Source organism: Silurus meridionalis, chromosome 17 (genome assembly GCF_014805685.1).
Source record: "Silurus meridionalis isolate SWU-2019-XX chromosome 17, ASM1480568v1, whole genome shotgun sequence".
Lineage (NCBI taxonomy): Eukaryota > Metazoa > Chordata > Actinopteri > Siluriformes > Siluridae > Silurus > Silurus meridionalis.
In genome coordinates, this window is record NC_060900.1 from 26,942,954 (window position 1) to 27,073,665 (window position 130,712).

At 39.9% G+C, this 130,712-nt stretch overlaps 5 protein-coding genes and 1 non-coding gene across 14 annotated transcripts in view; 4 read left to right on the forward strand and 2 right to left on the reverse strand.

Annotated features, from left to right (window-relative positions):
• cdk16 (cyclin-dependent kinase 16) overlaps positions 1 to 9,845 on the reverse strand; it is a 31,415-nt gene extending 21,570 nt beyond the window's left edge. The window contains exons 1-2 of one of the 2 annotated variants that reach the window (XM_046871210.1): positions 9,623 to 9,845; positions 9,405 to 9,462 (exon numbers count right to left, since the gene is read on the reverse strand). The gene's annotated coding sequence lies outside the window, so the exon portion shown is untranslated. Of the gene's footprint in view, positions 1 to 8,663; positions 9,141 to 9,404; positions 9,463 to 9,622 lie in introns of those variants that run through there. The other variant, XM_046871209.1, reaches the window with a different exon arrangement.
• Positions 9,846 to 13,156: 3,311 nt separating this feature from the next.
• Positions 13,157 to 28,031, forward strand: comta (catechol-O-methyltransferase a). 8 transcript variants are annotated; one of them, XM_046872274.1, is made up of 7 exons: positions 13,157 to 13,609; positions 13,985 to 14,031; positions 19,011 to 19,170; positions 20,806 to 20,923; positions 25,035 to 25,228; positions 25,922 to 26,053; positions 27,641 to 28,031. In XM_046872274.1, exons 3-7 carry the CDS (start codon positions 19,012 to 19,014, stop codon positions 27,818 to 27,820), a joined length of 783 nt encoding a protein of 260 aa, XP_046728230.1. In that variant the 5' UTR covers positions 13,157 to 13,609; positions 13,985 to 14,031; position 19,011; the 3' UTR covers positions 27,821 to 28,031. The 8 variants fall into 8 exon arrangements, with proteins under 8 accessions (XP_046728230.1, XP_046728229.1, XP_046728231.1 ...); XM_046872269.1 differs by having other exon boundaries at positions 13,159 to 13,609; positions 18,976 to 19,170; XM_046872273.1 differs by lacking the exon at positions 13,985 to 14,031 and having other exon boundaries at positions 18,976 to 19,170.
• Positions 28,032 to 30,703: 2,672 nt separating this feature from the next.
• On the reverse strand, positions 30,704 to 33,786 carry abt1 (activator of basal transcription 1). The gene is made up of 4 exons (XM_046871464.1): positions 33,661 to 33,786; positions 32,234 to 32,569; positions 31,851 to 32,026; positions 30,704 to 31,516 (listed from the first exon to the last, which is right to left on the reverse strand). Exons 2-4 carry the CDS (start codon positions 32,520 to 32,522, stop codon positions 31,139 to 31,141), a joined length of 843 nt encoding a protein of 280 aa, XP_046727420.1. The 5' UTR covers positions 32,523 to 32,569; positions 33,661 to 33,786; the 3' UTR covers positions 30,704 to 31,138.
• A 5,004-nt stretch (positions 33,787 to 38,790) lies between these two features.
• On the forward strand, positions 38,791 to 38,883 carry trnai-uau. The gene is given in 2 exon segments: positions 38,791 to 38,828; positions 38,848 to 38,883. It is a non-coding gene; the product is annotated as a tRNA-Ile (tRNA).
• A 9,557-nt stretch (positions 38,884 to 48,440) lies between these two features.
• Positions 48,441 to 117,623, forward strand: grm6a (glutamate receptor, metabotropic 6a). The gene is made up of 12 exons (XM_046872266.1): positions 48,441 to 48,879; positions 63,789 to 64,384; positions 85,444 to 85,660; positions 88,110 to 88,245; positions 93,272 to 93,426; positions 94,444 to 94,584; positions 96,262 to 96,462; positions 102,549 to 102,688; positions 103,649 to 104,272; positions 113,025 to 113,336; positions 116,346 to 116,588; positions 117,442 to 117,623. Exons 2-11 carry the CDS (start codon positions 63,809 to 63,811, stop codon positions 116,583 to 116,585), a joined length of 2,742 nt encoding a protein of 913 aa, XP_046728222.1. The 5' UTR covers positions 48,441 to 48,879; positions 63,789 to 63,808; the 3' UTR covers positions 116,586 to 116,588; positions 117,442 to 117,623.
• A 10,068-nt stretch (positions 117,624 to 127,691) lies between these two features.
• usp11 (ubiquitin specific peptidase 11) overlaps positions 127,692 to 130,712 on the forward strand; it is a 20,901-nt gene continuing 17,880 nt past the window's right edge. The window contains exon 1 of the mRNA XM_046870829.1: positions 127,692 to 127,893. Within this exon, the coding sequence (XP_046726785.1) occupies positions 127,778 to 127,893 (116 nt within the window). The 5' untranslated portion in view covers positions 127,692 to 127,777. The remainder of the gene's footprint in view (positions 127,894 to 130,712) is intronic.

Consider the following 130,712-nt stretch of genomic DNA (forward strand, 5'->3'; position numbering starts at 1 on the left):
TCTAGATCTCGCTCACGGTGTCGCTTGTAAAATATAATGAGCGATTCCAAAACATCTGCAGATCCGACATTAGGTAACGTTAAGGGCAGTGATGACAAAAAGTGACTTAAAATGGGGAAAAAGAGGTTTATATATACATATATTTATATATAGATGGAAGAGAGATCATGGGCTATTTATGTCGCTGTGGAGCGGAAACGGCCGAAAGGTTGGCGCTATAAATATTTCGGATGGTTGGAATGGTGAAAGTGGAGTTCGGCGGGCTGTCGCGCGAGGAAAGCCGGGGCTGAAACCCGAGACGCAAGCGCGCAGGTTTTTTTTGCCTTCGATCAGCAACCCCAAAAAAATGCAGACTTTAACTCACGAAGCCCACAGAGAAAACCACGTACCATACAGATACACATACTTGTCATGACCTTAAATGACCTTTGAGCACTTTTGCGCCATGGTGCATTTAATCGTTTCCGATTAAACTCTCGCCATACACTCTGCCTCCAAAAGTATTAGGACACCAGCTTGGCCTGTGTGGTTCTTTGGAAGCACAAGAATCCATACAAATGCACTCCCCATGACTTTTCTCTTCACATGAACTAGAAATCATGAAACTTTATACACCCATATTCAAGTTATATTATATAAAAAAAAAGATTCTTGGCCACACAGAACACTCAGTTGACGGGTTTATTGGGAGGTCACGAGGTTGGGCTGGTGCTGGAGAAGGTCGCCGGATTGCTCCTGCTTTTTCACCCTTGTGTCTCTCGATCTCTGTATGCTGGATATGCAGCAGGTTTCGGTTATAAAAAGCATTAAAATCATTATTCGCTTAACCCCATCAGAAAGAGGACAAAAAAATGTGGCTGGTGAAAGTGAAGATCTGGGGCGAGCTGACCTTGTGTCACACTGCAGGAAATCTCCAGCCAAGCTGCATCTTTAAAGCATTCATCTCAAAACCACCAATGGTGAAAACGTACAAAGTGACCTTGAGCTTGCGAAACCTCAGTGAACACGTCAAAACTGTGTCCAAAGTGTGAATATTGTGTGTGAGCACATTGTTATCCAGCACTGCTTTAATTCTCCTGGGTGTGGAATTCACCAGAGCTGCACAGGTTGTTGCTGGGATCCTCTTCCACTCCTCCATAATGACATCACAGAGCTGCTGGATGTTACATGCATGGAGCTTCTCCACCTTCCGCATGAGGATCCCCACAGGTTCTCAATAGGGTTCAGGTCTGGAGATATACTCGACTACTCTGATGGACCCTTGTGAGGTCTGTTCTGAGTGGAATCTGTCTTAGAAAACCTCTGTATGACCCTGACCACTGTACTGTAACTCAGTTTCAGGGTGATACTGATCTTCTTACAGCCTCGACATCTTTGTTAAGAGCAACAATTCTAATTCTCAAATCCTCAGAGACTCTTTACCATGAGGTCCATGTAGAACATCCAGTGGTCAGTATGAAAGATTTGGACTCAAAGCACCACATTTTAACTTCTCTAATACAAGATACACACATTTGTATGGTTCTAACAGGCAGACAAGAACATTAACATGAGGAACAGGACGTGTGGCTTTGCACGTTTACACCACGTAACAGCTGTTATCACTGAGGGTGTACTCACTTTTGTTGGCAGTTATTTAGTCAATAATGGCTGAATGTTGAGTTATGTTGAGCACTGCGTTTCCCCCCACAGACTATTATTACTGACGCACCAACCGCTAAACTCTGGTGCGCTCTGGACAGGTAACACAGGAAACGCTGCAGAACGAAAAAATGAAGGAACGGGGAGAAAACAGCGAGGGTTGAGGAGAAGATTCAGGATGAAGAACATGACATTTTGTTTTCCCGTGTATTGAGTGTTGCTCCAAAATAAATCAAGGTATGTTTTGAACCTAACAGTTATAATTATGCGGCCCGTATTGTGGTTCTATCTTCAATCATGTTTTTTTTACTTGATTTGTATTGTAGCGATCTGCATACTGGAAGGATTTTGCAACAGAGAAGAAAACCGGAGAACCCAGAGGAAACCCACAAAATATAAAAAAGGCATAAACATCAATTAGAAGCATAACGGACTCTTTTTGAACATCCCATTCCACATTTTGTCCCCTTTTGCTCTTCAGGTACGGATGTAGGTGAGGTGAGGAGGCCTGGGGTGCAGTCCACGTTCTTATTATGTCTCCATGTAAATGAAGCAGGAATGAATTCTGGACATGAGCACAGACCCTTTGGCTTTTCAGACGCTGTTATTTCCCCACGCTGTCGATACGCATGAGGCAAGAAAAAAGAAAAAACCCTGACCTTTAGATCGCACTCGCCCGAAGGTTGTGTACAGCGGCGGGTATTTCATTTAATCGTTCGTTGTAAAACGTTGTTTTCGCTAGGATTCTTTCACGGAATATCCGACGTGACGATTAAACGGTGCCAAAAGTATTGGGACACCCGCCTTTTCTGTATAAAGTTTCTTCCCAACGCTGTAACCGCAAAAGGTCCCTTGGCTTGAAGCAGGAGACCCGAACCTGTTCCTGCACAAGCTCCAGGACGATTTGCTTTTAAAGGGTTGGAGTGGAAGATCTCCCGCTTCAGAGCTCCAAAACCTCAACCCTGTAGAAGTGAACGAGACGTGATCGTCTGCTATAGAAACACTTCCCGACCAATCAGAATTGAGGATTTAACTGCATTTTGGGGTAAAATCTTTAGTTTATAGAAGCTTCGATTTGATGTACTGTTTAGGGTTCCAGAAATTCTCAAAACTGAAATGTTTTCATGGGAATGACTGAATAAACAGAGAATTTACAAAATTACAGGTGAGCCTAAAACAGAGATCTTAAAGGTTGTTGATATTTCTGTTGAATTTCTACCTGCACAGTCATCAATCACATGCACACTTACAGCAGGGTCACTGAGGCCACGGCCCCTACACGCACCGTGCGTTCATCCGTAACACAACACGCATCATTTCTTCAGTCCTTCACACAAAATAACGTCAAAAAAATGTCTGTGTAAGCGACTGTACAAAAAAAACCTCTACTAACAATTAAGTCAAAAATGTAATAAAAAATAAATCTTTATTAGGTCTGTTTATGATCAAAAATTTTTGTATTAATGTTTGTTTGATTAAATATACATTTCCCCAATTTCTTTTTCAAAATCCTGGTTGGTCTTTTTTTTTTTTGCAAGTTTCTAATTTGGAATACTGCCCAAATTTCCGAAGTTCCAATGGAAGGTTTCTGGAAATTTACCGGATATTTTCCACCCCTTTACAACCCTAGTTCTGCTTTTTCGATCGTTATCAATCAGAGCTTCCGTTACAATATTTTCGTTTCGCTGTGAGTACCAAGGAACCACTGCTTCCAGACAAGCGATGTTTGGATCTCATTTCCATCACACTGACTGAGTCATCTCATTTGCGACACTTTCTGGCAAAACACATAATAGGCTTCCGTTTCTATTATAACATACGCAAATCATAAAGGATTTTCATGCTAAAGAGTTAATATGGCCAAACCTTGGCGTTGGGAAAACGCCATACAAAACTCACAATACAAAAACTTTACAATAAAAAGGTACAGTAACTTCAGTATTCTGTAAGAATCTCGTGGTTTCTGACGGGGCTTCCACAGAACGTGTCATAAAAGAGTTTATATCTTACAATTCTGAGAAAAAAGTCAGAATTGTAAGTTTGCAATACCCTTTTTTATTATTATTATTATTCAGTGGCAGAAACGAGCTTCTATAGTAAGAGAAAGGAGACACAAAAAAACCCTCGACCTTGAGCTCAGAATAGCTGCATTACAAAACATCAACCAATTATCAGCTCTTTCTCTAAAGGGATCAGGTGTGTGACAGAGAAGAGAAGAGAGAATGCTGGGGTGGGAAAGAGGAGAGAAGAGAGAGAAAAGAGGAGAGTAAAGAGAGGAAATAGGAGAGAGAGAAGAGAGAGAGAGGAGAAGAGAGGAAAGAGAGAGAAGAGAGAAGAGAAGAGAGGAAATAGGAGAGAGGAGAAGAGAGGAAAGAGGAGAGAAGAGGAAATAGGAGAGAGAGGAGAAGAGAGAGAGGAGAGAAGAGAGAGAGGAAAGAGGAGAAGAGAGGAAGAGAGAGAGGAGAAGAGAGGAAAGAGGAGAGAGAGAGAGAGAGGAGAGAAGAGAGGAAAAGGAGAGTAAAGAGGAAATAGGAGAGAGGAGAAGAGAGGAGAGAGGAGAGGAAGAGGAGGTAAGAGAGGAAATTGGAGAGGAGAAGAGAGGAGAGAAGAGAGGAAAAGGAGAGTAAAGAGAGGAAATTGGAGAGAGGAGAAGAGAGAAGAGAGGAAACAGGAGAGAAGAGAGGGAAGAGAGGAGGTAAAGAGAGGAAATATGAGAGAGGAGAAGAGAGAAGAGAGGAAAGAGGAGAGAAGAGAGAGGAAGAGAGGAGAGGAAGAGGAGAGAAGAGAGGAAAGGGAGAGTAGAGAGGAAAGAGAGGAGAGGAAAGAGGAAAGAAGGGATCAGGTGTGTGACAGAGCAGAGCGAATGCTGGGGTGGGAAAGAGGAAAGAAGAGAGAGAAGAGAAGAGTAAAGAGAGGAAATAGAAGAGAGGAGAGAGAGGAAGAGGAGAAGAGAAGAGAAGCTTGGTGTTCGAGTGTGAAATGTTACTGAGAAACTCACTATTAGAATATCAGGATTTCTGCAGGTCAGAGTTTAGACTTTTTAACACTGTTTTAAAACCATTAGGAATAAAATGTGAGACCACACACACACACACACACACACACACACACACACACACACACACACACACACACACACACACACACACACACACACACACACACACACTTAACCGAGCCCTACATAAATGCTAAACTCACACTTCCTCTGAAACAATAATCAGTTTTACATCTGTGGTACAATCCGAGAGATTCACACCAATAACAGGAAGCTGATTGGCTGCTGCGTGATGATCTCATTAGCAGTCGTAATACAGTGAAATATATTCGGAGTAGCGAAAGAAAGAACTAAAACACCACGAAAATAACAAACAAACATTCTGAAAAGCTGCAGGAGCATTTCAAAGAGCGTGAGTATTTCAGGGGTCACTGTTGGGCCCTTGAGCGAGGCCCTTACCCCTGAGATAACTGTAAGTCGCTCTGGATAAGCGCAGCTGCCAGAATGTCAAATGTTACTGTAAATCCCCAGAAGTATTGGGACACCCAAGCATTAGATTGGTATGTACTGAACATGCCATTCCACGTTCAGTCCCTCTGCTCTTATAATAACCTCCAGGCCTTTTGGGAAGATGTTCCACTAGATTTTCGAGTGTGCGTATGGAGATTTTGCTCTATAGCAGGAGATCTTCCACTCGAACCCATGGCTTTGTGGACAGAAAATTTCCTTTCTGTGTTCCTCAGACTTTGTGTTAACAGGTTCAGGAAAAGAACAGTCACATGGACTGAACGTCACATAACTAAATCCGGGTGTCCCAATACTTTTGCCTGTAACGTGCGCTTCACGCGTGCAACGACGTGAGAGCCGAATAATGAAGTGCAGAACTCTGACGTCCTGCAGGAAAGGAATCAAACATTCCTTGCGAGTGAAACCATACACGATCTTTCTCCATTCATTCCATACAGATGTTTCGGGAAAAAAAGCGCACTGTAACGCGAGTCTCCTCTGGGATTAACGTCCGTATCCAATTCGGCTTAAACGCCTCCCAAATCCGAGTATCCGTATGAAAATAGGGTCAAATTGACGGCTTCAGATTGAAGAACAGATCCCATCACCTGGTGGCTTTTTGAGAAAAAGGTCTTCTGGGAGATGTGCTTCAAGGCAACAGATAAAGAGCTGGATGAAGACGTGGAGCACGTCTTTTTCTTCCGGGACTCATGTGGGCTGGTTTGTTGTTTTTGCGATGCACAGTTATCTGTGATGATTCAGGGTGATGGACCTAGCAGAGCGTCGTGTTTAGCTCCTACTCCTCCTCGGATGCAGTGTTGAGTCAGAGGCTGCCTTCGAGACACGTGTGCCACAGTCTTCTTAATAACTCGGGCACGAGGACATGCGATAATGACTGATCGTTTCTTACGTTTTTAATATACCCTGAGCTTCAGAAGATCCAGGAGTGTTCTTCTACCTTAAAACTATTTCAGCAAATACTTGAGATACACTTCCTCCTCATGTACCAGTGATCCCACCTGCTTTCTGCCTGATCCACCCTCAGGCCCTGCGTCTGAATGGATTGCTTTTCAAGTAGAAACCATTTACTGGTGCTGAGGAGGTTCTCCAGGTTGAAGAACCATGAAGATGGATTTGGATTATTTAATAAAAACAGTTTGATCCGAACATACAAACCCTATGAGGACTAGATGTTTCCACACTTTTTCTTCACCACATTCTTCCACTCTACACATGCTCTGAAATTCTATTCTTCACATATCCCAGAACCCTCAGCACCCCTGGAGCACAGAGGGTTAAGGGCCTTGCTCAAGATCCCAACAGTGGCAGCTTGGAGATACTGGGGATTGAACCCCCGACCCCCTGACCGTAAAAAATGAGCAACAACTTCCCACTTAATAATCCTCATATATATTTTTTTCTTTCTTTCTCCATCTCTCAATCATCTTCTTTCAGCTTCTCCCATCAGGGGTCTCCACAGCAGATCATCCATCTCCATCCGTCCTCTACATCTGCCTCTTTCAAACCAACTACCTGCATGTTTTCCCTCACCACATCCATAAACCTCCTCCTTGGTCTTCCCCTTTTCCTCCATCCTCAGCATTCTCCTACTGATATACCCCATGTCCCTCCTCTGCACATGTCCAAACCATCTCAATCTCACCTCCCTCACCTTGTCTCCAAAACGTCCTACATGCGCTGTCCCTCTAATAAACTCATTTCTAATCCTGTCCATCGTCGTCACTCCCAACGAACATCTCAACATCTTCAGCTCTGCTACCTCCAGCTCCACCTCCTGTCTTTTACTCAATGCCACTGTCTCTAATCCATACAACATCTCAGGTCTCACCACAGTCCTATAAACTTTCCCTTTCACTCTCACAGATACTCTTCTATCACAAATCACTCCTGTCACTCTTCTCCACCCACTCCACCCTGCCTGCACTTTTTCCTTCACTTCTCTAACACACTCTCCATTACTTTGCACTGTTGACCCCAGGTACCTGAACTTCACCTTCTCCACCTCTTCTCCCTGCAACCGCACCACTCCACTGCCCTCCCTCTCATTCACACACATGTACTCTGTCTTACTCCTACTGACTTTCATTCCCCTTCTCTCCAGCATGTCTCTCCACCTCTCCAGGCTCTTCTCAACCTGCTCACTACTCTCACCACAAAGTCCAATACCTGTGGTGGTCATTGGGAACCCAGACCTCGACCAATCAGGTGTGGAATTCAGGTTTGTGATCTGTATACATACACATACATAATTTCTCTCCCGTCTATCTATCTCTTTCTCTTTTCCCCTCTTTTATCTATCTATCTATCTCTCTCTCTCTTTATCTATCTCTCTCTCTTTTTCCTCCCTCCCTCTATCTCTCTCTTCCCTTTTTCCCTCTATCTATCTCTCTCTCTCTTCCTTTTCCCTCCCTCCCTCCATCTATCTCTCTCTTTTTCCCCTCTTTTATCTATCTATCTCTCTCTCTCTTTATCTATCTCTCTCTTTTTCCTCCCTCCCTCTATCTCTCTTCCTTTTTCCCTCTATCTATCTCTCTCTCTCTTCCTTTTCCCTCCCTCCCTCCATCTATCTCTCTCTCTCTCTCTCTCTCTCTTCCTTTTTCCATCTATCTATCTATTTATCTCTCTCTTTTTCCTCCCTCCCTCTATCTCTCTCTCTTCCTTTTCCCCTCTATCTATCTCTCTCTCTCTCTCACTCTCTTTTTCCCCTCCCTCCCTCCATCTCTCTCTTCCTTTTTCCCCATCTATCTATCTATCTATCTATCTCTCTTTTTCCCCTCCCTCCTCCATCTCTCTATCTCTTTTTCCTCTATCTATCTATCTATCTATCTATCTATCTATCTATCTATCTATCTATCTATCTTCCCCTCCATCTAGCTATCTCTCTCTCTTCCCTTTTTCCCTCTATCTGTCTATCTAGCTCTCTCTTTTTTCCCTCTATCTATCTATCTATCTATCTATCTATCTATCTATCTATCTATCTATCTTTCTTTTCCCAACCATCAACCTCTCTTTCTCTAACTACCCATCTTTCTATTTTTATCCCTCCATCTCTCGGTAGATGAGCGCCAGCACGGTAGAATGTTCGCGCCATCCCGAACTAATTAAGTGCGACGCGCGCGCGCACGCGCACACGGGGGCGCGCACGCTAATTAGCTTGCTGTTTAACGGAATCCGGGGTGGTCTTAGAGCTAGCAAAGTCCGACTAGCTGTTCAGTCTCAAGCGCTGCATAACACACCTGCAGATAGTTATATATAAACACACACACAGATATAAAACACCTTAATCTTTTCATCCTAAAAATGAAAGAATAAAGTGATAAATATGGAGCTCGCTAGCTAGTCACATCAACACCAGCTGACATGCTAGCTCCGGTGTTGGATCTCCATGGTGATTTAGCGCGCGCGCACGCAGGTACAGGAGGAATGTATGGAACGGAGTCAGTACACAAGCACGGAAATGTGTAACCGTATTGATTGTAATTATTATTTTCTTTACCCGATGGAGGAGGTGAGATTCTCGTGTGTCCTTGTGAATCCTTAATATCCCGAAGCCGCCGCTGCTGTTACCGTCGTTCACTCCCAGTAATCTTCCGCCATGATTTCCCTACGTGCTGCGGTCGTGTTCCGCTCCTTTCCCGTCAGACGGCATCAGAAACTCCGCCGTCCCCCCACTCTTGAAAGCTCGGGTCGTGTCAGAAACGCCCGCAGCAGCTGTTCACTTTCTCTGCCTCGCTTGCTGGCCAAATCCGGAGTGGAAGGGAAAAGGGAGCAGTCGGGTTTGAGCTCCGAATAGATCCGGGACTCGTTCACACGCACATACTCCGAGAGGCCCGAATTCGACCAAATCGCACGTAAATACAGCTCTCACAATCCTTGTGAAGCTTACAGAAACGTGTAATAACTTCCTTGACACGTTTTCACGCCAATATAAAAAAGAAAGTGCTTTACGTCCCCCCCCTTGAACACTGGAAACGGCCCAGAATGGTCTAGTCCAAATTATATTCAAACAAGGAGGACCGTACCATTTAGGCTGAATCCTCAGGGGAGACCTCTGAAGATTTCAAATGTAGATTTAGAATCACTTTGATTGCCAAAGTATTTATGGGTTACATGTACAAATTCGTCCTGGTGTGGTGGCATAAAGACATTGGCTGTGCTATTAGTGGAGAGGGTATGTAAAATAGAGGCAGTGCAAAATACATGAGATTTAAACAGGTAGAATTTGGTGTGGACTCACCTGAGCAGAATGAAAACATGCACCCACACCGGCCCTTTGTGGAAAAGTTTGGACACCCCTGTAGTAAAGAGTTCTTTTTTAATTTTTAAAAATCGACAGCCATTTATAGAAATCTGTTTTCATATAATGTCCTAGAATGGCCCAGCCAGAGCCCTGACCCTATTGAACATCTCTGGAGAGATCTAAAAGTGGATGTCTGCTGACGGTCCTCATCATACCTGACCCAGCTTGAGAGAAATTGCCACGAAGAATTGCAGAAAATCCACCAATCCATGTGATGATATCAATACGTTTCGAGACTAGTTTTGAAACAAGCCGACAGATGACATCACAGGGCTGCACGCACAGTCACAGGGAGCACCGACCTTCATAAGTCAGCATGCTAAGCACCGAGCTCAACACAATCTAACTTCTGCACCCACCCTACTCGACAGATCGGGCTCCTATGGACTTCGCCTCCTCCCTAAGATGAAGATCCGGCTCAAAGTTTGCCATTTTGACACAATTGCGGAGATCTAGCGCAAGTCACAGAAGATGTTTCGAAATAAAGACTTTCAGGACACGTTCCAGAAGTGTCAGGAATGCTGGGATCACTGTACTGGAAATGTAGATAAATAAAGAACTTTCTTGTAAACAAAGCTAGTTTTAAAACTATAAATATATATATACAAAAAGCAATACAAATGCATTCAAAGAGCTCATTATTTCCCATTTTGAAAATACACACAACTGCACAGTAAAAAAAAGCTCCATTTATAGAACATCTGATTGAATACAAAAATAGCTTTCTTGCTGGAGGCTCTGCTTTGTGTGTTCATGCATTCCCAGTGTGTAAGGGGTTTCCTCCTGGTACATCAGTTTTCTCCCAAAGGTGTACTAATTAGCATTAGGATGCCCCCCTGGCTTTGTTTCCCCTCGCGGCAGGCTCCAGGCTCCCTCATGACCCATTGGTATAGAAAATGGATGGACGTGGGGAAGGATAATGCCGTTACTCATTAAATGTATAGTTTTCCGAACGCTCAAGATATTCGGATGGAATATCCACAATGCTGTCATAAACTTTATTCATATCAATGAATTAATAAAAAAAACCGACGCAACATAATTTCTAATGCTTTGATTTGTGTTTATTTTTATTATTTAAAGCCCTGGTGTGTGTGTGTGTGTGTGTGTGTGTGTGTGTGTGTGTGTGTGATATGCACATTACATTTGTCCTTCATACATGTGTTTTTGAGGGAGTGAATGAAAAGAATGTATGCCACAGTATGCAGATTGTTGCATTGTGCATGTGTGGTTATGTTTGTGTGTGTGTGTGTGTGTGTGTGTGTGTGTGTTGAGCAGGTCAGTGAAGCTGTGAGTGAGTCACAGCTCTGGCATGCACTACAACCCCCAGCAGCTCATGTTCGCCCAGATACACACTCATTGAGCCTGGAACTCAGTCCTTTGTGCACTTTATTGGGGTTTATGGTTTTTCTTTTTTCCTGCATCATCGTGAGATCAGGGAACCAGAGCTCGGCAGCGGTGGTGATTGAGAACCAAGTTAACGCGGATTATCGGTTGCTGGTAAAAATCACAGGAACATAGAAAGCTTAGCGTGGCCTTAATTCTGTAATATTTCCCAATATATATATATATATATATATATATATATATATATATATATATATATATATATATATATATATATATATATAAAAAAATCTGGACTATAAAGTCAGAAGGAATACACTTTCTTTTTTGAGAATATCCACACATGCAAGAAACACATTCTGCATTCATGTGAAATGGCACTGAGTTTAAAGAGACAATGCACAAGTGGCCTTAATTAAATGTAACACTAGCCGCTGGCACGGCCATGCTCTCACACACACACACACACACACACACACAGACACACACACACACAGTGTGACCGTGACTACATTTATGATAATTATAATGTAAAGGTCACACGTGTAGTCACAGATCAGATCATATATTTTTTTTAAACATCTCCGACCCTGTTCACATCCACTCGCTGCTTTCACGCGTCTTTTTATTCATAAGTCTATGAACAGCTTTCACACTGATTCATTCAGTCATGTTCAGTAAGCACTTAATCCTGATCAGGGTCATGCTGCTGCATCCGGAAACGTGTCCCAAGAACTGGGCAACACTTTGTGTGCAGTATTTCGATACCATGACTGGTCAGGGCTTGTCAGAACACTTCAGTGTGTTGCTGTTTGTTTGTTTTTTTTTTCACTGATGCACTGAAGCCAAGAAATGTCCAGGATCTAAACACAAGAACTTTAGAGAAGTGATTTAGGACCTTTCATGATAAAAAAAACTGTTGCTCAGTATCTTTAGCCCAGAATTGAGTTGCAGGAATGTAAATCCAGGAACTTTAGGCTGGAAATGTTAGCTGAGTTATTTTTGTTCAGGAAGGTATGGCAGGAACTTAAGGTCTGGATCATTAGTCTAGAAATTTAAAAACCAGAGCTTTAGTCCAGGAATTAAACGCCTTTTGTCCAGGAGTATAATCCCAGAAGATTTAGTCCAGGAATTTAATCCCAGAACATTTCATTTAGAAATTTAAGGCCAAGATCATTCATTTGAGGAACTGAAAATCATTTTGTCCAGAAATTTAATCACAGAACCTTTAGTTCAGGAACTTATGACAAAGACAGAAACAAAAGACCACAACTTTTAGTCTAGAAATTTAAGACAAGGTTCTTGTGCCCAAGAATGTAATCCCAGAATCTTTAGTCCAGGAACTTAATCCCAGGACCTTTAGTCTAGAAATTAATTCCAAGATCGATCAAAGAACTGTTGGATCTTTTGTCTAAGAACTTAATCCCAGAAACTTTAGTTTAAGAGTTTAATTGCACAATATTTAGTCCAGGAATTTATCACAGAAGCTTTAATCCAGGAACCTACTTCCAAAACCTTTCATCCAGGAATTTCAACTCAGAACCTTTAGTTCAGGAACTTACTCCAAAAACCTTTTCATCCTCAGGACCTTTAATTTAGAAATGTAAGATAAAACCGTTCGGTCGAGGAACTGAAGAACCCTTTTTCCTAGAACGTAATCCCAGAATTTAAAACAAAAATATTCTTTCGAGGAACTTGAGGAACTTTTGACTAGGAATTTAATCCCATAAAACTTTAAAACAGAAATTTAACATAAGGATCTGAAGCCCAGGAATTAAAATCTAGGAATGTAAATACAGAAACCAAGATATTTATGTCTAGGATCTTATGATCAGGACTATTAAACCCAGAACCTTTAGTCCAAGAACCATCGTCACAGATCTTACCCAGAACCTTCATCCCTGGTAATAAATCCATGAACATATCATTTCTTTTGAATTTTCCAGGACTTTAACACACAGGACACACGCAGCTAATCAAGCTGAACATGATTTCTAAATTATTAGGAATTTTCAGCAGAGAGATTAATACTGTAAAAGTTTGAAAAATGCAGCCCAGGAGCTTTGGCATAAGAACCCACTTCAGAAACCCCCTGGTGTAGAGAGTAAAGCCCTGGTGTTTATTACTCAGCTTTAAGGTGGATTTAATGGAAATGAGAAGTGGGAAAATAACGAATCTTTCTCGGTTCCCATCACAGACAAAAACCTGTTTGTACTCCTTCCTGTTTTTAATGATGATGTAATACTTCTGTAATGATGTCAGCTCCAATTTCGGAGGCCAAAACCCGGTCTTTTACGCTCGAGCACAGAAACAGTGAATAGCTTCTCCGATTCGAGAGAAAAGAACACGCCTGAGCTCCAGCATTCAGCACTTCAGGCGTGCTGCACTGCTTCCACCTATGTGACGGGGTGGTAGGGGGGGTAGGAGGATGAAAGAGATCACAACAGAGAATGAGAGGAGTGGGTTGCAGCCTGATTGGCTACGGGGGGATTAAACGTTCAGTCCGGTTGGCCGAGACCAGTCCTTTTACCCCCTATATCGTTCCTTTGTGTGTGTATAGACGTGGGAGGGAGTGTGTATTTCTGTGTGTACATACCTATATATATGTGTGTGTGTCCATGTGTGTGTCTGTTTGCTAGAACATATATATTGTGTGTGTGTGCTGTATATCTTGGATGAAGTGTGTCCCAGTCTTTCTTCTGCTTCAGACTGATTGGTAGTTGCACAAATCTAAAAGAAGGAGAGAAAGAAGGTTAGGAGACGTGAGCTGTGCACGTGGACATCTCGGGACGCAGGTGAGTGTTTCCAGTATGACCTGAACTTGAAATTACAAGGAAGTAGACTATTTTTTTCATAGGCATGTGTGAGCATGTGTGATCGTGTGTGAGTGTGTGTGAGCGTTTGTGTGAGTATGTGTGAGCGTGTGTGAGTGTGTGAGTGTATGAGTGTGTAGATCACATATTTTATGTGTTTTTTTTTGTTTTGTTTTTTTCCCTTCTACATCTACACTGCTGATCTGTATTACACATTTAATGCATCACTTCCAAACTTCCTCCCCCACACACCTCTAACAGCTCTTTCAGTGCTTTTATTGCACAAGGTGTGTCTGTGTTTGTGTGTGTGTGTGTGTGTGTGTGTGTGTGTGTGTGTGTGTGTGTGTGTGTGAATAGAGTGTTACTGTGGACCTGTTGGAGACGCTTGTGCATAGACATCTGAAGTAAGTATTTCGATTTGAAAATCTACTTAGGATTTTTTTCTTTCGTGTGTGTGTGTGTGTGTGTGTGTGTGTGTGTGTGTGTGTGTGTGTGCTTGTGTGTTTCAGTGATGTGTACATGTAAGCATATGAGCTCGTGGCTCCACATTTCTGCCCACGTCCTTCCTTCCTGTTTTACAGCTTTTTTCCCCTATAGCTCCGTGTCTGTGTGTGTGTGTGTGTGTGTGTGCGCGCGCATGTGTGTGTGTGTGAACGCGTAGGCGTGAGTGTGAATAGCACATCGCCGTGGCCCTGCCGAGACCCACGAGCTGCACAGTGGTGTGGAGTGAAATATTTATGTTCAGAATATAGATCATCTGACACGCCGCTCCTTGGCAGATTAATGAGACCTACTGCACTGGTGTGTGTGTGTGTGTGTGTGTGTGTGTGTGTGTGTGTGTGTGTGTGTGTGTGAAGGAAGATGTCCTAGAACAGTTCCCTGCCTGCCAGAGCCTTCTTCTGGACCTGGAGACTAATTCTAATGTCTTTAACAAAACCTTTGTTGGCTCTAAACTCCTTCCTGCTCTCAACAACAACAATGCAGAAACTATAAGCCATTAATCCGATCAGACGGTTTCATCCACTGGGTCACGCAGACGTGGCTGATTCATTTTCTGCTCATAACTACAAGGCAGAAAGATTCTGTAATGTAACTCTATAAAGATTCACTTTAACCAAACAAATCTATAAATGTCCAGATGTTCCAATTTATATGCATTGACAAATCATGAAGAACAGCTTTACACACACTCGGAATTCGGTCAGCTCGTTTCTCAAAACATTCAGCTGAAATACTTTGGAAAACCTGCCAGAGATGTTCTTTACAAGTCTGAGAATTTCTTGAGCAGTTCAATATGATTTAGTTGCGGTGACTGGGCAGGATGTTCCATGATAGATATCACTCCAGACGACTGTTTGCTCTCATCGTCTTGTTGAAAGGTGAAGTCGGTTCTAATGAGCCGCAGTCCAGACGGAATTGCGTGGTTTTTGGTGAATTAGGGAATGGGAGTCATGTTGGTTCAGGATTTTGCCATTCTGGAATAAGTCTCCAGAACAACCCCAAACCATTTAGCTTCCACCTCTATGTGTGACTGTGGGGGTGAGGGAGTCTGATCACATCGTCAGTTCTGATGTCCCATTTGGACTCCACAGAACTTTCTTCCACTCATTCACTGTCCTGTTCTGTACTGTGGTGCGAATGGCCCTGTATCTCTTTCACGGATGGAAGAAGGTTTATGAATGGGATGGGAGAAGTCCCTGATGATGTTGTGAGCTCCACACAGACATCTACTGTGGTAAAGATGCACAATGGCAGGTGGATGGGTGCCAATGATGCATTGGGTGCTTTTCCTCAACCTTTTAAAGGCTTTTCTTTTACACACAATGTAGCTGCCGTACGACATTCTGAGGTTCTGAGGACCTTACAGGTCTCTGGAATATTACACAATATTAAATGTAAAGAACAAATGGATAAATATCATGAATGAAATTACTAATGCAACCGTCTGGCAAATCAGTCTGGTATAAGTGGAGGCAACTTAGCGGTGGTGGGATTTGAACTCATGACTTTCTGATCATAAATCCAACATTTTAACCCCCTTCAACAGCACATCGCTTTACATCACATTGTTCTGGATTATTTCCCAAGTGTTCTTGATGCACATGGTGTCCTGCCTTGCATTAAAACATAGTCATGTCTCCAAAGAAAACCCTTTTACCATTTGAAAAACCCTTGACCATATGAAACTAAACACTGTACCCAACTTGTAAACAGTGTTTTAAAAAAATATATTTATGGGACTGAAACAAAAAAGAAATGTAGACACAGTAATCACATCATGGCAGACCTCCAGAACTGCACTTGCTCAGCTTGAGGCCTTGAGTACAACATTTACTCTCAGATGTCAAACAAACCTAATTATTAACCATAAAAGACGACGTAGCAGTGTTGCTCTTTTGCCAAGCTGATTAGCTTCTGGCAACATCAGTAGCCACTGAATGAATGGATTTGGACTGCAGTTAATGTCAACAGTCTGCTACACTGATTCAGGACTACAGTTTGCTTCTGATCATCATCACTGCACCCCGCAACATTGTATATCTGCAATAAATGGACATTCGGTGCAACCCAGATGAAGATGTGTTCCCTCTTGAGTCTGGTTCCTCTTAAGGTTTCTTGCTTATGCCATCTCGGGAATTTTTCCTTCACCACAATCGCCACCGGCTCGTTCATCAGAGACAAACTTACACTTATAAAGAACATATTCACTTTCTATCACCACATTATCTGTGTAAAGCTGCTTTGAGACAATGTTCATGTAAATGAAATTACATGAAAACTATATGCGTAATGGGATGTTAAAAAACAAGAACATACCAATCTTATGACCAGGTGTCCACAAACGTTTGTCCATGCAATGTATGTAAGTATTGTATGAAGATATTATATACGTATATATTAGGGTTGTAACAACTCCATAACTGAGGCTGAAGCGATTTGCATCTTGATGCTCAGCCAACAATACGATACATTACAGATACAGATACATTACAGTCGCCATGGCTTGCTCATGAGGGATAAATGCACACCATTCACCTTGACTGTTGATTTCTGTAGAGCTGCTTTGAGACAATGTCTGTTGTGAAAAGCGCTATACAAATAAACTTGACTTGACTTGACTTGAGATACGTATGAAGTAGCTACCGATGTGATACGATCAGATTTCCATTCCATTCAACACAATGCGATTCAGTGGAAAGAAATACGATGCTCTGCAATTCAATATCGCACAAATAGTTCACTTATCTTTGGTTCAAACAGACAGCAAATTATCAATTTACTTAAGTGCCTTCTGACGCATGACCCCTTCACAAACACGCCTTTGTAGTGCAAAAAGAAAGAAGATAGGAGAGACAAAAGATGAAATAAAACCAGATGTTCTTTTCCTCTTGTGTCTGCAGGAAGACGCAGCTCTACCTCTGCCATGTTAATCTGTATTCTATGTGACTCCTCGGTCATATTCACGTAGCAGCGTCGGTGCTGAGAGAACGAATGCGCTCGAGAAACAGTTTAGCGACCAGAAATCAATATACATATAAAATATTGGTCACAAATGATTGGTCACTTTCTAATTAATAAAAGTATATCGCATCTACTAATAATTATATATAAATAAATCGTCTTTTATCCGATGCAAATATGTTGAATTGTACCGCCTGACGTTCCTTCACTTTTGCGTTTATTTGCACATGCATTACTCAGCAAAAAAGAGCTGAACTTTTCATTGCAAACATTAACATGCGCCAGGTTGAGTAACAGCTCAGAGAAGAAGGTCAATGAACCCCGGTTCAGTTTTAGTCCAAAACATATCAGCAGCGTCTGCATTGCATTTCATTGCGTTGTCTCTAAAAACAGATCAAAGTACGTCACAGAGCTAAAAACAGTTCCGAAGCTGGAATTACTTTCATTCAGGCGTAGTGTGAAGTTACGGTTCTACTTTAATATTTAAGATTGTAAGTATACACTTTTACGTCTATGTGTGGCAAAATTAAGGATGTACATGTCGGATTTTAAACATGTTCGATGTACAGAAGGACATTTCAGTCAATTACGAGCAAAGGCATCTGCTTGGAATAAAAGGTACAGGCTCTTTATTAGTACCTCTCAAAAAAATGGTCTTTACATGGCAGATTGTGGTTTTGATACAGCTGCAGATGAAGTATTTCAGAGATCACATTAGAAATATATTGTTAGGAAACTCAACAACTGTAGTTAAAAAAAAAAAAAAAGAATCAGCTTGCTTTCTGTAGAAGATTGTTAGATGTTTATCTGATCATATCTGTTTAGCTGAAGAAACTCATCAGACCAGAGATTAGCTCCCGGGCTGGAAACATTCGGTGAGTCATTTTACTCTGTCTGGTGTGATAATTTCTGATGACTGACAGTTTATTTGAAAAAGAAGTTCAAAAGTCTGATCTTTTATGCTTTTCTGGGCAAAAACACAAGAGAATTAGACAGTAAATGAGTGGAATAAAGTTCTGTGGAGTCCAAATGGGACATTTTTGTTTCTAACAGAAGAATTTGTTAGCATTGTGTCACCCCCCACAGTCCAACATGGAGGTGGTAGGTTAATGGTTTGGGGTTGTTTTAGAGTCTTATTCCAGAAAGTGAAAGGAATCCTGAACCAACATGGCTTCCATTCCATACATGCAATTCCGTCTGGACTGCGCCTCATAGGAACCCAACTTCACCGTACGACAAGCAGAACGCACTCTGTAAGAGTTATTTAGAGAGCAAACGGTCGTCTGGAGTATTTATTATGGAACAACCTGCCCAGTCATCGCACCTAAATCCTGTTGAACTGATCAACAAGAAAATCTCCAACTAGTGAAGAACGTCTTTAGCGAGTTTTACAATAGTAACGCTGTTCTTTATGCTAAGAGAGGATTTTAGAGAAATATAGTGGAACATCTGAGCACTTATATATAACTCATGACTGAGTTTGTTGCATACCGAAGAAACAATTGGAACATGTCTCTCAAAAACCATAAAAGACTCTGTGTTCCCACATTTGACGTGGTAAAAGTCAGCATTTGTAACATGAAGCACCACGTCTAGACAAAACATGTCTACTTCAAAATCCCTTATTAATAACTGTTATGTCAGTACAAAGTCAACTTTTGAGACAAACGTTTAATCTTTAGTTTTAGAGTAGAAACGTATGTGTATGAAGTTTTTTCTCAGAAAAAGGGGGGATTCATGGCCAGAGGGAGTTTAGTTTAGTTTGTTGATTCTGGATTTCACATATAAAGCATCAGTTACTGATCTCTTTACATTGTTTTTTTTTCTTGTTGTTCCTCTTTCTTTTTGGACTTCTGTTTCCTCCTCAACCTTCTCCTCTATTCCAGTCTTTCCTCCTCGTTCGTTTTTCTCTCTTTTTCAGAATGGAGTGCTGCCTGCTGACGGTGTGTGCAGCTTCCGTAGCTCTTCTTTTCGCCCTCCTTTACTTTCTCGTGCAGCGCAACGGCACGTGCACCTTAATATGGCACGCCTTCATCAACGAGCGACTGTACGACACACTCACTCGCTCCACACGGCCTCAGGTGACATGCTTTCTTCTCGTTTTTTTGATTTTCATGCCAATATAAAAATAAATCACATCAACACACAGCAGTTGAAGTCGATTCCTTTTTTTCAATTCTATTTTATATTATATCCACCATTCCTCCATTTATCAGATCCTGTCTAATTTCCCTCCATTGCATTCTTTGATTACCTCTTTATCCCTGTAAAGCTGCTGTAAAACCTACGATGGTTGTTCCATCGTAAAAGCGATCTCATTCAGTACAATTTCAGCCATCTAATTATTCAATTCCAAACAGTTTCATTCCTTAATCCAATTCCACTTAATGTAATTCCCTTTCTTTCCATAAGTTTTTATAATTTCAGTGCATTCGTTTCGATATAGTTAGTTTTCCTTCTCCTGTTCCATCCCGTCCCATTCAGCATAAATCTTACATCTAATTATTCCATTCTAGTCAACTTCATTCCTTTCTTTAATTTTAGTCAAAACCATTCGCTTCCTTTCTTCTATTTCTGCTATCCCATCCCATTCCATCCCATCCCACAGAGGTGTAAAGAGTACCGGGAATTCAGACTTGAGTAAAAGTATAGATATCTTACAGCCAAACTAACTTTTAAAGTCAAAAGTCACCAATTCCAATAAGACTTGAGTAAAAGTCTTCGAGTATCTGATTTGAACAACATTAAGATCAACACAACAGCCTGTTTAACACGTTCAACAAATCGCTCAAAAAATTGTAAAGCTTTCTTTCAACGAAGGATCTTAGGACAAATAAAATGACAGGATCAGGTCACAGAGTAGAAGAACTATTAATACTCAATAGACAAATAATTTAGATAAAGTAAAACCAAATATTTAGAGTTGAATGTGATTTGATGCAGCTCTCAGTCTCAGAGGGGCAATTTATTATTTTTTTTAACAAAAGTTGGTTCTTAAAGTTTACACTTTTTAGACTAAAATTGAGGCCAGCAGTGATAAATAAAAAGTCGCTCACAGGCAGCAGATGCTGGTCGGGGATTGTTAATGACGTCTGAACAGAGGTGCAAAATGTAAATGGTAATGCTCATTGTGAATTAAATGTACATCTATTGAATCATAAATGTAGTAAAATAAAGACATGGGGTGTAACGGTACTCGTATTCGTACTGAAATATTTAGCAAGTTTGTTTGGCACTTTGAACACAGTGTCGCTGTATTCTTTTATTATTATTAAACTTGTATACATACAACACAATGCCAGGGCTACAAAATAAAAACTTAGAGCTAGCACAGTGTCACTGTCATCGATCACTCAATACTGGAAATATGATTTGTAGTTTTTGTTTTGCACATTTACCGACTCGTAACTTAAAAACCGAGGTATGTACCGAACCCATGAATTTTGTGTACCGTTACACCACTGGTAGAGAGTAAGTTGCTTATATCTCTGATACTCAGTAAACCTGGAAAGTAGCCAAAAAATTACTTACAATACAGTAACGAGCTTTATTTTGTCAAATACTATACACCACTGCCATCCCTCCATTCCTTTTTCTTTCCGTGGCATTTTATCTCATTTTATTCTATTGAAAGCACAACCTCCATAGCTTCAGCCGTGCAGGGATTTCCGCCTTGACCTCGTAACTTTCCGAATCGTTCATTGTTTAATTCACAGCGCATGCTGAAGGCAGTGCAGAAGAACGCAATTAGAGGGAATCCTGAGAGTGTCATCTCTGCCATCGACTACTTCTGCAAGCACTCGGAATGGGCCATGAACGTGGGCGACGAAAAAGGTGAACACCTCTCTATTGTACCTCTGTTTATTTTCTCTTTTGCATGCACTTTATAACTTCAGATACTCCTGTTAGTTTCATATCTCTCCATCCATCCATCCATCCATCCATCCATCCATCCACCTATCCATCACCCTGTTTTCTAATCAATACTCACATACTGATCTTATTTTAAGAATAAAATGCAATGCAGGAGCAGATTGTGTAAGATTATAATTGGATGATTGTTAATTGAATGATTGTAATGATGATAAATGATTGTAATATTACATTATAGATTTGTTTTCTTACCAAGTTTGTTCTTTTACCTGCAAATTGAGCTTAATTACCATTAGATACATCATTTAAGGTCTTTTAAGACTTTATTTTAGCTTGTGAAGAACTCATTTATACTAATAAACCATTTATATCAACAAACTCATAACGATCAGTCAATTAAGACCTAAAACAGCAGAGAGCTGTTCCCTTTATTCCAACAACTTTTCTAGTTTAGCAAAGAGAAGATTATGATCAATGGGATAATAAGCATTAAAGGACTTATTTCAAGCAGTCGATTTAGTCTAATTATCTTAACTAGCTTGTTAATTCTTTTTTTAGTTGTTATTGTTGACAATAATTATAACCCATCCATTGTGTTTGCACAAGCCAGCGCACCCTTAGTGACCCCCCAAGCCCGGATAAATGTGGAGGGTTGTGTTTTGAAGGACATCCAGCATAAAACATGTACCAAATAATGTGACATAAGAGAGGAGGAAGGTGCACACAGGTGGAATATGTTCTATGTAGGAGATACAATCTGAAGGAGATTGGAGACTGTAAGGTGTTGGCAGGGGACAGTGTAGCTAGCCAGCATCGGATGGTGGTCTGTAGGATGGTTTTGGAGTTGAAGAAGAAGAGGAGGAGAGTGAAGACTAAAAGAAGAATAAGATGGTGGAAACTGAAGGAGGAAGACTGTAGTGTGAGATTCAGGGAAGAGGTCAGACAGGAGCTCAGTGGTGGTGAAGAGGTGCTGGATGATTGGGGAACTACTGCAGGAGTGATGAGGGAGACAGATAGAAAGGTTCTTGGTGTGACATCTGGAAATAGAAAGGAAGACAAAGAGATGTGTTGGTGAAATGAGGAAGTGCAGGAGAGCATAAGGAGAAAGAGGTTGAAGAAACAGAATTGGGATCGACAGAGAGATGAGAAAAGTAGGCAGAAGTACAAGGAGATGCGGCAGCAGGTGAAGAGGGATGTGGTGAAAGCCAAGGAAAAGGCATATGAGGAGCTGTATGAGAAGTTGAACACTAATGAAGGAGAAAAGGATTTGTAGCGACTGGCAATAAAGGATGGAGATGGAAATGTGTTGACGTGAGGAGAGTGTGTTGAGAAGATGGAGGGAGTATTTTGAACAGCTGATGAATGAGGAAAATTAGAGAGTCAAAGTTGGATAGTGTGGAGATGGTGAAGAAGGAAGTGGATAGGATTAATAAGGAGGAAGTGGGAGCAACGTTTAAGAGGATGAAGAGTGGGAAGTCGGTTGGACTAGATGACGTACCAGTAGAAGCATGGAGATGTTTAGGAGAGACGGCAGTGGAGTTTCTACCCAGATTTTTTAACAAGATTCTGGAAGGTGAGAAGATGCCTGAGGAATGGAGAAGGGGTGGGCTGGTACCGATCTTTAAGAATAATGGAGATGTGCAGACCTGCAGTAACCACAGAGGAATAAAGTTGATCAGTCAACTGTGTAAAGTGTAAAGTAGGATTGACAGAATGGTTCAAGGTGGAGGTGGAACTGCATTAAGGATCGGTTCTAAGCCCTTCTCTGTTTGCAGGGTTGATCGACAGGTTGAAGTACTTAGTGACGACGATGGACAGGATTAGAAACGAGTTTATAAGAGAGACAGCACATGTGGGTAATTGGTTTGAAAAAGGCAGATGTAGAGGACAGAGTAGTGTGGAGACGAATAATCTGCTGTGGCGCCCCTTAATGGGAGCAGCCGAAAGAAAAAGAAGATTGTTGCTCTTGATGATTGTTGATACTCATGTATGTGTGATCTTGATTTTAATAGTAATCTTGTTTATAGTTTAAATGCTTTGTCTCATTTTAAGACAGAAAATATAATGATTCTTACATTTACATTTGCGGCATTTAGCAGACTCCTTTGTCCTGAGTTATGTACAAAAGAGCTTTGAGTTTCTATCAATGAATAAATCTACACTGGTATTCTAGATTTCAACTTAAGATACATCAGCCTACAACTCTGTTGAGAGTGTTTTGCTAGGGTTTAGTTTTAGTTGATGAGCACTCATCCATAAAGATATGTCTGCCAAGCATGCCGAGATCCGATCGTAAGCTGTGGTATCTGAGGAAGGAAAAGATGAGTTGAGTGTCAAAAGCATACCCGTGGTAAGAAAAGTGAAATTGTGAGGATATGACTTTATCAAGAGAGTGGGTATAGAGGGAGAAAAGTGGGGGGGGCCAAGTACGGAGCCTTGTGAGACACCAGCGGAGATTCTCCGTTGGGCAGGTGTGGACCCCTCCATGTTACCTGGTATGAGCGACCTTCCAGGTAGGAAGCAAACCATTCCCAAGCTGCTCGGCGGATACCGAGGATTCTGAGGGTAGACAAGAGAGTCTTGTGGTTGACTGTGTAAAATGCTGCTGAAAGGTCGAGGAGGATAAGTACAGATGACAGCTTGGATGATCAAGCAGCATGTAGTTTCTCAGTGACAGCCAAAAGGACCGTCTTTTTGGAATGTTCTGCTTTGAAGCCAGACAAGTTTGGATCATGGAGGTTGTTCTGTAAGAAATAGACAGACATTTGGTTAAAACAGTGTGTTCCAGAGATTTTGAAAGAAAGGAGCGAAGTGATACTGGTCTGTAGTTGTTGAAGTCTGATGGATCCAGAGCAGGTTTCTTCAAGATGAGAATAACCCTCGTTGGCTTGAAGGTAGATGGCACATATGATGGCCAGATGTTAAGAACCCGTTGATGACCGTGAAGATGAATGGCAGGAGGTCTTGTGAGATGGTCTGAAGTGTAGTTGAAGGGAATGGATTCAGAGGGCAGGTGGTGGGATTGCAAGATTGGATGACTTGCAGTATCTCTTCTTCTGCTATGGTTGAGAAGTTTGAAGATGAAGGAGTAGGGGATTCCTGGATGTGTCATTGTTGGGGAGGAAGTGAAAGTCTCTGATATTTTCTCAATCTTCTTATCATAGAAGGAGGCAAAGTCTTCAGCAGTCAGGGAGGATGGAGCAGGTGAAGCAGGGGGGTTGAGTTGTGAAGAGAAGATGTTTTGGAACTTACGAGAATTTTGTGCAGAGACCGTAAGTTTTCCCTGTAGAAGGCAGTCTTAGCAGAAGTCACATCCGAAGAAAATTTGGTCAGGAGATGCGAGGTCTGCGTCAAGTTGCGATTTTTTTTACTACTTCCTCTCTGCTGATCTGAGTTCTCACCGATTGCTGCGCAAAACTTATGACAGCCAGGGTGTGGGGCAAGAGGTCAGGGGGCAGAGGCGGTCAAGGGGTGAGAAAAGAGAGGAGAGGAAAGCATCAGTATCAGATTCCAAGTGGAGAAAGGAAAAGGGTTTTAGGTAGGATAGGAAGAGTGATTGTAAAGAAAACCAGGTGATGATCAGAAATTTGAAGTGGTGTAGCAGCCATGTTTTATTTTACTTTACTGTCAGATTATTTGACTTGTTTCTAGTCTGTGTCTTTTTAAATCATGCATTCATTTTTTATATTTTGACGCTTATTTTTTTTTGCATTGTGAAAGTCCTTGGGGATTGAGTTCCTCCCCACATGGCCACACACATTCACAGAAAAATTGCCTCATACAATAAAATTCAGAGATATAAGCAATTAGGTAGCATTGACTTTTTCTAACTCTTTTGCTTTTTCCTCTCCTCCGTACACTTAGTGGCCAGCAGGAAGGAGTTACAGGCTCATCCAATCGATGTGGAACCATTTAAAATTCAGCTGATTAATAATCAATAGTGCAGACCTGAATGGCTGTTAAATGATGCAGAACGACCATTAATGCTGTTTTAATTGTGCCATTCACCACTCAATTACATCTGATAATGATCTTTCGGTGTAGAAACTCATGCATGTGTGTGTTTTTTCAGGCTGCATTTTGGACTCAGTAGTGACTGAGGTGGACCCCAGTACGGTTCTGGAGCTGGGGACGTACTGCGGGTATTCCACAGTGAGGATCGCACGTCTGCTCTCCCCGGGCACCAAATTTATCACGGTGGAGTTTAACCCGGCCAGTGCAGAAGTCGCCAGGAAGATCATTGCCTATGCTGGCCTACAAGACAAGGTGTGTGTGTATGTGTGTGTGAGAAGAGGTCATAGAGGTAGAAGAACCTGCCTTTGAACCTGTGGTGTCAATCACAAGACCTGCGTGGTGAAATGTAGATGCGTGCACAGTGTTACCCGTTCTCAAACTAACTGAGGTAGTATATAAGGTGATAGCTTAGTGGTTTAGGGACTTTGGCTCAGTAGGTTGTGAGTTTAAATCCTGGCCATACTAAGCTGCCACTCCTGGGCCCCTAAGCAAGGCCCTTAACCTTTTAGCTGCTTAGTTGTATGAGTGAGATAAACATAAGTCGCTCTGAATGAGAGCGTTTTCCAAATACCATAAATGTTCATGCCGCTTTTAAACTATAGGCTCCGCCTCTTCTGGTTGGGTTTGGGTTCTGATTAGTCAATTCCAATCCAATATTTAATTATGATTTACAGGAGGCTCAACCTATAGTAGGACAGTAAAAAGAGCCATTAAAAAAATAGAGATAAAGGAATATAAAGAGTCGATAGCGAGAACTAACATGCTGCAGACGTTCCACAACATACAATAACAAAGTCAAATGGAAGAAAAGCATACATCAATAGTGCGCAGGTTCTGTTTAGGGCACTGAGAATAAATGTATAATTTTTTAAATGTTTGGATTGAAATGAATGACGAGGAAGCGATTTTGTTTGATTGTATTTACACATGCTTCTCCCTCCCCAGGTGACTCTGGTAGAAGGAGCGTCAGGTGATTTGATCCCTCAAATAAAGAAGCTTTACGGCATCACGACGTTTGACTTCATCTTTCTTGACCACTGGAAGGATCGCTACCTCCCTGACATTAAGCTGTTTGAGGTAAAAGACATAAAAACATACCCCATGGTGACTGAGAAGCTTTTCCTAATCAGGATGCTTCAGATAATCAGCATTATATCAAAAGCCTGGTCTTTGGGATTTGGAAATACACTTAGGGCAAAGGTATTGGGACACCTGACTTTTCCATATGCTAAATGTGGTTCGTAGGCAAACTGTTACCACATAGATGTGGTAGCTTTTCCTTTACTAGGAGACCCAAACCTGTTCCAAACATGTAATGATGTGCTTTACAAGGGTTGGAGTAGAAGATCTGCTATAGAGCTAAAACCCAATTGAATATGAATGAATTGTTCATGCTGACTGCACCCCAGGCCTCCTGGGTTAAGTAACTGTAACTGAATAAATAATGTTTCAGTTCTGTGTATTATATAATAATGAGAATTTTGCACCAATAAACAGTAGATGCTGGATATCATCAGTCACCGAAGCATGTAAAATTAATATGGAATAAAATGAGACATAAAAGTGCAGTTAATTGGGAAATATACGTATCAGTTACAAAGATGTCAATCACAGGAGTCTTGTTCTTCTCTTACAGGACACCAATTTACCAAAAATCTTGTTTTATTTACTAAATACTGTCAAATTATACCCTTTATTCGTTATATTTATTATTGTGGAACTTCCATGAAAGAACTGGCATTATAGTAGCTATATATATGGTCTAAAAAAAAAGGAAAAAAAAACCCCGGCAATACACGTTACAGTTTTTCTAAGTTGCTTTGGAGCGTTTCTCAGACAGATTGCAAGCGTTTTGGTACATTTGTTTCATTGATTGTGTAAAATTGCCTCCTACATTATCAATTGTTTATAGCGTGTTGATATTATTATACTGGTTCTCACCTGAATAGTCCCAAAAACATCTCGGTTCATCAGTTCATTGTGTGTAAAATGGTTCTTTTTTTTTTGTCTTGAATTGATGAATTGTGCAGACGAATCTCGAATGTCACTAATGAAGGCGAGTGAACGCCATCAGATCAACCGATGATCAACCAGTTCTCTAAAACAGGTCTCGTGAACATTCAATAGGCAAAAAAACCCTGCAGAATTACAATTTCTAAAAAAACAGCAAACGAAAGAACTCTAGTGCAGTAGAGTAAAATGTGAATCAAACAAAATCCCAAATGCAGTGAAATTCATAGACGCCGTACAGAAGAAATTCATCCTTGTGCATTTTCAATCATTGAACCCCAAACCGTAGTTTACATCAGGAAACACTAAAAAAAGTAAACATTTTGTCATCGTTGTTTGTGAACGATGACAAAAGCACTGCTGATGGCGATGAAATGCTCATCGACACAAATGGTTACTTTGAAGAGATGAACTTCTTGATTTTGAGAAAAGTACAGGCTTTTGCAGGAAATCCATTGTGTTGTGCAGTTTGTATGTTTGGAGAAATTCTCCAAAGCAGCTGAGAACCTAGCAACTGTTATATAAACCTGTGATTCACCTTTCAGCCAGAACTGAACTCGAGCGGGTCGTGTTGGAGTTACAGTCAGAAAAACAGTATAATGCATGTATAATGCAGGTCTGCTGCAGAGCTGAATGTTTTTTTAATCTCTACAGGAGTACGGTTTGCTCAGGAAGGGCTCTGTGCTGCTGGCCGACAATGTGATTTGTCCCGGAACACCGGAATACCTGGAGTACGTGAGGAACAGCCCTCGCTATGAGAGCAGATACTATCCTTCCCATCTGGAGTACACCAAAGTGGAGGATGGACTGGAAAAGTCACTCTTCCTGGGATAAAACACTGTTTACAACACCAACACCAATGAAGATCTTCCATCATCTTCAATATTAACCTCAATCAGTATCTGTGTAACAATACAACTGCAGTGATTTACAGCTGTGTTCAGGGAAAAAGTGAATGATTATCATTATCAAATTGCATGTACATGTGTAAAGCATCCAAGATGATACGGAGACTAAACATGGACAAAAGTTGGTGAACACCTGACCATCAGTTTGGTATGTGCTTCTTCTTGAACATCCCATTTCAAATTCAGTTTAGATTTACCCTTATAATAACCTCCACTCTTCTGGGAAGATGTTCCACCAGATTTTTGGAGTGTGCTAGTCAGTGTTTTAATTCATTCATGTTCAATAGGGTTGAGGGTCAGAGCTCTACAGCAGGAGATCTTCCACTCCAAACCATTTAAAGCACATCTTCATGGAGCTGACTGTGCATTGGAACAGGTTTGGGTCTTCTAGTTGTATTAAAGCGAAAATATTATGCTCCCTCATCCAAAGACTATATACAAGTGTGTGTCTCCAACATTGTAGTAACAGTTTGTGGAAGAACTACATATGGCTTGGGAAACATCAGGTGTCCCAATACTTTTGCCAATATAGTGTGTCAATTCCTGATATGGTTTCACCTGGATACTCCACATTTGTACCTACTACTGTAAAACTACTGTTGCTGTAATTATAAATCATACACACAAAGGCACAAAAGTATGAATTTATATCACCCAGAAGAACCTGGTTCCTCCGCAGGTTTCTTCCTCATGTCATACCATGTCATCTCAGGGAGTTTTATTTCTTGCTGCTGGTAACTCATTAAAGATCTACATCTACACCTGGATTCCTTCAGTGACTGATTGAAGATGAGATTTCACTCATATTTTCTTTCAAAAACAAATAAAATACATTACAAATACTAAAGTTCTAGTAAAGAGGTGAGAAATCGATGTTTCATCTACATCACATGTAGAACACAGTGAAGTTTTACATTAAACATAAAAAATATGCAAGAAAAATGGACCATCTACCTTGTTTTGAGCACTAAGTTTAAAAAGCTGCATCTCTGATGGTATGGTGGTGCGTTAGTGCCTGTGGGATGTGGAGCTTGCACATTGATAAGACTCCATCAATGCTGAACAGGTTTGGTATGTACAGGTTTTAGAGCAACAAATGCTTCCATCCATCAAACCTCTTTCTCCGGGAAGACCTTGTGTATTTGAGCAAGACAATGCTAACTGCATACTGCATCCATTACAACAGCATGACTTTGTAGTAAAAGAGTGCGGGTTCTGAACTACAGTCTAGACCTTTCACCATTTGAAAACATTTGGCGCATCATGAAACGTAAAACACAACAAAGAATACCCAGAACTGTTGAGCAGCTAGAATCCTGTATCAGACACATATGAAAGACCATTCCTCTCTCAAAACTTCAGCAACTGGTACCCTCAGGTCCTAGGTTTTCTCCTTTAAAATGGTATATATTCTTAGTTTAAACATTTAATTTTTTTTATTTGTGAATAGAATATGGATTTATGACATTTGCTAATCGTTGCATTTTGTTATTTACATTTTGCAGTGTCCCAGCTTGGGAATTGGGTTTATATATATATATATATATATATATATATATATATATATATATATATATATATATATACAGTACAGACCAAAAGTTTTGACACACCTTCTCATTCAAAGAGTTTTCTTTATTTTCATGACTATGAAAATTGTAGATTCACACTGAAGGCATCAAAACTATGAATGAACACATGTGGAATTATATATGGAATTATATACATAACAAAAAAGTGTGAAACAACTGAAAAATGTCATATTCTAGGTTCTTCAAAGTAGCCACCTTTTGCTTTGATTACTGCTTTGCACACTCTTGGCATTCTCTTGATGAGCTTCAAGAGGTAGTCACCTGAAATGGTCTTCCAACAGTCTTGAAGGAGTTCCCCGAGAGATGCTTGGCACTTGTTGGCCCTTTTGCCTTCACTCTGCGGTCCAGCTCACCCCTAAACCATCTCGATTGGGTTCAGGTCCGGTGACTGTGGAGGCCAGGTCATCTGGCGCAGCACCCCATCACTCTCCTTCTTGCTCAAATAGCCCTTGATGCCTTCAGTGTGACTCTACAAGTTTCATAGTCATGAAAATAAAGAAAACTCTTTGAATGAGAAGGTGTGTCCAAACTTTTGGTCTGTACTGTATATATATATATATGTGTGTGTGTGAAAGGGAAAGTTTATAGGACTGTGGTAAAACCTGAGATGTTGTATGGTTTAGAGACAGTGGCATTGAGTAAAAGACAGGAGGTGGAGCTGGAGGTAGCAGAGCTGAAGACGTTGAGGTTTTCGTTGGGAGTGACGACGACGGACAGGATTAGAAATGAGTTTATTAGAGGGACAGCGCATGTAGGACGTTTTGGAGACAAAGTGAGGAAGGTGTAATTGAGATGTTTTGGACATGTGCAGAGAAGGGACATGGGGTATATCAGTAGGAGAATGCTGAGGATGGAGCCACCAGGAAGGAGGAAAAGAGGAAGACCAAGAAGGAGGTTTATGGATGTGGTGATAAAAGACATGCAGGTAGTTGGTTTAAAAGAGGCAGATGTAGAGGACAGGGGGGTATGGAGACGGATGATCTGCTGTGGAGACCCCTAATGGCTCAATGAATCTCACAATTCGCCGCATAATCTAGTGGGACATTTTCCCAGAAGAGTGGAGCTCATTATAACAGAAAAGATAACATTCGAAAAGAAGCACAAAGCAATCTTATGGTCAGGTGTCCACAAACTACACACAGTGTTATTTCTTGTAAATCATTTTATAGTCATTAAAAAAAAAAAACTACTTCTAATAAATACGTTTTACATGCAAATTCGTTTGATATTTTATTGAAAGCCTTTTTAGAACATCTGATATATAATTCCTCTGTTGGTTTAAAACATGATGATTGAAGATGAAGATGTTTTTACATTTATTATTTCTTTAATATGGTAATTACAGAAATGCATTATTTACACAAATATGAGACACAGTGTGAACAGGTGAAACTGAATTCAAATCCTTATTCTATTAATGACTTCAGACTTTATCAACTATTGGAGAATGTTTACGATGGAGCGAAAGCAGTACGTTTTGCTGCGTATTATAAAAAAAAATTATTATATATTACACAATAAAACAGATCTGAAGCCCAACAATCCAACAGCTTCTGGTTTGATGCAGACGGTGAAGTCCTGCTTCTGTAATGGTAACGTCCCTCCTACCAGAAACCTCGTCTGGGTTTTTAATCCCTTCGCAATGAAGAGATTTAGACCTGTTCGTGTGAAGCCCCTCTGCTGAAAATCTTGGCCAGCAGAGTCGCGTTGGACTGCGCTTTCTCCTGGATGGCTCTGCTCTTCTCTTGAGCTTTCTGGAGGTTCTTCTTGGACAAGCCGCTCTTCTTCAGCCTCATCTCGTCCTCGGTGCGCCGTTGCGTGAAGTCCCAGCCTTTCTCCTCCACCACCTCGCCTTTCTTCGCCCTCTTCTTCCTCAGCCTGTCCAGGGTCTGGCTCTTCTCCACAGAGGCCAGGTAGAAGTTGGTCTCACGCTTGGCCTGCGAGATCTCCGTCCTCATGCGCTGCTGGTACACCGTCTGCTCGTACGCCAGCCGCTCGCTCAGGTGGCACCACTGGAACCTGTGAAGATACTAAGAAGAGACAGACATAATAAATATTAAAAAATCTAAATTGGGTGAAAATGGTGGTTTTTTTTTTTTTTACTTTGCTTGACCTATGATGTCTGTGGCCAAAAGTTTGTGGACACCTGCCCATCAGATGGGTATGCTCACTCCTGGAATTTTGCAACCCTGATGAATCAGCGATTTCAAACCTGCGTATCGGGTCATGTGACATGAATTTGAGAGTATTACCCCGCGTTTAGTTTTGGCGTCTCAAAGAAAAATCTTCCAGTGTTTTTAATGACGGTTGCCTTTATTACTCTCTGTAATACACCTGAAAGTCCAATAAATGAATCCTGCTTACTTTGATGCACCACAGGTCGCTGCTGAAGTGGCTCCTCTTGCGGTTGGTCATGGGCGTGTTGTGCAGAGACGCCGCCACTCTCTTGGCCACGTGCTTGTCTCTGAACTCCACCCAGCCTTCTACGTACCGTGATCCGTTGCTTCCCGCTTTCCTCTTCTTCCTCTTTACCGAGCGATCTGGAGAAGAGAAGAAACGATCGTTTGATCCACACAAACTTTAACATTCCCCTCCATATACAAGGACTAGAGGTCGACCGATTAATCGGTTTTGCTGATTAATCGACACTGATAGTATCAGCAAAAAAAACCATACTGATAGTTTTGTAATAAAGTTCAGTGCTGCTGCACATGGAGTGTTTACGATCCTGTTTCTCCACAGCTTACCTTCAGACTGAAGGAAAACCCGCCCGATTTCTCCGTACACCGCCAGCATGTTGCGCACGTGCTTGGGCCTTATTCTCGGTGGAATGTGGCCCAGGTACACGATGCCTGGAACACACTTCTTCCCCTTTGTTTTCTTGTCTTTACTGAGATCATCGTCCTCTGCCTCCTCCCCCTCCTCCTCATCACCACGACCATCCACATTCTGGTTAGCATCTTCGACCTCGTCTTCCTCCTCAGACTTGTCCAGCTCCTCGTCCTCGGCTCCCGTGCGATCTGCGCCTCGATCCATATCTGCGTCGGCTTCGCTTCACTTCACGTCCAAACCGTCTGTTCAGCCTGAAAGAGCATCAAAAGCCGTGTTACAAAACGAACTAAATATACCGCGGGTTTTCTGTAATTTCGTACGGGAACACAGGGATATACATCATGGAATGCTTTATAGCGGGTTGGGATATGATTCATGTAGGATTGTTTAATCAAATCTTAATCTTCAATCGTCCCAAATCTTTTTCTTCTTCTACTTTTGTCTCCTGGGGAAAAAAAAAGTCTGAAACTGTAACCTTCAACAAGGCCAAAGACTTAGAACTCTTTATATCTTATCAACTACTCCAGCGTTTCTCTACTAAGCGAAAAAAAGACATTTCCAGATATTGATTTGTTAAGTTCCTTTTGTTGCTGCTGTGAAAGTGCACCTACAGCACTGTTCAAAGCGTGTTTCCACCTTCCACCTTTCAGCAAAAAAGAGGAAGAAGAAGAAGAGAGAAAAGGAGGAAGAGCAGAATGAATCGAAAGAACAACAAGAGGAGCAGGAGGAAGAAGATGAGAAGGAGGAAGAAGAGGAAAAACAGGAAGAAGTAGAAGACGACAAAGAAGGTGAAGAATAAGAATGGAAAGGTGTAGATGAAGAAGAAGAGGAGGAAAAAAGGAAGCAGAAGAAGTGGAGGAAGAGAAGAAGGAAGAAGAAGATGTGGAGGAGGAAGTAGAACAAGATGAAAAGAGGAAAAGGAATAAGTAGAAGGAAGATGGAAAAGAAGGGGAAAAGGGTTAGTAGAAGAAGAGGAGGAGGGAGAGGTAGAAGAACAAGAAGAAAGGGAGGAGGAGGAAGAGGACCAATGCAACCACTAATTCTAACTACAGGATCATCAGATCGACAACAGAATCACACATTACGTCACTTTTCTCCAATATAAAGACTGCACGTGTTTCCGGGTTGCAGTTCCCTGTTCAGATCATCCTGAGGAACCTTCAAATTTATTTTGATTTCATTGGTTGCATTTTAAATGCTAATAAAGTCGCATTAATGGAACCTGACACGCAAACAGAAGTCAGAACTGTTCCTCCTGTTGGACTGAGTAAACACTGAGACATGTTCTTGCTCAAATCATCACTTTTATCAACTCGGACATAAAGAAATACATTTTCCTCACCTTTTTAATGATATTATTTTGTTCTCCTGTCGATTAAAATGTCACAGTTTACAACAACACACAATAAAAAACCCGGATTGACGAAAACACCGCTCTCAGCTCTCATACACACGTGGGTCGGCGCGCATCAATGACGTCATATTTAAGCGCACAAGAAAAGCATTAAAGGTGCCGGTGCTGAAAATGAACTAAAAATTTGTACTAAAAAAAGCAATAAACAATACCAAATTGTAAATAATTACATGGGAATACACATGTTCCACCCTGTTGCAAGCTGCTGCATATAAGTTTGGTTACCATTAGTTATTTATTGTGTTATAGATCATAATATATACAGTATATACTGTATTGCTGCTATTGCAAATGATATAAAAGTTGTATACAATTAAAAAATCCGTATCCAAATACTGCAATAGATTTCAATACTGTACTAATTAAAAAAAAGTCTTGTCTCCTTTCACAGTAGCCACAGCAGCACACATCATACTTCATACATACACATAATACATCAACTCTAGCAGAAGCATCGACAGTAACCTCATCAAATGACCCCTGGTTTTTCTGTGCATCTTTTTGTGCATTTTTCCTGGGGTTTAAAATGATGGCAAATTCTGTTCTCTAGCAAATTCTACAGGAAAGAAAACACAAAGTATAAATAATTCATGAAAAAGTGTAACGGCTGTTTTAAAATGTTTTGGTCGACCTTTTCGCACGATGCTCGTCTTGTAAATGTCCTTGTAAGTGTATCTGCGACCAGATCAACTTCTTCTCCTCTGTCAGTCATTGTGGAATAAAAAAAAAACAGCTATTAAATGAATATATTTAAGCTCGTGCAGTTTGCTACAGCTGCGGTTTGCGAGCTCCGACTAGTGCGCTCTCTGACCGTCCAATCAAAGGAAGTCAATCAAATTTATACTGAGTATCACATATAGTGAAATGCTTTGATATTGAAAATGCCAACATTCTTGTACACGTTGTAGTCCACGACTGAAATATGATTGGATAGAAACTCTAATGTAAACACGTGTATCTGTCATAGAACAGATCTTTCTTCCACACATAAAACCATAGCAAATTCCCAACGTCTACAGTCAGGTTGTGTGGAGCTACAGGCCCCTGATGATGCAGATCCAGTCTTGCCACCTGTTCAACCTCAGATTCATCATGGCAGGCCTGTGTGGAGCCCGAAACTAATTAAATGTTCATAACTGTTGCTCAAACTAGTTTTTTTAAGGCCTCCACCCACCCTGGGTATCTATTCTTAAACGTAAAAATATTGATTATATATTGAATTTGAATTTATGCCGATTATACATAAGTATTGAACATTAATTTAATATTTTCTCCTTGAAATTTTATTATTTTTTTGCTTTACTGGTTCTCTACCTGTAGGGGGCGACAAATCCTAACAAAAGATCGACTAAAAACTCACTGTCAAATCAATCAGGCTTTTATAGTCATTTCAGTCAAAACAATAAACAGCGAAAGGAATCAGTGTTCCTGCAGGGCCAAGGTGCTGCATAGATGAACATAAATTAACACAAGCTAATAAAACAACAACGCTTACTAGAACAAACAAACGCAAGACAGCGAGGCAATAAACACAGCGAGCAGAGTGCAAATAAATTTTAATTAATTTAACTGAGTGTGCGTGTGTGTCTGTGTGTGTGTGTGTGTGTGTGTGTGTGTGTGTGTGTGAGGGGGGTTGTACTTTTTAAGTACCTTTTGCAGCTCAGTGGCCCTCACCCACTATTACAATAAATGAAGTTGAGAACAAAATAAAAACAGTGTAATTGTATAATCAAAAGTATATATTTTTTTGTATAAATGCCACTCTATTGTGGCTACTTGAATTGTATTATCAATTTCTAGCATAAAATAAAGTAATTAATTACCACAAATGAATTAATTATGAACTTTTTTATTATTGTCATAATAATAATAATTATTATTTGAATTAATATTATACATACAATATTGGTCAGATCAAATGTGTTAATGTGTAGCAGGCTATTCAAGTAACTACACAGATGTAAACCCTTTATAATGTGTGTGTGTGTGTGTGTGTGTGTGTATATCAGAGAAAGAGAGTAAGAGAGTGATATACCGTTCATGCTGTGCTGCTCTCTATCCTCTATCAATATGCATGAACCCTGCGTTCCCCTGTAACACGTGTGAGTTCCTGCATTAGACAGACACGAGGGCGACTCGGGGTGGTGAGTGCTCTGCTCGTCCCAGCCTCAGGTCTATCAGGTTAAATTTAATCCCGAACACAAAGCCCACGCTCCCGGCACCGAGCACTGATAATGCCATGGCTCACATAATGATGGTGCTCTTTGCTGTGATGGGAGAACATCAGGGAGCTGCTGCAGGGAGAAACATCAGCGTCACTGTCCACGTGAAACCTCACGAAAGACATTCTAATTCTGAAGCATATGTAAATATAAAATATATCGAATAAATAAAATACTCGGAAACCGTGTGCTGATTGTAAAAGATTTGTATTTGGTCAGATTTGATCGAGTGCAAAGGCCCGTTAGAAATCCTAGTAATAAAAGTAATAAAATTTTGTAATAAAACTTTATTAGTAAGTTTAGTAATAAAACTTTGTAATGATATATTTGAAGTAATAAAGCCTTGGTGGAGCTCTGCATGGAAATCTCAGTGGTTTGAACCCATTCTTTAGCTGATATGTAAATTATAAGAGGAGGAAAAAAGACTTTGGTGGGTTCAGAACTTCTGTGGGGACGCATCACTGTTCCGGTGCTGAAGGCCTCCTCAGTGGTAGCTGCGCTTATAGTTCACGAGGTCTGGACTGAAACCTGGGGTCTGATGTACAATGTTAATCCATATAGAGTTTTTATAGACTTCATTTACTTTGATTTATTATAGATGTCCAGCAGGCTTCTGTGTAAGATCACCCATTCCCACCAACATGAGGGTCAAAACTGCCCATTTTTACAATTACGAGAGTAAAAACCATTAACTTTCACCAGTATAAGTGTAAAAAACACCCACTTCCACCAGAACTCGAATAAAAAACACACACTTTAACAGTAAAAACCTCCCACTTTCAATAGTATAAGTTAAAACCACCCACTTTCACCAGTATGAGAATATAAATACCCACTTCCACCAGTAAAAGTGAAAACCACACACTTCACCCAGTATGTGAATAAAACAAAACTCCCACTTCCACCAGTACGGGTGAAAACTGCTCACTTTCCATCAGTATAAGAGTAAAAAAATTTCACTTTAACCAATATGAGAAAAAAAGAATACATTTCCACCAGTAAAACCATTTAAGAGTAAAACCCACTCATTTCCTCTAGTATGAGAGTAAAAACTTCCCACATCCACCAGTATGAGAAAAAAACGCCCACTTCCACCAGTATGAGAGTCAACACCAGCCACTTCCACTAGTATAAGAGTAAAACCCATACATTTCCACCAGTATGAAAGTAAAACCCATACATTTCCACCAGTATGAAAGTAAAACCCATACATTTCCACCAGTATGAAAGTAAAACCCATACATTTGCACCCATATAAGAGTAAAAACCGCCCAATTTGTCCATGTCCAGCATGACAGTAAACACCAATCATTGTCAGTTACAGTAATAGTGATGCTGTTCTGCAGATCCCACTCCCACTCCCACTCCCACTGAAACATTGCCATTGAAACACACATGAAATCTGATCCAGTGTTTCACAGTAAAGCGTTACAAGATTATTCTGTGTTCAAAGCCAAAGAGCAAAGCAATTCTGAGCGGGTGAATCAGCTCTGTTGACACTAAGCCATTAAGACGTGTAATATTTCCTGTACGTAATTGTTGAGGGTGATGGAAGACGCAGGAAGAACGTGACAGACGTGAAACGCCTCGGCGAGTGGGTTCGCTCCGCTACCCGGAGTGAGTGACAGCGAAAGACATGCCTTTGACAGGCCACTGTCCACTAGATCTGTGCACACACCAAACAACTTTACATATCAGCTGGTACAAATCGGTTGCGACAAGCCGTGAAGGAAACAAGGGGAAGGGAGAAAGAGAGAGAGAGAAAGAAAGAGAAAGAGAGGGAGAGACAAACAGTGTGAGTCAGAAATAGAAACTGGCCACAACACAGGAACTCCTCACAGCTTTTTTTTCCTGCTAATTTGGTCCTGAGTACAATAATATTTGTAGAACATTTTAGATTCAGGCTACGCTGACTAATCTCAGGTCAACTCACCCTAACACACACCCAGGTAAACACACACTAAAAGGCCAAAAGTATCGTGACACCCGACCTTTCCAGCCGAATGTGAGTTCTCCTTGAACTCTTAGCGCAAAGTTTAAGACACACAATCGTATAATACAGGGGTCCCCAACAATGTCAGAGAGATATTTAAAAAATTGTATTTTAAATCTATTTTTTACTCATATAATATCTGTATTTAATAATACAGATCGACTTGTAAACCAAAATTTATCTTTGTTATCAGTAGAGCTCGAGGCACTGATAGTTGATCGCTGGAACTATCAGCTATCGGCAAAAATCCATACAGATAGTTTTTCCTGGCTTCCGGGCTGCCGTCATTACAACAGCGGCCTCTAGAGGCGAATCACTGATGCCACCCGCTGTTTGTTTTTACATGCCAGACTGCACGGTGCGTGAAGAGCGCTATATTATATTTATTATTTATAATCGATTAATTATTGAATAATATTTCTTAATATATTTGTATTTATTTCATTTAGCATAATTTAATGTTTTTTTTGTAATTTTCGCAATAAAGTTCAATACTTTTGTACACAGACTGTTTGTGTTTCTCCAGAATAAATATTTTGACTAACCAGTTATCGGCAGGTACGATCCGACCTAGCTATTGATCCGCATGCTTTACATGATAGTTTTTATGATACATTATATGGACAGGTTTGTGTCACCGTAAGATTTCTGTGGAGATTTTTTGCTCATTTAGCCACAAGAACTTAGCTCAAAAATATTACACATTTTATTTTAATTACAGTCTAAATTCGCCATTGTTCATTGAACTCATGTCCACGTTGGACCTTCCTCAGCTAAAGCGAGAAACAACTGGAAAAAGGGTTTCAGGATGGATAAGCAAGCTGACGGTAGGTGCACAGAGTGGTTCCAGTGGCGCAATCGGTTAGCGCGCGGTACTTATATAGCAGTACGAGCGAAGTAATGCCGAGGTTGTGAGTTCAATCCTCACCTGGAGCATACCTTTTGAAGAACAAACACAAGTATCTGGATTAAGTAAAGTACAATAAGCTCCACTCTTCCGGGAAGATGTTCAACCAGATTTTGGAGTGTCAGTTTTGGGTCTTCTAGTTTAGCTAAAGGTAGAATTTCATTCTATGACATCCAAAGTTGTCCTGTAGTGTTGTGTGCCTTCATTTTTGTGGTAACAGTTCGGTGAAGAACCACAAACAGCTGAAAATTTCAGGTGTCCCTTTTGTTAGCATGGTGTATCTTTCGGCTGTTCATGTGAAACTATCCTCAGCAAGAGCAAGCAGCTTCCTGTTGATCAGAAACCTAATTGATAGGGTATCTCTATATCTATGGCTCCAGTGGCGCAATCGGTTAGCATGTGGTACTTATATGGCAGTTCGATGTTAAGCAATTCAGAGGTTGTGAGTTCGAGCCTCACCTGGAATGCAGCTTTTTTTTTTTAATCACTTGTGAAATTTTCCTTCACTTGAACTAGGAGACTCAAACCTGTTCCAGCATGTCCACGTGCAAGCCAGCTCCATGAAGGTCTTCTTTCCATGAGTTTAAGTGAAAGATCCCCTGCTATACCCTTACTAAACCCCTTTGGAATGAATAGTTCACGCCTTCGTCCCAGGCCTCCTCACCTCACCTTCATTAGTACCTGACTTATCTTACACCCTTGTGGATGAATGAATCTTCACAAATCTCCACAGAAATCTAGTGGAACATCTTCCCAGAAGAGTAGAGCTTATTATAACAGTAAAATAGAGACTAAATGTGGAACAGGACGTTCAAAAAGAACAAAAGAGTCTTTACGTTTGGCACTGAAGCAGTGTAAATGGGTCACAATTTACAGCATGAAAAAGCTCATCAGACATAAACCCGAGAAAAGAGCTGGTTGAATGATTTGCATTATTGAGGTCTTCATTTTCGGGGAAGGTTTTTGTGCTCGGCGGTAGCAGGTGTGGAGATGCGACATCAAAAAGAAAACGTTATTCACTTGAGCTTTCTTCTTCGCAGTCCTCCTCCGAGCACTGACCACGACGGTGTGAACTTCCAACAGCATCACTAACGTGAGCCAGAAACACTGAGCCATCTGTCTGGAACAAACACACACACACACACACACAAACCCAAACACACACAGAGCCTGAACCTTTCTCACATAGACAGTTGCACAATGCACAGAGGCATAAGCACCAAGATAATACTGTATATACAAACACATACATAATATATATATATATATATATATATATATATATATATATATATATATATATATATATATATATATATATATATATATATATATATACACACACATACATGCAGTATCTCACAAAAGTGTATACACCCCTCACATATCAGCAACCATTTTATTACATCTTCTCAAAAGTAAATTCTATAGAAATAAAACTTGGATATATTTTAGAGTATCAATGTGCAGATTGTGTAGCAGTACAGATTTACTGTCTTCTAAAAATAACAACATTCAGCCATTATTGTCTAAATAACCGCAAATAAAAGTGAGTGAACCCGTCAAAACTGTTCAAAGTGTGAATACTGTGTGTGAGCACATTGTTATCCAGCACTGCTTTAATCCTCCTGGGTGTGGAATTCACCAGAGCTGCACAGGTTGTTGCTGGGATCCTCTTCCACTCCTTCATAATGACGTCAAGGAGCTGCTGGATGATACACACATGTGTTTGGGGTTGTTATTATGTTGGAAAACTGCTGTTCGGCCCAGTTTTTGAAGGGAGAGCATCATGTTCTTCTTCAGAATGTTACAGTACATGTTAAAATCCATGTTTCCCTCAATGAACCGCAGCTTTCATGCAGCCCCAGACCATGATGCAACCACCACCATGCTTGACTGTAGGCAAGTCAGTTTCAGGGTGATACTGATCCTCTTACAGCCTCGACATCTTTGTGGAGAGCACAAAATCAAATTCTCGAAATCCTCAGACTCATGAGGTCCATGTAGAACATCCAGTGGTCAGAATGAGAGAATTGGACTCAAAGCACCACATTTTAACTGCTCTAATACAAGATACACACATTTGTATGGTTCTGTCAAGCAGACAAGAACATGAACATGATGAACAGGACGTGTGGCTTTGCACGTTTACACCACTCTCAAATATATCCAAGGTTCATTTCTATAGTATTGTCCCTTGTCCCTTGTCCCTTGTCTATGTGAACGAACATTTTATAAGAATATGTGTGTGTGTGTGTGTGTGTGTGTGTGTGTGTGTGTGTGTGTGTTAGCAGTCCATTCCTTTTCCCCAAGCTACAAATCTGATAGACTTCCTTTTTTAAATACAACATATGCACTCCATAGAGCTGAAAGGAATGTTGCTAGTTGAGAGCATTTAATCATACATACACATATACACACACACACACACACACACACACACACACACACACACACACACACATACACAAACAGCCACTTGGCTGTTGTGAGCGAATGCTTCAGTTCCCGCGGAGCTCCAACCATTAAAGATTTATTTGGTGATTTGAAATATTGATTGAGTGAGAAAAGCAGAAGTGGGAATGAGCAGCAGGAGGTTCTCATTGCTCTCACAGCCGAACGTATAATGTGCCTCGTATCGAGCTCGCGCTTCTGTCTCTCACACACATACACACACTCACACGATCTCTAAACACTGACAAACACGAAAAGTAAAGGGAAGCCCCGCTCTCTGCTCGATACCAAACAATGGAGCATAATCGAAAAAGCTGGAAAGTGAAGTAAGAAATGACATTAGAGCACCTTTTTAGCATCGGCCTCCTCACAGCTCCAGGTTCGATCCTGAGCTCGGGTTTCTTTCTGTGCACAGTTTCTCCCGGCGCTTTTCTTTCTCCACCATATGGATTTCTACAGGGTTCTCCGGTTTCCTTCTACTGCAAAAACGTAGCCGGTCTACCTCTCGGCATGTTTTATTTTTTCCGTAGGAAACCGGAGATCTCTTATGAAATAGACGTCCGTATAGAAACTTTGCGGAGTTTTCTAAGCGCTGTGCCTTCCTGCACTTATCCCTGTCCTATTTGTTCATTACACAGTGAAGCTGGGATTAAGTGCATGCTGTCCGTCGCCTGGCTGCAAATCAGAACGATTTTTCTCCAAAGGAGACGGATGTCCAGACGCCAAACGAGAGCAAAGGGAAGTGTGGAATTATCATTCGGGATATTGTTAAGCCAAAAGGCATTACGGGTTCTAATCACTGCCAGGCCTGGTGTCTCATAAGAACAGAACGATTGAAGCCCTCAGCTCTTTCGCAGCTCAGTGTGTGTGTGTGGACTGAGTGATATCGCTGAGAGTTTTGGGAACCAGTAATCAGCCATGAAGCCCAAAAAAAGCCCAGGTTTGTCTCCATGTTGCTCCCATGAGAAAAAAAAGAACCCAGACACAGTCGAGTTCTGCAAAACGTCTCACTATATTCATTCGTTCACCTCCTACAGCATCAGACGCACTTTGCTCACACGTAGCTAATGAAGCATTTTTATCCGAAGCATGTTGTTTCTCTGGAAACGTTCCGCTTTATATATTTTTCTACACTGCTTTTTTCTGAAGAAGAGTTTCTGCACTGAAATGCCACCTACAGCACATGGCAGGCTTTGTAGCGTTGGAGTGTGAAAGCCTGAGGAAGTCAAAACAGCTTTTGTTTGTAGTGGAAGTTGAAAGGATCTGTGGTGTTTCTCAGATATACAAGATGTGAGGGAGAAGATAATCCTTTCATGGATATGCCCTATCGATTAGCCGCTTATTTTGAAAAAAGACACACAGTTAAACCATCACCGATTAACATCTGCTGAGGTCTCGAGGGGATTAGTGTGGAGCACAAGAAAAAGGCAGATTTTTTCGTCTGAGATGGAGCGTGACCGGATCATCACTCGTCCTTCGTTCTGTTGGGATGGGAATGTCCACATGACTCAAGACTACACTACAACGACCAATGACTCATGCACGGTGTTTCAGGCAATACACTCACCCCCACTCATGTCTCGACGAGGTCAGGTTGCTCGGTAACGAATAGACAGACTGACGTTTCATTGGATGTGACTGTCTTATGCATGCTCATGTTCTTCAGCTTAATACTGATAAGAGAAAAAATAACCCACTTTTCGTTTATGCGTCCCGGGAGAGCTCTTTGTCGCCCCTTCTCCATTATGTCTAGATTTATTTGGTCTTGTCTAATTTTAGAGATCAGACCCAAATTTAAACGTCTGCGTTCCAGTTCATTAGACAGATATGAGAGTTCTTACATTTGATTATGTGAGTCGAATGTGAGGGTGAGAGCTGTTAACCAATCTACTTCTGTATGTGTATCTGTAATTCAGATATAGCATGAAATTTTCCCTTCAATTGAACTAGGAGACCCAAACCTGTTCCAGGATGACGATTCCCCTGTGCACAAAGCCAGCTCCATAAAGATCTCCTGCTAAAGACCTCTGACCTCAACCTTATTGAACACCTTTGGGATCAATATGAATACTGACTGCACTCCAGGTCTCCTCACCTACATCAGTACCTGGCTTTACTAAAACCCTTGTGGCTGATTAACACAAATGTCCACAAGTACACTCCAAAATCTAGTGGAATATCTTTCCAGAAGATTGGAGGGAATTATAAGAGCAAACTAGGACTAAATGACAGGGGACCCTGTAAAGGGTAAACTGATGGACCCTGGCAGTTCCTCAACCTCATCTACATCACTATCCAAAATCCAAAATTCTGTTTTCTAATCTTGTTCATGATTTATTAACCAAAAGCTGGTTCTTTCTTCCCAAAATATAAATAACCCCATCCACATCATAATGAACACAAATGAACACCTTCACCACCATAATGCCACCCATGCCTAAGCACCCCTACACCATCTGCAGTACCCTCCCAACCCTATGCCCCAACACCATTTCCACCTCTTGTGTAAATGCCTCAAAACTTTCCACACCATACCCAAATACTTTCATATGATCCACAACGCATCTCCAAAATACCCCAGTATCATTAACACCATCACCATCTACACAGCCATTATCTACCACCCAATCCCATGTGCAATAAAACCTTCTCCACACCATTCCAAAATTCCCCTATGATTCACTATGAATCCCGCAATGCCCCAGTATCATCAACACCAACACTATCCACTAAACCAACATCTGCCACCCAATGCCAAATGTCTTAATGTCTCTACCCCATCCCAAAATACCCCTACACCATCCACTATGCATCTCTAAAAGCCCCAGTACCAGTACCCAGTATTCTCACCCCAACAACTTCACCACGTGAATGTCATAAACTGTATTCACTTGACCCCCATACCAAATGCCCCAAAATGCTTTCTATCCAATTTATGAATGCACCAAAACTAACTCTACCCAAACCCACAATTCCACTATTGACATTGGATTCACAGTACCTTCCCAATCCCATCTCAACTCCACACACTACCCCTACCTACCTCACCAGCATCACCACTCATCTTCCAATGCCCCAACCATTATTAATCCACAGATACCCTAACACGGTTGGCAAACAACCTCCCTATGCCATAGCAGCATCCCCTTGTCATCACCAATTGCTCCAACTCTATTCATGAACTTTCCCCATATACCCCATATACAGGTATCCCATTTTCAGAATCCCCAACAACATTGCCACATATCCCCCAGATACCTTAATGCCACAAATACCCTAAATCCCCATCTGCACAACATCCCTGCATGCCTCAACCTCATCCTCACACCACCTTCACACTCTGTGTCACATTTCAGCACCTTTTGCAGCCCAGAGTCATACTGACACGATCAGTCAATCCTCCTAGGGATTGGTTACCAAACCTCCCATGAGCTGAGATGATAAAGTATCGGAATAAACCTAAATATGACAACAAAGATGCCTCCGAAGGCAAATCATACAGGGAACAATGTGCTAAAATCACATAGCATGAAGTTCTCAGTGATGGGTTAGTGTTTAAAGCTTTGGCCGTCAAATTCCAGCAGTGCGAAGGCTTTGGGGTCATTGAGCATTGACTGTAAACCCTTATTGTTATTGTAGGTTGCTTTGTGTCAGCCAATGAAGCATCCTTGTAATTTGTGTGTACGGAATTATGTTTGCGTATTAGCATGCTAATGAACTAGCATTAAGGTAATCAGGCTATGTCATCAATTTATGGGTTGCAGTAAAAGATCTCCTGCTATGAGCTTTGACCCTCAACCCTATTGAACATCTTTGGGATTAATTTTTTCACTCTGACTGCACCCCCATCAATGTGTAGACATTAGATGGAGTTGATAATAGAGTAGTTGATTTTTCTTCTGAAATTGCAGATTTTATATCCAAAACATTCACTACATATTTCTCTTGTTCAAAAAGCCACATTTGCTTTTGCAAAGACGTCTGGAAAGAAAAGTAGTGCTGCTGAAGTCTACAGTCATGTCAACTCGATCAATCGAAACCTCTAAGGGGTTATCTAACAAACTTCACTCGAGCTGATAAAGTATTGGAACGGCCTTTAAGATGGCGACAGGGATTCCCTTAAGGGGAAATAGCAAGAGGAAGTCGACTAGAATGTGATAAAAGTCATTCTGAAGCAAAGTCAGCAGAGTCGGTCCACTTATTACACTACAAATCTAGAAATCAACAATATACACAGTATAAAGTATATATTCATTTGAATTAAATGTGAATTCAGTTTACTGAACATTCCTGGATTCATGAGTGGTGTTATTAATCCCAACTGCAATCCAATAATTAATAATAATGTTTATAATAATAATGTTTTTTAAAAATAATAATAATAATAATAATAATAATAATAATAATAAAAAAACTGCAGCAAAAAACCCCAAAATATATGATGTTAAATTAATGCAAAATTAAAAACATAATTACACAAAACCAATCAGATCAAAACAACATTAATACAAAATAAAACAGAAAAACAAAAGCAACCAAATGACTGAATCTATCAAACGAGTACAAAAATAAAAGATGAAATAAACCGAGCAAAGAAACAATCAATAAAATAATCAAGCAATCAAGCAATTAATAAATAACCCAAAAAATGAACCAATCAGTCAATTATTTTAACAAAATAAATAAACACACAAATCAAGGATTTACCAAAGCAATCAATGAACTAAACAGGTTAAAATACACAAAAAAAACCCCAATTCTAATAAATAAATTTAAAAAAAGTTAGCTAGACAGGCATTCAGACAGGCAGTTAGACAGGCAGGCAGGCAGACGGACAAACAAACATACACTCAGACAGACAGACAGACAGGTAGTAACAAAGGCAGGCAGACATACAGCAAGACAGACAGGCAGATGGACAGACAGACAGACAGACAGACAGACAGACAGACAGACAGACAGACAAGCAGAAAGAAAGAAAATCAGACAGACAGGCAGCCAAACCGGCAGACAGACAGAAAGACAGGCAATCAGACAGGCAGTAAGACAGAGAGGCAGACAGTCAGTCAGACAAACAGACAGACAGACAGACAAGCAGGTAATCAGACAAGCAGTCCGACAGACAGACATTCAGGCAGATAGACAGGCACACATACATTCAGACAGACAGGCAAACAGACAGGCAAGCAGAAAGAAAGAAAATCAGCCTGACAGGCAGCCAGACAGACAGAAAGACAGGCAATTAGACAGGCAGTAAGACAGAGAGGCAGACAGTCAGTCAGTCAGACAAACAGACAAGCAGCTAATCAGACAAGCAGTCCGACAGACAGACAGACATTCAGGCAGACAGACAGGCACACAGACATTCAGGCAAACAGACAGGCAAGCAGAAAGAAAGAAAATCAGACAGACAGGCAGACAGACAGACAGAGAGGCTTACAAACAATGATAAATGAATACTAACATCCAGCATCCAAAGCATCCATCTTGCAGTCACACATGAGCTTCTCTTTCTTAGCAGGTGGCTTCAGCTCTGATGTAGCTCTGAAACGTTCTCCCTGAGCGCATGCAACTTTAATGCTGCCAGATCCTGTAAAGTTCATTCCTTTAAAATATATAAACTGAAGCCGTTGTCAGGAGCAGGGTTTTACTCTCACACGGCATATTCACGCTTTCCGAATGTCAGTCTCTTCATCGTTAATGTGACCGCATCCGCGTTGAGTGCTGTTTTTTTTTAAATATTATATGAAGAGCAATAAAACAATGGGCCTCAAATTCTCTCATTCTTCTCCACTGACCTGATTTCGTTTTGATTATTCGGGCAGTGGATGTGATTTTTTTTTTTATTTTTGCATGCATTAAAGAAGGACAGAGATGAGACGTACGCCTCATTGTGATTGTGAACATTTGCAGGATTCTTTTTTAATTCTTTTTTTAAAAACAGTGAACAAACTTCATAGGTTATGAGTGTATTAAAATTGTATGTGCTTGGGGAGGAGACCACATGACCACTGGAGCCACTGGCTATATGTGTGAATTGTGCATTCGAATTGCAAACCAGAGTGTCTCCAGAGGGGTTTGGGTTCGATCGGAGAGTGTGAATCAGGCATGTTGATCTAGCGTTGGCTCCAGGCCATGGCCATTCCACCGCGACCCCACGAGTTGCTCCGAGGTACCTGAAATCTATAGTAACAGAGTTTGTGTTCTTAACTGAGCACAATGGACAAATGTTCTCATTATAATGCCACACTTAGCCAGAGGACTACCTGCGCATGACATTTCTGCAGACCTGGAGAAGAGGTTATAGATGAACTTGTCAGCTTTTGGAGCTTTTTTTCTTGTTTTTTTTTGCTTGTTTCTGAGATGTGTAAAGGTCAAAGGATGGTTGTTATGATATTTAAAAGACTCATGAGTTACTCTGGTTCAGTGCACCATGGAAAAGTGCTCATGCATAACATTTTTCAGACTCAAAATAATTAACTACTGTATCTAAATTAGGTTAGGACACTGGTATCTGGATCAGAAGGTCATAAGTTCAAATCCCAGCACCACCAAGATGCCCCTTATGGGCCCTTGTGAAAGGGCCTTTACCCTCAACTGCAAGTTGCTCTGGATGAAGGCATCTCCCAAGTGCTTGAACTGGATTTGGGCACTGCCAGATGCTTGGACTCTTTATCAGAAGGTCATAAATTCAAATCCTAGAACCACCAAACTGCCCATGCTGAGCCCTTGAACTGAGCCACTGATAGACATTTGATTGCAAATCTGGTCATCACAGTTGTAGACCCATCCACAGTCATCTCAAGGATCTTCAGGAAGTTCATATGGAGAACATTCTCAGCAAATGTTTGCCAGTTGAAGAGAACTCAATCACACAATCAGGGGTAAAGCTGCAGTTCTTCAGGATTGAAGGATTATAAAGAAAGAGGAAATGTGAAGGTTGGTGAGAATGTAAGAGACTCTGGACTGTATCTCTGCAACTGTGACTACAAACGGATAAAAAAAAAAAAAAACAGAATGTTGCACCACTCCATCCAAGTGCTTCATTCTTTACCAAACGAATGTGTGCATTGCTTGCTTTCTCTCTCTCTCTCTCTCTCTCTCTCTCTCTCTCTCTCTCTCACATGCACGAGTGCTCGCGCGTTAGTTTAAGAGCGCGCGCGGGCGGCAGCTCCGAGATCATTTCATTTCCTTTCGCTCTCGGTGGATCTCATAGTGATGTCCACAACCTAACATCTGCTCAGCTTCTGCATTTCATCTTTCGGACTCTGCTTCTCCAGAGTGATCCAACTGTGGGTCCGACTGAGTGAACTCCTCTCATAATCATCATCCTCCTCCTCATCCTCCTCCTCCTCATCCTCCTCCTCATCATCATCCTCACTCTCCTCCTCATTCTGGTCCTCAGTGTGGCAGCGGGCATGAAGCCCTGATGAAACTCCGCTGATATGGGAGTAGGACAGAGCGCAGAGGAAGTTTCAGACTGACGGAATGGATGCAGAAGTTCAGCTTGCAGGTTAAGCTGCTGGATGGAGTCCAGGTTCGAGCTCGAAGCGCCCGTATGGGATACAAAGGTAAGAGATCAGGCGAGCACGAGACTCCACTGGTGCAAACCTCAGGAGCGTTTCATTTATGCGGTTTGAACGCATGTGACATATTAAGAAAGTTTCTCATTGTGTCCTAAAAGCTTCATGAACCCACATACAGGCAGGAATCATTGTGTGTATACATATGCAGACAGACAGACAGACAGACAGACAAACAGGCAGACAGACAGACAGACAGACAGGCAGACAGACAGACAGACAGATAGAATTTTGTACATTTATTAATAATGTCATTATTATTATAATTATATTCATTATGTTACAGCTACAACATATTTTATATGAACCCACATACAGGTTATATGTATTACAATATATGTATTATAATCCCACCCCCCACAATATACTCTAATGTATATATAATGTAATATATATAACCTGTATGTGGGTTCATATAAAATATGTTGTAGCTGTAACAATTGCAACAAATAAAGGTACCAAATTCTATCTATCTATCTATCTATCTATCTATCTATCTATCTATCTATCTATCTATCTATCTATCTGTCTGTCTGTCTGTCTGTCTGTCTGTCTGTCTGTCTGTCTGTCTGTCTGTCTGTCTGTCTACATAAAAATATGTTGTAACAATGCAATAAATAACGGTACCAAATCTGAGTAATGGTGTGGTACCACTTGGGAACTTGCACACATGATGCTGTGTACCAAAAACCATATCCTTGATGCTGTTTGAATGCATAGTGACACTGTAACAGAAAATGTGGCATTGTGTTAGTAAAACACAAGCGTGTGTGTGTGTATATATATATATATATATATATCATATTGTACTGTATATTGTACCATAATTGCAATAAATAAAGGTACCGAATATATGTACAGTATATTGCCGATATGGTGAATTGCTTTTACTTACTGCCAAAAATTACGGCAATCAAGATGATCCACATCAACTTGAGCACCAAATTGACATCTGCAGTGTTGCATGAATTCCTACAGTGCACCTCGTAAGGGTTAATTCAACTCCAAGGCCCGGGCTGTGCTTCTCTTCATATATTCATGCCTTGATGTACAATACGCATGGCTACCTGCATAGTATTTTAAGTGCAGAGCTTTAGGAGAATGCAGAGCAGACAGTAACTCGTGAAGGATGTGCATTTGGTGACGAGCAGCTTTCCCTAATCCATATAAGCCACAGGAGTGCATGCGCGCAGGCTTTGCATGGTTTCCCTCTTTCCTTCCTGCCACAGCGAATGTTGATGCTCCTGTTTAGGATAAAACACACAGAGGGGCTGTTTTTGCACTCGCAGTGTGCGATTCATAATTCATGCGAGGAATTCATTTGTGCGCTGAAATATTAATCAGCGTGCGGTTTGACAAGCATTTTCGCTCGTGTTTAAACGGTTTGGAAATTTTAATTGGTGTGTCTTGTATAAAGATCAACGGATATACTGTGAAAAAATCCTGCAACACCTTCAACTTTGTGGAAATGCAACTCACTTGGATTAGTGTCGTGAGTGTTATTTGAGGGCCGTGTGTGTGTGTGTGTGTGTGTGTGTGTGTGTGTGTGTGTGTGGTTGCTGATTATAGCACATATCCACACTAATGCTGATAATGTTACGCAGTCGTCACATGGTAAAAAGGCATATCAGCATAAATACATCAAGTATTTCGTTGCATTCAGGAATGATTGCAACTGCATTCAAGTTTGTCGACAGCTGACCGTTGGATTGACCGTTGGTTGGATTGATTGGTACGCGCTCCTTTTTGAACATCCAATTCCATATGTAGTCTCCATCAGATGTTTGTAATTGTGTACGAAGTCTTTAGGTGTAGCATGAAAATTCCCCTATACTTGAACTAGGAGACCCAAACCTGTTCCAGCATGACAAAGATACACTTTACATGGGTTGGAGTGGAAGATCTCCTGCTACACAGCTCAAACCCTATAGAACACCATTGGGATGTATTTTTCATCCTGACCGAAGCCCAGGCCTCCTCACCTCACCTACATCAGTACCTGACTTTACTCACTGGTTGAATGAGGCTAAAGGAATCTCACTCAAAAGTCCAGAAGCACACACTAAAATCTAGTCAAACATCTTCCCAGAAGAGTGGAGCTTATTATAACAGCAAATGTGCACAGCAATCAGAATGAGAACAGCAATCGTATGGTCAGGTGTCCACAGATTTTTGTCTATATAGTCCTCAGACTCTGGATCTTCATAAGATGTTTCAAACCTTCATCATTTCAACTAAAACTAATTCAGGAGGTTCTACTGCACCTGGTAGGGATCAGGGATTTAGGGATCAGGAATGATCGTGATGAGAGTGAGTTTAAGAGGATGTAATGAACCCATCTTGGACATTCAGTGCCACCCAGATGAGGATGGGTTCCCTTTTGAGTCTGGTTCCTCTTAAGGTTTCTTACTCATACCATCTCAGGGAGGTTTTCCATGCCACAGCTGCCACTGGCTCACACATCACGGAAAAACAATAATAAGAAACCAACTTATAGGCAATAAACTTAGTGATGGAACGTTTTTTTTTATACATTTTATTTTCAATCTTAAAAGTTTTATAGATCACTGAGTAAACATTACATTGTATTTAAATGCTGCTGGTTTTTGTAAAAAAAAAAAAAAAAAAAAAAAACCACATTCTTCTGTGAAGTCATAGTATTAAAAAATAAAATAAAATGAAATGAAAAAAAAGTGAAAAAAAATAAATAAATTATATATATATATATATATATATATATATATATATATATATATATATATATTTATTTATTTTATTTTTTTTTTCCCATTTTTGTACTTTTTTTCCCCCATTTTTTTTCCCATTAAAAAAAATTTAAAAAAATAATAATAATAATAAAAAAAAAAAAAAAAAAAAGAAATATATATATATACAGTATGTTTTTTTAGTATATATTATAATTATTATAATATTTCAATTTAAAAATAGACTACATTTTTGTATTGTTTTAGCAAATAATAGTAATCCCCATAAATCCAAATCTAACCAAAAAAAAATTCCAAAACCAAATAAACCCTTAAATTCTGAAGCTTGAAAAACCCATCCCTTCATTCATAATTGTATCATAACATCAAGACTTATATTTAATTTCTCAATTACCGTGTGATTTTAAAAAGGCAGGGGTTTTTATTTATTATACTGTATTTATCCCCGTTTCCCTGCGTATTCAAGCATTAATTATTAAAGCGTGTGATTTTCTTGATGTATTTGCTGCATTCCGATGTTTCTTTTTTTTCCTGCTTTATAAAAAAAGAGACAGATGACACCATTAGGATAATGTAAGAAATTATAATAATCACTTTACTGTGTAAGAACCAGCACCTGACAGACGGCACAAAAGAAAAAGAAAAAAAAGCTGAACGTGAGTCTGAGTTGATAGTCAGGGCCCTGAGGACTCATTCAAACTAATTGGAATAAAAAAATAAATAAAAACAAAAAAATGACTTCTTTACGCTCTATAAGTGCATTATTTCAGGTCTGTAAGCAAAAAATAGTAGAGCAATTTTCTGAACTCTACTTGTAGCATTTGTTGAAAGTCTGGTACTTTTTTTAATCACGACATGTGGCTAAGAGCATTTAATCCTTTACTGAACATGAAAGTGTGGAGCACCAGACAGATTGCAGCCTTCAAGATCCTGAAGCTTATGGCCAGAAAGGTGTACAGCATACGGCTGAGTTCCTATTAGCGCAAATCGCGTCTCATGCAAAATTCATGGGGTTTTAACGAGCGCCAGAGATTACATCGCGTTCTTTAAGAATAATGTTATGAGAAAGTCCCTCGTCTAAACCATAACACTTTCTCATTCATGTTCGCTCGTGTCAACTCGTAATCTGTTTTCTTGGGAAAGTTCACACACTGTAAAGCCATGCTCATGTTCCATAAATATCCCGAGTGCTAAATTATTCATTAACAAAAACCACTAGGAACATCTTTGCTGGGTCGCCCACGAGGTGCTGAAATAATACACAATATAGACAACAGTTTGTGTGACACCTTTTGGAACATCCCATTCCACATTTATTCTCCATTCCTGTTCCCAGTGGAATCCGTCTCAGAAAACCTCTGTATGACCCTGACCACTGTACTATAACTCAGTTTCAGGGTGATATTTTCTTACAGCCTCGACATCTTTGTGGAGAGCAATGATTCTAATTCTTAAATCCATGAGCTCCATGTAGAACATCCAGTGGTCAGGATGAGAGAATTGGACTCAAACCACCAGAACTGCTCTACTTCTTCTTCTTCTTCTTTTGGCTTCTCCTATTAGGGGTCACCACAGTGGATCATCCATCTCCATACCCCCCTGTCCTCTACATCTGCCTCTTTCAAACCAACTACCTGCATGTCTTCCCTCACCACATCCATAAACCTCCTCCTTGGTCTTCCTCTTTTCCTCCATCCTAAGCATTCTCCTACTGATATAACTCATGTCCCTCCTCTGCACATGTCCAAACCATCTCAAACAAAATACAGAAATTTGTAAGGTTTTGACAAAAACATGAATAAGATGAACAGGACGTGTGTCTTTGCACGTTTACATGACATACAGCTGTTATCACTGAGGGTGTACACACTTTAGTTAGCAGATATTTAAACAATTACGCTGCATATTATGTCATATATATATATATATATATATATGACATAAGACATTAAAGACTTGGGAACTAATCAATAACAGGGTTGTGTGATGCAGCACAATGCAAAGCGGAGTTACTCTTTTACACACTGAAGTTGATAATGTTTCAGTAACTGCACGCCTCCTACGGTTCGATCCACTTATTCCTACAGAGCAGGGTCAGTTTATTAAAGAACAACAGCTGGAACCTTTTTATCCATCTATACATAATGTTATACTGTATATTGAATATAGTGTATTAAATATATTTGAATTTCTCTCTCTCTCTCTCTCTCTCTCTCTCTCTCTCTCTATATATATATATATATATATATATATATATATAGTACAGACACATCTTCTCATTCAAAGAGTTTTCTTTATTTTCATGACTATGAAAATTGTAGAGTCACACTGAAGGCATCAAGGGCTATTTGACCAAGAAGGAGAGTGATGGGGTGCTGCGCCAGATGACCTGGCCTCCACAGTCACCGGACCTGAACCCAATCGAGATGGTTTAGGGGTGAGCTGGACCGCAGAGTGAAGGCAAAGGGCCAACAAGTGCCAAGCATCTCGGGAACTCCTTCAAGACTGTTGGAAGACCATTTCAGGTGACTACCTCTTGAAGCTCATCAAGAGAATGCCAAGAGTGTGCAAAGCAGTAATCAAAGCAAAAGGTGGCTACATTGAAGAACCTAGAATATGACATTTTTCAGTTGTTTCACACTTTTTTGTTATCATAAAAAGTGGTCCAAATATATTCGTTTTTGCAGAATATAATTTTTTTAAAAGAAGTACTATAGGACACTAGACCGTTCCAGTGTTTTCCAATTATAATTTTGCTGCAGAGCTTGTGAGTGAAATAAAATACTTTTCATGATGAGTCAGTGTGAACATCAACCAGTATCCAAACTTTAGGATCAAATGGATCAATATGACTCTATGATAATTTAGAGATTATTGGTAATACATACTTCCAAAAAGCTTCTAAGACTGGGCAGCTCCAAAACATGTGAAGAAGCTAAAAAAATGAATTTTTCGCAAAAAAACCCGCATATTTTCCTCTCAGTTTTTTGCCTTCTGTCCACACTGAGACGACGTTTTCAACAACGCTCTTTGAAGCGAATCGAATTAAAAATGGCGTTTTTGTCACGTCACAGTTTGGATTGTGTGGTTTGTGAAACAGATGCTTTATCAAACCATGACGCATTTTAAGTCGTTGACGTGAGTCGAAGCGTTTTAACGTCATGCGCAGTACAGGGATGTGAGCGCTTTCAGACGTTTCAGTGTAGATGAGCGACTTTTGGAAAAAAGATTGAAAATTGAAGTGTGGAGTGTTTTTTTTTTTTTTGGACGAAAACGCCATAATAATTTTTTTTTTATTAGTGTAGACGTGTGGAAGCAAAGAAACCTTTAGCAACAAGATGGTTTGCTACATTTCATTGACAATAATGGCTACCAGCACGTTTCTGGAACAACCGTCCCCCCGGCCTCACATAGAAGTTCCTGACAATATTTCTGATCAGCAAGTCAGAAGAGTAGCTTAAGACCCGATGACCTGTCTGAAAAATCTCTAGAAAATCGTGGAAGTAGCAGTGTGAGTTGTTCTCCATGCACCTAGCGTTTATTTATTAAAGAAAATCTGTTTGCATTGAACAAAAATATTCTGCGCAAGTTGTTACTAAGTTCACGAAATCTATTAAACCAGCGCATTAAACAAGACCCGACCAATCAGAATCAAGCTTGGATACAATGCCTCTGTGGCGTAAAGTCCGACATACAACCCTTCATATCTGGCATTAGAATAAGTATGTGGTTGCCAGATATCAATGCAAAACACTTCAACTCATCAACATATACAGTACAAAATCATTTAATTTGTTAAATAATAAAACGAGGATGCAAACGTTGGGAAGTCACCAGATCCTTCATTTGCATGTCCGTAGCGCTTCTTTGCACATTTCCTCCACTCTGAATCGTATCTTTAATTTACAGATTGCACTACTGCCAGCTGGAAGACGCTCAGAAGGCGAAACCAATGCGAATGTACACAAACAGAACGCTTTGAGCTTCCCATTGAGCTGCTGAAAACGCATCTTTCATTTCTCTTCTGCGTTTCTGACCCCCATCTGGAAAATACTAAAAACGAACCGAAAACCTTTCCGTTAAATCCGACGATGGGACGTGTTTCGAAGATTCGCTTGAAGATTTCGACAAAAAAAAAAAAAAGACACGTTTTCTTTTTTTATCGTTCCCCCCAAACCGCTGAGCTCATCGATCCGCAAAACCGCCAACGTCGTCCTAAAAACAAAAAAAGCACACTATTCCTCATCCCGATCGCATTTATTCGGGGCCTGGTGTATTATTTATCGTGTCGCTTTCCGGGGCTGTAGACGTGAAGCTATTTTTGAAGCGGCACGCTGCATTTGACACGGCGCAAACCTTTTGTTGATTATACAAGGAGGAGGATGGATGAAGCTTCAAAAGCACTGGCCACATTTCTGAAGCAGCGACTGGACCCTGTTGCCATATAATCCTGAATTAATGCATCGTCTGGTGAAAGACACCATCGATTCGAAATGCATGAGGGTTCGTTTTATACATTTCCCAGTCTATTAGCCGTGAGGTCCTCGGCGTCGTTCTCGAAGGCCTCGTTCCAGATCCGTTTTTTGTTCTCACAGCTGCTGATTACATCAGGTGTGTTGTGAGCGGTAATAGATCAAATCTGTGACAGGAGACTTTTTTTGTTACATTTTATTTTATACTTTCTTATATCGCACATTTCGAGTGTTCGGGAAGTGCTTTCTATAATTTACAAAAAAAAAAAAATCTAAAAGTGTGAAATTGAAGTAATACAGATGGAAATTAAAGTGGAAAAACAAACAAACCCTTGCTATAGATTCTATAAATCGCAAAAACTGTAGCGGAGATATGAACACCCTTCTCTCAAAAACAAAACAAAATTCTCCAGGTACCAAGATATCAATTCAAAAGATATTAACACTCTAACTGGAACCTCTACATAAGTTCTATTTCCTTCTCCTGGAAAAGAAGTATGAAAGTGCAACACCTTCATTTGCATATCAAAACGTGATTGGCTAACGTATTTTATGATGTAACAACACATTCGATTTTCAAATCCGTGCTACAGTTTCTCTTAGTCTCTAAAACTCTAAATGGCATCCTTCTGAAATATATTTTCAGCGACTGAGATCTGGTGACTGAAAAGGTCAATGCACATGAATGACATCAACATTATCCTCTATTGACCATTTACATTTACGCCATTTCCATTTATGGCATTCGCCAGAGGCCCTTGTCCTCTATCAATGAATAAATCTAGATTACAAACTTAAGAGAAATCAGCCTACAGCTCTGTTAAGAGTTTTATTTTAAAGCAATTGGAAAGTGTAAGTTTAAGCATTTCAGGAAGAGGTGGGTCTTCACCCGTCGCTTGAAGACTCGTCAGGGGCTCCACCAGGGATTCCGCTGTTCGGACATCTAGGGGGAAGTTCATTCCACCAACTCGGTGCCAGAACAGAGAAGAGCCTTAAAGTATACTTACCTCTCATCCTGAGAGAAGGTGGTACCAGTCGAGAAGTGCTGGAGGATCTCAGACAGCGTGGTACAGAGCGAGGTGTGATAAGGAAATGACAAGAGTTAAATGTACCTCTATCAGTTCCTGACTTTTCTAACACTCTTGTGGCTGAATGAATCTCCACAAAATCTAGTGGAACATCTTTCCAGAAGAGTGGAAGATATTATAACAGATTGTGGAATGGGATGTTCAAAAAGGGTGGTCAGGTACCCACAAACGTTTGTCCATATATTATATGTAGAAGATGGTAAATGGTTTTTAAAAGCTCAGTGGTTAAGACTCTGCGACGTGGATCAGAAGGTCATGGGTTCAAACCCCAGCACCACGAAGCTGCCACTGCTGGTTCCTTGAGCAAAGCCCTTAACCCTTGATTAATCAGTTGTAAGTTGCTCTGGATAAGAGCCATAAAATACATGCATTTGTGTGGCTTCATCTATCCAGAAGGATTTCACCTGTCCGTGTTGTTAGCTGTGGGATGATGATGATATGGCGAGAGTGGGCAGATGGGTGGCAATTGTTAGTTGACAATACCAAATTGTCTGAAATGGGGTGGAAACAAAGCTTTTGCGGATATGGTTTTTTTTTTTTTTTTACATCGCTGCCGTTCCCGTAATGACTTTCAGGTGTTGTAAATCACACCGCGCCCTGTTGCACTGCGGCGCCCTAATTTACATATTCATCAAAGCCCATGTGTGAAAATGAGCGCCAATCTCTCTCAGTCGGATGAAACCTAAAATTTCCCAGAGGAAATTTATTTTTTTGCAGGTTCTATCTGGTCTGCACATGCCCATACACGCACTGGTGGACTAAATACAAAACGTCCTACATGTGCTGTCCCTCTAATTAACTCGTTTCTAACCCTGTCCATCGTCGTCACTCCCAATGATCTCCTCCACCTGCTTCACCTCTTCTCTCTTCGCAACCGTACCCCTCCACTGCCCTCCCTCTCATTCACACTATGTACCCTGTCTTACTCCTACTGACTTTCACTCCACTACATAGAACATAGTCCACCTGTGTGCACCTTCCTCCACTCCTATACGTCACCCTATGATCATCCTTCTTCTTAAAATACGTATTCACCACTGCCATTTCCATCCTTTTAGCAAAATCTACCACCATCTGCCCTTCCACATTCCTCTCCTTAAAGCCATACCTACCCATCACCTCCTCATCACCTCTGTTCCCTTCACCTACATGCCCATTGAAAACACCAATCACCATCACAATCGTTCAATCTTAGGTTCACTCTCCACCACTTCATCTCACTCACTCCAGAATTTTTTCTTCTCCTCCATCTCACAACGCACTTGTGGAGCATAAGCAATGATGACATTTATCATCACGCCTTCAACATCCAGCTTCACGATCATCACCCTATCAGAAACTCTCTTCACCTCCACTACACTCTTACTGTACTCTTCCTTCAGAATCACCCCTACACCATTTCTCTTTCCATCCACACCATGATAGAACAGTTTAAACCCCCTTTAATGTTCCTAGTCTTACTTCCTTTCCACTTGGTCTCCTGAACACACAGCATATCTACCTTTCTCCTCTCCATCATATCAGTTCCCTCTCTCCCTTTACCAGTCATAGTACCAACATAGAAACCTCCTCTTCTCCACTTCTCCTTTCTCTGTAGACGTCTTCCTTCTCTCCTTCTCCTCCTTTGGCCAACAGTAGCCCAATTTATACCGGTACCCTGTTGGCTACAATACCTGTGGTGGTCGTTGGTAACCCGGGTCTCGACCGATCCGGTATGAAATTCTGATTCGTGATCCGCATATTTTTCTTGGTACATGTTTTACGCTGGATGCCCTTCATAACACAACCCTCCACATTAATCCGGGCTTGGGACCTGCACCAAGAGTGCACTGACTTGTGCAACCCTAATGGCTGGGTTCTTTTTCTGAAGTAAATACAGAATCAGATATCTTACTTTTTACTCAACTACATTTTGTGAAATTTCTTTTTATTACGAGGATAAAAACGTAACTGCTAAAACACGCAGCGAGTCACCAATCAGGATCGAGCGCACGCTCTGTTTTGAACTTGTTTCGATCTGCGCTTTGTGTATCTACTGATCACCAACATACAGTTCAGCATCAGTTCAACATCAAGCAGAACATTTAGAGAGGAATAAATGATGAAGAAACTCCAGACTCGAACTCGACACAACACACGTGACCTTATTTATGTGATTTCTTTGTGTAGGTTTTGGGTTCATGATGATTGTAATAGAAATCAATCAGTGTTTGAGTCATTAATATCATTCTATTAATAGATCAGTGAGCTGAGAGTCACATTCGAGTCTTTTCACATAAACTGAGGTGATTATGTAAAGAGTCTTGTGATAAAAATTATAATATGAACATTATAGTTATAATAAATCATAGTGATTTGGATACTTAAGTACATTTGAAGGCAAAAGCTTTTGTAATACTTACACATATGGGTATTTTATATATATATACCATACAAATAAAAAACAAAAGCAGGTAAAGAATAGGAAGCTGACTCAAACTGAGCCGTAGACGAACCCGAGCTGATAACGAAGTTTCCCCATTGATCGTACTTCCTCCAGTCCTGAAAAGCTTTAGGTAATTGCATTTATTAATGGAACAGGAGAAAAGTTTTGATGGACGAGCCCGAAATACATTCTTAACCGGCATTGTTTTCGATTGTTACTAGTATTATTGACTTCTGTCTTTCTGGATGTTGTGAATGTAAACACTGGTCTTCATCATGTAATGTTCATGTGGAATGAAAGCCTGCCAAACACTGTAATACGATGACGATGATGGTGATGATACAATATTAATAACTATCTCACTGATGGCCCCGGACAACTATATATTTTAGATCAAAGACCCCGTCTGAGACGTCTGAGGAACATACTGCAGAACTTACTTACTTCTGTGTAATGAATGGATTGTAAGCCAGTCAATATAAAGGCTGTTCTTTGCATCTTTGACGCCTGCCATTATGCTTAGCAGCTCCGAGTGATGTTCCATCACCAGGAAAAATCATATTTGCGAGAGTGTGCACTCGACTCCTCGCGTCTCCTCGCATTACCGTCTGCTTGTGAGCCTCTGCCAGTTTGCGGAATTAAATTACGCCTCTGCGAGCGATGAAACCCTCTTTCAGAACAATTAGTTTGCATTATAACATATGACGTTTTTACTCGTGCAAATGATGACAGCATTTCGCGGCCTGAAATATATAAAGACGCACACATATACGATACAAATACATACACTCACTGTGTGTGTGTGTGTGTGTGTGTGTGTGTGTGTGCGTGTGTGAGTATATATAAAAAAACAGGCACCCTCAAAGGGTCCAGGCGTACACTATTGCTCAGATATGACATCGCGGATCTGAGAGTATAGCAGATGTAACGCTGGACAAATTTCACATTTGATTTTTCAATTTGATGTGTGTGAGCTGTGCGATGAGAAAGCAGGCCCTTCTGGCCGCCCGGGAAATGTGATAATAGTGGTAAATTTGGTTTTGCTGACAAATGTAATATCCACTGCTTACTGCAAATGCTATCAAAGCCCAACATGTGCAGCAGTACAAGAGAGCACTGGGTTCCTGCAGCAACACAAAGTCTAAATACTCCACTTCACACTTGTGTGCATCCAGAAACCAGCAAAAATCCGCACGCTCTCACAATAACACACTTGGTCACACACTCAAACACACACTTGGTCACACACTCATATTAACACACAAACACACATCCATAGTAACACACTCACACACTCGCAGTAACACACTCACACAGACACTCACAGTAACACACTCTAACATACACTCACAGTAACACACTCTAACATACACTCACAGTAACACACTCACACAGACACTCACAGTAACACACTCTAACATTCACTCACAGTAACACACTCTAACATACACTCACAGTAACACACTCTAACATACACTCACAGTAACACACTCACACAGACACTCACAGTAACACACTCTAACATACACTCACAGTAACAAACTCTAACATACACTCACAGTAACACACTCACACAGACACTCACAGTAACACACTCTAACATACACTCACAGTAACACACTCTAACATACACTCACAGTAACACACTCACACAGACACTCACAGTAACACACTCTAACATACACTCACAGTAACACACTCTAACATACACTCACAGTAACACACTCACACAGACACTCACAGTAACACACTCTAACATTCACTCACAGTAACACACTCTAACATACACTCACAGTAACACACTCACACAGACACTCACAGTAACACACTCTAACATTCACTCACAGTAACACACTCTAACATACACTCACAGTAACACACTCACACAGACACTCACAGTAACACACTCTAACATTCATTCACAGTAACACACTCTAACATTCACTCACAGTAACACACTCTAACATACACTCACAGTAACACACTCACACAGACACTCACAGTAACACACTCTAACATACACTCACAGTAACACACTCACACAGACACTCACAGTAACACACTCTAACATACACTCACAGTAACACACTCTAACATTAACTCACAGTAACACACTCTAACATACACTCACAGTAACACACTCACACAGACACTCACAGTAACACACTCTAATATACACTCACAGTAACACACTCTAACATACACTCACAGTAACACACTCACAGACACTCACAGTAACACACTCTAACATTCACTCACAGTAACACACTCTAACATACACTCACAGTAACACACTCACACAGACACTCACAGTAACACACTCTAACATACACTCACAGTAACACACTCACACAGACACTCACAGTAACACACTCTAACATACACTCACAGTAACACACTCTAACATTAACTCACAGTAACACACTCTAACATACACTCACAGTAACACACTCTAACATATTTTTTATACATTTTTATGCATTTATTCACTGGAGAGTATACAATTTTACCTCTCAGAAAAACTAAAAGAATTCCATGTCTTTGGGACTGAATCTGACTCAGCATCTGTCCACCTCTCTATCTATCTCTATCCATCCATCCATCCATCCATCCATCCATCAATCCATCAGTCAAAAGTCTGTTGTGCCCTCCTGTTTGTCCTTCCAAACGTAACAATCCATCCAGTTTCTCAGCAGTGCATCTGTCTGTTTAATCATCCATTCATCTATCCATCTATCTGTCAGGTTGTTTATCTATCTGTCTATCCATTTATTACTTTATCAAACTGTTCATGTTGTTGATCAATTTCTATTTATCCCCTACATACACAGATAATCCACCCATTCTTTGTTCTCTCGTTCTGTTCATGTTTCCATTCAGCCAATCTTCTCTGTTTAGTTCATTCATTCTTCTGTCAATCCAATCAATTCATTTTCCACTTTTTTCTCATATGTATATCCCTTCCTCAATTTGTTCATCTGTTTGTCCTTGCATCAATCCATCAATCTGTCAGGTTGCCCATATATCTGTCTATCCATCCATTCATCATTCATATAACTTTATCCAACTGTTCAGATATTGTTGATTCAATTTCATTTTTCTATCTTTCTATCTATCTATCTATCTATCTATCTATCTATCTATCTATCTATCTATCTATCTATCTATCTATCTATCTATCTATCTATCTATCTATCTATCTATCTATCTACCTATCTATCTATCTATTATAAATCCATCCATCCAATCATCAATCAAACCACTTGTCCATCCATCCATCCATCCATCCATCCATCCATCCATCCATCCATCCATCCATCCATCCATCCATCTATCCATCCATCCATCCATCCATCCATCACTCTGTCCATTCCTCATCCCATCTGCCAGTCCATGCATTCATCCATTCATCCAACTATTTATTTATCTGTTCATTAGAATTCACAGTATCACAGTATTTACTCTTATCATACTAATTTCCACACATAATAAACTCTGATATATAATCTAATGCATTTATTGCTCTGTTACACTTTTCAGGGCTTTTTGGCACCCATCTGGTTTCCATCTGGTCAATCAAGTTCTTTAAAACCTCCACAACCTTTATCTCTCTCTCTCTCTCTCTCTCTCTCTCTCTCTCTTTTCTTTACTATCTGTTCATTTCTTGGCCTCCAGGCATCTTCCTGTTTCCTGTCATCTGCCCTCCTCTTTCATTTTGGCCCAGTCGATACTGTGTCTCTCTGCAGACCTCGGAGTAAAGCAGTCGTTCTGCACCTGGCCTTGCCATCGCTCTAAATCAGACGAGTGTGTTTACCTCTGCTCCCCGACGCTCTGCCATCTGCCATCCCATAATGCTCTTTATTCATTCAGACTAACCTGCTGATAGCAGTCTGCCTGCTGTAGGACACACCTGCAATCATCTTGCTTCCGTTTGTCACAGGGTCACCTCAATAGCTTCCCAATTTCATGCACTGCTTACTGTGAATGTCTGGGATTGTGTTATCAAGCTGCCATGAGGACATTCCAATCAAAGTGATAAGTTTTTTAGAACAGGTGGGTTTTTATCAGATCCATTGGACTGAACGCTTGGTAGGAATGGCAGAGTGGCAAACTGAAAAATGCAACAGTTGTTTATAAGCTAGAAAAATTAAGCCACAGCTCATGATGTATTTTATATCTTTGACAGGTTCTTCGAGTCGTAGATGAATGCTTGCTGTGAAACCCGAACGTGACATGGCGTCCTACTATCTACTATCCCCATTGTTACATTTCAGACCGAAGCATAGTCGGACCAGCCGGCATTCACGTACGTGGCCATGGCTCCTGTGGATCCTCTGTGTGTGGCTCGGCCCGGCGTTAGCGGCGCATCAGCACTCACACCCGCATTCCATCAAAATTCCTGGAGACATCACACTTGGTGGGCTCTTTCCCGTGCACTCCAAAGGGCCGCTGGGTCAAGCGTGTGGAGAGATTAAAAAGGAGAAAGGAATCCATCGTATGGAAGCCATGCTGTACGCGCTGGACCAAATCAATAGCGACCCGGAGCTGCTGCCCAACATCACACTAGGTGTCCGGATCCTGGACACGTGCTCACGGGACACGTATGCGCTGGAGCAGTCGCTCACGTTTGTCCAGGCGCTTATTCAGAAAGATACGTCTGATATCCGGTGTTCCAATGGCGAGCAACCGATCATACGCAAGCCGGAGCGTGTGGTAGGTGTGATCGGGGCATCGGCCAGTTCGGTCTCCATCATGGTGGCCAACGTCCTTCGACTCTTTGAGGTGAGTCAAGCGTATGTATGTCTGTCTACATATTAAGATCAATGAAGACGGTGAAGTTCCAGCAGTGTGAGATATTTTTGTATTAAAATGTGTGCGTGATCTCTGCTGGTATGTTCTTCTCAAAGCCACCAATAGATGCTTATAAATATAGTGATGGATTATAGCACAGATATAAGAGTGAAACATAAACCAAACATGCTAATGGACAAAAAAAAAAACATCTCAATAACCTCAAGCTAACATTGGACAAAGTTTGTATTCATGCAAGCTCAGGTTACCACTAATCACTATTATTCCCCAAATTCAAACATCAATCACAAATATTGCCAAGAACCAATTCACTGATCACCTGTATCCCCTACTGCCAGTCATTAACCACTATTTTCCCCAACAATCACTGATCACCATCATTTCCAACAACCAATCACAGAGCACCATTATTTCCAACTACCAATTACCAATAATCCTGATATCCAACACCCAATGATCATCAATATTGTTTTTAGACAAATCAATGATCACCATTATCCCCAAAAATTACCCTTCACCATAATTTGGGCACTGGTAGCTCAGTGGTTAAAACTGAGTTACTGATCAGAAGTTTGGGGGTTCGAGTTCCAGTATGGCCAAGCTTGGGCCCTTGAGCAGGGCGTTTAACCCTCTGTAATCTTGAAAAAAACTGTTATCAATCACAATTTTCCCAAACAACAAATCACTGATCACCACTATCCCCACTAAGACCAGATATTAACCTCAATTTACCCCATTACTGATCACAATTATCCCCCAAAACCAGTAATTAACCACAATTTTACCTAAGGACTAATCACTGATCACCATTATACCCACTCCAACCAGTTATCAACCACCATTTTCCTCAACAGTCATGGATCATCATTGTTCCCCAAATATAATCACCACCAATAAACAATCACTGATCACAATTATTTTCAACATGGCCAGTATCCCCAATAATCAATGATCACCATCATAATCAACAATCACTGATCACCTTTATTTTCGAAAACCAATCATCAATCACCGTTATTTCCAAAATCCAATCACAGATCACCATTTTTTTCAACAACCAATCATCAATCATCAATTAGTTATTTCAAACATGATCATTATCCCCAACAGCCAATCGGTGATCACCAATATTGTTTACAACCAGTCACTAATCACTGTTGTTCCCAAAAACCGATCAAGTTATGTACATTTGTTACGATTCACCTGAAATTCTCCCACACCTGCACCTGAAAGAAACATCTCTAAAAATCACAACACACCGTAAAAACATGTCGCTGCAGGTAACACACTGCAAACTGACAAGAAAACAACCATAAACAAAACACAGGTCCTTAGAACTCTCTGTATCAGATATCCTTTAGACAGATGCGCTAGATCAGACTGAAGATATCATAATTCCCAGAGATGTCATTAGTCTCTTTTCAAGCTCCCGGGACGTCATCCGTGGCTCCAGACGTACATCCCATAATTCTGGTAACTATATGTCTTTATACTGTACTTACCGGATAATTCATAGTAGTAACTGGATAATATGCTGTACAACGAATAACTCAATAAAAACAATACAAGATGGGAAGTTAGCATTCCAGCACACTGCTGAACTTTTTCCACAGAGTGTATCATGGGGGAAAATTAGTCCGAGCCCTATTTCGGTGTGAACATACAGAATTGTGCTGAATTTGCTAGATTTATGGCGCTTCTTTTCTATTTTAACCCAGTTTTTTGTATTCGGAAATGAACACACACACACCAGGTGACTCTGGAAATCTGCCAACACACTGGGATTTTCAAACCTACTTCTGGCCATAGCGTCTCCCGAGACCCACTCCGCATTTTCCTGACCTTAAAGTCTTCTCCCGATTCATCTAACCCAGATTAGATATACATGTGCATTATTTACACTACAGGAAGTGTCTCAGGCATGTGGGAAGGAGCTCTGCGGAGCAAAAGGATGCGTTTAATAAGGATAATGGCTTTAGATTCCCGTGTTCGCTTCCAAGAATGATGGAGACACCGATGCCGGAAATTCCCCTGGAAACACTTTCTATCGGTCTGTTTTAACGTTTATACAAGACTGTGTAACATTTAATGCAGAGAAATAAAATAACACACCTAAAATGTAATTGTGATAAAAATTCTGTGACATATACAGTGTCTGTCAAAAATCTTGAAAACAGTCTTTTATGTTTTGTAATATACGCATGCATGTTCCTTGTGTTGCCATGCAACAAACTCGGCAAAAAGCAAAAACATGAATGAAGATGTGATCAGACTCCCTCACCCCCACAGTCAAACATAGCAGTAGATGTTTAATGGTTTGGGGTTGTTATTCCAAAAAGTGAAAGTGAACCAACATGGCTCCCATTCCACACTTCAGCACCATGCAGTTCCGTCTGTACTGCAACTCATTGGAACCGACTTCACCGTACAACAAGACGATGAGACGAAGCGTACGTCTGAGTTCTGTAGGTGTTATTTAGAGACAAAACAGTCGTCTGGAGTGATATCCATCATGGAACGACCTGCCCAGACACTGCACCTAAATCCTAATAAAATGCTATGGGATGAACAAGAAACCTCCATCTAGTGAAGAACATCTTTGGCGAGTTTTACAAGATCCACAGCAAAGTTTTTCAGATGAACGTTTGGAGAAACAATGCTCAGAGTTTATGCTGCGGATGCTCAGTTTCGTGTAAAGCTGTTCTTCATGCAAAGGGAGGATTTTTCAATGAAAATAAAGAATGTACAGTACATTCTGTTAAATGACTTGAGTTTGTTGCATAGAAACAAAAGGAACATGCAGGTGTCTGTCAAACACCATAAACAAACCCCCTGGTCTAGTGGAGGTTATTATAACAGAAAACAGAGACGAAATGTGGAATAAGACATTAAAGCTATTGTATAAAGAGCCTTTTTCAGTTGAACTGAGAATAATAGAAATCATGGATCTAATTAAATATCTGAAGTTTTTATTGCTCTAATTAGACACCTTAGTTTTTTCTTTTCTTTTTCAGTTAACACTAGCTCTGTGCGAGGATCTTGGGAATCCTTTATCTATAATTTTAATAGCTTTACCTTTGGAGGGCATTGACTTCTAAAAAGCACACGTTCTGATCTGAGAATTGGTGGTTAATACTTTTTTTATAGGTTTATTTACTATTTAAAAAATGGCATCTTGCTTTAATTTTTGTAGCCGTAGCCGGAATAGTGATGAATCTCAACTAAGGTATAACACGTCATCCGTGTGTCATACATGAGATCATCGTGACTTGAGTCATTGGAGCTCTGTGACCTCTTGAACCTGATGAAAATCCTGTAAATCAGCTCTAGCATGGACGCTTACTTGATTTCTTCATGGTGGCTCGGCTCGGCTCCAGTAGCCCCGGGGTGGCTGTTAATTGACGAATACGTAATCAGTCAGAGTAACTAATCACATCGACTAATCAGCCCCTCTGAGGTTCTCGTCTCCCTGAGGGTCCAGCTATCGGTTCGGTTTTTAGCCGTGACACAAGGCTGAGTTGGAAACGCTGGCATTTTTTTCAAAACAACTTTTTCCCTTGTAAACAGCAGTGAAATGCAGATGCGATAAAAATCGGGTGAAAAAGAGCTTTCTGATGAGGATCTTGTTATAGTACGAGCTCAGAAGGATTCGTCCAATCTGGCGTGACAGACTGCCGAAACAGTGTCTGGCATCACAAAGCGCCGCGGTGCATATTGACAAGAGTTTGATCTACATATCAAAAAATAGCCAGCTTTCTCCCGAAAGAGCGCCAGCTGGCTGAAAAGTGCTCGTGGCCAAGCTGACAGCTGTGTAAAACTACAAAAGACTGTTGGAATATTTTATCGGAAAAGGTCAGCGCCGTTTTCGGGAACAGAGCTCGTCTTGGTCGTTATAATGAAGCGTGCGAACCCGCTGAACAATGATTTAACATTTCAAATGGGGAGCAATTCATGACATATGTTCGCCTCACAGCTGATGAATCCGCAGTTCTCCGATTGCTCGCAAACAAACAGATCGGACCGTACTTCCACTGGTCCTTCTACAAACGTCAGGGTGTATCAATGCGCCTGTTCTAGTAGGTTACAGGTTGCTATAATAACAGCTACTACCTGCGAACTTGTAGGAGATGGTAGCATAAGGCATTGGACTTTGGATCCAACAGAACAGCACTACAATGTCACGTAAAAGTGAAAAAACTATGACAGAAGTACATGAGCACACGTGATAAAATGCGTTGAAGTGGGGAGTCTGCTGAAATCAAGGATTCCTGTCCGTTCTACGACGATTTGAATGAAATTTTGGGTGCAAACCCTTGTGCCATTTTGAATACCCAAAATCCATTGCTTCTTATGAGGTTGAGGTGTGAACACGAAAGGGTCTGAGATCACTTCAATACTAAAGAGGACCAAAAAGAGAACTGGGTTCTCTTTTAAATCTTTTATATTGTGAACACAAAGGGACTGAGGTCACATTTGCTTAGATCACATTCACTTTGAGTGAATTGGGTTTGGTTCTTTTAAAACGAACTATATGTGAAAACACCCTGAGATCACTTGGTTTGCTCACATATACACACTGAACCGCTCCGAGAGCGTTTGGAGGGCTCAAACGAACTAGGTGTGAAAGACCCTAAGTCTCCAGTGTCAAATGGACAATTTTTTGTTAATAAAATAAATGGGAAATTGAAATGTCATATGAAGAAATCAAACACTTTGGTCATCTAGTATTGAAAAATAAACTGCAGAGCTGGAAAATAATCCAATTGAGGGCACATGACTTCGTAACATGGTTGTTTTTTTCCTGTAACAGCACTTTTCAATCCTTTTATTCCTGTCCTCAAGACTGCATTCGGTCAATCTAATATGTAAGAGAGAGTACTGGATGATAATGTAGCTGCTGGTTGGAGCTGCATCTTGGCCCGAATAAAACACTGCATTTGAAGAGGAGTTCGTTTCGCCTGCAGCCAAACGGACAATATTGCCAAGGATTGCCTTTATATTCAGGCACTGCTGCCAAAATAATTGCTCACTGATCCATGACTAGCGCCAGGCCGCTCTCGGAGAAAGGAACACGAGGTATGGGGGTATTCCTTGGAAGATAAAAGTATCTTCAGGGCAAACAAGTCATTCAGACCGTTTTCAATAGCGCTCTTTTTTTAAAACTCCTGTGTTGCTGGCAGCCATTATCAAGAGCCCGGTTCTCTCTTTCGCTGTGTCGGCTAGTAGAGGACGGAGAGAATCTCTGTGACAAATTTGTCGATTTGCACCCCAAGTAAAAGCTCATATCTCAGGCGCTCCTGCCTGGACCTCCTCCACACTCTAATCCATACTACACGCGTCTTATATAAGACACCGATTTTAAAAAGTAGGAGGTTTTAGACGGGAGAAGGACTGAGCACGTGTACAGCTCTCGTCTGTTTACCTTCAGTTTGTTTAGAAGGAACACTGGTGCTACATAAAACAACATAAAGCTACATAACAGAACACCTGGAACAGTATATTTCATGAATGTACATAAGACCCTGCTAGCGTTCAGTAAACAAGAACCACGTCGGTCAGTGTGTCCAAACTTCTTCCATGACTTGCTTATTTAGATGCTTCTGCATCGACTTGTTTATATTTTGGTTAAATAAATGGTGTATCCAGTGGCCTAGCAAATGTAGGAGGAACCCTTTGTAGGAGGACTGAGAACCTTGTGTGATTTTTGGTGAACACAAACTTTTCATGAACTTGTTTTATGTGGAGTTGGATATTTTAATGTTTTATCTCCATTGGAACATTTTCAGGAAGATGAATTTCCCACCAGGGAAACCATATAAAGAACAAGTGTGTTGTCATTGAAGAAACCTTTTTTTTTTTAAACATTTAAGGGGTTTTTTAGTGAAAATCTGTAGAAACCCTAGAAACTTTTATCCGGTTTTCAACGGATAAAACCTTTCCAGGAACCTTCAGATATTTAGTTGTGCACATGTTATCATGAGTTAAACCTCAGGAACCGTTTGAACCATTCGTGTTCACACCTTTTTCAGAAACGTAGAAACATTTGAAAACCTTTTCAGGAACCTGAGGAATGTATCATCTCAATTTTAACTTTCAAATCCACTTTTCAGGACAAATCTGCACTATGCACATTTCATGTGAAATTAGACATTTTTAGACGTTTTGGAACATTTTCACGAATAGAGGATGAATTTTCAACCAGGAACCTAGAGAAGCTTAGAAAACCTTAGAAAGGTAATGTGGGTTCCAATGGATACCATTAGACCTTTAGACCTGTAGAAGTTAGCATGAGCTAAACCTTTGTAGAAATATCAGATACATTTTCCACCTGGAACCATTTGAAGAACTTTTTATGAGATGCATTCCTGATGGAGGAAACATATCACAACTTTAGAGACTTTTAACGTTTCCAGTGAAAACCTGTTCAGGAAACTTTATCAAAAGTAGAACCTTTTCAGGGACTTTGGTGTATCTTCACTATGCACGTTTCATGTGAAATTGTAGACGTTTTATCTCCATTGGAACATTTTCAAGAATATAAAATCAACTTTTCACCAGGAACCAGTTGAAGAACTTTTTTAGGATGTGTGCTCCTACCGAAGGAACCTTTTCAGAACCTTAGAAATCTTGATTTTCCGATGGATAAATAATTTCAGGAAAGTTTAGATCTTTAGTTATCACCAGCTGAACTTTTTGTAGAAACTTCAGATGCGTTTGCACTGAAATTGTTGTGTAAAACTACTTGAAAGACTTCCAGTAACTCCCTTTCGTCTGAAGGAGAACGTTTCTACAAATAACTGCTGAGGATAATGATATTTATGGAAAATATCCAAACACATCAGGATATCTTTCATCAGGTTTGTAGAACATCGTGCTATGGAATGACGATCATTCGAGTTTTTCCCTCGGTGTGCTGATCTAAAAAAAGAATGATGTCCTACTGGTTCAGAGGAAATGCAAATAAGGGAGACGGTGGCAGTTGTCCATACGAGAACATCTGTCTTTAGCTAAGCCTCTAATTAGACGTCCAAAATATACAACCAGAAGCAGGAGAAAAGAGACAAAAGCACGGAGTCCAGCAGAGCCGAGGACCGGCGGCTTCATTAAAACAGACCCTTTTTTCCGTTGGAGTACGGAGACGTGGAGAACTGCTGCGTGTCATTATTCCGATTCGTGGCCTGCTCGCTCGAGCGCGGAGACAAAACCTCCCCAATCGTCTCGTTCTGTTAATCAGGTGTGCGTTTTTCCTGTTTGCTGCTTTAATGTGCACAAAGCGTTTATTCCGCGTGTGTTTAGCATGACAAAACACTCGCTGCTGATGTGTGCTGGAGTGTTCAGCTGCGACGCTCAGCCGCCGGCAGCACAATATACCGTAAAACTAATTGTGCGCGCTCAGAAGTGACAATATTGCCGGGTTTCAGGGCTTTGATGTTTTAGGGGCAGGTGTTCAGGGGGCACATGGCGTACAGGTCTGGGGTTCTCGAGGTCATTATTGTTGCATGAATTTGCAGAACGTTTTTGAGGTCTGTCAATTGTAGCATCAACGTCCTAAGTTTATTTTTTCTTTCTTGTCTATTCATGTCTTCCTTTTTATGATCTCGACATTACGAGTTTGTTTTCTCGTTATCATGACATAAAAGTTGTTTTCTAGTGATCTCGACATTACAAAAGTCGTTTGTTTGTTATCACAACTTAATTTTCTTGTTAACTCTACATAATAAAAGTAGTTTTCTCGTCATTTCGTTGTTTTTTCGTGATCTCGACATAAAAGTTGCTTTCTTGTGATCTGGATATAACTCAAGTTGTTTTTTTAATTATCTCATCATAATAAAAGTCGTTTTCTAGTGATCTAGACGGTTTTTTTTGTTATCACAACTTAGTTTTCTTGTTAACTCTACATAATAAAAGTTGGTTTTTTTTGCGATCTCGCCATAACAAAAGATGTTTACTCGTGATTTCAACATAAAAGTGGTTTTCTCCTGATTTTGACTAAATAAATACTAAATAAAAGTTGTTTTTTATGTTCTTAACATAATAAAAGTTGTTTTCTCGTGATTATCACCAACTTTTTTTTCATGATTTTTCATGATTTTTTTTTCATGATTTTTCTCATGTTTCCTCGTTATAGCGACACAGTTTTCTCCTGAACTTAACATAAAAACCAATGTTCTTACTAGGTAATTGTATCACTAGAAAATCTCATGCATTGGGAATGTTTCTGGTGTATATCATGGAGAAACCTCTACCATAAAGTTACTAATTTCCCACAGCAAAAACGTCAATGCGATCATCGATGATGCTACGATGATGCTGCCTCTAGAACATGCTCTGATGTCGAATACACAAAAAAAATGAACTGATCACGAGGAAACGATGTTTGTTAGGTCAAGATCAGGAAAAAACAGGAAAGTAAAATGTTCGAACGTATGGCATTTTGAGACTTCTGTAGCATGTCATTGGAACTGCAAGGCAATAGAACTTCCATTTTGATCCTTTATATAGATGCTACATGGGTTTAGCACATTTTCGGGATCATCTTACAATCATCTTATTTCCACATTAAACAGGTGATGTTTGAGGGCCTTCAGTGCTCAGCAGTGGGATCTTGGTAGTGCTAGGACTTGAACTCACAACCTTCTGTCGCAAAGTCTAACAATTTAACCAGTAAGTTACCTTTGCATCATTGCATTATTTTAGTTAGAAGTAGTACCCAAGGATTTACTTTTGAGAAGAACTGACTGCACCCCAGGCCTCCTCACCTCATCAGTATCTGACTTTACTGAAACACTTGTGGCTGAATGAAAGCACACTCCAAAATCTAGAGGAACATCTTCCCAGAAGAGTGAAGTTATTATAGCGATTAAAAATGGAATGCGATCTTCAAAAAGGTGCTCAGGTGCCAACAAACATTTGATATTTCTCAGGAAAAAAAGCAGATCCAGTAGAATATAAATCCTTCAAGCGTAATTAGCCGAGCGTCGTCCTTTTTCTGCGCCGAGGTAGATTCGGGGGTGAAGATCAGCTGAGCTTCGTCAGGGATTTCGAGGCAGGGATCACACGGAGGTTATCATTCCTGTGCTAAGCTAACGTCTGCCTGTTCTCTTCACAACAACATGCCACCTTGACACAATGATGAGCAAAGTGTCTGAGACACACACACACACACACACACACACACACACACTAAATCCTTCTTTTTTTTAACACAGTTGCTCATTCACCACCAGCCCCACACACCATATATACACGCACATGCCACTTCTGCCCTAACATTTCAGCAGCCCTGTGCACCCCAGAGTGAGAGAAATCATCTTCAGAGACACAAGTTTTTTTTTTCTGTTGAACGAGTGGATATTTGCACTTCGGTCCAGGGCCTTAGGGTCCTCAATTTTTCAACGAGCTGTCATGTGTCCCACCGCCTCGGTAATATCCATCTCCATCTTTCATCTTTTAGGGGCCATTTGGAGGAAGTTGCTGCGTAACTCCTGAGAGCCGTTTCGACCTGACACTTTAAATACCCCTCGAACGTAGAATTATAAACCATTAAAATAATCGAACGAGGAATAATAATACGCTGTGTATGTTTCAACGCCCAAGAAACTACTAAACGCAGCTTAGCAGTTGCTCCACTGTATATCATCTAAAAAAAAAATACATAAATATGCATGAATTCGCACTTTGGAAACTTCTACTTGTCCTCTTGCTGTTGCTGTATGAACAAAAGTATTGGGACACCTGACTTTTCCAACTGTATGTGGTCCAAACTGTTACCACAATCGTATTGGACGTCTAGGAGACCTAAATCTGTTCCAGCATGACAATTCCCATGTTCTCAAAACCATCTTTATGGGGAGATGTTTAACATGGGTTGAAGTGGAAGATCTATCAGAGTTCAAACCCTGTTGAACACCTTTGGGCTGAATCTACACAAGCATTTAGTGGAACATCTTCCCAGAAGAGTGGCGATTATTATAACAGCAAATGGGGAGTAAATGTGGAATGGATATATATTAGGGACGGTGTGTATATTAGCGATGTGATGCATCGATTTTTAAAAAGTGTGCATCAGATACAAGTTGGCATTTGTATCGCAAAAACATTTTATTTGCATATAATCATTAGTAGATGCGCTTTACTTTTATAATTTAGAAAGTGACCGATAATTTGTGAGCAATATTCGATACGTAGATTGTTTACTTCTCAGCACCGCCGCTACGTCTCACAACACCTGAGAGTCACATAGAATACAGATTAACATGGCAGAGGTAGAGCTGCGTCTTCCTGCAGACACAACAGGAAAAGAACGTCTGGTTTTATTTCATCCTTTTTCTTTTTTTTTGCACTACAAAAGCATGTTTGTGATGATTTTCTGTTTGTTTGAAAAAGAAAATGAAAGTGAACTATCGGTACATAAGTGTGTTGAACCGAATGGAAATCAGATCGCAATGCACAATAATCGTATCGCATCGGTAGCTGCTTCATTTCATGTATCCTTAATGTATCGTATAGTTGGCTATTCATTGAGATGTGAATGGCATCAGCCTCAATTATGGAGACTCTACATATATATATATATATATATATATATATATATATATATATATATATATATATATATATATATATATATATATAGTGTATATAGTGTGTGTGTTCAATGACATGTATTTTTTTTTTTTTATACTGATCTAAAACTTCACAGAATCTATCCAGATTCTACTAATCAGGAGTTACAGATGTGGGTCACAGATGTTTTTGTTTGCCATTAGCTTTAGGGGAAAAAACGCTCCTGTATTCACTCAATTGAATTACTAATCATTTGCCATCTTGCGATTTTTCCCAGATTCTGAGTCGTTTTTTTCTGAGTCCTCCATTTTCCCACAAACAAACACCAAACAAAAGGATTTATCCTTGAGGGAAATGTCCTAATATCTGACACACTGGTGACGACTCCCTCCCCCGAACCGGGAACAGTTCAATTCTGTGTATTTGAGAAGACGACAGGCTTCATGCTACATGGGAGTGTTTTCAGCTCCACCACGAGATCCAGACAAAAGCCCTACGCTTTAGTTCACGTCTCTCTCGCTGACACACACTGACAGGTTTCACGCAGCGCACGGCTTAATGACGTCGCCTTTCCCGCAAGCTGCTGAACAGAGGCAGAGGTGCAAGATAAACCATCAGGTAGCTGATAGCTGGAGAATTAGAGAAAACCCTCGGGACATTAAGGCTCTCAGACCTACAGCTAAATTTACAGCTGTACACACAGAAAGAGAGATATAACACTATGTGTGTGTGTGTGTGTGTGTGTGTGTGTTGGGTTGGGTTGGCAATATAAAAGCATATATTATTTTGTTTAGTCCTGTTGATACAGAACCCAAAATCAACCATGAAATTTGTGGCTGAACATTCATTGGTTTTGGAAGGGTGCCAATACTTTTTCAAACGATTTTAGAGTAAAACATATAAGATACAGGGGCAATTAGACTTTATGGTGGATAGCAGATGGGATTTATTACACCCTGCATTTCATTGGCTTTATACTTTTGCACAATGACGATAAAGTTAAATCTAATCTAATCTTATCTAATCTAATCTAATCTAATCTAATCTAGGAGGTCAATGCAAATGATCTAGAATTAAAAGTAAAATTCTGAATTAGGAATGAAGCTAAACCTTATTAAAACCCTTACCACGATGACACCTTTCCTTATCCGAGTCGGATCCTGAAGCAGGAAGCATAAAAATCCATCCTATTATTAAGTTTTATAACTCAAGCATTGAAGAAACTATTAATTAAAACGCAATTCACACAAAAAAAACTACAAATTTTACACAAAAGCAAGTTACAATCAACCAATACAATAGTGTACATATATTTTTTTAAAAAGTTATCTCTTCCGAATCCAATCAAACCTTTTTCCAACTCCAATCTTTTCTAAATCGAATTCCAATCTTTTTTTTTTTTTTTTAAGTCTAATTAAAATCTTTTTAGAATCAAATTAGTCTTTTTCAATCCTTTAGACATTCAAAAAAGGCATAATCATTTCTAATTCCAGTTTTTCCCAATATATCACAAGTCCAATCTTTTCCAAATGTAAATCCAATCTTTTTCAGCTACAATCCTTTTCTAGCTTTTCTTACTCTAATTCCAATCTTTTCCACGCCCAAATTCTTCCACAGCTAATTCCAATCTAAAACCAAACGTCTCCAAAGTCACACTAATTACAGTCTTTTTCAATTTTGTACATATCTAATCATCCATTTTTCCATTTTTTCCTAATTCTTTACACATTCGATCTCTCTCTTTTTTAGCCATAATATTTTCTAAATCTAATTTCAGCCTTCTCAATTTTTCCAATCCAATTCAAATATTTTTTCAATTCCAGTTCCCATCTTTTTCACCTGCAATCTTTTCTAAATCTTATTCCAACCTTCTCCAAACCCAGTTAAAACCTTATCTAATTACAGTCTTCCCTAAACTCCCAAATCCAATTTTTTTCTAAATCTAATTCCAATTTCATTAATTTTTTTTCCAAATCAAATTCCAATCGTTCACTTCTCCAATCTTTTTCTTTCTTTTTAAAATCTAATTCAAATCATATCTAGAGCTAATTCCAATCAAACACCAATTTTCCAATCTTCCAATTTTTCAAAAGTCCCAACAGCTACAATCCTTTTTTGTCTTTCCCAAATCTAATTCCATTTCTCTCCAAATCCAGTTAAAATCTAATCTAATTTTTTAAATCTGATTTTGATCCTTTCCAGTCTTTTCCAAATTTTCATTTCTATTTTTTTAAACCAAATTTATTGAAGTCTTTTTCAGCGACAATCTGTTTTGCTTTTTTCCAAATCCAATGTCAGTCTTTTGTCATTTAATGCCAATATTTTCAAATTGTTACAGGATCAGAAAACCAGTGTGTTTGAAGAAATAAGTACATTTAATGTGAAGTAGGAAAACAGCTGGATGATACCAGGCTACCAGTCCATTACATTTCTGAAAGGTGGGAGGAAACCGGAGAACCCGGAGAAAACCCACAATACACAGAACCAATAAACATCTTTACCTAAAAAATGTCTTGATTATACAACAAACAGGGTTCAAATCTTCATAATCTGCTTTTTCTAAACGTACCACAATTATCATCTATTAGCATATATGTTTCGGCGCGTTGCCTTGGCAACCTCCTTTAACCTTGTTCTGCTTTTCTTCTCAGCAGCTTTCTGGTTCTCTCCTTTTTTTTCCCACCCTGACATCTCCGCTCTAACTCGGTCTGATTGCTTGGCTGACCTCTGCTCCTGCCTCTTGACTTTTCTGTTATAACTCAAACAGCTTTCTTCAAATAAGATCTCAAGGAGACAGAGAGCATCCTGATGAACCTTTGACACCATTTTATTGGTTCTTTTCAGATGATTGTTTGGATTTGTTGCTGGATGCGAGATGATTTTTTTTTTAACCTCTTGGGTTTTTTCATTGTGGATAAATAAAAAAAGTAAATAAATAAAAAATGAAAGTAAGAACAAGGTGGAAAAAAGGCACCGGTTTTCTTTTTTCTTTTGGGGGAAGCGAATCTTTGAACATAAATGAAAGAAAAACAGGATTGTATTTGGGGGAGAGAAAGAGTGTGTGAGAGAGACAATGGGAGAAGGTAGTAGGAAGTGTGTTAAAGAAATTGTGTGTGTGTGTGTGTGTGTGTGTGTGTGTGTGAAAAGACAGCGGGAGGGAATTAGGAAGCTCAGGACTGGTTTAAATTTGATGCTTTGTTTCTGGAAACTTCCAGAGCGCTGGAACAGACACTTTATTGAGCATATGTTAGTTTCAGTAAGGTACAGATGTTTCATTATCACGCTGCACTGCTCTTCTTCAACGAAAACACTCACAGCGTGCTGAAAAAGTGAAGATAGATACATGTAATTTGCTTTCTATAATTAGCGTACACTATATGGCATGCTGTGGCTCAAAAGTATTAGGACACCAGTCTTTTTTTCCAGCCATACAGTATGTGGTTCTTCCTCAAACCTTTACCGCAAACATGAAGGTACGCAATTGTATCCGACCCCTCTGGATGCTGTAGCATGGAATTTTCCCTTCACTTGAACTAGGAGACCCAAACCTGTTCTAGCATGACTTGTTCACAAATCCAGCTCCATGAAGATCTGCTTGACATTGTTTAGAGTGGAAGATCTGCTGCTAAAGCCCTCATCAAATCATCAATTCACTGAAGCGCATTCTGACTCGGTCCTTTCACAAACAAGCCTTTGTAGTGCAAAGAAACGAAAGATAGAAATCTAGACGTTCTTTTCCTGTTGTGTCTGCAGGAAGTTACAGCTCTACCTCTGCCATGTTAATCTGTATTCTATGTGACTCTCAGGACACGCCTCGTTCTCCGTAGTGATGTTATACCTCATATTCACGTAGCAGCATCGGTGCTGAGAGAACCCGCTCGAGAAGCAGTTTAGCGACAAGAAATCAAAAATAAAATTATAGCGCATTTTAACGCAGATATTTTCAATATTTTGTTCTTTTCTGTAAAAAATGTGGCTTGTTGTGGTTATGACATGTTCAGTCCCTCAGCAGGGCTTCAAGTGGAATATTTACAGCTGGTTTTGTTCACTTTTATGAATCCATTGAGCTACAAAAGAGCTTGTAGCCGCACGTAAAGTCTCTGATTAGAAGAGCTGTCTAATTAATTATCACAACTACAGCTCTGGGATGAAGCTAGTGGTTTGCTTTGAGCGTGCTCAACTCGCCGTGAACCCCAGTTTGCCTCCGCTGGAATAAACGTTAGCAAAATAGAGAGAGACAGACACGCGTGATTGATTGCTTTATTAATGTTCGGAGGGAAAATTATGTCACATTACATTGAGAGAAATCCTTGCAGTCCGCACACACACACACACACACACACACACACACACACACACACACACACACAAAATCGATGAATACACAAGATTACCTTAGGGTACAGGATAAACAAGTGCAAAATTATTGGCACCTTTCAAAACAGCTTTCTATCGTACAGAGTTCATTTCTCGGAGGGGTGCCAATAATTTTGGAGTTGTCGATATGTTGTGTATCCCCACGGCTAAATCAAATACTGCATTTGCTTATAAGATATCTGACCAGAATACAAAAGACTTGAAAAAAAAAAACCATACTATCGTTGCAGGTTCGTCATTTTCCTGAAGGGTGCGAATAATGTTGACTATATGTTCTGTATGCTGCATGTATTTTTTGTTTGTTTGTTTGTTTACAGGTTAATCAAAAATATAAATGAAGATTTGCATGTTCATTGCAGTTCATTGCATTTCAATCCGTTTGATTATTTTTGTTTTGAATGAGTGCCAACTTTTTAGATTTGACTGTACATACTATGTGTGCAGGATTGGCTGAAATACTATATCTTCTTAAATAGGCAACCGCACATACACACATACATACAATCATAATCACATGCACGCACACCAACACACACACACACACACACACACACACACACACACACACACACACATGCACTGAGCAAAATCCAACTCTAGGGATTTTACAGCAAATTATCTCCGATAAGCATTAAAACAGCACATACAGTGCACCATGCATTATACAAAAGCCCTGCCATTGCATTAACACCCAACATTCATATAAATCCATCTGGTTGAAAGTAAACAGGGTCTGAGTGGCGATACATCATGCCTACATGTTGTGTGTGTGTGTGTGTATATATACATATATATATACAGTACAGACCAAAAGTTTGACACACCTTCTCATTCAAAGAGTTTTCTTTATTTTCATGACTATGAAAATTGTAGATTCACACTGAAGGCATCAAAACTATGAATGAACACATGTGGAATTATATATGGAATTATATACATAACAAAAAAGTGTGAAACAACTGAAAAATGTCATATTGTAGGTTCTTCAAAGTAGCCACCTTTTGCTTTGATTACTGCTTTGCACACTCTTGGCATTCTCTTGATGAGCTTCAAGAGGTAGTCACCTGAAATGGTCTTCCAACAGTCTTGAAGGAGTTCCCCGAGAGATGCTTGGCACTTGTTGGCCCTTTTGCCTTCACTCTGCGGTCCAGCTCACCCCTAAACCATCTCGATTGGGTTCAGGTCCGGTGACTGTGGAGGCCAGGTCATCTGGCGCAGCACCCCATCACTCTCCTTCTTGGTCAAATAGCCCTTGATGCCTTCAGTGTGACTCTACAATTTTCATAGTCATGAAAATAAAGAAAACTCTTTGAATGAGAAGGTGTGTCCAAACGTTTGGTCTGTACTGTACATGCTATCAGGTCAGACCTGCGAGTCTTGTTTAGCTAAATCAATGATTTCCGACGAAAAAATCCATTTTGTCAATAATCTCACGCACAATCGTAATCCATCGAGTATAATAATTTTTCCTAAATTGAATTATCTTGGTATCTATGTCGCAACTAAAATAATACAATATCACTAATCAACTCTTTTCTCCTTCTTCAGAAGTTTGGAGATAAGTAAAAATTTGCTGTAAAAATAAAGGGAAACTGATGAAATGTGGTTGATATGTTGGATTTCTGATCAGAAGGTTATGACTTCAAATCTTTGTACTGCCAAACTGTTTTTTTTGGGCTTTTCGGAAACAGCAGTTAAAAAGGTAAAGGTGCTTTTCACTTGTCTTGCATATTTAAATGCAAAGTAAAATTCTCTCTTCACATATACCAGGAATGTTATGGAAGCTGGGGTTGGAATGCTGCTTCAGCCAGGAAACAGTTCCCCCTGGAGCACAACAGAGGGTTAAGGGCCCAAGAGTGGCAGCTTAGCAATATCCTTGTTTGAACCCCCAACCATCTGAAACAGGTTTGGGTCTTCTAGTTGAAGTGAAGGGACAATTCAGTGCTGCATCCGAAGACTTCCTGTGCAATTGTGTGCCTCCAACTTTGTGGTAACAGTTTGGAGAAGAACCACATATGGCTGGAAAAGTCAGGTGTCCGAATACTTTTTTTCCATTTAGTATTTTTCTTTTTTGGAAAAGTGCAAAAGAAAGAGATCATAAGAGAATTCCCAGACCTGCTTTGTGCACAGGGGCATTGTCATGCTGGAACAGGTTTTGGTCTTGTAACCTGAAACATTTCATCCATATAGTGTATGGTTATACACTCCGTGGCACCGGTATTGTAGGTGGGCTACTTTTCCCATGTGGACTTTTATCCATATAGTGTAGTCTTCAGTGGGATTTTAATGACTAGATGGAAGAATTTGATATGAATCGATTCTCCACTGACGATGAAAAAAAAGCAAAGAATCCCTCAAAAATGATGCAAACAGTAATTGTATGTTGATTTAAAGCTCAGATGTTCTTTCTCAAATGAAAAAGCTTTTTCTTTTAGAGCTTTTTTTCGCTCTCTGATCCCAAACACAGCCTACGTACATCACACAGGTTTTACTGACGCTCATTAAACCCACCCACCATCATCTCCGGCACGATCGAGTCTATAATGTAAAGCCGTGTGTGTGTGTGTGTGTGTGTGTGTGTGTGTGTGTGTGTGTGTGTGTGGACAAGCGTGTATAAATGTATATGTCGATCTAATCTCACCGATTGAAAGATGTGAATGAAGAGTTAAGTCTGTTGTTGAATGTGCAGTTTTGTTTTTTTTGAGCAGGCTGTGAAATGGCTTTGCACGTCCCTCTGTGCATCACTTCATACGACTAAAACCGCTCTAATCCTCGATGGATAATCTGTCAAATGGCTTCCTCTCGTGTCCTTCTCTACACACACTCCTCCCGCCTTCCTCTTCTCACTGACCCACATTTACAATATGTGAAACAGTACATCCTAATGTACGAGGGGAGTTCATGTCAAACTGAGACTGAAAATTACATTTATTTGTCCACATACTCCCCTGCTACATTTATACACTGATCACAGAGTTTAAATAACGCCTGGAAAGATTCGGCATAGAAAGATTCGTTGAATCTCGTAATAAAATAAATTGTTACATTTTCAATAAGCAGATCTCCAACACGTCTACATACACCAACTGTAACTATAGTTCCAATAATGAAAATGTAGCAGTGCAGCTAAGGACAAATTATAACACATAAACACAATGAGTAGCTTCAACTCTCATATCTTCTGCTCCGTATCGTTAGTTCTTTTGTCACTTGACTCCCATAATTATTGTAACAATAATATCAAGATTTGGATCGAAAAACCTTATCGATTGCATTGTGTAGAGTAGATTGGAGTCATGTGATGGAAGAACGAACAGCTCGGACTTAAAGAGTCAAAAGATAAACTACTCAATTCTGTTTCCAGGATTTCCACATTCGTAACGGCCAACTGAACAATGCCAGAATTTAAATTTTCAATATGTTTTACTCAAATTATATCTGTGTTTGATAATAAAGTTTGGCTTTCAAACTAAAATTTCCCCCGAGTTATGAATAAAGGTCGAGGCACCGATAGTTGATCGCTGTAACAATCAGCTATTGGCAAAAATCTATACCGATAGTTTTTCCGGCTTCTGATTCGGTCATTACGAGAGCGGCCCCTAGGGGCGAATCACTAAATCACTGATGTGCTGTTTGTTTTTACACGAGAGACTGCGTGCTGCACGATTTTTTTTTTATAATAAAGTTCAGCATTATTTTACATATAAAAAAGTTGAATAATCGGTTATCGGCAATTACGGTCCAACCTCACTATCGCTCAGCCTCCAGTTATTAACGTAGCCTAATTACTTGTTATATTTACCCAACAACCATATACATATCCATAAGTAAGTAAATGTTTTGATTTCAATAGCAATGAATATTAAAAAAAATTGTTATGATAGTAATAATGCTCTCTTAATAAGCACTTGAAAAAAAACAACACTCATTTGTCTGCACAACAGACATCTGAAACTTTCCTTGCAGAAATGTATCTATGTGTATGTGTTAGAATGCAAGAAGCCGAACACTGCTGGATTAAAACGCTATCAACGTACAATTATTGTACTGATATTATAGCCAGTGTGATTAACAGGAACCTGCTAATCCAGACGTCTGGAAAAAGAAATAAAAATATAGTCAAGAGTTGAAAAAGGCAGCCAGAGAAACGGATAAGTGAGGATGTAAGTAGTTATGTAAATGAATCACGTCCACCACCCTGAACCAGCTCTAGCGCATCGGCAAGCGCATTAGCAACCCCCCAAAATATTCCTTTAATGGAGAATTACTTAGCAGTGTAATTAAAGCCATGACTGGCCAGAACCCGTCGCTGAAAATACCGATTTAATAGGCGAAAGTGTTAATGCGTCTTTCAGTTTAAACCTCCATTTAAACGAGGAAATTCCCGCACGTAAAGTGAAAAAATAAACATGCGCATTTTTAATTGATCAAACGTCTTTCTTTCGAATTGCATTTTCATTATGATTCATCTTCATCAATTAGGTGGGCTCCGTTTTTAAGGCTCTGGACTACTAATCGAAAGCCCTAATCGCTAAATTACGAACGCCTGGGGCCCTTGAGAAAGGCCCTTAAACCTCTGTGCTCCAGGGGGCGCTGTATCATCTCAGACCATTGCTGGGACATGCAAAGAGTAAAATTTCACTGTGCTGTAAAGTACATGTGACAAGTATTAAAGTACCTTTTCTTTTCTTTTTATCAATTAAACCCAATTAGCTATGAGTGGCATTCAGAGTTTTCACTTTTCTCCAAATCTATACATAAAGTTGCCTGGGTGCAATTACGTGGACAAAGGTATTGGAGAACCTGACGTTTCCAGCAATATGTGGTTCTGCCCCAAATTACCACAAACCTGAAGGCACACAATATTAGCATGGTGTTTGATGCTGAAGCAAGAAATTTTAGAGACCCAGAACTGTTTCAGCATGACAGTGCTCCTGTGTATAACACCACATCCAAGAATATTTACTTTACATTTGTTGGAGTGGAAGATCTCTCTCTATAGTGCTCTGACCCTATTGAACATGAATCAATTCTTCACGCTGACTGCAACCCAGGCCCCTTTTTGTGGTTGAATGAATCTCCAAAAATGTTCATAATCACACCCTAAAATCTAGTGGATCTTCTGCCTAGAAGAGCAGAGGTTATTCTAACCTCAAATGAGGATTAAATGTGGAATTGGATGTTCAAAAGAAACACATAGAATCTAGATAGACGTATAGATTGATCAAATAAGGACGAAATGTGGAACAGATTGAAACCAAATCTTTACAATACAATGGACTTGTTTGTGATCATTATCCAAAGTTCTTGTTTTTTGGCTCTGGATCCACCTGTAACCATGACCAGAATAAAGCACTTGCTGGAGATGAATGAATAAAAAGATGGAAAACAGTTTTGTCTACATTCCATTCCATACAATTTGTACTTCACTTAAAAAAAAAACTTGATCTCATACATTACATCTTATATTTATAGTTGCTTTTATTTAATGCACAATTTCCTGAGCCGAATAGGTTTAAATTTTACTGCAAGTTTATTCTGTACGTGTTTGTGATGGATAAAATCTTGCATCTTAAGATTTGCAAATACAAGCAACAAAAATCTGAATCAGAATACTGTATTGATTCCACAGGGAAATTTATTAAATTAATTATTGTGATTATTTATGTATTAAAAAAACAACAACAACGCTATTTGTATGATTATATTGGGGGGAAAACAGTCAAATCTAGCTTTTGGACCAGGAACAGATTATTCTGTGAAAATAAAAGGCTGAAAAACAGAATGAATCAGCAAGAAACAGGTGATCTTTTGAAATGGAATAAAACCTGAGCCAAGGAAATGTGTGCACATGGAATACAGAATCGTCCATGACCTAAGAAATGAGCATCAAAATATCTGTTGCACATAAAAAAATATTAATTAAAGATCAATGAAAATAAGTATAAAACCAAAGTGTTTGCATTAAAAGTTAATTTCCTTGGCTAAATGATATTAATTATTTGATTATAAAATACCTGGCATTTTAATCATTAGGTTTATATTTACTGTATATACTCATTAATATGCTCATTTCCTATTTCCAGATCCCTCAGATCAGCTACGCCTCCACAGCACCTGAGCTCAGCGACAACAACCGCTACGACTTCTTCTCCCGGGTGGTTCCCCCGGACTCGTACCAGGCCCAGGCCATGGTGGACATCGTGAAGGCGCTCGGTTGGAATTACGTCTCCACGCTGGCCTCCGAGGGCAACTACGGAGAGAGCGGCGTGGATGCGTTCGTTCAGATCTCTCGAGAGGCAGGTACAGTACCGCCCAGATCAGAGAAAGTTCTGCTGAAACAGTTTGAAAAAAGTTTCAAGACACAGATAAATGAATTCACCTGTTCGTGTTACTGTACCCCACCGGTGTCAAACTCCGATTCTGCTCAAAGCTCAAGGACCATAAAAGTAAAGTGAAAGTTAAAAAAGTCATTTGACTCTAATATTAAAATCTATATTCAACTCCATAATGTGAGTATCTGCTGGAAAAAAAATAATTATACAGATAGTGAAGTAAACTCACTGGTTCCACGCTTAAGAGTTTTCTTTATTTACTTTCTGTTTCACCTCGCCGCTTTCCTTTTCAGTACCCCATGGCTTTAACCTCACGAGTTTCCTCGCGGACCGGCACGCCATTTCCTGGCGTACGCCCTAGTGCCTTGGCCGGTCTTTCAACATCCCTCCCCCAAAGACAGACAGACAGACAGACAGACAGACAGACAGACAGACAGACAGACAGACAGACAGATTGACAAACAGACAGACAGATTGACTGACAGACAGACAGACAGACAAACAGATTGACAAACAGATTGACAAAGACATATTAACAGACAGACAGACAGACAGACAGACAGACAGACAGATTGATAGACATGTAGACAGACAGACAGGCAGATAGATAGATAGATAGATAGATAGATAGATAGATAGATAGATAGATAGATAGATAGATAGATAGATAGATAGATAGATAGATAGATAGATAGATTTTTTTGTACAGTGTACATCATATGCACAACTGAACAGCAGTTATCTAACATTACTTACTCAGAAGTGCAGCAGATCTTTGCCTGGATTATTTGACTGGAGGCATTTTAGTAGAAAAATAAACGAGATAGATGTCCATGCCGCTCTCACAACGCTGCTGAGTGCCGTACTGACTCGTCTTCATTTCCCTCCATTATTGGCTTTTCAACCCTAGTGGTTTTACATTCCCCGAGATTTAATGCTGTAAATAAGTCATATTTACTTCCATAACTGCTATAAGTACTGTTTATGACCTCAGTCTTTATTCTATATTTCTGACTCACTGGCTCGAATCAGGCCATCGTCTAAAGCGTCAAATGCAACTTAGTAAGAGGAAGTAGAGAGTGGAAAAGAGATGGTATATACAAATACATCACATTATACATACATACATATATATATATATTTGTATGTATATACATATATGTTCCTTTTTGAACGTCCCATACAACATTTAGTCTCCATTTGCTGTTCTAATAACCTTCACTCCTCTGGGAAGATGTTTTACTAGATGTTGAAGTGTACTATTAAAGTCAGGTTCTGATGTAGGTGAGGTGAGGAGGCCTGGGGTGATGTCAGCGTTCCAATTTATCCCACGAATCTTTAGTAGGGTTGAGATTAAAGCTCGATAGCAGGCCACTCAATATCTTCCACTCTATCCCCATGTAAACCAAATCTTAATGGAGCTGGCTTTGGAACCTCATAGGGCTATATATATATATATATAATAAATAAAATGTACCTGTATGAAATAAGAAGAAATATGGCTTTATTATTGTAATAACAATAATAATAAATGATGTTTCTATGAACAATATAATAATATATCATGTTAATTCAGTGCCTCAGACACACAAAAAAAGACTAGCAGAAAAAAGGAGAGAACAAAAAAAGGTCAAAAGGGAAACAAATTTCCCGAAACTGAAGATTAAATCATGATAGGATAAATTTTTCAATTTTTATTTATCCTGTGCTTAATCAGATGGTCTATTATGAACTGTATTCTGTTTTTAAGCACAATTATTATCGTTTTATTGGGGTTCCCTGGTGGTCTAGTGGCCCCTAATGGGAGAAGCAGAAAGAAAGTTATTATTATCGTTTTATTAAAAATGTAATGAATTAACTAATAATTCACTGCACTTGAGAAAAGACACCCTTATCTAGAACAACGTACAAAGCTTAAGGGCCTTGCTCAAGGGCCCAGCAACATTGAAGCTCAGATTTGAACTCACAACCTTCAACATCTTAACCACTTAGCTATAAGCTCCAACAACAACCCAACAAAGAAAGATTAGAACATACATACTGAGGCTTGTGTTCTTGTTCACATCCTGAATCACCTTTACCTCGTTTTACCTCGGACACTTCATATTTAACTCGCCATCTAATTATACGGAAGTGGACTACAGTGAAAATGTTCCCCAAGCCCGGATCAGATTTGACCCCCCCTTAACCTCCAGTCCTTTTTCAATCTCAACTGAACCAAATTAGTCAGCCCTATTAATATCACTCCCATCACTGTACGTCCCAAAGAGCCCAAAAAAAAAACACGACCGGGACATCTGTACACATTTATTCCCTCATCTTCTCATAACTTCTCTGTGGTCATTAATATAGATTAAAGCTGGTCAACATTAATGAGACAAATTTCAACGTCACTCTCCATCTTCTTTGTGAGACAGGAGGTCTGTGCATTGCTCAGTCTATGAAGATTCCCCGAGACCCCAAACCCGGAGAGTTTGACAAGATCATTAGGAGACTAATGGAAACCCCAAACGCTCGAGGGATCATCATCTTCGCCAACGAGGATGACATCAAGTAAGTCCGTAAATTTTCATGTAAATTTCACATTGCCAACAGCGCCACACGAGGTGAAAAGTGGAATTTTCCATTATACCTCTTTAATAATGAATATCCTTTTCTTAACCTGCATTCCTTTTTTTTTTGTTATTTTACATCCCAAGTACCTGCTCAAAATCATGACTTGGAGAGGGTTCATGAGTTTTAACTTAATCTAATAATTACTGGCGTATGTAGAGGGAAAACGAGCAACCAATCCATTTCCACCAAATTAGTCAATCATCAATTAGACAATCATGCAGATTACAGAGCAGTTAAAGAGCTTCATTTATTGTTCACATCAAAAATATCTGACTTGGGAAACAATATATGGTTTCAGTCACTTCAATAATGACTATGGTATAGTTATTGCTACTGTACCTTGTGTATTTCAGAGACTTTCTGAAACACATGATATGAATTATATGATGTTTGTATGTAACATCCCATTCCACAATTAGTTCCCGTTCGCTGTTCCAATAAGATCCACTCATCTGAGAAGATGTTCCACTAGATTTTATGAAGATGAGGTACTGATGAAGGTAAAGTAAAGTCCATCTTCCATAAGATTGAGGGTCGGCGCTCTATAGGAGGTCCACTCTAACCCATGTAAACTATATCATCATAGAGCTGGCTTTGTGTACAGGGGCAATGAATAGGTTTGGTCTTCCAGTACAAGTGAAGGAAAATTTTATTCTGGAGCATCCACAGATATTTTTGTGCCTCCAACTTTGTGGGAAGATCCACATATGGCTGGAAAAGTCAGGTGTCCCAATACTTTTGTCAGACAGTATATTTTAGTATATTTCTTTTCTGGTCTCTGCTGCAGACATGAAATGGAGTGAAAGTGAGATTCCGTAGGAGAACTATTTCCAACTTCGGTGATCAGAAAAACACCTCAGAACACACACCATGTCAAACCTTAAAGCAGATGGTCTTCAAATGCCAGAGATTAGAGTGAAGGTCACTTCTGTCAGCCAAAGACGGTCATCTGACACTACTTTCTCGGTTCAGCTTGTGCTCTTTGTCTTACTTGTTAATGCAAGAATGATCTGATCATATCGGAGATTTTTTTCCGCCTTATCATGTGTTAGAAAGTGTTTTAGCACTAAATACACTGCTTTTTTTAATAACTCAAGCCACAAAGATGTAGTCATAAGACGAATGTGCATTACAGGCTTGTTTCCTCTCCAGCTATAGCGGCCCGAGGATGGACTGTGGGTGAAGACAAAAGAGGGAAATGTTGGTTTGAAATCATTACAAGAATAATTAAAAATCCCTTTGATGCTCTGATAGGCTAATAAAGGGGCAGGATAATGAAATTAAGCATTGAGCTGTGAAGCAGAGTGAAGAGCATGATGGGTAAAAACCTTCAGACCGTGCGTTGAACAGACAAACAGACGAGGCAGTGTAGATTTAGGGTTTGTGGATATCGTTTGATATTATGTTGTTAATAAAACAGTTGATATGAAACTCAGACTCAGTGGAAAAAAACATTGATTGGAATATATTGTATTTTTTATGCCTAAATCTGACTCAGTACATAGTCGCATATAATATTAGTCTCTAGAGAGAGAGAAAGAGAGATGGTTTACATGGGCTGGACTTAAGGATCTTGAGAGGCCTGCTGTAGAGCTCTGATCCTAACCCCGAACACCTTTTCATTTTCAGAAAAGTGGAGCTTATTAGAAAAGCAAACGGGAAATAAATGTGAAATGAGACGTTTAAAAAACACATATAGTGTATATTATAGTGTGTGAGTGTGTGTGTGTGTATATATATATATATATATATATATATATATATATATATATATATATATATATATATATATATATATATAAAAGGACCTATAATTATAAAGTAAAAAATATGAGAAAATAAAAGAAAATATGGGAAAATATATTAGGTAATAATAAAGTGGTACTTAAAAAATAGTGCAAATATGCAAATATATTTAGATGTGCAAAGGGGAAATACAAAACACAATGATTTATAACAAACCAAAAACAGTTGAAGTTGCTGTGTGCAAATGCAGAACGAACAATGGAACGATTAATCGCACGTTTTTTCTGTTCTAAATGTACCTTAAATGAATACTTCTCAAGTTTTTAATACTCTTATCAACATGCGCACGGACTAATATGGATCCTTTAATAAATAATTTAGTAAATATTCTTGTAAATGTTTTACAGTAATTATGGTGTTGTAAATCATGTAAATCATCAGGACACCAAACCGAACTTCTGATATGTTTCCACACGGACGTTTTTAATTGCCGGATGTGTGCATCGTGAAGGTTTTTTTTTTTGTCTGGGGGGAAAGGGATATACGTTTTAGATCCATTAGCATTAGCACAGTAGATAGCGTTAATGCTCTAGTTAAGAATGCAAACCACCAATAAAGAAGAAGCTGCTAGACAGCTGTTTCTGTTTCACTTAATGACTGTGTTTCAATTTACATATCAAATTAATGATCATTAGCATCTGCTGGGTATCATTGGTTAATCATCCACTTGATGCTGATCTTACAGAATCTCTAACTTTGTGCATGGGTAAGAACTGAATGGCAAAGGCTGTATATATATATATATATATATATATATATATATATATATATATATATATATATATATGAAACTATTGTCAGATTGTCAGAACACCTGCCTAAAACTTTTGCACAGCACATATACAAAATTATAAACACAACACTTTTGTTTTTGCCCCTATTTTTCATGAGCAGGGCAAAATGCTTGAGGCAAGTGGTGGTCACACCAGATACTGACTAGTTTTCAATGCCCTAATGCCCTCCCTGTGAGGTGGATTATCTCGGCAAAGAAGATGTGCACACTAACGCAGATTTAGGCAGATTTGGTGACAATTTTTAAAAGAAATAGGTATTTTGTGTACATAGAAAAAGTCTTAGATCTTTTAATTTAGCTCATAAAAAGTGTTGTGTTTATAATTTTGTTCAGTATATATATATATACACCGTTCTGCCTTTTTCCCAATTGAAATTCAAAACACTAAATGCGTTCCTTTAAATTTCACAAGATTGACTCGTATAATGCTGTAACACGGGAGCTTGAACTCAGCCTACGGCGTGTGATGTATCTGCTTCGAAAATGTCACTTTAATAGGGCAGAGGTATGAAAGCTGTCAGTGATTACAGCTTTTCCTGATACCATCTCTGCCAGTCAGTGACTTTTCATATTGAACACAGGTACTGCGATGCTGTTGTCTTGACAGCGCTTTCGTTTGAAGTCTTGACAGCCTCAGTGGCCAAAATAGCAAAGGAATGAAAAGCTTCAAGTGGAGATGGCGAGATGTTAAACATTTACCTTCAGCTGAGGTGCTGAGGAATGACAGACTGTCAGTCAGTGGGTTAAAAGATTCAAAACCTCAGTCTTGAATTGAAGAAGGTCATCACTTCACATGGCTGGCCACCTGAGCCAATCAGATGAATGTGAGAACATTTTCTGAATGTAAACTCTACTTCAATGGAAAAGGCTTTAACAGCTGCTGTCTCAAGAACGTGTCTAGAAAGCAGCAGGTATTGCAGGGTGCAGGGTTTCCTTCTGAAACCATATTAAATGTGGTGAGATGCTCAGTGTGAGATCAACAGAGCTCTGAATAAAATATACATTTAAAGCTGAAAGAAGTCAATATTATAAGATTTCAAGACATTACTTGACAGATGTTACTGACAGGCACACAGTCCACACTTCCTTCACTCGGACTGACAGACACCGAGGCCACACATCCTTTACTCAGATTGACAGACACAGAAGCCACACCTCCATCACTGAAACTGACAGGCACAGTGTCCACACCTCATTTATTGGGACTGACAGGAACACAATCCATAACTTCCTTCACTGGGACTGACAGGCACTGAGGCCACACCTTCTTAACTGTGACTAATATGCACAGAAGTCATATCTTTTTCACTGAGACTGACACCTGGTCCACACCTTCTTCACTGAGACTGACAGGCACATGGTCCACACCTTCTTCACTGAGACTGACAGGCACATGGTCCACACCTTCTTCACTGAGACTGACAGGCACATGGTCCACACCTTCTTCACTGAGACTGACAGGCACAAGGTCCACACCTCATCACACAGTGTATCTGTGTTGTAAATACTGGGCACAGTACACGACTTTGAATCAGTAAATCTTTATACCTCTTTTAATGTTGCCGTGTGTCTGCCAGTGTTTGCTGATGTAGCCTTTAGCCCGTGCGACGTGCCACAGAGAGTCTTTCCAACATGTCGGCACGGACAGACGTGTACACTAAAGTTTCACACTCATTAAAACTCTCAACAATAAATAAACGTTGCATGTTGACACGCTGAGAACCGGCGCTCACCCTGCTACTGGAGCAGAATTCAAATCAGATATAATTAGGGGCCCGATTTTCAGGGACTCATTGTTTTCTACACTGAGAAGTCAGAAGGCCAGTTCCTGATTTGTTAACAAGCTCTTGTGGCTGTTCTGCTGGATAGCAATTCAGTTGGTCGTTCAGCCGAATCGATACGACACTCGTTAATGAGGCAAGACACTGAGGTTCACTGGACTTGCTCTATAATGGAATCGCTAACCTTTACTGTAAGAGACTCGAAGTAAACCCAGTGCCTGGTTCAATGACATCTTTCTGGATTTTTGTGGAATTTTTCTATAACAAATGGCATTCCATAGTCACAAACACAAACTGTTTCTTTAATTGATTTATTCTGAAGTTTAATGGATTCAAGCTGAGTTCTTGTTCTGCTGTCTTTTTGGACTTTCTAGAAATTATGCATTTAGGGTTCTTCTGGGTTCTCCAGCTTTTTTCCACCCACTAGAAAATAAGGTTAATAAAGAGACATGTGCTAAAATGTTACGTTAAATCATGACCTAGGCAAAGGGGCGATATATATATATATGAATATTATAGCAAATCCTTGCTTTTATTTGCCTTACTCACAACGTTCTGTATGGTTTCTCTCTCTTTGGCATAGGAAAGTACTAGAAGCAGCCAAAAGGGCAAACCTGACCGGCCACTTTAAGTTCATGGGGTCGGACAGCTGGGGAGCAAAGAGCGCCCCCATCCTGGACAACGAGGAAGTGGCCGAGGGAGCCGTCACTATCCTGCCCAAAAGAGCCTCCGTAGAAGGTTAAGATGCATCCTAATTGTTCAAATTATGGCTGAATGACTTTAATAATTATATCATGATATATGGGCTGATGTGTGATGACATGATACCAAGTTATGCTAAAGTCTATCATACTTTATTGCGATAATATTATATTATGATACATTATTTTGCAAAATGAAACTGGAGACTCCTTCCATAATAGTAATCATCTACTCGCAGCACAAACTAGTTCATTACATTCAGTGCTGCTGCTCTGTAGGTGGTAGCTAAGTGGTTAAAGCATGGAACTTTGGATCTGAAGCCTGTGAGTTTAAATCCCAGCCACACCCATTTATCAGTCCCTGTTGTATGAATGAGATAAATGTCAGTCGCGCCGGATAAGGGTGTCTGTTATAGAAAATGAATCAACACCTTCTGACCAATCAGATTGTAGAATACAACAGCACAGTGCTTTAGTGAAATGCGACACTGACTTCATTAAGCGTTGCTACGATTCTTAATTCTTCCTTAAACTGTTACCACAAAGTTGGAGGTACTCCTTTATATAAGATGTCTTTGGGTGTGGTAGCATAACATTTTCCTTACACCTGGAGTAGAAGACCCAAACCTGTTCCAGCATGACAATGTGCACAACGTCCTATGCTTTAAATGGGTTGGATATGGTGGAAGATGCTATAGAGCTCTGACCTCAAGCCTATTAAACAGCTGAATTTTTCACACTAAATGAGCAAAAATCTCCACAAAATCTAGTGGAACATCTTCCCAGAAGAATGGAGGTTATTATACAGCAAATGGGGATCGATAATGAGATGTTTAAGAAGCATTTTCCAATCTTTTACTCGGGTGTCCACAAACTTTGGTCCGTATGGTATATTTGCATTGATCATATATTAGGCTTTTATCAATCCAGTATGAGATTTGAACCTTCTTCCTTTTGACATTTGCAAACAGTACAGCACTGCATTATTTTTTCTAACCCTTTGACTCAATGTTCGATCTCAAGCTGTGCTTACGTCTTATTGTCTCTTGCTCAGGGTTCGATCAGTACTTCACATCTCGCTCTCTGGAAAACAACCGCAGAAATATCTGGTTCGCTGAGTTCTGGGAGGACGACTTCAGGTGCAAGTTGACACGTCCGGGAATCAAGCTCGACCCAGGGAAGAAGAAATGCACAGGTTTTTATTTGTTCTGCTTATCTCTTTACTTAGTGTGAGCTAGCATAAAAAAGCTTTGATATTGCTAATGAAAGATTAGTAAACACTGTATGTAAGTTCTCCCAGTGATTTCATGGAAGCAGCTTCATCAATTTGTAGGATTTGCTGACTTTTGTAAAACTTGAGAGATAGTTTGAGTAGAGATCGCTACAACTGTTTAAAAAATGGGGCTCAAAATGGTGGTTTTAATTACACAAATCCCTTCCTTTTATTAAAAACTGCGCAGAACCACACTCCAAAATCTAGTGGAACATCTTCCCAGAAAAGTGGAGGTTATTATAAGAGTGAATGGAGACCAAAGTGAAGTGGGATGTTCAAAAAGAAGCACCTACCCATCTTATGCTCAGGCGTCCACGAACAATATGGCTGCCAAGTAAACAAACTCGTCTTGAATTCGGCTTTAAGTTTTGGTTTGGTCCAGACTTCTCAATCTGAATCGTAAAGCTCAGCTGTGGCTTCAGGATTTCATTCCAGCCGAGCAGGAGATACAGTCTACCCGAGTCACCTGTTTAATCGGTTGGTCTCAGCTGTCAGACATTGGAATTTTGCTGTATCACGTTCACCTCCTGTTCCACTTTGTGGATAAGATCAGACGCCCTGTATGTAGTGTTTATCTCAATTTACAGATCAGAATTTGATATTTCTTTTCTAATAGAAGCTGCTTTGCCATGTACACAGGCTCATCTATCAAACTAGATGAATAGATTTTATTTGGCAGTCGTTCGGCGAGGCGTTCACACAACAAATGGGCTGATTATTAAAGTGCTGTTAGTCAGGAGAAATGGTCATGTCGTACCTTTCCCGAGGTTGTAAATCGAACTGAGGTCTGGATGTATTTGATAGAGACATGGCAAATAGATGGGAACTGTAATTTTTCTTTTTTTAGGGAATGAATTCAGCTTCTTATAAACCCTTCGCGGATATGTAGAGCCCTACATTTGAGAGATGGAGACATTAAACCATACGAAGAACCCTTAAGGAACCTCACGTCTCTGAAACTATTTCTGTTTGAGAATAAGAAACATGAAACCACCTAAGGAACCCTTAAGGAACCCCACAGTCTCTGGAAGTATATCCATTTGAGAGCACAAGACTGAAACCATCCAAGGAACCCTTAAAAACCTCATAGTCACACAGTAACTAACAGTCAGCGTACCATCGGAGGAACCCTTAAGGAACTGCACAGTTTCTCAAAGTATTTTTGGAATGAAAACATTTTATCTCCTCAAAAATTCATTAGACCAGAAAGCTTTTTTTTGTCAAATTGTTTGACTTTTAAGTAAAAAAAAAACATTGACATCTTTAAAAGAAATTCGACGAGCCATTTTGGGGGCCGTTTTATTTTTAATTATTCCGTCAAAAACATTTCAAAACGCTCACACGGAACAGGTGCACTGAGGGACACTGAAGCCATGAGATAATTCATAGTGAGAGACGCGAAGTAAGAACCAGTTTTTGCCTCTGAGCAGCGTGACAGGGACGAGTGACTTCAACGGTCTCTTCATTCTCTCTTCGTCTGACTCTGATCATGTTTATTCATTCAGAGTCTCACCTTTTTGGGCTGTCGCTCAAAATCCCTATATCCTTCTTTCTCTTTCTGTCTCTCCATTTCCTTCTCTGTCTTTTGGTGTCCCTCAGGTAAAGAGAGGATCAGCCGGGACTCGGTGTATGAGCAGGAGGGGAAGGTGCAGTTTGTGATTGATGCCGTTTATGCCATGGCTCACGCTTTACACAACATGCACCAGGACTTGTGTCCGGGGGCCACGGGGCTCTGTGCTAAGATGGACCCTGTAGAGGGACGTCTACTTCTCAGTTACATCCGTGCTGTCAACTTTAACGGTGAGTCTAAAGTCAGGATTCTGGATTTCAACACACACACGCATTAAGCGAGGGGTCACCAAACCTTTTTCTTAGAGATTTTTTCTTTTTTCTTTTCTTGATATTTAAATCGAAATATTTACGTACTTATGCATATGCATATTGTTGGGTAAACAAATAATTAGGCAACGTTAATAACTAGAGGTTGAATGATAGCGGAGGTTGGATCGTACTTGCCGATAAAAAATTGATCAACTGATGGATATTCTATAAAAAAAACCCAAACATAACTGTCCATGTAAAATAGTACTGAACTTTATTACAAAAGAATGTACTCATAAAAATGTGCTTAAGCAAATAAATATGAATATACTCATTAATAAATATACTTATATAATTAATAAATGATAGTTAATAAATATAATATAAACGATTCGCCTACACTAATTCGCCTCTAGAGGCCGCTCTCATAACAGCAGCAGACCAGAAGCCGGAAAAACTATCGTCATGGATTTTTGCCCATAGTTCCAGCAAACAACTATCGGTGCCTCGACCTCTATTAATAATTAAAAGGGGAAATTTTAGTTTGATACGTATCAAAACTCATATCATAATTTCAGATATATTTAAAATCGAATTAAAAAAATATGTCTCTGCCATTGTTCAGAGGGCCGATCCAAATGTGGGGGAGGGTCATATTTAGCCCGTTGGCTGTAGTTTGAGGACTGCTGGGTTAAGATACTGTACTCTGGATCAGAAGTTCACAAGTTCAAATCCCAGCACCACCAAGCTGACACTGCTGGGCCCTTGAGCAAGGCCCTTAACCCTCAACTGCTCAGTTGTAAATCGCTCTGGATAAGGGCATCTTCATATGCCATAAATGTATAAATGTAAACGAACACAAGTGCTACTAAGACAGTATCTACTGTATATGTATATATTTGGAGTGAGAGTATTTTTTATTGAAATAATTCCTTCATTTTTTTTTTTTTTTTTTTTTACTGACAGCTCTTTTTTTCTTTTCTTAGCTTCAAAGCACATCCTGCAGTTATTTAGGATAATGAAGTGTGAAACTGCACCAAACTGTCATTATTTTCCAAATGTTATGACACAAAATGCACTAGCTGAAAACATGATATTAAAATCCTGCCTTTAATTTAGCACTCATATGATATTTTAAAACACTCAGTGAAAAAAATGGATCAAATTAGCAAGGCAGGAGTTAAACACTGTACACACATGTGGTTCTTATTTACTGTTATAGGCGTGTGATATAGAAGAGAGGTGGGAGCTCGGTCAAGACTCTGGGCTACTGATAGGAAGGTTGGGGGGGGTCAAGCTTTAGTATTGCCAAGCTGCCACTCTTGGGTCCTTAAGCAAAGCCCTTAACCCTCTGTGCTCCATGGGCGCTGTATCATGGTTGACTTTGCTCTGATGATATGTGAAGAAAGAATTTCACTCTGCTGTAAAGTACATGTGACAAGCATAAACGCACCTTCTTGTGGAGCTCTGTGTTAATTCAACCAGAGGCCTGGGGTGCAGTTAGTGTTCCAATTCATTCATGTTCAATAGGGATAGAGCACAGCACTCCATAGCAGGAGATCTTCCACTCATGGAAAGCATATCTTCATTGAGCTGGTTTTGTGCACAGGGGCATTGTCAGTGAAAATGAGAAAAAGTTTTATAGCTAAAAATCTAAATTTCATCCACATTTACAGCTGACTCTCAACAACACATTAAATTATTCTAATCTCCGTAGTACCCCGCCTTCTGTCTGTATGCATCTGTTAACTGAGAAGAACAGTTGGTGAAGTTTTTGGACTAATATCTTGTCTTATACAGTATGTGTCAAGCTCCTCAACAGTTCTGGGTGTTCTTTGTTGTGTTTTTTGTTTTATGAAATGCCAAATGTTTTTGAATTGTGAAAGGTGTAGACTGCAGGCAGGCCAGTTCAGCACACGGACTCTTTTACTACAAAGTCATGCTGTTGTAATAGATGCAGTATGCAGTTTGCATTGACTTTCCTGTTTTGATGGAAGCATTTGTTGTTCTAAAACCTATATATACCTGTATACATTTACTTTTACCAGACTTTTGTTGCATGCCATTTTTTTATGTACCTTATGTTTTCTATGTCCTATTGTGAATAAAATATGGGTTAGTGAGATTTGCAAATCATTGAATTCTGGTTTTATGTAGATTTTACACAGTGTCCAAACATTTTTGGAATTGGGGTTGTATTCTCGAGCGAGCTCTAGCAAATGCTAACACACAACAGCGACCAATAAGGGAGGGTGAAAGTTACTACATATTGTACTTTCTACAAGACCTAATCTACCCATTTTATTACTTATGTTTTATATTTACATTTATGGCATTTGGCAAATGCCCCTTTGTCCAGTATGACTTACAAAAGTGCTTTAAAGTCTATCAATAAATACATTCTGATACCGGCTCATTGGGTCACAGGCTATGAATAGCAACAGTCTCATCTGGTTAAGAAGTGCTAATATATGTATTGCTGGCAGCTGTAGGTATTTAGGCATCATTGGAAGACTGCTAGTGACTCAGCTGTTTTGATTGACTCATTCCACCACTTTGGTGCAGGAACAGAGGAGAATCTTTAAAGCATGCATTCCTTGAACCCTGAGAGATCAGTGGTGCAGTGGTAGAGGATGGAGGGATCAATGGTGCAGTGGGAGAGTATAGAGGTGTCATTGCATCAGTGGTTGAGTGGTAGAGAATGAGGGGATCAGTGGAGCAGTGGTTGCAGATGAAGGTATACAGGGAACAGTTTTAGAGAATAGAGGGATCAGGGAACAGTGGTGGGGGGTGGAAGGTTCAATGGAGCAGTGGTAGAGGATGGAGAGATCAGTGTTTGACAATAAAGGAATCAAGGAACACTGGTAGAGGATGGAAGGATCAGTAGAACAGTTGTAGAGAATGTAGGGATCAATGGAGCAGTGGTAGAGGATGGAAAGATCAGTGGAACAGTGGTTGAGGATGGAGGGATCTATAGAGTGGAGAAGTGGTAGAGGATGGAAGGAGTAATGGAGCAGTGGTAGTGGATGGCGGCATCAGTGATTGAGGAAGGAGGGATCAGTGGAACAGTGGTTGAGGATGGACGAGTCAGTTGAACAGGTGTTGAGGATATAGGGATCAGTGAAGCAGTGGTGGAGGCTATAGGAGTGTGTTGCATTGGTAGAGAATAAAAGGATCAAGGAACACTGGTAGAGGATGGAAGGATCAGTAGAACAGTTGTAGAGAATGTAGGGATCAATGGAGCAGTGGTAGAGGATGGAAAGATCAGTGGAACAGTGGTTGAGGATGGAGGGATCTATAGAGTGGAGAAGTGGTAGAGGATGGAAGGAGTAATGGAGCAGTGGTAGTGGATGGCGGCATCAGTGATTGAGGAAGGAGGGATCAGTGGAACAGTGGTTGAGGATGGACGAGTCAGTGGAACAGGTGTTGAGGATATAGGGATCAGTGAAGCAGTGGTGGAGGCTATAGGGAGTGTGTTGCATTGGTAGAGAATAAAAGGATCAAGGAACACTGGTAGAGGATGGAAGGATCAGTAGAACAGTTGTAGAGAATGTAGGGATCAATGGAGCAGTGGTAGAGGATGGAAAGATCAGAGTAGCAGTGGTAGAAGAGGAAGGGATCAATGGTAAATTGGTAAAGGATGTTGGGATCAATGGTGAAGTGGAAAAAGATGGACGGTTCAGTGGGGCAGTTGTAGGGGATGGAGGGATTAATGGCGAAGTGGTAAAGGATGGAGGGATCAGTGGGGCAGTTGTAAAGGATGGAGAGATCAGTGAAGCAGTGGTAAAGAATAGAGGATTAAGAATAGAGAATGTGGAGCATTGTGGCATTAGATGAGTGCTGTCCTGTTTTGTAGTCCAGCATCCCTGTTTTAAATCCGATGCAGCAGATTAAGGAACTTGATGGAAGAAGGGTAGCAGTGTGGAGATGTTGGAGAACTTGTTGGAGAAAGGTTCAAAAAGTCTGGATAGGATGCAGGAAAGAGTTGCAGCAGCCCAGTCTAGAAATGATGTTGGATTAAATAAGCACCTGAGTGGTTCATGTTGCTCCACAAGGTGGTATCACACATGAATGGTTGAAATGGCTGCTTAGCAATTTACTGTGGAAAAAGCAATGTTATCTCTCTTTCCAAGCTAAGTTTGTTTTTTTGACTTCCAGCCTTCCATCTGTGGAGCTGATGCATGTTAGTGAGGGGATGACTTTATGTTTGTGGAGTGTCCATGCTGATCTAAAAAAACAAGTTCAGGTATCATGAGCAAGTCATTAATGTTTCAACTTGAGGGAAATGTAAGTCTAGGATTCAGCACACACGTCCGTCACGACATGCTCTGAAGGACAGAAATGAATTTCAGTGTTTGCTGCAGGTCAGCAAGGTTGCCTTGTGTATAGCGCAGCCTTTCATAACCAGTGCTCTGCCCTGCAGTCTGACTTCATCTGAGTGAGTAACACTACCGAAAACTCTGCACTCCATTACCACTGCATCTCTCGCTTTCGCTCTTTCCTCCTCTCCTTCTTGTTCTTTCTATTCCCCTCTCTTTAATTCTTTCCAACCCTCCAACCTCGTCTCCCCTCTAGCATTTATAAAACTTATTTCTCCAGCCACACTTGGTCCTCAGATTTCTAAAGGAATTGCCCATTAAGGGTTTTTCACCCTAGGAAAAAAAAAAAAAAGACCGAAACCTCTCCATCTCTAATGTGACCGAAAGCCTGCAGCACCTAAACAAGGAGCATGCATTATTTCCGAAGAGAAATCAAATCCCATACGGTGTCCCCTATTTTTATCCCAAGCCTTTAAATGAGGCTTAGAGAAAACCGCTGTTCTTTCAGCACCCGCCGAAGTGCGTTTAGGAAATTCGAAATCACGAGAATAAATTGGTGTGAACCTTTTTGGGATCACGTTGGTGAAAAATAAATAAAATATCTCAACTCTCATGCGATCGGTGTTTTCTTTTTTCCTGCTTAGTCACGTTTTTATCAAAAAATGTGATCGTGCCCAGAATAGACTGCGTATGCAACATTTATCAGGTTAAAGCATGCATGAATGGATCCTCCATATCCGGCAGCTGGTGTGTGAGGAAGAAGCGAGAGAACACGGAAAGCTCGGCGGGAATCGGAGAGAAAGAGGGGACTCCCTCACGCGTACCGCTCCATAATGCATAATGCGACTGCGGCAGAAGAGCGTGAGCTCGTGGGTTTTTGGGGTTTCGTTGAAGAACGTTAATTATTCGAATCTAGACGTCTTCTTTAAAGGTCAAGTGTTTGTGCATTTTTTTTTTTGGAAGTGCACCATTCAAATACCCGATTTATATCAATCTCTTCTATCTGATTGGTCGGAAATCATTACATTACATTATTACGGGTCAAAAGTATTGGGACGCCTGCCTTTTCCATATGCCACAATATGCACATTCCATATGCCACCAAACTACTACTCCAAAGTTGGAGGCACACATTTTTCACATTTTAAAACTTTTCATGTACTTGAACTAGGAGAATCCAAACCTGTTCCAGCATGACAATGACCCTGTGCATAAAGTGAGCACCATGAAGATCTGCTTTCCATGGGTTGGACTGGAAGATCTCCTGCTATAGATCTCTGAACTATTGAACTTGAATGAATTTTTCATGCTGACTCCACCTCAAGCCTCCTCTCTTCACCTCTATCAGTTTCTTTCTTTCTTTCTTTCTTTCTTTCTTTCTTTCTTTCTTTCTTTCTTTCTTCTTTCTTTCTTTCTCATCTCTTTGTTACTTTCTTTCATTTTCTTTCTATTCTTTTTCCTCTTTGTCTTCCTCTCTTCATCTATTTATTTGTTTGTTTGTTTGTCTTTCTTTATTTTACTTTTCTGTCTTTGACTTTCTAATGTTTTTTTGTTTTTCAGTTTCTTTATGTCTTTGTTTGTTTGTTTGTTTGTTTGTTAGTTTGTTTCTTTGATGGGTGATGGGTGATGGGTGTTTTTATATCTCATTTTTTAGATGCTGAATTTTTCCTCCAGGAAATATCGTTTCGGTGAAAATGACACTTCCTCACTATATGAATGATCTAATTTTGCGTGTGCCGTTTGCAGGCAGCGCAGGCACTGGCGTCCTTTTCAATGAGAATGGCGACGCGCCGGGCCGCTACGACATCTTTCAGTATCAGTTCAGCAACACGAGCAGCCCGGGATACAAAGTCATCGGCCAGTGGACAAACCACCTCCGAATCAACGTGGGTTCACTTCCTGTTTCATAATCTGCTTCAGATCAAAAACACAACACCGCAGTCCTCTCTGAGCTAGAACTGATAATCCCCTGTATCCTGAGTCCGTTCTGATCAGGAGCTCAGGGGCATCACTGGGAGTGTGAGGTAGAAGAGCAGAGGCAGGAGTAAGGGTGATAAATCATATCTCCAATTATACTCAACACACAACCAGCCCCCAGATTCACCTTCATACATGATCATGTGACTCAGGGCTCGAGCACAGCGCTTTAATCAACATTTATCAATGATCACAGCACATGATTCAATCTTTCTTTCTTTCTTTCTTTCTTTCTTTCTTTCTTTCTTTCTTTCTTTCTTTCTTTCTTTCTTTCTCTTTCTTTCTTTCGTTTATTTTCTTTCTTTATCTATTTTTAATTTCTTTTCGTCACCTTTGTCTTTCTTTCTTTCTTTCTTTCTTTCTTTCTTTCTTTCTTTCTTTTGTCATTTTCTTTCTGTTCTTTCTTTCTTTCTTTCTTTCTTTCTTTCTTTCTTTCTTTCTTTCTTTCTTTCTTTCTTCTCTTTCTTTCTTTCTTTCTTTCTTTCTTACATCATTTTCTTTCTTTATCTATTTTTAATTTCTTTTCGTCACCTTTGTCTTTCTTTATTTTACTTTTCTGTCTTTGACTTTCTAATGTTTTTTGTTTTCAGTTTCTTTATGTCTTTGTTTGTTTGTCTTTCTTTCTTTCTTTCTTTCTTTCTTTCTTTCTTTCTTTCTACTCGTATTGTTCTTTATTAAATGAGAATATTGAACTGCTCGTGTTTTAAAGGGACTGAAGGGAATAAACTGGAAAACTGGTTTGACTGATTATAGTTTTATATCACAAAGTATTTGATATTGTATAGAAGGTATGAAGTGCTGCTTGAAACTTTACAGGTTTGATTTATTCTGTATATTATTAAGTATAAATATGAAATATTTTGCTTTAGGTGGAGGAGATGCAGTGGTCCGGAGGCGAGCATTACATCCCCCCCTCTGTGTGTAGTTTCCCGTGCCGGCCAGGCGAGAGGAAGAAGATGGTGAAAGGCGTACCGTGCTGCTGGCACTGTGAGTTCTGCGACGGCTACCAGTACCAGGTGGGCGAACTGGCGTGTCAAATGTGTCCGTTTAACATGAGACCCACGGCGAACCACACCACCTGCATCCCCACCCCCATCATCAAGCTGGACTGGCACTCACCGTGGGCCATCGTCCCCATGTTCGTGGCTATCCTGGGCATCGTGGCCACTCTGTCCGTTGTGATCGTCTTCGTGCGCTTCAACGACACGCCCATCGTGCGAGCGTCGGGGCGCGAGCTGAGCTACGTGCTGCTCACCGGCATCTTCCTGATCTACCTCATCACGTTCCTGATGATCGCCAAGCCGAACACGCCGGTATGCGCTTTACGCAGGCTGCTTCTCGGCCTGGGTATGAGCATCACCTACTCGGCCATGCTGACCAAAACAAACCGCATCTACCGCATCTTTGAGCAGGGCAAGAAGTCGGTAACGCCGCCGAGGTTCATCAGCCCGACTTCGCAACTCGTCATTACCTTCATCCTCGTCTCCTTCCAGGTGAGACTCGACTGGCTTCAATCTATATCTCTGGGAATTCTTTTGTGATCCTGAAAAAAGTTTTTTTGGAAAACCTGCAGGCCAATTCTAGAGAATTATCACATTCTGCTTGGCCCCCTTACCCCTTACTCCGCCCCTTACTCCCCTTTTATACCTTTAGTACAGGCTAGTTTTAGAAAAACGTCACATTTGACTCCGCCCCTTACCCCTTACTCTGCCCCCTTACTCCCCTTGTTAAACATTTAGTGCAGGCTAGTTATAGAGAATGGTTACATATGGCTCTGCCCCCTTATGCCACATCCGAAATGAAAGATTGACTTGAAGAGGGATTTACGTGTAGAAAAAAATCTGAGTCAGTAGATGGAAGTGAACGAGAACGATTTGTTCAAAAACACATCCATTCACAAATGAAACATCACTAGTAGTTATCTGGTCTTTTGTACTTCAAAGCAAAGTTCCACATTTCATCCATGTTTCTCAGAAGCTGTTTATTTGGCCAACATCTCAGATATAAAAGCTTTTTCATTGCTGAAATATTTGATTGTTATACAGATACACTCTGGGGTCTAAAAGCATTAAAGAGAAAAACGCTCCTGTTTCCATTACAATTAATAATACACTATTTTGACAAAAGTATGGGGACAACTCACTTATCCAGCCATGTGAGGTTCTTTCCCTAACTGGATCTCCTCACCTTACCTCCATCAGTACCTGACTTTCCTAACTGTATCTAAATAAGCACAAATCTTGTTGTTTTCATCCAGCGCTCCTGGTACCTGAAGTAAGAACGGTAACAGGGTGCTTAGCGTCGCTCGTTCAGCGAATAATGACATTGTGACATCTTGAGGCTCTTTTTATAAAAGATGTTTATTGGTTTGCTTTTTTATTAATTAGAATGAACTTTAGTGTCCAACATTAGTGTCCAACACTCTTCAAGCAAACAGAGAAAGATATAGCATGAACAGAAGGCCTGGGGTTTTTGGGCATTTTGGTTCGAATAAGGCTGAGCAGATAAGTTTTGTTTCATGGGAATTTATCAGACTGTAGGATCAAAAACACAGACGAGCCCAACTTTTGGTAAACGATTGAAAACGAAAGTATGGATGTGGAGCGTTTTTAGACGGAAACTGTGTTTTCAAATTTAGCCGGATTAGTGTAGTCTTCAAACTTATCTACAAAAGATTTCATTTCAACCAGGCAGGAAACACACTTGATTCCACTTGTTTAATTGGGTCACCTCCCATCAAGAAACTTTGGCTTTGATGAAGGCCTGCAGCTAAACCAAACCTGTGCAGATAAGATTGAGGATCCCTGACACATAATTGATCATGTGATCAACAAATGGGAACGAATAGTCAGGTAAAAGCAACATTATTCTACAAGCAGTAATATTTCATACAAGTTTCTCTGTGTTATTGTAGTGAGCCAGTAGCTTGAATCCGGCATCTGTGCGATTTGAGGTCTTGGTCTCAGCAAGGTGACAGATCAGCTGATAGCTCTTGTCATTTGTTATTTGGCAGTAGGGTTCTGTGCATTGGCGTAACAAACCGAGCTGAAGTGAAAAAGATTCTGTGCAAGTGATATAATGAATGATCAGGAGCTAGTGACACGGAGACACTGCAGGAGATTGAGAGGATCAGCTCGAATGTATCATTAGTGATCCTAGAGCATGCTGGGGAAATCGAAATGTGATCAATTCTGGGATAAACGCTTCCAATGTCAGGTTGTGGAGGTGAAAGTTCAATGTTTAAAGCTCTACAATGCTGATTGGAAGTTTGGGGGTTCAAGTGTTGCCATGCTGCCTTATTTGGGGCTCTTGAGCAAAGCCCTCAACCTTCTGCTGTAACATGGCTGACCCCAGCTTTATAACATTGCTGGGATATGCAAAGAAAGAATTTCACTGTTCTGTAAAGTACATGTGACAAATATAAAGCAATTTTCTCTTTCTGTTGTCACTGGGTCCAGACGCAGCACAGCAAACATGCTGTTTGAGGGCAATATTGTTGGCAACCCTACCAGTTCCTGTTACTAAAATGAAATAGGCTGATTGATGAGATGAAATAGGCCCATTATGGGCCCTCAGCATACCCACAGAGTACTTTAGGCTAGCACACTAGGGCCCCGCATGGACTCCATAGTTTTGCCTTATGTTTTACATCGTTTTTTTGCAAGCCAGTGTTGACTGCCTGCTCCCAACCCACTGAGGGCCCACTCTGATTAAAGTGAGGAGCCCACACTCAGCACAAACATTTGGGATGACCCACTAGGGCCTGATCTGCACCAACCCTTATCTACATCAACTTGCTTTAAAGCTGCTAAATGCTTTAAAGCTGCAAGACATGTGTATTTAGATGTTGTTTGATGGGGTCTGCGAGTGACTCGGCTCTTCAGACATTAAATAAAAATTTGTTCCAGCTAGGTTCCAGAACAAATGAATCTTAAAGCAAGTTTTGCTTGATACCCTAAGACCAGTCAAGCTGTGGTGGAGGATGGAGAGATCAGTGGAACAGTAGAAGAGGACGCAGTGCAGAGTAAAAAGTACTTCTGTACTTTAATAGTTCAGTCTTAAGGAGGGATTGAACAAACATCGTCCGTGTGCGTGGACACAAACGGGTGATTTCTCCTGATCATTACATTAGAAGGACAGTTGATTGTCCATGGTTCCCCCAGGGTGCCAAAAGTGAGATCAGAGAGTTGTCCATGGAGATCACAAGATCTTGATGTGAAGATAAATTGCTGGGATTAATCTTTGGCTGATGAGCTGCCATCCACTATGTGACTTGATATAGTGGGACCTGAGCAGAGAAAAGAGACTGAATGGAGGGTAGAAGTCAGTTAGTTGAGTGTCATCTACATAGCAAAGATATTAAAACCCATGTGAGGATATTTGCATTTACAGCATTTGGCTTCTGTCCTTATCCAGATGCACATTTATCTCATTAATACAACTGAACAGCTACGGGTTTAAGGGCCTTGCTCAGGGTTCCATAAGTGGCAACTTGGTGTGGCTGCGATTTGATCTCATGACCTTTGGACCCAAAGTCCAACACCCTAAATGCTAAGCTAGCAGCTCCACGATATCGCCTCCCCAGGAGTCCCCCCAGGAGACAAAAAGTATAGTGGCCTTCCAATGGTATTATGTAGGCTTGGTTGAGTTGCCTAAAGAAATCCCTCATGGAGTGCAATGGGGTTGTGGGCCCCAAATGGCTAAGCCACAAGGGGCCTTTTTAGAATTAGTATGGTTTTGCCCAGCCCGCAATTCCCCCACAATAAACGTACACATTCCCATAGTGGGCTTATATAGGTCTGTTTGCTGGGATTAGTCATCAACTTGTTAATTGTAGTCCAAATGTGGGGTTCAGAAAACCAAACCCATAGCCGTCATTCAATCATTTTAAAATGTTCTTAAATTTTCTTAAACTTAACCAGTTCCACAGGATTGATAGCAGAATTATCTGATCCTCTAACCAAAGACAAGCTACAGGGCTTTGAGACATTTGGTCAAAAAATAGTTTTCTCAGGCTTTCGTGTAGCAGTGGTATGAAAGCCCATGTGAGGATATAACCCACCCAGGAGGCACTAAGTCAAGTGGGCTTCCAAGGGGATTTTTGTGGGCTTTCTGTGGTTAAGCCCATGGTTAAGGTGCCCACAGAAATCCCTCATGAAGCCCAATCGGGCTGTGGACCCCAAACGATCTAAGCCACAGGGGGCATGTTTGGGATTAGTGTGGTTTTGTCCAGCCCACACTTCCCCCACAATAAACTCATACATTCCCATAGTGAGCTTGTTTGTGTAAAATGATAATCAACTAGTAAACTGTAGTCCTTAAACTAAACCAGCTCACTAGGAACAGTTGCAGAATCCTCTATGTCTTGTACTAAATTATTGAGTTGAAGGCATCTCATCACACTGAAGACAAGTTACAAGACCTTTGGTTAAAAAAAAAAGAAAGAGTTTTCTCATTCCGTTGTTCCAGTGATTGAACTCTCCATAGAAAGACAACAGCATTTAGTACGGATCTGACCTTATAACCTAATCTTCAAGAATGATGGACTATTTCTAAAAAGGATTCAGAGAGTCACACGGACAGGCCCACTGCTGTTTTTTTATGCTAAGCTATCCTTACATCAAATTCATTTCAGTGCCTGGGCTTACACAAACCGGTTTTACAGTTACATAGCAAACTCCTCATCAATTCCAGCTTCTGCTGAGGAACACCGGCCCACATGTCTTCCTTCTATGTCAAAAAGTCCCATGCTGCTGATGCACATGTTTACAGGCAGGAATATTAATAACACTATTGTGATGGTGAATTTCCTATAAATGAGATATGCATGAGTCAGTGGAAGTGGGATGCGGGGGAGTGGAGCTTATCCGTCCTCTGGTGCCCGATTGATTGACAGCGGGATATTTTTTAGCCCTGCCTCCCTGCTCGTCATGGCAGAGGTGTCAGCGAGTCTAAATGATCGCAGCGCTATTGTGCTGAGCTTCATGACAGCAGCATCTGTCTTCACGTCTGCGTCTGCACTACCCTTCCATGACCTGAAACTTTCTTCTGAAAGTTTTTTTTGCATTAGCGGACGATATTAAGTTTCAGTGAGTGAGTTCCTGTGATGAACAGGTGGGGAGGATGGGCTCGTCTGCGTGTTCCTCCATTGTCCAGCTGCTGTATTCAAATGAAGGACTGTGCTATGGGATAAATACACTAAGAGCACCACTTCCTGCAGCTGAATCTGTCTACTTTGTGATAGGAGGGTCATTTTAAAACCCAGAATTAAACCTGTTTACTCAGGCTACTTAGACAATTATCTTGTATGTTACGTTTAACAGGGTGCTTTTAGTTGTTCTCTATGTCACTAAAGATGCTTGGGGTTTTGTTTAAATTGCACCAAAACCCATTAAACCAACAGACTGAAAATGATCTGATTGGGTGTAATAATCCAATTCCATTGATCATAGAGTGCTTATAGTCCTCTATAAGTCCTTTTGGAAATATTCCAAGTTGGCAATTAACCAGGAATTGATGAAAATGTATGGGAATTAATTAATACATTTATGTACTGTATCATGAACAACATAAACGTTTGATTGGTCATAAGCTGACATTCATGCATTCGAGCGTAATAAAAGTGAACTATCGGTACCATATTGAATTGCAGAGCATCGTATTGTTTCCATTGAAGTGTACATGTGCAAACCACAAAATACGATACAATAAAACAATAGCAGGTTAAATGAGAGTGAAGCGCTGACCAGGACACTGAGCTCTCCACGAGGACCAGGACGCTGAGCTCTCCACGAGGACCAGGACACTGAGCTCTCCATGAGGACCAGGACACTAAGCTCTCCATGAGGACCAGGACAGGGAGCTCTCCAAGAGGACCAGGACACTGAGCTCTCCAAGAGGACCAGGACACTGAGCTCTCCATGAGGACCAGGACACTAAGCTCTCCACGAGGACCAGGACACTGAGCTCTCCACGAGGACCAGGACACTGAGCTCTCCACGAGGACCAGGACACTGAGCTCTCCATGAGGACCAGGACACTGAGCTCTCTATGAGGACCAGGACACTAAGCTCTCCATGAGGACCAGGACAGTGAGTACTCCATCAAGACCAGGACACTGAGCTCTCCATGAGGACCAGGACACTGAGCTCTTTGTGAGGACCAGGACACTGAGCTCTCCGTGAGGACCAGGACACTGAGCTCTCCATGAGGACCAGGACACTGAGCTCTCCATTGGGACCAGGACACTGAGCTCTCCAATTGGACCAGGACACTAAGTTCTCCATGAGGACCAGGACAGTGAGCACTCCATGAGGACCAGGACACTGAGCTCTCTATGAGGACCAGGACACTGAGCTCTCCACAAGGACAAGGACACTGAGCTCTCCATGAGGACCAGGACACTGAGCTCTCTGTGAGGACCAGGACACTGAGCTCTACACGAGGACCAGGACACTGAGCTCTCCATGAGGACCAGGATACTGAGCTCTCCATGATGCATATCTGAACCCTCATGTTGGCCATCTTTCCTTTTATACACACAGATTAAACACCATTGCATTTTGATCGAGAAACATGCTGTAGTTCCTCTGTTTTGATATGTTCACAGAGCACAGTTTGCAGTCGATTTTGCTTTGATTGCCGTCATTAATCACGGAATACTTCCAGATCGCTGTCATTCTGTGTCGTCTGTTCACCGCTGTGGCGTAAGTGCACCAGGCTTTGCAGCATGTAGCATGAAATCTTGGCGTCAAAACATTTTGTAAGAGCGAACGTCCATGAAAACACACAGAGCGATACGGTTGCGTAACAGAATACAGAGAGAAGATACGAGCTACAAGGATGTGCGTGAGTAGAGTCAGGTACTGATGTTGGTGAGGTGAGGAGGCCTGGGGTGCAGTCAGCGTTAACAATTCATCCCAAAGGTGTTCAGTAGGGTTTAAAAGCTCTATAGCAGGAGATCTTCCACTCCATCCCATGTAAAGAATATCTTCATGATGTTTTGTGCAAAGGGTCGTTCACTTTCCTCCCATCAGAAAAGCGGTTCTGAAGCATTCGGGCCTCACATCCAGACTATGCAACAGTTTTTTCCCTCAAACCATCAGGCTCCTCAACACACAGAACTAAACTGTACCAAAACACACACACACACACACACACACACACACACACACACACACACACTCGAATGTGTGTTTCTGAACTGTAAAACCTGAACTCAACACACACTTATTACTCATTTCAATTCATTCCACCACCATATTATATTTATATTTAATCATATTATACTGTTTACATGCTGTTTTCGCCTCTCGACTGCTGCTACTGCTGTTTTTGCACTTCATTATGTTCATGTTTATAAATACATTTTTGCATACAGTTCTCTCTTCTGCACATTACTGTATTACATATTATACAGCAGGTTTAGTGGCGGAGCTGTTTTGTGTTTTGTGTATCTGTCCTACGCTTGTCTTGTGTTGTCTGTCTGCACTGTTTTTGTCTGCACCGTTACTTTATGTGTCGTTAGCTCTGTGTTCTGTCATGTAGCTCTATGTTGTGTGATGTTTCTCTGTGTTGTGTGATGAAGCTCTATGTTGTATGATGTAGCTCTGTGTTCTGTCATGTAGCTCTATGTTGTGTGATATAGCTCTGTGTTCTGCTATGTAGCTCTGTGTTGCTTTATGTAGCTCTATGTTGTGTAATATAGCACTGTGTTCTGTTATGTAGCTCTATGTTGTGTGATGTAGCTCTATGTTGTGTGATGTAGCTCTGTGTTCTGCTATGTAGCTCTGTGTTGTGTTATGTAGCTCTATGTTGTGTGATGTAGCTCTGTGTTTTGCTATGTAGCTCTGTGTTCTGTTATGTAGCTCTATGTTGTGTGATGTAGCTCTGTGTTCTGTTATGTAGCTCTATGTTGTGTGATGTAGCTCTGTGTTGTGTGATGTAGCTCTGTGTTCTGTTATGTAGCTCTATGTTGTGCTATATATCTCTGTGTTGTTTGATGTAGCTCTATGCTCTGTTATGTGACTCTATGTTGTATAATGTAGCTCTGTGTTCTGTTATGTATCTCTGTTGTGTGATGCAGCTCTATGTTGTGTGATGTAGCTCTATATTCTGTTATGTATCTCTGTGTTGTGTGATATAGCTCTATGTTGTGTGCTGTAGCTCTATGTTCTGTTATGTAGCTCTATGTTGTGTGATGTAGCTCTGTGTTCTGTTATGTATCTCTGTGTTGTGTGATGTAGCTCTATGTTGCATTATGTAGCTCTATGTTGTGTGATGTAGCTCTGTGTTCTGTTATGTAGCTCTGTGTTCTCTTATGTAGCTCTGTGTTCTGTTATGTAGCTCTATGTTGTGTGATGTAGCTCTGTGTTCTGTTATGTATCTCCGTGTTCTATGATGTAGCTCTATGTTGTGTGATGTAGCTGTATGTTCTGTTATGTAGCTCCATGTTGTGTGATGTAGCTCTATGTTCTGTTATGTAGCTCTATGTTGTGTGATGTAGCTCTGTGTTCTGTTATGTAGCTCTATGCTGTGTGATGTAGCTCTGTGTTCTGTTATGTAGCTCTGTGTTCTCTTATGTAGCTCTGTGTTCTGTTATGTAGCTCTATATTGTGTGATGTAGCTCTGTGTTCTGTTATGTATCTCCGTGTTCTATGATGTAGCTCTATGTTGTGTGATGTAGCTGTATGTTCTGTTATGTAGCTCTGTGTTCTCTTATGTAGCTCTGTGTTCTGTTATGTAGCTCTATGTTGTGTGATGTAGCTCTGTGTTCTGTTATGTATCTCCGTGTTCTATGATGTAGCTCTATGTTGTGTGATGTAGCTGTATGTTCTGTTATGTAGCTCCATGTTGTGTGATGTAGCTCTATGTTCTGTTATGTAGCTCTATGTTGTGTGATGTAGCTCTGTGTTCTGTTATGTAGCTCTATGCTGTGTGATGTAGCTCTGTGTTGCTTAATGAAGCACCAGGGTTTTGGAGAAACGTTGTCTCATTTCACTGTGTACTGCATCAGTTATATATTGTTGACATGACATTAAAAGCTTCTTGACATGACATGATTGTCATGATGGAACAGTCAGTTTGGGGAAGAACATCTGGCTGAAATCAAGTCAGGAGTTCAGGTGTCCTTGTCAATATACTGCATTTTTTGAGAATACTATAGAAGTAAATAATCTCAGCTAATGATACCAATACCCCTAATCGTGAATCTAACTCCAGATCTCCATCCTTCTCTCTGCCCAGGTGCTCGGAGTGTTTATCTGGTTTGGTGTGATTCCACCTCACACCATTGTGGACTACGAGGAGCTGCGTCCACCCAACCCCGAGCTGGCACGCGGCATCCTGAAGTGTGACATGTCCGACCTGTCGCTGATCTGCTGCCTGAGCTACAGCATTCTCCTCATGGTGACGTGCACCGTTTATGCCGTCAAAAGCCGAGGCGTCCCCGAGACCTTTAACGAAGCCAAGCCCATCGGCTTCACCATGTACACAACCTGCATCATCTGGCTGGCCTTCGTGCCCATCTTCTTCGGCACAGCTCAATCCACGGAGAAGGTGAGTAGTGACCGGTAGTTTTACATATTACATATTAGACAATCGATTCAAATTAAATACTTTTATTTTCTTCTTGTAAGGACTTGTAATTATTATTATTATTATTATTTTTTTTTTTTTTATTATGTCTCTTTTTTGGGAATATTTATTTTTTATTAATATTTATATTTATTAAGTTTATTCTAACCTCACACTTCTAGATAGATAATAAAGACAATATAATATAATATAATATAATATAATATAATATAATATAATATAATATAATATAATATAATATAAATATTATATTATATTGCATTATTTTATATATGATAATAATAATCATATTTATTATTAATATTATTATTATTATTATTAATATTATTATTATTATTATTATTATTATATAAAATAATGCAATATATTATATTATATTATATTGCATTATTTTATATATAATAATAATAATAATAATAATAATTATTATTATTATTATTATTATTATTATTATTATTATTAAATCACAAATAAAAGATGAAAAGCAAAAAGAAGATAAATAAATAAATAAAAACTAATACAAACAAACAAACACACAAATAAATAAACAAATAAATAAATAAATAAATAAATAAATAAATAGCCAGGTAAATGGACATACAGAAACAGATGAATCCTTCTTCTACAATTCGATTTAAATGAAATTCATCTCCGTTTGTATAATTTCAGCTCCTGGTTTCTCCAGATTAGACATGAAATCAGGTTCATTGAGACAGATTGTGCCAAGAGAAATCTCATTATGCTCATTACACACTTCATCTCCTCTATGATCAGAGCTATAAACACTCTGCTCCTACAAACCCTTACTTAGTCTTCTCCCTCCGTTCAATTACGACATCCGGCATGCGTTCAAAGCATGAGCAAGTGTACGTTGGAAGCATTTATCCACACAGCAGGAAATTATTACTTCCAATAAACAGCCACCATTTTACCAAACACTATCTTCTCCCCTGAACCCCCTGCAGCCCCCCGGTTTGGCTCGAGCTCGTCAACAAAAAGAGCCAACAGTTTGGCGACTAGTTAAGACCTTATGTAGCACAATTATGCAGAACGAAGTCATTTCAATATGAATGTGCCAAAGCGAGCAGCAACCTGCCAGGCCCGTGATAACACGCCGAAGTTGCGTCTCAAGCACTTTCTCTTTTGAAGCCAGCTTTCATACGGCAATGTGCAAACACAGGAAGAGATGAGACGTGCAGAAAAGAAGACGTCTTCTCAACCCTCGTCCCCCACCACCCCTCCTGTCTTTATCTCCTCAAGACACACCATGACATGGAGACAAAGGCCCTGCTTCATAGCAGCAAGGGTTTTAATTGTGGTGTGAGGCTGATAAGACGAGCGTGGGGGGAGCCGCTAAGACAATGCCTTCACCCATTCTAATAAAGCTACGAGAAGACACCATGGGATGGAAGAGCGCTCGTTTTTTTTTTCCCCTGTCGGTCCACGCCTTTAGGTGAACCACCAACGGGGGCTTTCGTTCTTTTCCTTTTTAGAACGATGACAGTATGCACCGTTTCTCCCGGAGCGAATCTCCAGAAGTCTTTGGGATTTTATTTATTTATTAAAGATATTAGTTCCGGGCTTTCGAATAGCGTCACTGGTTTAAGCAGTCGATTTTAATAATTGAAAGCTGCTCTATAATTCACCAAGCTTTCAAAAAGGACATGCAGCAAAGGATGGAAATCAGGAACTTCAGTTTACTGCATCTAGATCAGGGGTCACCAACCTTTTTGAAACTGAGAGCTACTTCTTGGGTACCGATTAACGTGAAGGGCTACCAGTTTGATAAACACCGTTTTCAGTTTGATCTGAAATAACAAATTTGCTCAATTTACCTTTTATTATATGTTATTATTAATAATTAATTATATTCATCTATGTAAATACACAGGTCCCCTGGTGGTCTAGAGGTTAGGATGCGGCGCTCTCACCGCTGCGGACCGGGTTTGATCCCCGCTCAGGGAACCAACCCCAGCCATTAGGGTTGCACAAGCCTTAGTGCCGGTCCCAAGCCCGGATAAATGGGGAGGGTTGCGTTAGGAAGGGCATCCAGCGTAAAAACATGTGCCAAATCAAACATGCGGATGATCCGCTGTGGCGCCCCCTAATGGGAGAAGCCGAATAAAAGTTATCTATGTGACTACACTGATCATATTAATGATTTTTCATAATAATTATTAACAATGATTTAACAAAGTAGGAAACAGCTATTTTTAGAAACGTTGGTGACCCCTGATCTAGAACATGAGTCTTCACCCAGTGGTCCGCGGCGGTACTGCAGTGGGTCCGCTAATTAATGTTGAATCCAAAAAATAAATATATATATAATATATAAAAAATAAAGATAGGTAAAAACATCAAAAATCAAATATTAAATTTTTACAATATTTTTATTATTACATTAAATTTCTATTAAACTTAAAGCTGATGTTCATGTAAATGTATAATTGTCCGCCTGACGGTAAAATTAAATGTTAAGTTCTATTAAAATTGAAGTTAAATTTCCTGTAAATGTATAATAGTCCAAAGGAAAATGTATGAAACTGCAAATCTATTCAAATAAAATATAAGTTGAACCCCTATTGAACATCTCGGGGATGGACTTTTCACGCTGACTTCACAACAGGTCTTCTCACCTCACCTACATTAATACCCAATTTACTAACATCCTTGTGGATGAATGAATCTCACTAAAATCTCCATTCAATCTAGTGAAACATCTTCCCAGAAAAGTGGAGCTTATTATTAATATCAAATGGAGACTATGTGGAATGGGATGTTAAAAAAAGCACACACCAATCTTATGGTCAGATGTCCTCAAAATTTTGTCCATGTAGTGCACCGCCATTTATTATTATTCTTAATAGATAGATAGATAGATAGATAGATAGATAGATAGATAGATAGATAGATAGATAGATAGATAGATAGATAGATAGATTGTTCACCTGTGGATTGTGACTGTTACAGATGTACATCCAGACGACCACGCTGACCGTGTCGATGAGCCTGAGTGCCTCGGTGTCCCTGGGCATGCTCTACCTCCCCAAAGTGTACATCATCATCTTTCACCCCGAGCAGAACGTTCAGAAACGCAAGCGCAGCTTTAAGGCTGTGGTTCAGGCGGCCACCATGTCCACTCGTCTGTCACACACCAACAGCGAAAAGCACAACGGCGAGACCAAGATGGAACCGGACAGGACGCAGTAGCAGGTAAATCAAACTCGAGTCCGACTCACTCAGGTGTCCAGGATCTGCTTGACCACACCCACTGAAAAACACTGCTGTGATCATCTTAGACTCTCATTCTAACTGTTCTATATGTTAGGATTTTTTTCCTACTCTGGTCGTTATGGTAACCAGTTCACTGCTCCAGATTTGCTCCTTCCTCAACGGTGAAACTTTCATTGCAGGACGTTTACATTTACAATCAAAGTGATAATAATATACTGATTATAATAGAGATTATTAAGAAAGAAAGAAAGAAAGAAAGAAAGAAAGAAAGAAAGAAAGAAAGAAAGAAAGAAAGAAAGAAAGGGAGAAAAAAGAAAGAAAGAAAGAAAGAAAGAAAGAAAGAAAGAAAGAAAGAAAGAAAGAAAGAAAGAATAAATCAATACGTCATAAAGGGAAAGATTGACACTGTACTGCTAAAAGTATTGGGACACCGGACCGAACTTTTTTTTTCTCTCTTAACTGTTACCACAATTTCAGAGGCGCTGAACTGTATAGCCGGATTCTTGCAGATATGTTTTTCACAGAGTGGAAGATCTGCTATGGAGCTATGAGCAACTAGAACATCTGGTGGAACATCTAACCAGAAGAGTGGAGATCATTATAAAAGCAAATGGGAATAAATGTGGAATGTAATGTTTGAGAAAAAAAAAAAGAAGCCTGTATGAATGTTCTGGTCAGATGCCTTCAGACATGTACAGTAGGTCAGAACACAATCTAAAGCTTTTTCAGGTTTTCCACCAAATGAAGGAATATAATAAAGAGCTGCTGTGTGACGCTTGACTGAATAAGTTGCACTGACACGTCCTGTGTTCTTTTCTGTGTGTGATGGCAGGTGGCCCGGAGCGACACACTCCGCTAATCCACTCCGAAGAAAAACGTGGGAGGGAGAAAAAATAAACGCAGGACCGCGTTCGGTCGATTTCCACACGAGGACGGATATAAGGAGGACCCACGGGCAGGAACGTCAAAAAAACGACGCAAACGTGGATCGGAAAAAAGAAAAGTTGTAAAAAAATGCACTTTTTGAAACGAAGCTTTACTACGCCGATCTCGCGTACGTGATTTTTTCCCCCCCGATGTCTTCGTGTTCACCGAGGAGGAATGGAGGGAGATGCGGTCGATGTAGCAGCATGTGGGATGTGTACTGAAGTGTTCGTGTGTTTGTGTGTTCATGCACCTGCGTCGTGTAAAAAAAACGAAAAAACGGAAAAACTGAAACGAGTGAAATGATGAATAATTCCTGGTATTTCTTTTCCTCCGATGTGTTTAATATCGACACGTGGTGACGGTTGTTCATGCTGTATATGTTTAAAGGTTACGCTGTAGCTCATGATGTCACACATGGAAACAAAAAAGTGCTGCGAGATTTTCAGTCTTTTAATGAATACGGAAAAAAAAACTTCTGAACGTCGTCGGTTTCTGGAGAAACATCTACAGGCTCATTTTCAAATATTCCAAAAGATTTGATACTTTGCACCGTTCAAGAGCATTTATTTCATGTCTTGGGATTTGTGTAAAGAAGAAGATATCGGTTCTGCACTCATCATCTTCATCAACATCATCTGCTGAAGCATCATCATCATCATCATCATCTTCATCATTATTATTATTATTATTATTACCCTCATTCTCATTAGCAACATTCCATCGTCATCATCATCTCAATCATCATTCTCATCCTTATCTTCATTATCATCTTCATCACCACCAGCATTTTTATCCTCATCTCAATGTCCATCATCATCATCCCAATCTTCATCATCACCATCCTCATCTTAATCTTCATCACTATTATCCTTATCTTAATCTTCATCCTCATCTTAATTTTATTCTTCATCACCATCATCCTCCTCATCTTAATTTTCATCATCATCCTAATTTAAATCTTCATTATCATCATCATCATCCTAATCTTCATCATCTTAATCTTTATCCTCATCCCTATTTTAATCTTCATCACCATCATCATCCTCATCTTAGTTTTTATCATCATCCTAATTTAAATCATCATCATCATCATCATCACCATCCTTATCTTAATCTTTATCCCTATCTCAATCTTCATCCTCATCCTTTTTTATCTTCATCATCATCACCAGCCTCATCTTAATCTTCATCCTCATCTTAATTTTATCTTCATCTTCATCATCATCCTCATCTTAATTTTCATCATCATCCTAATTTAAATCATCATCATCATCATCATCATCATCCTCATCTTAATCTTCATCACTTTTATCCTTATCTTAATCTTTATCCCTATCTCAATCTTCATCCTCATCCTTTTTTATCTTCATCACCAGCCTCATCTTAATCTTCATCACTATTATCCTTATCTTAATCATCATCCTAATCCTAATCTCCATCATCATCATCATCCCAATCTTCATCTTCATAATCTTAATCTTCATCCTTATCCCTATTTTAATCTTCATCACCATCATCATCCTCATTTTAATTTTCATCATCATCCTAATTTAAATCATCATCATCACCGTCCTCATCTTAATCTTCATCACTATTATCGTTATCTTAATCTTCATCCTCATCTTAATTTTATCTTCATCTTCATCATCATCCTCATCTTAATCTTCATCATCATCCTAATCTTCATCTTCATCATCTTAATCTCCATCATTATCATTATCATCCCCATCATCATCATCATCATCATCTTAATTTTCATCATTATTATTATCATCCTCATCTTCATCTTATTCATCATCAGCTCCATCATCATCTTTATAATGATTCTAATCATAATTATCATCATCATCATCATTATCATTTTTATTTTTAATTTATTATTATTATTATTATTATTATTATAATCAGCAGTTATAGTAGCATCAGCAGCATCATCACAATCATCATCATCATCATCATCATCATCATCATCATCATCATTAATATTATTATTATTATTATTATTATTATTATTATTATTATTATTATTATATCTTGTTTGCAGTATAAATGATTCTCCAGTGTCTCTGGAAGGTGAACATGAGCACAGTGATCGTGTCTGTGTGGTTTTTGTTCTGTAAATACAGGAAATGTTGAGAATGTAAACAGAACCTGACTGACTGAGCGCGTGCATGGGGTTTTTAAGAGAATGCTGAATTATATGTTCTGAAATTGAGCAACTTTTCTTTTTTCTATGAGGAGAAAAAGCTCGACATATCGTCTATAAATCTAAACGAATGATTACACTGTTCCAGACTCCGACTCAGCCGGAGCATTACTCAGTAACGTGACAGCTCTGTTCGGCCGTCTCGCAAAGCAGCAGTAATGTTCCGCACTGACGTCTCGTTTCATTACCACCACAGTCACAACTTCATCGTCCTGCTCGCGTCTGCACTTCCCCTGTCCCTACAAAGCGCTCGGGCTCCACCATTTCCAATCCAATTTACACTTTCAAATATATATATATCACACTTTATATTTCATTAGCTGCGTGATGAAGAGTCATGAAATACATTTGTACTTTGTTAGATGAAAAAAATTAATAAATAATTACAATAAAAGAGAGGAAATGCCATACATGATCCAGTGAAGAAGAAAATTCCTGGGGTTTGTCTTTCTTTCCTTCCTTCTTTCTTTTTTTTCTTCTTATTCTTTCGCAGAACAGCTTGTGATAATAAATTCAACAATCAATAACGTTTACAAACCAACTTGTAGCGTTGTGTGACCAAAAGTATTCAGACACCGGGGTTTTCCAAATGCCATATGAGGTTCTTCCTTCAAACGAACGTCCTGTTCCAGCATGACAATGCCCCTGTGCACAAAGCCAGCTCCATGAAGATCTGCCTTTTCCATAGGTTGGAATGGAAGATCTCCTGCTATAAAGTTCTAACCTCAACCCTTTGAAATGAATTCTTCATGCTGACTGCACCCCCATCAGCACAAAACTCTCCAAACACACTCCAAAATCTCTCCAAACACTCTCCAAACACACTCTCCAAAATTTATATTCTAATCTCATGCGCAGGTGTCCACTTACTTTTGGGCATATAGTGTAAATAAATATATAATTTTTTTTTTGCGTTTGGTTCCCATTAGGGTTTGGACGATTCGGCATTAATGTCACATATTTTAAAAATACACAACATTTTTCTTTTTATAAAAGTTTGTCATTGTTACTTTAAATCAATCAATCAATCAAACAATCAATAAAATAAATAAATACATACATAATTTAAAACTCATACTTTCTCTTAATACCCATAAAATTAAATGTGCTCTTATTTCATGATATATTTATTAATTTATGATTATTTTATTTATCTTTTATAAAAATAAAAAAAATTAGTGATTTAAAAAAAATTAAAAAAAAATGAACAGTGTGCCATTGGAAACTTTTGTCACCAAAACAAATTCCTTGTGAGTACAAACCTACTTGGCAATAAATCTCTTTCTGATTCTGATAATAATAATAATAATAATAATAATAATAATAATAATAATAATAATTATTATTATTATTATTATTATTATTATTATTATTATTATTATATTATATTATTATTATTATTATTATTATTATCATATAGAATATAATAATAATAATATTATTATTATTATACATTTTCTTTTAATTATTATTTTTTTAATTATTATTTATTAATTAATAATTAATAAAAAAGTTATTATTAATAATAACAAGTGTTATTATAAATACTAATATTAATAATAATAATAATTAATAATAATATTAATTATTAATTAATTAATTATTATTATTATTAATAATATAAATAATTATTATTATGAATGAAATCTAAAAGAATGTACATTTAGATATAGAAGCACTCAGGGGGTTTTCTCGCCTTCTGAACACTGATAAAGTGAAGTGAACGGTGTGCAGTGCACGTTGATAAAACACTGTTTCATCAATTTTTGTGATGACATTTGATCAAACTTGTTCCCATGGTCACAAGTGTTTGTTTGCCTCTGTGTAGTTTCCTGTCGAAAGCTAAAGTCTTGAAGGATCAGAGGAAGCTGACAAGCCGGAGTATCGCTGCTGCAGTCTGATTTCCGGCACGCCAGGAAAAACGCTTCAATTCAATTTATTCCAATTTAATAGTCAACACGAGGAAAACAAACGTTTCTGAGCTGCTTGGACAGTCAGATCGTGCATCATGTGGAACGTCTTGGTTTTGTTGATACATGCTAAAAATACATAGGATTCCTGTGGAGGGTTGAACTCAGGAACCACGATGACATTTGTGGATTTTGATGGCTTGTGATCACCACTATCTAAAGATACCACAAGATCTAAAGATCTGCTTCTTATTGAACATCACCATTTCACATTCAGTCCCCATTTGCTCTTATAATAACTTCCACTCTTCTGGAAAGATATTCCTCTCCTCCATTTTAAAGAGATTTAAAGTAAAGTCCAGGTAGTGATGGAGGTGAGTGGAGGAGGTCTGGGGTGCAGTCAGTGTAAAAAAATTCATCCCAAACGTGTTCAATAAGGTTGAGGTCAGAGCTCCAGAGCAGGCCACTCAAGAGCTTTCACTCCAACCTCAAAATCTTTTACTCCACTTTGATAATCGTTGAGTTTTGTGACAAACTTCAAGATAAAGGGAAAATAAAGAAAGGCTGGTGAAGGTAAACAATTGTTTCGAGGTGTCAGTATAGTGGGGAGGTGGCAGCTTAGTGGTTGAGATAGATAGATAGATAGATAGATAGATAGATAGATAGATAGATAGATAGATAGATAGATAGATAGATAGATAGATAGATAGATAGATAGATGGTAGGAACAGATCTGGTTGCACAGCTCACATTGTACACAGAACGATGTCTTTTGGCACATTGACTTATGGAGGTCAGTGCTCCCTGTGACTTTGCATGCAGCCTTGTGCTGCCATCTGCTGGCGTGTAACAAAACATAGATAGATAGATGATAGATAGATAGATAGATAGATAGATAGATAGATAGATAGATAGATAGATAGATAGATAGATAGATAGATAGATAGATAGATAGATAGATAGATAGATTTGTTTGTTTGTTTGTTATCCTATAAGAGAATGTTCCGAAGTGGTTCATTTAGTACTTACATTTTATTGAATGTAAGAACGAAACAAGATGACTTTTACAAAGGGGGTCGACATCCAGCTGCCCTTTCTTCCCTCTCTCTCTCTCTCTCTCTCTCTCTCTCTCTCTCTCTCTCTCTCTCTCTCTAAGCACATTAAGAGAGTGTGTAACCTGCTGTCAGGCCGTTTCATCCTCACCACAGACTCAAATCAAAGCAGCTCCACTTATAGAGCGCATTAAACATACATGACAGACGAGAAGGAGGAGAGAAAGATTGTCATCTGATGGATCACTAACAGGCCGAATAATGAGAAGAGCTAAAAGAGGATGAGATGCTGCTTTTTTTTCTCTCTCTCTCTTATATAAGTCACAATGGAGTTTTTAGATGAAGTGTACATCAGGTTTACTTTCACCAAACAGAAAAGATCCCAGTGATTTTATTGAAATAAACTATTATTAAGTAATAACTAATAAACTGCACAGGTTTGTAATAAACTTACGATCCATTTCAGATCAAATCCATCAGCACGCGTCTGAACACACGCATCAGTAGAAGAGAATTATCATGAACATACAGTACAGACCAAAAGTTTGGACACACCTTCTCATTCAAAGAGTTTTCTTTATTTTCATGACTATGAAAATTGTAGATTCACACTGAAGGCATCAAAACTATGAATTAACACATGTGGAATTATATATGGAATTATATACATAACAAAAAAGTGTGAAACAACTGAAAAATGTCATATTCTAGGTTCTTCAAAGTAGCCACCTTTTGCTTTGATTACTGCTTTGCACACTCTTGGCATTCTCTTGATGAGCTTCAAGAGGTAGTCACCTGAAATGGTCTTCCAACAGTCTTGAAGGAGTTCCCCGAGAGATGCTTGGCACTTGTTGGCCCTTTCGCCTTCACTCTGCGGTCCAGCTCACCCCTAAACCATCTCGATTGGGTTCAGGTCCGGTGACTGTGGAGGCCAGGTCATCTGGCGCAGCACCCCATCACTCTCCTTCTTGCTCAAATAGCCCTTGATGCCTTCAGTGTGACTCTACAATTTTCATAGTCATGAAAATAAAGAAAACTCTTTGAATGAGAAGGTGTGTCCAAACTTTTGGTCTGTACTGTACATCAGACATTAAGCCTTCAGCAGTCAACATGATCAATATTACATATATTTCCATTGTGTGCTTGGAATAGTGCAGAATATCAAATATTCTGTTTTTTTCTTTTAAACATTGTACACTGCGTATTTTTGTGTATTTTTGCACACCTACTCTAAGATATACAGTACACATCCATCTTCCATATTTTTTATAAAATGTACCTCCTGCTAATACATTATATATGTATGATATATATATACATTCAGACCCAGTAGGTGACGTGAGAAAGCCTGGGGTATGTGAGAAATCCACCCCGAAATGCAGTGTTTATTGGAGCTCTGAAGCAGGAGATCCTCCACTCCAATCTTGGGTTTTGTGCACAGGGGCATTGTCATGCTGGAACAGGTTTGGGTCTACATTCAATAGAGTGAATATTTAATCTAAAGACGTCGATTACTTCAGTTCAAGAACCTCGTATGAACCTGGAAAGGTCAGCTGTCCCAATACTTTTGTCTATATAATATATTAATATATAGAAATATGTGCAGGATTATTCAATTATATATAAAATATATGTGCATTGGACCCAAATTATAAATATAAAGGAATATAGAGAGAATACAGAGATATATAAAGGTAATATGGGATGGAGAATATACAGAATTGTGATGCATTTTCCATATTTGGTCATTACTTCCTGTTTTTTGATGTTTAATTCATGGCGTTGGTTTTATTTCTATAAGGTCAGCATTTCTGCCTCGGTGCTCAGCACTACTTTATTTCTTTACTGTTATGTCTTTTTTTTTTTTGGGATATGCATTTGCATGAAGCCTGTCAGGACCCCCGAATACACACACTGTTCTGCATGAGACCTGTTTATATGCTGGGGTGTTTAGCTGCTGTGCTTATAGGACTGCAAATCAAACAAGCCTTGAAGGAACTAACAGTCAAAACCAAATGGATAGAGATATTTGCATGGTGAAACAGCGCCACCTGCTGTCTGATCGTATTATATTTACATAATTTATGTAGATAGATAGATAGATAGATAGATAGATAGATAGATAGATAGATAGATAGATAGATAGATAGATAGATAGATAGATAGATAGATAGAACAACAAATAAATATAAATGCCATAGCAGTGAAAAATAAATGATTTAGTGCAAACAAATGAATAGATATATCATGGCCATGACATATTTATAAAGGCAGATGAGCAAGAACACTAAGTATATATATATATATATATATATATATATATATATATATATATATATATATATATATATATATATATATGAGCATGATGTACAGTATGTAAAGTCTCTTCTTCTTCTTCTTCTTCTTTTGGCTGCTCCCACTAGGGGGCGCCACAGCAGATCATCCGTCTCCATACGGCCCTTGTCCTCTACATCTGCCTCTTTCACACCAACTACCTGCATGTCTTCTCTCACCACATCCATTAACCTCCTCCTTGGTCTTCCCATTTTCCTCCTTCCTGGTGGCTCCATCCTCAGCATTCTCCTACTGATATACCCCATGTCCCTCCTCTGCACATGTCCAAACCATCTCAATCACACCTCCCTCACCTTGTCTCCAAAACGTCCTACATGCACTGTCCCCATTATATAAATATTTCATTCATATACCTGAGCAGCTAAGGGTTTAAGGGCCTTGCTCAGGAGCCCAGGAGTGCCAGCTTGGTATGACTGGGATGTAAACACACAACTTTCAGACCTTCGGATCCTGAGTCCAAAGCCTTTACCACTAAGCTACCTCCACACACTGTCCGCATACATGTCCTGCACCACCCTCACATACTTCTCTGACACACCGGACTTCCTCATACAATACCACAACTCCTCTCTCACCCTGTCATACGCTTTCTCTAAATCCACAAATACACAATGCAATTCCTTCTGTCCTTCTCTATACTTCTCCATCAACATTCTTAAAGCAAATAATGCATCTGTGGTGCTCTTCCTCGACATAAAACCATACTGTTGCTCACAGATGGTCACCTCTTCTCTCAGCCTGGCTTCCACTACTCTTTCCCATAACTTCATGGTGTGACTGATCAACTTAATTCCCCTGTAGTTACTGCAGGTCTGCACATCTCCCTTATTCTTAAATATCACGTCATCTAGTCCAACCGACTTCCCACTCTTTATCTTCTTAATCGCTGCTCTCACTTCCTCCTTACTAATCCTTTTCACTTCCTGCTTCACAACTCCACATCATCCAACCCTCTCTCTCTCTCTCTCTCTCTCTCTCTCTCTCTCATTTTCCTCATTCATCAGCTGCTCAAAATACTCCTCCACCTTCTCAACACACTCTCCTCACTAGTCAACACATTTCCTCTCCATCCTTTACTGCTCTAACTTGCAGCACATCCTTCCCAGCTCGGTCCCTCTGCCTGGCCAATCGCTACAAATCTTTTCTCCTTCCTTAGTGTCCAACTTGTCCTACAGCTCCTCATATGCCTTTTCCTTGGCTTTCACCACATCCCTTTTACCTGCTGCCGCATCTCCTTGTACTCCTGCCTACTTTTCTCATCACTCTGTCGAACCCAATTCTGTTTCTCCAACCTCTTTCTCCTTCTGCTCTCCTGCACTTCCTCATTCCACCACGTCTCCTTGTCTTGCTTTCTATTTCTCACTTGTCACACCAAGTACCTTTCTAGCTGCCTCCTCATCACTCCTGCAGTAGTTTCCCATCATCCAACACCTCTTTACCACCACTGAGCTCCTGTCTGACCTCTTCCCTAAACCTCACACTACACTCTTCCTCCTTCAGTTTCCACCATCTTATTCTTCTTTCAGTCCTCACTCTCCTCCTCTTCTTCTTCTTCACCTCCAAAACCATCCTACAGACCACCATCCGATGCTGTCTAGCTACACTGTCCCCTGCCAACACCTTACAGTCTCCAATCTCCTTCCTCCACTCTTATATATCACCCTATGCTCCTCCTTTTTCTTAAAATACATGTTCACCACTGCCATTTCCATCCTTTTAGCAAAAAACATTTCTCCTCTCATCATATCAGCTCCCTCTCCCCCTTTATCAGTCATAGTACCAACATAGTAACTTCCATTCTCCTCCACTTCTTCTTTTTCTGATCTCTCTGTAGACGTCTTCCTCCTCTCCTTCTCCTCCTTTCTCCAACAGTAGCCCACTTTCCACCAGTACCCTGTTGACTAATGATACCTGTGGTGGTCGTTGGTAACCAGGGTCTCGACGATCCGGTATGAAATTCAGATTTGTGATCCGCATATTTAATTTGGAACATGTTTTACACTGGATGTCCTTCATAACACAAACCCTCCACATTTATCCGGGCTTGGGAACGGCACTAAGAGTGCACTGGCTTGTGTAACACTAATAGCTGGGATAAATATATAAATATTGAAATGTGAATTGTCACTGAATTACAGTACGAATATATAAAGTCTTTAGGTAAAAATTAAGATTAAGAACGCATGCAAGAAACAAGAAATATGAGATATACAGTATAAATGTACAATATAAGATGGGTTTATTGCACGTATAATAGTACAAATGTTATACATAGTTTTTATACAGACGGTATAAAAATATTCAGTATAAACCAGTTAATTAGATTTAATTAGATTCGAATTGATTCATCTTTAAAGTCATTGCACAAGGTACATGCACAGGTTATTATTATTATTATTATTATTATTATTATTATTTGTTTTTATTATTACTGAGTAAAAAGTGGAGGTGAAACTATAAATAAAGAAAAATGGATTAAATAATTTATTAATTACTAAATAATTAATTAATTGGTTTAATTTATGCAATGAAAAAAGTAACAGTTCCAAGAAACACAGAACACGTGCCACGCCCTATCGCTCGCGCTCCTCCTTCCCGCCTTCTGGAATAAGGAAGTTGTCATAGAAAATGTACTTCCTGCTTCCGGTATATACCAATCCGGTGTTTCTATGCAGCGGGTGACTCTAAGAGCTGTTAAAAAAATATTTATGACTTATGGTCATGGCTTCTAGCAGCACCGCGGCGGCTACAGAGCCTCCTGGGCTGGAATCACAGCGGCAAGAAATCGAGAGTTTAATCCGGGACCAGGAGCTCCGGCTCGGGGACTGCTGGTAAGACTGGCACTACAGCTTTGGCGCTAACCATACTAGCGTACTAAGTAGTATGCGTTGTTATAGCGTTGCGCACTAGCGTGGCATACTTGGTAGTACGGATAGAGTAGTATGCTCTGACAGACGTAGCATTACAGGAATTCAGGTCAAATCTAATACCCAATTCGCTTTATACACCGCAATTAATGTCCTTTTACGGCTTATAACTCGGGTTTAATGATTTGATTTGGAAGTTTGAATAATGTTTGTAGTGTTTAAATATACTTTAAAACAAGAGCCACTGGTTCTGACTTGGCTAGCATGCTAACTAGGTTTTACTGTCATGTCGGTTTCGTTTTCCTTTTAACTCACCGCTTATATGTTTCTCTCTTTGTACAAAAAGAAGTTGGTTGAAAAGTCATAACTGTCAGGACGCTTATTCCGTTAATTTATAAAGATTTGGATTAATATTGTAGATTGGAAGTGAATAATTTAAGTTTTAGAATCAATTATATAAAGAGTTACAGTATAAAGAGTATAGAGACTAGTAAAGGAATGAGCATTTGCTTTCTTGTGTCCCAAATGTTTGCCTAAGACCTATAGAACTGCTCTATATAGAGCATATTACAGAGCATACTACAGTACCCTACAAAGAGCATATTACAGAGCAAACTACAGTACCCTACAAAGAGCATATTACAGAGCAAACTACAGTACCCTACATAGGGCATATTGCAGTACCCTACAAAGAGCTGCCTACATGGAGCATACTAGAGTACCACCCAAGGAGCATATTACAGAGCAAACTACAGTACCCTACATAGAGCCTATTACAGTACTCTACATAGAGCATACTACAGTACCCTACATAGAGCATATTACATAGAGCATATTACAGAGCAAACTACAGTACCCTACATAGAGCCTATTATAGTACTCTACATGAAGCATACTACAGTACCCTACTTAGAGCATATTACATAGAGCATATTACAGTACCCTTCATTGAGCATATTACATAGAGCATACTACAGTACCCCACATAGAGCATATTACATAGAGCATACTACAGTACCCTACATTGAGCATATTACATAGAGCATACTACAGTACCCTATAAAGAGCTTTCTACATAGAGCAAACTACAGTACCCTACAAAGAGCATATTACAGAGCAAACTACAGTACCCTACATAGGGCCTATTACAGTACCCTACAAAGAGCATACTACAGTACCCTAAAAAGGGGTTCCTACATAGAGCATACTACAGTACCCTACATAGAGCATATTACATAGAGCATACTACAGTACCCTACATAGAGCATATTACATAGATCATACTACAGCATCCTACATAGAGCATATTACATAGAGCATATTACAGTACCCTACATAAAGCATATTACAGAGCAAACTACAGTACCCTACATAAAGCCTATTGTAGTACTCTACATGGAGCATACTACAGTACCCTACTTAGAGCATATTACAGTACCCTACAAAGAGCTTCCTACATAGAGCATACTACAGTACCCCACATAGAGCATACTACAGTACCCTACATAGAGCATATTACATAGAGCATATTACAGTACCCTTCATTGAGCATATTACATAGAGCATACTACAGTACCCCACATAGAGCATACTACATAGAGCATATTACATAGAGCATACTACAGTACCCTACATAGAGCATATTACATAGAGCATACAGTACCCTACATAGAGCATATTACATAGAGCATATTACATAGAGTATATTACATAGAGCATATTACAGTACCCTTCATTGAGCATATTACATAGAGCATACTACAGTACCCCACATAGAGCATATACTACAGTACCCCACATAGAGCATATTACATAGAGTATATTACATAGAGCATATTACAGAGCATACTACAGTACCACATAGAGCATATTACATAGAGCATACTACAGTACCCCACATAGAGCATACTACAGTACCCTACATAGAGCATACTACAGTACCCCATAGAGCATATTACAGAGCATACTACAGTACCCCACATAGAGCATACTACAGTACCCTACATAGAGCATACTACAGTACCCCACATAGAGCATATTACATAGAGCATATTACAGTACACTACATAGAGCATATTACATAGAGCATACTACAGTACCCCACATAGAGCATATTACATACAGCATACTACAGTACCCCACATAGAGCATATTACATAGAGCATACTACAGTACCCCACATAGAGCATACTACAGTACCCTACATAGAGCATACTACAGTACCCCACATAGAGCATATTACATAGAGCATATTACAGTACACTACATAGAGCATATTACATAATTATATTAGTGCTGTTAGAATAATCTCTGCTCTTCTGAGATGTTCCACTGGATTTTCTGCTCATTCAGCTACGTGTGTGTGTGTGTGTGTGTGTGTGTGTGTGTGTGTGTGTGTGTGTGTGTGTGTGTGAGGTGAGGAGGCCTGGAGTGCAGTCAGCATTCCTTTTCATTCATGTTCAATATGGTTGAAGTCAGAGCTCTATAGCAGGAGATCTTCATGGAGCTGGTTTTGTGCACCATCATGCTGAAACAGGTTTAGGTCTTCAAGTTCAAATAAAGGGAAAATGTAATGCTAAGCGCATCCAATGACGTCCTATACAATTTCGTATGGCTGTAAACGTCGGGTGTCCCAATACTTTTGACCATAGCGTGAAAATGCATGCTGGAGGGACTTCAGGTACTTTTTTCAAGAGCATGATTTTCTGGTTTGCAGCTTTACAGAAGTACGTACTATGGAGTGACATCGTTGTACCTTTTATACGCAACGTCTAGGGTTCTTA

Coding starts and splice junctions, on each gene's coding strand:
- comta (XM_046872274.1), top strand. CDS start 19,012: ATGGAGTGCTGCCTGCTGACGGTGTGTGCAGCTTCCGTAGCTCTTCTT. Junction 19,171..20,805: donor CTCGCTCCACACGGCCTCAG/GTGACATGCTTT, acceptor TTTAATTCACAG/CGCATGCTGAAGGCAGTGCA. Junction 25,229..25,921: donor ATGCTGGCCTACAAGACAAG/GTGTGTGTGTAT, acceptor CTCCCTCCCCAG/GTGACTCTGGTAGAAGGAGC.
- abt1 (XM_046871464.1), bottom strand. CDS start 32,522: ATGGATCGAGGCGCAGATCGCACGGGAGCCGAGGACGAGGAGCTGGAC. Junction 32,027..32,233: donor GGTTTTCCTTCAGTCTGAAG/GTAAGCTGTGGA, acceptor TCTCTTCTCCAG/ATCGCTCGGTAAAGAGGAAG. Junction 31,517..31,850: donor GCGACCTGTGGTGCATCAAA/GTAAGCAGGATT, acceptor GTCTCTTCTTAG/TATCTTCACAGGTTCCAGTG.
- grm6a (XM_046872266.1), top strand. CDS start 63,809: ATGCTTGCTGTGAAACCCGAACGTGACATGGCGTCCTACTATCTACTA. Junction 96,463..102,548: donor CCGTGCTGTCAACTTTAACG/GTGAGTCTAAAG, acceptor TGCCGTTTGCAG/GCAGCGCAGGCACTGGCGTC. Junction 113,337..116,345: donor CAGCTCAATCCACGGAGAAG/GTGAGTAGTGAC, acceptor TGACTGTTACAG/ATGTACATCCAGACGACCAC.